General features: G+C 40.5%; 4 protein-coding genes across 6 annotated transcripts; 1 reads left to right on the forward strand and 3 right to left on the reverse strand.

Annotated features, from left to right (window-relative positions):
* Positions 1–873: 873 nt before the first annotated feature.
* LOC148324098 (uncharacterized) lies at positions 874–8,923 on the reverse strand. Of its 2 annotated transcripts, XM_088314089.1 has the most exons (11): positions 8,788–8,923; positions 7,913–8,059; positions 6,444–7,870; positions 5,974–6,082; positions 5,747–5,894; positions 4,586–4,633; positions 4,408–4,485; positions 4,060–4,197; positions 3,457–3,540; positions 2,584–2,634; positions 874–2,334 (listed from the first exon to the last, which is right to left on the reverse strand). In XM_088314089.1, the coding sequence occupies exons 3-11, from the start codon at positions 7,786–7,788 to the stop codon at positions 2,224–2,226; spliced, it is 2,112 nt and encodes a 703-aa protein (XP_088170215.1). In that variant the 5' UTR covers positions 7,789–7,870; positions 7,913–8,059; positions 8,788–8,923; the 3' UTR covers positions 874–2,223. The 2 variants fall into 2 exon arrangements, with proteins under 2 accessions (XP_088170215.1, XP_088170214.1); XM_088314088.1 differs by having other exon boundaries at positions 6,444–8,059.
* A 365-nt stretch (positions 8,924–9,288) lies between these two features.
* Positions 9,289–48,251, reverse strand: anos1b (anosmin 1b). The gene is made up of 15 exons (XM_088312231.1): positions 47,978–48,251; positions 35,659–35,706; positions 26,293–26,355; positions 25,037–25,244; positions 24,293–24,477; positions 20,602–20,731; positions 17,798–17,891; positions 16,931–17,168; positions 14,731–14,869; positions 12,919–13,173; positions 11,795–11,889; positions 10,937–11,099; positions 10,543–10,775; positions 10,309–10,438; positions 9,289–10,169 (listed from the first exon to the last, which is right to left on the reverse strand). Exons 1-14 carry the CDS (start codon positions 48,152–48,154, stop codon positions 10,310–10,312), a joined length of 2,157 nt encoding a protein of 718 aa, XP_088168357.1. The 5' UTR covers positions 48,155–48,251; the 3' UTR covers positions 9,289–10,169; position 10,309.
* Positions 48,252–55,284: 7,033 nt separating this feature from the next.
* On the forward strand, positions 55,285–79,004 carry swt1 (SWT1 RNA endoribonuclease homolog). 2 transcript variants are annotated; one of them, XM_088312296.1, is made up of 17 exons: positions 55,285–55,491; positions 55,948–56,005; positions 56,253–56,317; positions 56,443–57,400; positions 57,471–57,600; positions 57,846–57,947; positions 58,126–58,317; positions 58,985–59,078; positions 61,125–61,360; positions 62,104–62,240; positions 62,437–62,575; positions 64,220–64,359; positions 64,441–64,571; positions 64,688–64,834; positions 70,715–70,781; positions 70,894–70,961; positions 78,649–79,004. In XM_088312296.1, the coding sequence occupies exons 1-17, from the start codon at positions 55,472–55,474 to the stop codon at positions 78,746–78,748; spliced, it is 2,784 nt and encodes a 927-aa protein (XP_088168422.1). In that variant the 5' UTR covers positions 55,285–55,471; the 3' UTR covers positions 78,749–79,004. The 2 variants fall into 2 exon arrangements, with proteins under 2 accessions (XP_088168422.1, XP_088168423.1); XM_088312297.1 differs by lacking the exon at positions 55,285–55,491 and adding an exon at positions 55,498–55,704.
* A 1,684-nt stretch (positions 79,005–80,688) lies between these two features.
* Positions 80,689–93,139, reverse strand: ivns1abpa (influenza virus NS1A binding protein a). The gene is made up of 15 exons (XM_088312298.1): positions 92,873–93,139; positions 89,325–89,612; positions 89,039–89,173; positions 88,546–88,715; positions 88,344–88,419; positions 88,050–88,223; positions 85,513–85,638; positions 84,046–84,156; positions 83,463–83,601; positions 83,169–83,393; positions 82,733–82,854; positions 82,059–82,185; positions 81,853–81,984; positions 81,600–81,773; positions 80,689–81,027 (listed from the first exon to the last, which is right to left on the reverse strand). Exons 3-15 carry the CDS (start codon positions 89,147–89,149, stop codon positions 80,765–80,767), a joined length of 1,950 nt encoding a protein of 649 aa, XP_088168424.1. The 5' UTR covers positions 89,150–89,173; positions 89,325–89,612; positions 92,873–93,139; the 3' UTR covers positions 80,689–80,764.
* Positions 93,140–136,308: the final 43,169 nt, after the last annotated feature.

The raw sequence follows: 136,308 nt of genomic DNA on the forward strand, positions 1-136,308 counted from the left end.
TAAAAGGCATATCTGCCCTGTCAATCAGTTAACGACAGTGATGTCCGTTTTGCCTCTCGTGTCTGAAATGTTTACATGTTCCTGCTGGTGCTCCCCCCTTCATTCTTTAGTGCAAATACATTGTATTGTTAGGGACTTCCCTAATAAAATAGAGGGCTCGGCGGAGTGTGCTCCAGAATGAAGTTGGAGATGTAACTGAGCACACCTCCGTTCGTTCTCCTCGCGAGTAAAAGATCAACTCTTGTCTTCCTTCCATTCATTTTGCCTATGTTCAGTGAATGCTTAGGTGAATGAACCTGACAATATCACATCACATTTGTGCTTGTCATGTTCCGGCGATGCAAACAGAAATTCTGCTTTGCTTATTTTGTTTGTACCTGTAGTTAATTACTTATGGTGCATAACCTACTGTTTATCAATGTTTACACCGTTATATTTTAATAACTAAATATACTTGATTTTTCAGAAAAGCGCCAAATAAATCTGAAGCATGAAGATTATTTTACGAGATGGAAAGCAACGTCGTGGATGACTAGAAGGCTGGTATTAAAGCATAATAGAAAAGCTCCTGGGACAATACAAGGATTATACGAGGTTATTAATGGCATACCATAAGCTATCTTGCCTTGCACAAGGGCGTAAGAATATGTTGTCAGCCGACACAAGAAAGCACGCTCATCTGATGCCAGAAAACTAAACATGTTTTTCAAATATTTCGGTAATCAGGACTGCATTTGTCATAAGCCAAGGACCCCCTAAATATTGACACAATGACACAACCTAAGAAAAGATACAGTTGACTATCTTTAACGTCAGATGACATCTAAAATATGATAATCGGTAAAATAAATAAAATGAACTCAATTCACCAACCACGGTTGAGTATTTATCTGGAAGGTTTCATCTGAAACAAAATGGAAAAAAACCCATATGTTATGAGTTCAAGTACAAGTAAAACAATCAACCCAGTCACTGCATGTTGTTGCGTCAATGTTACCTTATCAAAGACATATAAGAGTGATACAAAGAGAAAAGCATCGCATTGGCAGCAGTCTTGGATTAAAAAAAAAAAAATTATAATAAAAAATATAAACAGCAACAATTCCCATGTGTTGTTTAACCAAAGCAAGCATTTAAAGTAGTTAAGGTACTCTAAGTCCACACAAGAGGATACAACAGCAAAAGCAAGATGGGAGCGACGCTCAGGAACGAATAAGCGAGGTCCACTTGTTTCTCGAAGGCAGGTAACCGAGGAAGTCTTTATAAACCTGCATCAATGCATCTACACAAACACCTGAAAGTTTAACTTCTAGGCTAACACCTACAACTGTGGCCTTCACATCAGCAGCTTTATGTGCACATCTAACAATGAGAAAGTATACAATAGTTTAAATGGATGGACACACATGAAGGATTTGCAAATCAGAGTTTAGCTAGTATAGCTAAACAATCTGGTAAATACGAGAACCAAAAAAATTGCGTGCCGGGGGGGGGGGGGGGGGGGGGTCAGAAAAACGTATTTGGTGTCACAGGACAAAGACCTGATATTCAAAACCAAGTAAACTCTGTACCCCTACGCTGATCCGCAGCCAAAATGAGCAATTAGCTTGTATGACACTACGTCACAGCCCTGCAGGAAAGAAAGGAAGGATACACGGGCAGTACATTCGCTTGTTATTCTAAACTCAAAGTATAAGCTTCAGTATCCGTGCAAATATTAGCAGTCCAAGAAAGAGAAACCAACTTCCATCTTCAAGTTTTAGGTGAAAAGTTGGTCCACTGAATCACACTTCTTTTCTTGATTTAGATCTTAGATAACACAAACTTAAGAGCTACTGCTGTCAAAAACACACACTTTAAAACGTCATTATATTCAAAATGGCCACTCCATTTGGTCCATGCAGGTGGAGTGCCTGTAGGAGTCCAAGGAAAAGATCCTTTCTGTCCTAAAGAGTGGCCGGTTCATATCAACTGGCCATGTTAATTGCAAAAAGGAAAGGCAACATGAGACAAAGGAGTCCAGCATCAGTAGGAGGCCACGTCAGTAGTTCTTTCCAAGTCGTGCGAAGAAATCTGCTGCTCATTGGAAAACAGACAGCCCGGTTCTTTGTTAACCTTATGTAACAGATGCTCAATAAAATAAGATCCGTCCAACGAGCCAGGAGAGCGCTGCATGGAAAAAGGCGGGCAGTCTGTGATCTGAGGCGGCCGGAGTTCAGTCAGTTAAGAGTTGAGGTGTCTGTCACACAGCTCCTTATAGATTCGTTTGCGAATGCGAGGCATGTCGTCCTGACTGAACAACAGAGGCTTCTTCACCGAGAGACAACGGCAGTACTGGCAAATGCAAAAACACAAGGAGACTTAGTCAAATGATCTGGGGACCTGTGTTAGGATGTCAAGCATTGAAGACACTGGACACACAAATTCCTATTTTATGTCCTTCTGCCTGGACAGAAGACTAATAAGGCAATGAAATTATGTATATTCAAACATGCACAACAGAAGGCACATATTTAAATGGAAAGTTTGATTTAGCTGTTATAGAAGTGTGGTTGTTTAAGTGCTGCAATCATAATGTCTCACCTCAAGGACAAAAACGCCACAGTCGCTGTCATTTTTCTGCTGAGGAATACCCTGAGGAGTCAACGAGTCCAGTTCATAAAAGGCTATATTCATGTGAATTCATTTCAATGTCATTAGAGTACATGCAGGTAAAATGATTGTTCATCTGACTTAGTTGGGAACACAAAATAAGCCATGAAGACACACAATCTTTGCAATTACTCATGCATTCCGCGACGCAAGTATATAAAAGCACATTTAGAACATAGTTAATTTAGCTGGTACAGCTTTGGCCATACGTTTATACACACTCAACATGGGAATGAATGTCTTATGATTTTGGGCTTTTCTTTTCCGTGAATTGTTCCATATCTGTGGTGAAAAGATTAAACTCTAATACATAAACAACAAAGATGTAAAGAATCATCGAAAATTGATTTAATATCAATATGAACTGCTTGAAATATGCATCAATATATATACATATATTTTTTTTTTCTAAAAATGTACACAGAATTAATGGCAATTTTCTGGCATATTTTCTCAATTTATTTACAAAATCCATATTGTATATAGACTTCACTGTAAAATTAAATTAAGGAAAAGTATCAAATACTGGTGAAAAGAAAATCATCAAATAGGTGCTCCCACTGGAGATGGATACAATGCTAGCGCCATGTGATGAGCAGTAATAAAATTAATTACACTAAAAATCCTGATCAGCACAAGCATATTAATTAACCGAGGAAAGGGAACTATAGCATTCACTCAGTAGCGATGAGGTAAATTTTGCAATCAATTATTTTGGACCAACATCCTTGGTAGCAAATTCCACGGTAGGGCTGGGAAGATGATATGCCTTTGATTACAATTCAACTTTTATTTACTAGTTACCTTGATGATTGCGATCTTCCAACCTTTCAGGAAATCAGTCTTTTTCTTCTCTTGAGCCTCAGACTGAAGGTACTTCATTATGTTCTAATAAAATACCACACAAAAAACACAATATTATCTTAAAGTGATACTCAGGGCAAAACTTACGTATTCCACAAATGCAATATTGATCAGAATACTGGGTTCAGACTAATGGGTGCACACCGAACATATCATAGGAAAGAAAATCTTTAAACATCGACCAACAGCTGTCACAGCAAGCAGATTGCGAGGAGCAACAACTACAAAGGATTGATACAGTCATCTACTGACTTAATATTGTTGAATAAACACCACTACATGAGCAGGTGACCAGTTTGCAAGTGATGTCTTTGTGATATGAATATTGCATAGGCCATTTTTGAAATATGGATATTTTTTCAATTTATTGAGCAGCCCAAATGCCTAGTTCCAAATAGACAGGCTATAATGTTCGTGATCACAGTTTCAAGAGTTGGATCTTGAATTGGTGTTGTTTCAGAAACATTCATCTGCTTGTGTAAAAGATGACAACTTATCTTATTAGTGATGTTTTGCATGAAAAGATATCAACACGTGACTCACATCTGCAGTGTGTCGGAAGACAATGCCTTGGCTGTCAAAGTAATTGATGGTCTTAGTTGCCATTGTCACAGTGACGAGAGACCAGTGGATTTCTAGGTGGATAGGAATGAGCAGTAGCCACTTGGAGAATAAATCCACCTGAAATTATTACCCAGAATTAAAAAAAAAATGTACAATATACACACCAATACATGATAAATCAACAGTTTAAATTCAATATTGACAATCTTAGTTAACAGTTTGTAGTACTAATCTAAACACATAAGCAGAAGCAGGAGGAACTGTATTAGCTGGCCTGCAATATTATCGTTTACATCTAATCTTGATCAGAATTATGAGTGCCCTTACTTTTTTGGTCCATCTCTTAACACCATCATACCCTTTGGCATCCAACTGCTTGTGGAAGAAACTATTAAAAAAATGAACCTGGAGAAATGGGAAACCATAAATTTGGGGGGGGGGGGAGTATTTGAATTTCTAAACGGATCATTAAAGTGCAATTCGGACATTTACAAATATTACTTACATTGTGCTGGGCTGCTTCCATAATCAGGTCTCCATATGTATTGATAATCTGAACAAAAGGAAACAAAACGCGGCAGTGTTAAACATTATATAACGGCGTAGTACAATGAACCCAGTAAATTTGTAGTTCGGTATTTGCAAATTAGCCTTTTTTCTAAACCTACTCTACGATGTTGAATGTGATATCTTCGTGTATGTTGGAGTGAGTTGCGGATTTAAATTTTGATTTAAATAGTAATATGCCACATCTTGCGCCATCTATAGGCAATACAAAAGTTTGGGTTTTTTTTGGGGGGGGGGGCAATTACTTGCAGAGTTTCGCTATTATTGGCAGGGCTCAGTACTATAATGGACATTATCAAAATGGCAGGAATGGACAAATAAATCTTGAGACTGACATCTGTCAGAACAGTGCAGAACAGCACAATTTTACAATTTCATTTGGTGTTAAAAAAGTCATTTTGAAAGATAGCAACTGCTTACGATTTAATATCAACTTAAAATGTGATTTTGCAGGTCGGTACACAGCCACATCCACATCACAGTACAGTATCGTAGGTTCCCGCAATCCGATCTGGGGTAGGGGTACAATTTAATAAAAACAGCATTAACTGCTTTTTTAAATTACATTATGAGCTCATCGAGGCAAATATTAGCCTTAAGTTTAAATTTGAAAAAGTGCAATTAATATGCTTTTTGGCTTGGAAATTGGAATAAAAAATGCACCAGAACTTTGTGCATATCGAGAAGAAAAGAGCATTCAAACCTAATATTTCTTTACACTCGATGAAGTGATCGTTATGTAGGGGTCAGTCCCTCTGAAAGACCAACTCTGTCACATGCAAGAGGCAGTCTCTCTGCAGACAGTAACGTCAACTCCATATATATACACATTTAAGACAGCAACCGCCGATGGGTTTTTTTCATGTTCGTATTGCATATTGTGGTTTAAGTGTCTATATCGTGTTCTTCAACTTCTGTTATTCCAAAACACTGTACAGTCAAAAATCCTTGCTTATGAACGTGGACTTTCGATTTGACTCAATGCACAATTTCAAGGATTTGCTGAATCGGTAATGAATTACGTGTGGAAGTATTGTAATGCATTGATGATTCCATTTATTTTACCCACCCCTGCGTCTCGATTTGAACTTTCCCTTACCTGGTCGTTTATCCAGTTCTGGTCCTCCAGCGTGCCAAGATCTTCCAGGCTCAACGTATGTTTGTTATAGATGACCATGAAGCCAGCAACTGGTGCAGAGGCGAGTGCGGCCTTATACCGCGCCATCTCCCGTTGGATGTTGAGTCCCCTAAAATAGAAATGCACGGCGCATGATTGCATTAAACGTTTCAAACATAAAACTCGATGCTGCGTGCGCATGCACTGACAGATTGCTGAAGTTGTTGCAGTTGCCGTTCGTCTTCAGGTATTCCAGGACATCTGTCTCACTGAGGGGAATGAAACTGCCATATTTTATGTAGAAGCTCTCCAAAAAATCTAAAATGTAGACAGCATTGTCACAATATTAGTGGTTTCCATTCCCGCCTCCTATGCAGATACAATTATGACTCATTTCAATGCTCACAATTCAAGTCCACGTGTACTTTTATAGTTCAACAATCAATATGTACTTCACACTTTACTTACTCTTATATATTTTTTGTGAGCTTTTGCGGAAACACCACCGCCGCTTCAAAACACACAAACTGACAACCTGGTTTTATCAGGCAAGACAAAAATATGCCAGACAGAACTGGGAATACTAAATAAGTGAAATCTCTAACTTGTTTTTTCTTTCGTGCAGGATTGTTTTAAACAAACAAACAAAAACATCCCAAAAAAAAAAATTATTTCTTACCATGGACCAGATTAATAAGCCTCTCCAGGCTATCACCACTCTGCACGTCTCCATCCATGTCTTGTACATAAGTTTCCTCGGACAGATTCTTATTAGGCTTTTCCTCTTTCTCCCAAGTTCCGGGGTTACAGTACAAACGGTGATCTATGAGTGCGCAGCAGTGCTGCGTGCTGCATACTGTAATAGGATAATAATGCGAAGAAGAAAACACAGTTTGATTTTCACAGTCCGTTTCCATTGGAGTGGATCTGGGACTGTGGTCCGCGGGTGAGGTGCCGTTTCCATTGGGCGACAGAGTGGGTGAGAGACAATGAGATGACGAGTCTGTTCTGTCAGGATCGAGGAATACATGCATCTCTGAGTCGTGGTTCGGAGGGCTTTCTGGTCTTGAGGGAGAAGCTGATACTTCGGATGAGCAAAGTGTTCCATTTCCTGGCTCACTAATGCTGCTTTTGTCCTCAAGTGTCTCTGCTTCAGGTTCCGTTTCAGTCAAACTTAGTGAATCTCCATTTCCAATCTGTAATGTATCCGTTCTGTTCATAAGTTCCTGATGAGACACCAACTCTGACAGAGTTTGGGCATCTTTAGAATTGACAAAAACGGCATTATCAACACCTGGTTTCATTCCAATGATTGTTTCCCCTTTTGAAGCAAGCATAGCTGGCATTGTTATTTCTGGAAAACTCATCTGGCCATTTTCCAAGACATCTCCATCCAGTAGAGAGATACAGACACCTGAAGGAGCAGTTGACCCTGAGTGGGTATTTGATATTTTCATACCCCCAAGCATGCCATTTTCATCCTCAGCTTCTGCCAACTCATCCCCTGTCAGGTCAAAGTCAGTAATTCTCACAAGGTTGTCCCCACTTTTCCGTTGTGGGGTGTCGATGTTCCTTCCGGTGCCCCTTCCTCTGCCCCGGCCCCTTCCTCTTCCTCTGCCTGAGGTTCTGACATCGTGTCCCCGTCTGTTGGGGACGCAACAGTCACAGGTCTTGGGAGTCCTCTTCCTGCCTGATGTGCGGCCATTGATTGTACCCGGAGTGGGGGTTGTCAACTGGGTCGAGGACCATCCCGATGCGGGACTTGAATTAAAATTAGGTGCCGTTTTAGGGGTTATAAATGGTGACCGAGCTTCTGCAAGTGTCTGTGTAGAGGACTGGGAGACATCTGAAATGGAGGTAATATCTGAATCAAGGAGTTTAGCTGGGATATGTGATGGGTCCTTGTCCGAAGTAACTCTAAGAGGCAGCACTGGAGGAGGTGCTGCTTGCTCAGGGGGTGCTGCCTCTGTTATATTAGGTGTAAGAGATGTTTTCATTGGGGAAGCAGAGTTGCTGTGAACCATGACGTACTCCTTTGGTAATTTAACCCCATCCCAAAGTCTTCAAACTCTGATCCCCTCGCCCCTATTGTTTTTATTGCCCATGTGGTCGTATGAACTTGATTCTGTTACTTCTTTTCTATTAAATTGGGCTCAAATGTATAATAGTAGTTGTGCTCTGCCTCTTCCCAGCCAATGATAGTGGTGGTAGCAGCACACAACTTGGCGGTTTTGAGTGTGGCTCAGATGCAATTATATACTCTACTTCCGGTCAGGATTACGCCACCATTGACTCCTAATGAGGAAAAGAAACTAATTATTCCAATGGTGACAACATGATACAAAAAAAATAGCTATAACCCCTGAGAGCACAGACACGTCAAACACAGCATAAAATACAATTTTAAGAAATATATAATTTAATATGATGATATCCTGACAAGTAGCAGTGTTTTTGTTCACCTTTTGTGACTATATATTAAATGACAATTGAAAATGAACAAAATCCAATCATGTTCTTTGCATTAATTTATTCCAAGTATTGTACTTTGTTGAGTCTAACACAATTGCCATTGGGTGAACGTAAGAGCTCGATACCAAACAGAAATTTAGGAAAACACAGTTAACGGCTCTTTTGGACTCAAAAATTACTGTCATCAATCATGGGAGGTAATTTGATCATTTGCAAACATTGCAATACCTCGTCATAGCGACTTGCTAATGCAAAATCAGGGGTCAAGTCATGACGGACTTCCGCCAAACTAAAGGGACAGCGTAATTTCGATTATTTTAAATCCATGTCTTAGGATTCAAACTTCTGTATGCATGCGCCAGTGGGTAATTTTTTGGACTTTTAAAGTTAGTCGCCATCCTGAAGCTAACGGCTTTAGCTTTAGCCTCAGCCAAAACAGAGACGAGGCGTCGGAGGACAAAGAGGAAGTTTTGAGTAGGAACTTTAAATTCTTCCTGTGCATACAGTGAAAGGTTGAGAAAACGCCCGAAAGAAGCAATCGTATGCATTACCTTGTCGTTGGGATGGAAAGAGTTTTGTCTCACATAATGTTAAGATGCAAGCATCAGACTGGCGACGCACATTGATGACGTCACGATGCCCGTTCGCTTCGGCTGTTTCCGGAAACAACACGAGCAAAGTTTCGTCTCCACAAGCAAGAGACGATGCCTCCGACCCTAAATCAAGTCACTTTTATTTATCCATTCGTTTTTCATTTGTTGTATTTGAAAAAAAAAGTTATTTAGGTGTTGTTTTGCAAAGTCAAAATTATGAGTAACTTTGACAGGCCTCTCACTCTCTCTCTTTATATAAATATATGTACATATGTATGCATACATACACGTGTATGTACGTACGTACGTATGTATGTATGTATGTATCGTGTATAATTGAATGCAATTTCACTATGTGTACTTTTTGGGTGGTGAAGAGAGTATTTTAACAGTCCCTCAAAGAAAAGTACAGTATAATTCAAAAGTGTCACTTCACACATAAAGACCATTGACGCAACACATAGTTACTTTCCATTTAATTACAAAATTAAAGACATAAAGACAATAAATACAACCATCAGCCAAAGAAGAAGAAGGGATTATACACAAAATTATACACATTATTAAAATAGAATTTCAAAAATAAACACAAAAAATGAGCAAAATAAAGGGTATTTCAACATGAATTCTGTTTCCTCCACAACTGCAACAAAAACAGTTTGGAAAAGTCATGATGCATATTATTGCTGGACCGACAATATATAAAGCACACATATTCAAACACGTTTGAGTACAAATGTTTAAAAACAATAAATATCTGAAATACAGACTATTTGACTTTACGCCAGTAAAATGAACCACAAGGAAACAATGTTACAGTCCAACTTCAATATAGCTATACATTTCTTTTTGTACTTGAGGTCAGTGCTAGAACATTTTCAATTTGGGATTCTTTATTTCTACGTAATTATACAAAACTGGTGTCCAACACCATTTTGCGGATTTCATTTGGGTCCAGTGACGTAGAGTTGATTTGATTTATTGAACATATAATAAGAATGCCTAATTAAATTGAATATTTAACATATATATTCAGCCCAGCAATAAGACATATGCCATATATGAAGAGTAGACTTGTATCTACTGTATACAATTTGTGTGAAAAGTATTATTACCTGATCTATTTATGGTTGGCTACAGAAAAAAACTAAGTGCTGGTTTTTATTTACTGTTGTCTGATTTTAAGAGAAAGAGAGGGGCAAACAACGAATACAAGAGGGACAATGTTCATTTTACTACCTAAATTAAACCTAAATTAAAAACTGTTGCATTTGGAAAGGTTTGGAATATGTCGGGAAAGAACACAATAGTGGTGCAGCAGAGTCCTGTCGCACTTGTACCTAAAAGAGACATTAGGGAATGATGAGAATTTGTCAAAAAAAAAAAAAAAAAAATAAAATATATATATATATATATATATATATATATATATAGAGAGAGAGAGAGAGGGATATTAGTATCAACATAATGAAAAGATACCTCACAGTGCAGGAGTGTGAAAAGTCTTGAAGACTGCAGTGCCGTTGTTGCCTCCGGTTGTTAAAACCTGAAGCTGTACCTGGTAAACACTGTCACTATGGAGGCCATGAATTATCACTGCCCGCTGAGACTGAGAGGTAAGAAACATGGAAACAACAATGGAAATGATGACACGTGAGTGGCTGCATAAATAATACTCCAGGCTGTACAAACAGTACATTATCTCTGTCTCACCGGTGCGATTGTCTGCGTCTGAGAGATAAGCGTGTCCTCAGGGCCTTTTGCTACCAAGGTTACACCTGACTGCAGTGTCCAAGTGAATTGGAATCCATGAACCTCTGCCCGAGCCAGTGCATGTTGAGATACCCTCCAGCGAAACACAGTCAGCAGTGTACCATTGACGAACTGAAAATCTGCCGTCAGACGCTCTGGGCGCAGTATCACCTTTCTGCCTGCTGGTGAGCGCTCTTACCCAAAGGATAAGAAAAGTTCATTTCAAAACACAAAGCAGTGTTTGTTCTCATGCTCTAATAACGTGGGTGATACAGGCGTTTACATCATGTTGCAATCTGATTTAAGTCATTAAAATTGTGATTATGAATAACCATTCAGAATAATTTGATTGTACCTTTGGTGCTGCAGGGCACGGCTTTGCCTCCTTTGACCCTAATGGAGGTACAAGTTGGGGTCGTAACCCAGGCAACAGCTTCTGACTCAGGATCGGTCTTCAGTGCCACAGCTACCCAGTACTTACATGCAAACAGAAGGTCTGTGATGGTGTAATGTGTACCCTGGAGAGTGAAAATATGGCCAGGTTTGTGAGAGAACCCATGATTTAAGTGACATATTGGTTTTTTTTCCCCCTTTGGAAGCGTCAAAGATATTTATTTTATATTGGAATAAAGATCACTTTCAACAATGTGAACTTGGCAGCTAAGTACAATGGCACTATAAAATAGTGAAAGATATATTTTATGTAATACATTTATTTTTTTATGTATTGTATGTATTTCACTAAACAAAACAAATCACTTTCAATGAGTAATGATTTCAAATGCAGCAAAAACCTTAAATATTATGTTTTATTCAGAGCTGGGCAATTTGTCCCGGCTGGGGTACCAAGAAAGTGGCCGGAGGGCGGGGGACTGACCGTCAAAAAAGGGACAAGCGCCCAGCTCTGGATTTTTTAATTTTTGTATTTTTTTCTTCGAGGCGCTATTTTCTTTTTTTTTTTAGTTCTTTGGTATCTGTGCAGATGGCACATTCCAATAGAAGCTAAGTAATCTGAGACAGAGATGATGACAAAAGTGAGGCCGGATAAAGTGATGATGACCAAGAGACATGATTACACAAACACAGAAGATGGGGGCATTCCAATGGGAACAATGAATTATGGTGTTGTAACCCAATCTGCCAGATTCTCCTTCACATATATAACACCAAAACACCTACTCTGACACATCATTAATCAACCATGAGAATGTACCTGCACACTTTCTGTGCCCTCAGTGGCTGTTACATTAGCACTGCAGGTATGTGGGTGCCACCGCAAAATGTATGGACCAGGGTGACGGTTTTGAGCTGAAATAGAACAAAACAACTATTGTAAGTGAGTAGTCGCAAAACCAACATGTCAAAATCATGTTTTTGTACATTCATTTTTATGATGGCTAGCTGCCAAAATCTACAGGAGAGACGAGTGAGAAGACGCTCCCATGGGTTTAATTTCTAAAGATACATTTTGTTCTATGCTGATTGCAGTAGATTGTATCAGAAGAGGAAGCCTGCAGGAACAAGAAAATTCCTGCTATGCTACCATCCATGTCACAATCAATCACAAACATGAAGGAATTACTCATAAAACAGGATGTTCACTTAGACTCAAAAACACAGAATCGATACGCGCACCTGTGTGAAGAAGCACTTGAGAGCCAAAATAAGCATCTTAAGTTGTGTTTAATTTGAGCAAATGCATGAAGTGCAATAAATACAGCCATCTCTAAAATATGACCCCCGGTCCGAGCTCATCTGCTAATTTGCCTCATGTGACAACAAGTCTGAGAAAGGTTGTGTCCGCTGTGTAACGATAGCTGCGTTCTGCATCATTTGGGGGAAAAGTGTCCACCAGTGTTTATAATATAGATAATATAATAACATGGAGACCCACGGCTATTAGTCCGAAGTGGTTAATGTATGTACAAATTCGTTTTTACGGCTAAATTTAGCTATTGTGGCTTTTAAACAGGTGTGTTTTGCTGTCCGTAAATCGCGGTAAGTGGATTTGAATAGCCAGTTAATGAGCTTTAAATAATGTTTATGAATTATGAAACCTCTACCATTAGCCTCTCATCATGTGATTAGTTAATGAATTAGTATGGAGGCAGAATGACTGAAAGGTGCCCAGGTCGCGGACGGAGGACGCAAGACGGACCGTAAAAATAGGATAAAGTGCATTGTTACCAGAAACACTTGTTGGTAATTCTATTTTGTGTTTGGTTGTTAAATTACTCACGTCTATCGGCAACACACTTGAGGAAAATGCTTATTATTCCATTATAATGCTACATGGATGTAAATATGATGTATAGTTGCGTTTCCAGATCAACTCACCATGGTTAGACCACTTCCAGAACACCTTGACCTGCAGTTGACCGCTATGGTAATGGGGGGCCGCAACCTCCAGGCGAAGGTCACCAGGGATGAGAGGGTCATGAGGGGATTCAGGGTGAGGAAGGGAAGATGAAAGGAGGTGGTCAGGAGAGGATGGGGAAGTAGATGAGGGGGAATGGTACAAGGGCAGGGACGGGGATGATGACGAAGACAACGAGGGGAGCTCATTGGTGAAATCTTCTCCTTTGGGAGAATCTAGTTGAGAGGGGATGGGGAAAAATATGTTTTTAAAGTGTAAAGATTACACATTTAACTTACAGCATTGAAATAAATTAAAAAACGATATAGTTATGTGTAATTCATTCTCAAGCAAATACTGTTTTGATAAAACAAAAACAATACATAACGTGATACCAAATACGTTGTCACACTTGCAAAGTAGTTACTTCATCCCTTTCATCTTCTTCATTATTGTTCATTCTGTGATACTAATTGGCTTCTTTTGACCTTTCAGCCTCATCCACATATGGTTACTTTATGAGATACAAATGTTAACATGTTCCATATTAAATTTGTACTCCGTGGATGGATAATTGAGCTGCAGCTGGCTTAAAATGTTGCACTGCATAGATCGACAGGTCACCTATAAATACCTTTGTTGCCTCGACGACTATAAAATTTCTCTTTTCCACACTGTGCAGGTGCCAGTGGTCTTAGAAACAGGGAACGAGAGCATGCTGACAAATCTGGCTGGAATATCATAAACTCAATTATGTATGACTCAGTGTAATGTGCTGTGAACCTCATAGATGGCGACAATTAATGGAATGAAACATGATATTAAAAGTTTAGAAACAATATCAGAGCTCTCAGTCAGGTCGGACTCCTTGTAAAAAAAAAAGAAAATGGCATACACCGCACAGCATTACTGTACTCTATTTTTACAACCCAGAATGTTAGAATTATTCATACTTGTTTTAACTTGATTTGGACTGCTAGACATCATCTTAAATTATCGTGCCCACTTTCTGTTTTTCTTCTCTTTTTTTCCACTTCATTTAACCACATTGGTTCTCGTAGCAAATAAGAAAATTTATCTGATGACTGATGTGAGTGTATTTGAATGTGAGAAGTGTCAATTTTGCTCAAACAATTTCTGCCAATTGTGAAAGTGAGAGGTACTTTTTCATGTAGTTTTCCCTCTTTGCACCATCATGGTAGTTTGCCCCTGGCCCCCAAAATTGAAATGGTACAGTCCAGTCTGCCCTTTGGCTTCTTCCATCTTCAGTACTATGTAAAGTGCTGAAGATCAAATTGTAAGATGTCTGGTTGCTCCTGGCCTCTCAGCCATCTTTTATTTCGGCCGTTACCTTGAGTAAGTTATTTCAGTAAGCTCTCCCAAAAGGCGTCAGGGCATTTAAACCTTACACCAATTTAGGCACCAGCACCACAGTTTTATGAAACTTAGTGGCGAAACATTGCATGGGCCAAGGAAGAACCCTGCATTATATTTTTTGGCAAGCCTTATGATACAAAATGGATACATGAATTTATGTTCTCAGCACACTGCATATGTGCAGAACATCTTTTGTTGTACTTTACAAACCAGAAAGCAGCATTGCCAACAACACAAAAATAACACAACCACATTTTTCCCAATTTATAGATTTGCCTTCATGGGTATCATTCCAGTTATCGTTGAAAAGGCCGCAGTTTACCCAGCTCTTGTATTGGGTTTTATTGTACCATCCTATAATGCATCACAGCAGACATCAACATCAAAGTAAGGCAAGTACATTTGATGTAATTCACCTTTACAAGGGATTGTCGTAAAGACAATGTGGGCTCTTCGGCTCTTCAGTCTCTTTTGGCTCCAGTAGGCTACTGACTGTACTGACAGGAAGTAGGAAGTATCAGGGCGAAGACCCTGAAGCCACAGCTCACATTGCACCTATAACACAACATAAACATGGAAAGATGATAAAAAAAAAAAATGAAACGTTACTATTCCAATGTTTTTTCAGGTTCCTGACTGGTGTCCTATGGAAACTATGCCAAAAGTCTGTGGCTACAAAAACCACCACAGTCATTGTGAATGTTATAGTCATCATCCACACCGCCTTCATATTCTTCAATATTCTCCTCCGCTTCACAAAGAGACTGATGTGTGTGCCCAACCATTTGACTGACAGGCAAGACCTGTTCTGCATTAGAGAACTGTTTGATTGACAGCTCATTACTGACTCGGAGTCAATCAAGTCTGTCTGCTTGTGTGGACCTGAACCAGCCACAACAAAGAGATGTTTAGACGATAACACTTTTGTGAGTGATTGTGTGTGCGTGTGTGTGTGGAGGGGGGAGGGGTGGTGGTTCTGGGGGGCAGTGCGTGTAAGACAAAATGTCACAGACCTGGGTTAAGAGCAGTTCCTTGGTGACTAGCAGAGAAAATGAGTTTGGCGTATTTCTAGTGCAACCAAGATAGATAAAACACATGGCCTGTACAACTGCGTGTGTATGTGCGACCGTGCGTGTATGTATATGTGACATTTAGAAAGAAAAGCCTGGATTTCTATTTTAGTGCTTAATGTCAGAGGATATTATATGAAAGAAACCAATGTAAATTCATAACCATTAATTCTGCAGGAGTCTTCACATGTTTGAAGACGCTTCCTTCAATTTTCTTTTGTAAGGCAGCTTTAATACTGTATATCCCACAACTTGCATAAAATATGCTTGTCACAAAATTGACTTGATGATGTTTTGTGATGGGCACAAGCATATAACACATTGTGGGTTTCTGCTACCTGTTGTACCGTTCCTGTCTCTTTGTGTGTCTTGTAAGTAGCTGCAGCTGCAAGTAAAAAACACTTGTTAGGAGACCTCATTTAAATTCCTGGCCTCCCAGCCAAGCAGAACAGAGGACCTGACTAAAGATAAATGTCTCCAGTGGGCTCGGGCTGGGATCGCCATCACCACTTAGGATACCTAAGTCCATATGAGCAAACTTAAAATTAAAAAGTTTGAAACGTTCATGTTTGGGATCGTAAATTTTGTGTTTTTCTTGAAAGGCGCATGCTCATATTGAGTCTAAAGCACTGGTATAGTATGCTTAGAAGTTAATTTTCAAAATATAGACTACCCCTTTATCAGAACTAGTGCACTTTTTAAACATTCTGCATCTGAAGTTAAGAAAAGTGACAAATTTATTGAGAAGCACTTGATGGTACTCACTTCATGACTTACATATAAATGTTTTTCTAACTCCATTTGTTAGAGTTTTGATTCCTGTGTATACTCAACAAATACTGGCATGTCATCCATTTTTTCCAAACAAGCACATTGTGACTAACTATACTACAGTGACTAGCTGGCACACAATGCAACATTCTCTCGTGCTAATCTAAATTCAACGCAATTCAGAATATTTGCTCTGGGTACTGCTAATATGTGTGTCTGAGTTGTCGTGTTATGTCAGTTGCTTAATACCAGACCAATATGTTATCTACGCTCTTGACAAAGTTATGGCCTATGATATTTGCTTGTAATAGACGCAAAATTTCAAAGTATAAAACAAAGTCTGAAAATGTGTAGAAAGTTTTGATGCCTAAATTAAGCTTTTAATATAACACTGGTTTAATTCAGGAGATGCCTCTATTATCTTCTTTATGTCGGAAATGTTTTTTTATATACAATATGTATCTGTAGTATCTGTAACTATGCTGTATGTTTGCCTGTGTGCAATACTAACCCACACCTTAATTAAACACATGAGCATAAATATGTTCAGGTTATACAAAAAATAGATGGACATTGTGCATGAAAAATGCCAGACAGGCTTACAATTCTTTCAAATTTTCATACACTGTCCTAAAGCAATGGTTCCTTTCAAGCATTTTTTATGAGCAAACAAACTCAGATGTCAGGTTATTAGATTACCAAAGCTTCCTCTGTCCCTCCCGTCTATCACTGATTGTCTAATGAGTGTGAATAAAGGTAGGAAACATTTCCTTACCCCCCGAGTCAACCTGCTGTTGCTTCGTTTTTGACTCTCCTGGTTTGCATGGAGCTGTGTAAACTGGGTGTGCATGTTGTTTTGTAATTCATATGTGTTTGCATTTACTGCGTGTCTGCGTTTTTGAGTCCCATGCCGAGACATCCACGTGACTCTGTAGTTGTGGACTGGCAAGTCTCCATTCTGAGGGGCGTCCCAGAGTATTCGGACGGCCACAGTGATCCCACTTCCCCCTGACCTATGGAGAGAGGGCAAGATGTCAAAACACATCATACATAAAAGTCAGCCAACTCTCGGTGCGCAACAAGAAACTCGATTGAAAAAGATCAAATCTCTTTATTAATCTAATCCTGTGAATGGGAAGATTACGATAAGAAGTCAAAGTAGCATTTCTCCAGCAACCAGTTTCCACAGTGGGCTTGAAGTCATCACCCTCACTTGGCGAAGTGCTTAAAGAAAAGGCTACACACATTTCAATGAACATGTCATAAAAGGAAATGAAATTGATGCCAAGTTTTGAAGAATGTGAATGATTATTGTAATTTTGTTATTCCTCCCTTTCTTTTTGGGTTGTGTTTTGTGTCTGTTGCTTTTTTTCCTGTTGTGGTTCTGAATAGTGTCCTTGTCTCTGCATTTCCATTTTATGGTGTTTGTTTTATGGTATGTCAGCGGTTTGGAACATAAAGGTTGTCTGGTTATGGCCTCTTTGTGTCAATAAAAAATAAAGTTGGAAAAAATTTGAAGTAATTGATGTAGTGAAATCGCTCTTGGTTTGTCATCTGATTTCATTGTGGCTTTAGTAACATGTTTTTGACCGCTTTGTCCTTGCATGGGCGGTGGGACCCGTTTATTTTTAAGGGAAACTACCTTCCTGTGAAGTGAGATCCTGCTTTTGAAGTCATCCCAACCAGAGTTTGGTTGCTCACTCGAATATGTATTGGAGGTTCTGGAGGAGATGGGTCTGCAACAGGAGAGAGAGCGACAGAGAGAGCGACAGAGAGAGAGAGAGAGAGATATCTTGACATTTTACCACACCAACTAGTCATGCAATATGTTGAACATTAATTAACAATATGCAACAATCTGTAGTAGTACAATAAAATAAAAGTGCCATCATCTCCCGACTCCGGAATAGGATAAGCAAAGGGGAAAATGCTAATTTTATCTTGGTCTCATTGGAGTGGACTCAGGCAATTTGATTCATAGCATCAAAGGTGAGCGAGACTGAAGAAGCATGACAATAACTCTTTCAGTAGCTACCACAGCGGAGACCGAATACATCCACTATAAGTCGACATTTGCCTCGAAGAACAAATCGTGAGGACGCTGCTCTTTCAACACAGAGCCTGTGTCTCGTTAGTCCCTCATGGCCCGTGCTGTATTTGATTACAACTACAAAAAGTACCTGATTAGATCCACAACCCCCATGGCAGGCTGCCCACTGGCCAGAGACTTTGTCTGCTTGGCCTTTATGCACAGGCCAAAGTTTAATATTAGAATTGATGGTCTTGGTCTGTTTCTGTGTGCATGCATACAGAATGTTTGGCTGTTTCTTGAAGGCCTTTTTTTATTTTGTTCCCCGTCAGCCAGATGGATTTCACTGCAATATTTTACTAGACGAAGACATCAAGATGAGTCCTGCGATCCACATTTTCTTGTGATTACCAAAGTCAAGCGGCACCGTCGACTGGTGAGGTCACGCTAGAGGACCCAAATCACAGGAGGAACTTGTTTGACATCTGCGAGCTTCCTGATTTGTAACCCATGACCCCCAACCCCTGACAAATCAGTCCAATAAACTAGAAACACACCAGTCTGACTGCAATCAGACGCTATTTGGAATGTCAGTGTATGTGTCTTTAACCTTTAACCCACGACCCCACTTTAACACACACACACACACGCACACACACGCATGCACAGAATTAGTTTGAAGTCAACAGATCAAAAGTCAAGAGATATAATCTTAAACCAAGGGAAACAGCTAAAGCACTATCCTGGCTCTGCGTAAATATTAATGGAGAATAGAGGTTACAAAAGATAGATTTGGAATGCGCAAATATAAACAAAATGTTAGATTTTCGCACTTTAGTTTTTCCAGACCAAAACAAAGGTGATTAGAACACATTAAGAACATTTTAGGGGCAGTCCTATTGTGTTCCTTCATTTTAAGACAGCCAGATTCACACCGCTGTCTCCAGTCATTTTGCTAAGGAGCTTCTCATGTGTGAAGGACAGATGTGAGAATGGTATCAATATTGCTGTTTGAGTCCCCACAAAAAAAAAAGCAAATGAAACCTTTTTCCGAAAGTGTCAACAGATAAAGATTTCCAGTTACCCTAAAGTCAAATGCAGAGATGCTTCCGATAATTACAGATCAGCACCAATAATACCATATAAAAACGGAGTCTGATGAATAGCATAATGCAGGGGTGCCGAAAAGAGGGGAATAAGGAGAAGGATTCTAGGGGCACATTATAGACAGGGTCCCAGAAGGGCCTCAAATAAAATTATAAACCTGAACAAAATAATACGACACTCAGCAATAAACGTGCAATCAGCCATATATTTCATTTACAACGCATTGGTGGCCTCCGACTTTCCATTTACATAAAATGGTTCAGTACACCGCTCCAACCTGCAGAGACAGGCAGCTTTTCACGTTATCAGACTATATGCGGAGGCGAAGATAATCTGTTGTGATTCTTTGATATATTGTTACACTAAGTTCTAGCTTTAAAAAATGTGTACTTATTTTAAGTAAGACTCCCAGCGATAGTTTGGCTTTCAATCTCATCAGTGCTCTACTTGTGACCTTATGCAGTAGATACAATATTCTTTGTGAAGTACTGCTATTATTTTTTTTTTGTTTAAGCCTAATTAGCTCATTTAACATGTTTCTGATTTTATTTGTTTATTATTATTATTATTATTTTTATTAGTTTTTTTGTTTTTGTTTTTTTTTTAATTAATTTTATTTTATTTTTTATTTGCTTGTTTATTCTTGTTCTATGGAAGATTATGTTCAAATTACAATAAATTATAAAAGGCAATTGGCCACTTTGTATTTGGTGGTGTTTTTATGGTTATTATGTATTTAGGTTTTGAATTTTCTTGTAATTAATATTAAGGATTTTATGTTCAATTATTTAAAGAAAAAGATAGGGTATAGGGTCACAGAATTGCAGCAAATAATTGAATTTCGACATGAATTTCATTATATTTTTAGTGCTTACACCACCAAGTCATATAGTTTTTACAAATATGGAAATAGTTAAAAATATCAATAAAATGCATTGTTTTATGTATCAAAATGTTCCACCGGCCAAATGAAGGGGCCCAGTAAGATTTCTTTTCATGGGGCCCAAAATCCCTGGCAGCGCCCCTGGCATAATGTACATGTGTGCTTATTGTGTTCTTAATGAGCTCCCAGATTGTATTAACCACCTTCATCTTTATTCACGTAGTGCGAAAAATGCGTCAAAGAGACAAAAATGTTCCTCAGTTCCTGACTTGTCCTCAGAAAGTTACATTATCCCCCATACACTGGCATAAATGTGAGCTAACTGTGATGTTCAGAGTCTCAAGAAAAGTTCACGATCAAGCGAGTAAAGCACAGCTTATCGCTCTCAGTGTTAAATACTTGAGTGTCTTCAGTGTGCTAGTCTGACCTTTACTGGAGATGTGGTGCTTGCTTGGTGTGGTGAAGCCCCTGCTTCCTTGACTGTTTACTGCCGCCACTCTGAACTGATACCAACGCTGAGGTTTCAAATCTGACAGTAGCGCATCCTCAGAAAGGGTCTAAAAATGTAAACACAAGAAAATATACTGCATGAACAATGACATAAAGCAGGCATCGCCAAATGGCGGACCGCGGTCCGGATGGTTCGGACCGGACCCATGACCAATCTATGATTAATTTTTTTCAGGGCGCATTCGCAAACGTTGGCGCTGCAATTCTAGTAAATACGGAAAAGGCGTCACTGATTTGAGCCAATCAAATCTTTTGTTTACGATCCACTGCCAATTGCGCAGCAGACCGGAAGAGAGTGCTGCTGACAGTTTGCCTTGCTAAAAAGTTAGCGAGGTTGCTGCGTCTTGTTTTAAATGAATGGACGGAGAAATTTAGTTTCGTTCTGGCAGCAGCCAATTCAAAACCAATGTGCATCATATGCTCCGAAACCGTCGCGACATTGCGAAGCGCCACTACGAAACAAAGCACCGCCCTTTTGTGCACAGTTATCCGCTGATGTTTGAGGTGAGCGCATGCAAAAACCTCGAACTTCGAGTGCAGTATAACAGATTTTTACATTTTCGTTTACATCCCAGCGGCATGCAAACGAATATTCAGTAAAAGTATCATGGATTTTGAGGAAACATAAAAAAACCTTCAAGTGATGGGGAAGTTGTGAAGGAGTGCTTAAATGTGGTTGCACAAACATTATTTAAAGGAAAACACAAAGCCCAGATGTATGAAATAATTTACCAAATCCCAATGGCCCTGACTCCGTTCCAACCCAGATTTAAGTCACTGGCAGGGAAGTCACAAACTCATTTTTCTCATTCAGAGAAGTTCAAAAAATATTCAAAAGAAAAAGTGGTGTCAAAGCTCATTTTGAATTAGTTTTTCATGAGGACAGCCATTTTTATTGATTGTGTACTGAACATGTTGACCTGTTTTACTTGGATAATTAGGCTTTCCGTTTTTTTTATTTAAAAAAAAAGGTAAACATTGTTAACTTAATGCTTAGCACTTGATATATTTCTGCAGGAGATAATTTACTGTTTTTTCTGGAAGTGGCACCCTTAAATTCCTGGAGCCACATTTTCTTGAATGTGAAATAAACGCCTTATATTTGTTTGACTGGCGAAGGTGTTCAATGGGAACATTGCTACATATTTAGTATATAAGTGCGCTCTGTTGAAAATGACTAAATATCGAAACTATATAAAAATGTGAACATAGGCTAGACATTTCGGGAAGTTGGACTTTGGTTCGGACCTTTTAATTGGAAGAAATTTTCGTCGTGGACCTCTGTGACTTTTAATTGAATACCTCTGACATAAAGGGTTCCATGTTTGTGTAATAACGGCTCCCTATGACGGGCTGAGACGTAGGACTTGTTCGTATCGTGAAGCAATGTGTCGCAGGATAAAACATGTTTCCACAAAACACACATTAACATTATACATTAAAACAGCGCACTTCATTGTTGAACAGCTTTTGCAATGCACACATAAATCAGACTCATATTCAATGAAAATATACATTTGATCTTAGTCATCTGTTCAAAACCATTCATAGAACTATGCTGTCATCACTTGAGTCATCAAACCAATGTGATGACTGTCATCACATAAATGGACTACACATTATCTATACCATATGGCGCCCAAAGCGCTTTCATCTCACATTCACCCATACGTGCGCAAAACAGAGGCTTGCTCTCTGCAAGGTCCACTGTGAGCAAATTTGGTTTCAATGTTTTGCTCAAGGACACATTGACGCAGTTACAAAGGTTGAGGATCAAACCCACAACCTTTGGCTTGGTAGTCTACCAATCTACCACTGAGCTATGCCACCTTGTCTCCAGTGCAAAGAAAATGGGGGAGGTGTCGCATAAAACAGTCCTCTCATTGGTTCAGCTACATATCAATCCTGATTGATTGTTTATTCGATTTGCATCAAAGCTTGATTTATGATAGCGGATGATAATCACACCATGATTAAAGATAAACTTTCAAGGAGCACTTTTCAAGAAATACTGGACTTTATGAGGGTACTTGTGACTTGTTTCAATGCAGATAATTTTTTGGGGGGGGGCACTTTCACAGCAGTAATATATGAGTGGGACAGTTATCTTACAAGACAGGCAGAAACTTCTGCATTATTATCTGTGGTGAGTATGATTTATTCATTTCAAGTTATTATACTGATAAAATTAAATTGATTGTAAACTACTATATTGTAGTGTAGTTTTACAGTTGTGTTTTTAGCTTTAGTAATATTTTATATATTATTTTATATTATTTCATATATATATATATATTATTTTTATATTTTTACATATATATATATATATATATATATATACATTTTATATTTATATATTTTTGGTTCTAAACAACTAACACATAAAACATCCATTCATCCCTCCATTATCTGTACCGCTTCTCCTCACAAGGCTCACAGAGGGGTGCTGGAGCCTATCCCAGGTATCTTCGCGCAGTAGGCGGGGGACACCCTGAACTGGATGCCAGCCAATTGCAGGGCAAACATAGACAAAAAAAACCCCATCCGCGCTCACACTCAAGCCTAGGTGCAATTTTGAGTGTCCAATCAACCTGCCATGCATGTTTTTGGAATGTGGGAGGAAACCGGAGTACCCGGATGAAACCCACGCAGGAGCGGGGAGAACATGCACAGGAAGGCCGGAGCCGTAATCGAATCCACGACCTCTGCACTGTGAGTCCACCGTACCACCACACATAATGCAGTATAAAAAAATTATGTACTTATTATATTGATTTTTGGTTAATGATAAAGAACAAAGCCAATAAAGTCAAAGTGTTCCTTGCATCGTTCCATTTTTTGTATGTTTGGACACTATTTAAAAACAATTTACACTCACTGGCAATTTATAGCCTTGAAATGAATTAACCAAGCTAGTATGCTTTAAAATGTGGCAGGAAACCAACACAAGCGCGGGAAGAACATGTAAACTCCACACAGGAAGGCCTGAGTCTAGATGCAAATGCAGAACATCTCCACTGCGAGGCAGACGTGAAACCAACCAGACCCGTACCACGCTCCCCTTGGTGTTGTATATGAGAGATGAATGCGGGCAAAAGTAATTAGAAAAAAACAACAAAAAAACACAATTTATAGGTCAAACTGTTACCAATTCACATTGTGTACAATAGTTGGCGACGTGACACAAAAGCACACACACACAGACACGAGCCGCTGTCTATTTAAGTCCATAATGAATGTTCAGTCATTCAGAGTCAGTCGCTGGAACGACTGTGGCTACCGGTGGTTCCTTTTTAAGCTCTGCTTATTGACCTAACCTCACACAGGCACACACACGCGGATACACAGTACACACACACTCACCCATACATTCACACGAACAGTTTACCCCGGCCAAGTGTCAGACAGGCTAGAGAAAAGCTTTAGACAGCAGTCGACTGATGAGGTGGAAATGGTCCATCATCTACACAGTGAATTATGAGGTAAAGATATGTTGCACAACCTTTTAAGGTTGTTAAACCGTTTAAAAGGCAAAACCTTCGCCAATATGAAATCCTCAAAGGCTGGCCTGGGTTGTGGGAAAAATAAAGAGTCTGGTGGTTATTTACCATGGCAACAGTTATCCACGGGGACGCATTATCTTCACTGGGGTGAATGCCTGTATTCCAGCGTGACTGGAGGACGTAAACGGCCGGCTCTATGGTGACATTGAACTTCGACACCCACGTCACTTTTACCCGACCCAGTGGATCTTCCACAAAGCTCATGTCTCTGCGGGGTTTCAGAGGAACACCTGCAGGAGAAAGACAACAGTTTTGCTTTTTAATTATTCCCACGACTCCAATCATACATGATCTTATATTTGGAATGGTCCATTTAATCAGATCAGTGCAAATAGAGGCTGTGCATTGAGTATTCGCTATAAAAGTGTCATTGCCATGGCTTAAACAGTTGTTGGTAAACCAGCATTTATTTTCCATCACATTACATTACAAGTAGCAAAAAACTTTATATGCGCCTGCCAGATGTACGGTATTTACAACACAAGAGACTATGATATAAAACATCTGAATCTATTAAATTGGGTTTTCTATCAAATTTGAAAACATTTAAATTGCTGCCAGTTGAACAATGAGGATCAAATCAAAATTCAACTTGATTTGGAAGAATTTCAGAAAAAATATTAAAAAATGTTTTTTAAACTAAATATGTTAACATTTGTGTTACTGTACATTACATTAACAGTTGTTCTGGTACTTAAAAAACAAAAACAAAAAATGCACAAACACAAATGCCTTCTAATCAGCAGACAGGGCTGGGTTGATGAAAGAAAATCAATTAGGTGGGGTCACCTTTGTAAAGATTGGCTGGAGTTTGACATGTGTGTCCACATCCATTGAAGCAACACTTTCTGGGGGAAGGACAATGTCGGTCTAGCGAGCAGCTTTCCACACAGGCGGCCGCAAAACCAGTCGCCCGTTGAGGTGGAGGGCAGTCACCCTGTCTGGATGACCTCAAAGATGTCAGAAACTCACTGCTGGTCACACACTCTGTCTGCCTCTGTCGAGCGCACCAGAGGAAGAGGTTTTTACTACAAATAAATGCACAAATCAAGTACACGTGAAACAATGGCAAAAGTAAAACGTGAGGTTCCCTGCGCGGATATGTTCTGACACAAGCACGCACACACATGCACAGTGCTGGCTTGACCATAAGGCCATTCAGACAGATGCTGGGAGCATTGGTGACATCAGGGGGCGCGAAAACAAGTATAGGACTCGCTCATATATTGGGGGCATTGCCAAATACGCTCCGAGTGTGCACTGGTTGACTCAACTGCGTTGCTCAAGTTTGTATCATGTTTTCAGAACCATCAACAGAGAAATAAAAGAAAGAATTTGCTGTGAAATGTATACCTGACCTGTCAGTCACGATTCCCGATCCTGAGATAATATATTACTAATGGCCTTTGCCGCCAGTGAATTTCACCATCTTGGAGGCTCTCATCACTCCCTACACGCAACCTGGCATAAAAATGCGATGACAACACTGTTTTCAGCGAAGAAATAACAGAATTTGTCAGTAAAAGTGGCAACGCAAGATGGCTGACCGCTGGCTTCAGCCGTGAGAGCCTATTGGCAGTCCAAGTCCGGTGAGGTGGAGTGGGGTGATATCACCTAAAATGTTTCTATTAACACTTAAAATGGAAGGGGGAGTCGGCCTATAGATTCAAATGCAAAGCAATGTCCAATGACTGGAATATGAAAAAAAAAAAAAATTCCAAATGGGTCCCGACGTCAACTCACCTGATCCCCCTCACAATTACTTCCCTTGACCCTTTGTGTAGCTGGGCCGCAAAGGGTCTCTTAAACTAATTTGTAGAGATTAACAGGACTCAATATGGTGTCTACCTTATAATTGTGTTACTGTACGCTATTATTTGTTGATGATAGTACTTACATGTGACGGGCTAATTTTTTATCTTGCTATTAATAGTGTAATGCTATTTCCCAGTTCACTTTAAATGTCAGGTTTTTAATCCTAGTTGGATGTTGTATTAGTCAAACACACACACACAACACACGCAAACAAGCATCCTCTATTTTACCTCACAGGACTTCAGGGAAAGCCTCTTCTTGGATTCCCAAACCTCTTTGCATGGTTGGAGGCACTTGAAAAAAACAAAAAGAAAAACAATAAGCTGCTTAATTTTTACATCACTAATTGTCAAACTGGGCGAGGCACAGTGGGTGACTTGCGAGCACGTCCGCCTCACAGTACAGTGGTGCAGGGTTCGATTCCGGCTTTATGTAGTTTGCATGTTCTCATTGTGCCTTTTCTGCGGGTACTCCGGTTGTCTCCCACATTCCAAAAACATGCACGGTAGGTTGATTGAACGCTCTAAATTGTCCCGAGGTATGATTGTGAGTGTGGATGGTTGTTTGTGCCCTGCGATTGGCTGGCAACCAGTTCAGGGTGTACCCCGCCTACTGCCCGTAGACAGGTAGGAAAGGCTCTAGCGTACTCATGAACCATGGATGGATGGATGATTATCAAACGCATGGCGTTTCCATGAACCTCGTAAGGAGCTATGGTATTCTGTGAGAAAGGGAATTAAAAACTGCAAATGCTGCAAATGTGCAGAGTTGAAAAGGAGAATATAATAAAATAAAATGTTGATTCTAGGCCCTCTATGAAGAAGAAGCAAGAGAAGATAAAGGCGATCGTATTTTTCAAGAGCTCAAACAACACACAAAAGGTTGACAGAACTGCTGAATGATGGCTCTTTGCAAATCACAACCAGACAGCATATAAAAACTGAGGTTTTGGCCCCAACCTCCCCCAGCCCCTTTCTGTTTCTGTCCATCCGTCTCCCTCAGCTACGCTGTGTTTCTGGCTTTAATTATTTCTTCCATCTCACTGATTTCGGGAGAAGAAACAGAACAAAAAGCCATAAAAATTCACGTTTAAACAACGAAATGGTCACTTGATATAAAGGGCTTTTCCAACAATTGCAGCTGTTCCAAATAGGTTGGTGATTATTGGTGTGACAACTGCACACCATTATTACAGTTGAGCAGTGGATTAGCGTGATGCTGAAATTGGGCTTCAATGCATGCATGGTGGCCGACTGTTGTGGTGTTTGCATGTTTGCCTCATGAAACTTTAACGCCCCCCCACACACACACACACACGTTCCACAGACGTGCACAGTAGGTTATTTGGAGTCTCTAAATTGTCCCTCGGTGTGCGAGCGCGAGGGGTTGTTTGTCTTTGTGTGCCCTGCGATTGGCTGATAACCAGTTCCGGGTGCCTGCTGCCCGAAGACACCTGGGGTAGGCTCTTAATTCGGCTTTAAATATACCACAAGAGTGATTATAGTCAAATTAAATAATGAATGGTGTGGCGGAGTGGCTCACATCTCCATATTATTCTTTTCTAATGGAGATGAACTGGTTCCATCTAGTGGCGAATGGTGTTATTACAATTTAAAAGTAATTAGGTGTGGTAAAGGAAGCCAGTTGTCCATCCCTACACTAGCGGAAGCTACTTTACAGTAAACTAAAAATCACTGCATCTGTCAATATAAATATGCACCAACTTCAGATTATTTGTAAAGTGCATTGGGAATTTGGGATCACTAAAAACAAGTTTAAGAATGAGCTATGCACATATCAACCACTTCCTCACTGTGAAGATCACACACTACACGAATACACAATTGACTGCAACCAAACCCAAGAAGTATGCCTTCAAAGATTTCAGATGGGTGACCAAGTGCTTACAAGCTTCAATATAGCATACTTAAATTGTCTAACAAATCCAAGAATCTAAAGCCGCTGCCACTTAGATCAGAGTCCGGACATGTTTTGATTTTTCATTCAGCCCTTTTTGTCCGACACCCCCCTCACCATTCTTTCCTCCCCCTGTGCTGTCTTTGTTCTTTTCTGTTTCCTGTCTTTACCCCATTTCTCCGTTTTTTCCGTCTCTTCCTCTCTGTCTTTCATCATCTTCTGCCCATAATCTCTTTGCTTCTATTACCGTCTCTAATACTTAACCTTTGAGGCTAAAACCTCAAAACCCACAGAGGATTTTCATTGGGCCCTAAATACTTCAGGAGTTGGATTTGGATTAAATGGCTTACAATATTAAAACAATTGTTTTTGGAGACTTTATAGTCGACTCATCTGGATCATAACCAATCTGGAATTTGCTAAATGAAATGTTGCATAAGTAGGTGTATTTAATAAAAAAGAAATAGCACACATCTGTATTTTAAATTCAAAGGCTTAGTTAGGTTAGGTTGGCGTAACTGAGATTCATTTGTTGAGTATGTTCCCAAAAATATGAGCATAACAAGCACAGTTTAAAATACATCTTAAATTGGAGTATCACACATTTATTTATGTTTCCATTGTCATGAATCGTGAGTTCAAAAATAAATCCATACGTACTCTTTTTACCTTGTAAACCAGCTGCAGTTGTAGAAACTCTAAGGCTGGAAATGTATCTATATCTTTGCTGCTGTAACACTTCAAATTTCCCCATTGTGGGACTAATAAAGGACATCTTTATCTTTATCTTTATCTTTTAAATATCAGTTAAATAAAATATTGGCCTTTTCTTAACCAAAGTTTTACTTCTACTGGGTAGGTTTAAACTAAGATGACCTGTTCAGGGTGTAGTTTCGCCTATTGACTGTTTGGTGGAACTTGAGATAGATGCCAATACAGGGGCCTGCAACCTGCGGCTCTCAAACCACATGTGGCTCAGTCATACTTCTACGGTGGCTCTCTGAGACTTTGGAAAATAAAATAATATTAAATCAAAATGTGCATTTATTTTTTTACTCATTCTTCAAATGCAAAACTACATTTTGTAGATTATAGTGAAACATTAAAATAAACCATTTTGTTTTGTTATCTTTGTCGCTCAAAACGTGCGTCACAAACAGCCGACGTACGACACCTTTCGCCAAGATTTATCAAGCTGTTTGAACACTGCTTAGTAATCATGGATAAAAAAAGAACATTTTTTTTTCGCTCAACAGAAAGATTAAACCAAACGTACCACATGAACTACATTTAAAGCAAACATTGCAAACGGATGGTATCTTACAATCGTGTGTCAAGATGAATGTGAGGTATTACTGTCCTAACATGCTGACGCCCGACATTGAGGTTCAGGAGCAAAAATCACATTAACCAGGTCAAATATATTTGATATTTTTTTTACTTTGAATTAGCTAATATTTTACAAGTATATATTTTACATTATTAAGTGGAATTCTGTTTGACAGCTGCCTGCATGCTCTTCGTGGGATGAAATGATGATGGAACACAGAAGCAGGTAACATTCTTGGATTGCATTTTTGGTTCGCTCTTGCTGAATAAATAAAGTTTGGCCATCATTTCTTGAATACGAGGAGGACTTAAACAGAAATTAACGATTATATTTGAACGTAAGCTTCAACCAAGCGTTTGATTCTGTTTCGTGATGTGCATAAATACCATTTAGTGTGCTCTGCCGCAGTTTATTGATTTCATAAATGCAACAATGCATTTTAGGTATTAAAGCTGCTAATGTGTTTAGAGATGAGTTAAACGATACACTGTTTGAAGAGGTGGCAAAATCAAAATAACATTATACTTCCAACCTACTGGTTGGTGCTACAAAAAATTATACCAACCTCTGCAGCACCCGTGCTTTGTGTTAATAAAAAGAAAAAGTTAACATACAGTACTGTGAAAACACAATTAAGCCTGGGATAAACCATCATAAAGCTCAGAATGAAGTACTGTAACTTGAAATGCAATACTTGCATTTAAGTGTACAGGAGCACTTTCTTCAAAGCACTGTAGAGAATATCAAGGCGATTTATACATTGTTTAGTCAAAGAGAGTGGAAAGAGAAGACACCGAATGATTAACCTAATTTCCGCATGGGCGAAGTATAGAACCATAAAAGAAGTATAAAACACTACTGCACCCGTTCGTATTTATTTGTGACTTTGAGACTGAGACTCTTTTGGCCTTGAAGGGAGCAACAGAGGAAACCCGTGGGTATGGATTAAGAGCACTGTTGAGTGTCGACATAGCTTAGGTCAGAGGTTAGAGATGTTGAAGTTTAACGAACCAACACACTGTAGCAGCTGAGATTAATGACTGTGTATACAGTACTTCTGAATGCAGGCGCAGTTTACATATTGAGTATAAAACAATCACAGAAGCTGATACAGACACACACACGACACCTTGTCTCACTGCCCTCCCCTGACTGGCCCTGCCACGATAGACCGATGACAATCACACTCAGCAAAAGGGAGTGGAGGCAATGGGTGAGGGTGGAGGGAGATGTGGTTTTGGCAAGGAAGAAAACAGAAAGGAGCGAGTGTCTGTTGAAAAGGGGAGAAAAGATGAAAGACAAATTGTACAACAGGTCCGGAGGAAAGCTGGCGGAGCGATCCAGTGAGACAAAGATGGCTGCATGAGTTCCCTTTCCATTTGATCATCTGCAATGTGGGAACCATGTGAGAAAATAGTTGAGTGCTAGTGTGGAACCCTACTGAGACTACCTTGCACGAGGTCTCGGACTGGTCAATTTGTAGTCCTACATTAGCTCAAACATCTTGGAATTTGCAAAATCTTTGTTATTTTAAGATATGTCTGTTCAAGAATTTTTAAATGAAAGTATAAATGGTCTTTTAATCTGGGACTAAAGTCTTAATCCTTGTCTGGGCAATGGGCCTCCGCTGTCGTGGCAAGTGGAGCGAAACATGAAAGACGTGCAGTCCGTAAGCATCAGAGGTTTGTTACTCACTGAAGCCAAAACTATGGCCAATGGGACTGGTTGTCAACGTCCTGAGCACTGCACTAGTGATGAATGCAAACTTTGATATGATATTGGCTATGCCTATCCCCTGCGTCCCCACCGTGTGATTAACGGAGTGGTAATTCTTGTATGTGTATTTTTTGCTACAGAAATGCAAAGTAAAAAGTTTAGTTAAAGGCAAAGTCAACCCTAAAATGTTATTCAAAATTATGTTCATTGAATCCCTAGTAATCTAAGCACGGCATTCTGATTAATATTGCATGTGTGGAATATGAATTAAGCAGTAAAAAGGGAGCGTCCTATTTGTCACTTGTTTTCAACTGAAAATTGCATCACAGTTGCTTACGTCTCAGATAACAACCAATCATGGCTCACCTGTTCTTTTTATTTATTTATTTTTTTAATTTTGTCATGTGACTTTTGCGAGCTGAGCCATGATTGCTACCTGAGCAATTGTGACAGGAAGTGGCAAAATGTCTGTCCTTTCAAATGGATAAAAACAGGAGAATAAATAGGTAAAATGTGTCATTTCCGGTCAGTTATTTCCCCATCACCAGTTGACACTAAATAAAAAAGATAAAATACTGAAAAATACAGCAATGTGTTAAAAGCGCTAATAATATTGTGTCATTATCAAGTTCTGCGCATTTTCTGTACACACTTTAATTTTGAAGACCCAGTTTCTGTAGATGGTGTCATGTGCCTCTGCTTGACTCACCTCATTACCACCTCATTGTTTTCACCTGTACCCGGCACTTCATAACGAGCCCTGCCCTTATCCTCTTTGCCAGACTGTCTCTGGTGTTTTTACAGTACTCACCAGAATTTTCTCAGCCTGTTTTTGAACCTGCCCAATCTTCTGACATCTTCCCAGACTCCTCCTGCCTTCGCCTGCCGTCTTTTCCTTGTTTTACAGGCTTTTGACCCGGGGTGGATTTTGGACTCTTATTGTAGTTGAATCTTTCCATTTCTTGCTATCATGCTTTTAGGTCCATATCATTACCATCACCATGACAGAACAATCTGGACAAATTTTGGACTCAGCCGACTCTTTTTGGAAAACTACAATCACTATTACTCTGTTTCAATAAGAGTTGAATTTCAGAGATGTGGCTACCTGTATGCGCGAAATCTTTCAACACTTAAACAGAAGCACCTACATTTTCCAACACAGCGCTCTTCGTGTTTCCTTGGTCAGTTCATTGCTTTTTGGCAGCGCTCGTTTTTGGGGAACTGCGCAGTGGGAGCGGTCCTCTAACCGTATCATTTTGGAAGCTTTGAAAAAGATGCCAAACCCAATGTCATGTAATTCAGAAGTGTCGTAGTTTGACGGCATGCAATTAATCAAGGTAACAGAGCTGTGGCAGGTTATGCTCTTGATCTCCGAACTCTTGCGTGGATTGAACCGGCTCTAAAGGATGGTTTGCCACACCACTCGGGGGTCACCTGTTTTGTCTGCCCCAGAGAGAAATGCCAGGGAGAAATATATTCTGAATCCTACTGGCCTTTATGACTATCTCGTCATGCCGTTTGGATTCACTAATGTTCCTGTTGCCTTCCAGAACCCGATGAATGACATTCTCGGCCATATGGCTAACATTTTACGTCGAGATAACATTCTGATCTTTTCACCATACCTTAAGGAACACATCACCCATGTCCGCTCTGTCTTGCGAAGGTTGTTGGAGAACCAATTATTTGTCAAAACAGAAAAATGTGAGTGCCATTGCAGGCCAGTGTCATTCCTTGGATTTGTCATTGGAGCAGGTCTCAATAAAAATGGACCTGCCAAGTTTGCGGCTGGTAAAGATTGGCCAACTCCTGAGAACCGCAAACAACTCCAAAGACTTATAGGTTTTGCCGACTTCCACCTGAGATTCATTTGTTCTAGTACTGTCGTGTTCTGCTCATTTACCCTCCACACTAGTTGCTGCAGACAGTTTTTTGTGCCTCCATTGTTTTAAATCCATCCCTTGCACTTTATGACTACCTCTGCCCGTGTCCTCTTTGCCAGATTGTCACTTGCGTTCGTGCAGTACTTGCCATCCTTTTTTGGGACCCACCCGATCTTCTGACCTTGCTTGGCCTCTGCCTGCAGTCTACTCCTTATTTTGGATCGCGGACCTGCTTGTCTCCCTTTGGCCATTCAGTGAGTGCCAAGCCAGAATTATTTAACAATCTCTATTTAGGGTCTCCTCCAGCCCATCTGCTTGCCTGAGCCAGTGCTTCATTTTCTGTGCCTCACTCAAATAGGCGTTGAGGAAGTTCTACCCTCAACTCCCGCCTCCCCTTGGGTTCCACTGCCAGTCAAGGATGATCTGTCAAATGAAAGCAGTATAATCTTCCCAGTTCTTGCTGTCGTGCATTTGGGTCCATACCAACACAATGAAAGTCATTTCCTCTTGAAGTGTCTTGGTTGCGCAATTCAGTTTTAAAGTAAATGTTTACCACTGCCTGTAAATGTGAAGTCAATAACAAATTTCTTATGCATGTATATTACTAATGGATGGCTGTGCCATATAAAATATTGCCAAGGGCACCTAATTGGGTAGGGTGAGGTCTGATCCAGCCGATCTATTAGTGGACATCCCACTGCCGCCTCACGCATTATTTGCTCTTGGATGTGTCTGAGATCTTGTATGTGAGTGAGAGAAGGACAGAGCAAAAAGGGGAGAGGGTGGGGCAGAAAATATTAATTTGAGTGAGGACTGGAGTACAGGCTTAGTGAACTCCCAAGTGAGTTTTCCAAGGATTTGCAAGTGATGTGACACAAACCATATGTGCTGGTACAACATCTGTCTGGCGTATGTCTTTGATATAGAAGTCCTGTGAATTGATGTAACGAAAGTACAGATAAAACATGACAGCTCGTGAAACGCATTTTACCAATATCAGCTGCGGCATTATTGCTTCCCCTTGATCCTGTATTCTGTGAAATGGACTACAAGCTTTGTAATATGAAGTATTTATGTGCTTTATATGTAACTAATGGCCTGGTATCTGTGGTACATTGCTGATGACATCTGATCCAAATGTTTCATAATATGCTAATGTGAGGGACTACCTTCTCCAAGACATTGGAGTTTATGGAAATGTTTCTAAATTCTTCCAAAAGAACATAGCATGTGAAGTCAAAGGCCATGGATTGCTTTTGTAGTTCAGAACAAAAGTGTTTGAAGTATTTTTTTCCACACCAAACCAGGTTTGCGTAATCATTATTTTCTTGAGGGAGAGGCAAACGCTTATTGATTAAGAATCCAGTCAATTGTATGAGGTTGGTTGTTGATTGCGATCTAGCTATGGTAACTCTAATATCTACTTAATATAATGCTGGCATTAAATTGGAGTTCATAACACTATGGGAGAGGTGATTCCATTCCTTTATAAATCATCATTTGAAACAAAAAAAATCTACAAAGTGACCAGTTATTTTTCCTGTGGTTGATAAAATTTTTTTAAATTCCCCTCCCATAACTTTCAGTGTACAACAATTTGTGTGCAAATGTTTTTGCATAAACACCATGAGAATTGGACTCAAGCATTTACGACTTTCTTGTAATAATACATGTTAGGTGCTGTCTAGACAATGATCCAAATCAAGTGTATCAAAAACATTTGGGTGTAAAAAAAAAAAAAAAAAAATAGGAGTATAGTTCTAACATGCGCCAAAAAGGCTTTATTTAAATAATAATTTATTTAAAGAAAAATTGAAATGATTAAGTCTAAAGCATGAAATGATTTGAATGCTACAGTGCTAAAATGAATTTTATAATAGTGAGTAAAAAAAATGTCTTTGTTTTTTTGCCGACATATTTTCATTGAATGGAAAGAAAATGACCCGCACATGATGATAATAAGTGGTCTCTGATTAAATATGAAATAAATAAAGAACATTTCCTGTACTAAATTGCCATGGCTAACCAACTTCAGGGGTGTCTATTGGTGCACTAGCCAGTGTAGGTAGTACGTTGTGTACAGTATTTCTACAAAGTTATTAACTAACTAAGTATGATATGGGTGAGTACAGATTTTGGTCACACCTGACATTGGTTTATGTTGGTTTTGATTCATAAAACATTCCAGAATGATTTAGGGCTGCATTCTAGCGAATATAAATTCAGAGATTTCATCCAATGTGATATTTTGTTAAGTATTGTATCTCCTGCATGAGGAGGTTCATACAGACAGAGACTCATTTTTGACTTCTATATTCCTTCTGAGATTTAAATCACATTGCATGATCCAGTTTGTAGCAAAGAATGGAAAATGGCAAAAAAATGAATTATGTCTTCCAGCTGAGAAAAATTGATATAAAACTTTGTGACGCTTAACAGCCAGCACAGACACTGCATAAGTTGGAAAACTTTTCAAAGCAATCAGAAAGGTGGATAGAGTTCACAAACACCAAAAAGTGCGTTATTTCATCTATTAAAGTATTCTAACCTCATGGTGAAAGTACGCATTATTCACAGCGTAGGAAGAGCATATCAAGCTGAAACAACGCAAGAGTTGCTCGGACACGAAATAACAGAGCAACCTTGGACGTTTATCAGACAGAAACCCAACAACATGATTTTTGACTGGAATGATGTTAACTGAGGTTAATTCAGTGCTGTAGTTAAATATCATTGGGTGTACCTACCTGTGCACAGCGTCTGTGGTTCTCACACCAAACGAGAACTTGGTCACTCTAGGGGAAAGAAGAAAAATGTATTCAAATTTACAAAGAATAAATAAAGCCTTCACTTAGCATTCACTAGTCAGCTCCAAAAAGGTCAGTGCTGAAAGTTGCCTGTCATTATGCTGACATGCCAAAATGCTTGACCTTTCCCAAACGAGTAACACACAGTGTTGTTATTTGATTATGTGTGATTTATGTTTGTCTCTCACCATTTACACAATTACGGGTCACAGGTTGGATCTCTGTAATTTACAGGGAAAAAGAAAGTAACATACCGCTACAAAAAGAGAAAATTACATCACCTGAACCATCACGTAGACAGACACACTAAACTGTTATGCGCTGACTGCAAATTAACGGCTGAAGACAGTATGACAGTGTGAAAATAAACGGCGATGTGGTCAAACATTGTCACTTTGTATGCGTGTGTTTGCAGTTGTTGTTTAGTGATTCAAGTCAAGCATAAATGAGGCTGCCACACCATGACAACCACAGTGACAGAGGATGACACATAACATACACTAAGAGCAAAAACTAGTCCACAATCTATGGACCGTGATAATAAGAACGATGCCATGAAAACACATTTACAAAAACATATATACACAAACAATCCGAGCCTTGTGGCTCACACAGACATAGCATTAAAACTTCTTGTATTGCCCTACATGGGCGTGTTGGGAGAGCGATTCAAGCTGTGCACAACTTGGCCACTAAGGGGCAGTGTGGGTCCTCGTATTGAGGTACGTGTAGTTACACTGAGAAGTAGAAGAAGAAAAATCACAATCGAGCTTTGTCGGTCCAACTTGATTCATGGCAGCGTAGGAAGAGCATATGCCTCTGAGTATTGTTTGGATGCTTCTCTGTATGCCTTCCTGCAGCGTTTGTGGCTTGAGGGATTCAAGTGTCGTGTGTCGTCAGTAGCCTAGCTAACTTTTAAAAAAAAAAAAAAATTATTAGTTCGTCAATGGCGTTTTCATTGTGAATTAGCCACGAGTTTGCTACGTTGGGAAAATAAACAAAACAAAATACTATGATTTATGTTTGAATCAGAGCTGGGCACATGACCCTTTTTTGCCAGTCAGTCCCCCGCCCTTTGTCCGCCATCTGGGAAGCCTTCCGGCCTCGACCCTGCGACCCGACCCAGACCCTTCGGCCTTCATAAAAATTGGCCTTGATTAATTGAGCCCTTTTTTAAAATGTTAACCCCCGGCTCCCCACCCTAAAAATGGCAGTCCGGCTGGACAGTCCAGCTCTGGTTTGAATGTACACTATGTGGTATTTTCAGTTTTTTGTGTTTTTAGTGATGCAGTTAAGATCAACATGGTGTGTAATAAACGGCTTGAAACCAGCAGGGACTGTTCAATATCTGCCAAAGTGTTCTCAGACTGCTCAGGGAGTGCAGAATACTTATGCCAACTTTTTTTAATGCTTGTTGGTGTTATTTCCAGGTCTATTCACCAGTGCTCTGCAAACCCAGTCGAGGTCATGCATTCTTAGGTTTAGATTTTTACAAAATTTTATTACCTCTCTTAAAATCTTCACCCTGCATGAAAGCCAAACATTTCTTTGAATTTCTGAATGCTTTAAAACACAGGTCACACATCCTGACAACTGAATTTATGACTGAAATTTTGGAAAGCTGCTAAAAATCATAACTGCTTGGAGATTAAGCACCTTTGAAACCTTAAACGCTCCTTTGAAAGCCTGCCTGATTAGGAACTACACTTGTCTATTGCTTCTCACAACTGACATTGGACACGGGGATCAAGTCCTGTTCTGGGACAATCTCAGACTTGAGTTTTTGACTAAGATTTTATAGCACTGTTAAAATGGGCACACTGCTTGGAAGCTAAACACACCTTTTAAACCCGATTTTGAAACTCTGACAGTTTTAAAACCCAAGTTTGCACATTCTTATATTAAAATTTTTACTCACTTTAAGAATCACTGTTAAATATCAGGACCGTGCTTGGCTTTAAAACCCGACTGCTTGGCAATTAAACGTCTGGTTTTTTTTTCATAGTAGCCAGCAGAGGGAGACGACACACGAAGCAAAATGAAAACAGATTGCTTGTACAAAATAATGTTCATTTGTATGATTAACTGTCACCATGATGCTTTGCTTTTAGGTAAAAACACACACACATATACAAACACACTTACAGGCACGCACGCACACACACATATTTTTTTTAAACCAAAAACAGTGATATGAGATAGTCTTTTCTAAAAAATATTTGATGGAACCCAGAATTATTCAAATTCTACTTTTTGTAGACGCATACATTCTGTTGCCTATAAAACCCTTTGTCACCATAACCGTGTAAAGCAGCCACTGAGCATCAAAACTACATGATCTGAGCACTGCATGCAGATACTCTATTACACAGGAGGGCAAACTTTTTGATTGGCGGGCCACGATGGGTTCTAAAATTTGACAGAGGGGCCGGAGCAGTAGCAGATGGATGGAGTGTTTTGGTAACCTCACCTCATCTGAGAAAATAAATAAATTTAATTTTAAATGAAAGTGAACTAAAGCATTACAACAATATATATGTGTCTATGAAAAACCACAGTATTTAGAAAATAAAACATTAACAAAGTTTATTCATTTATTCATTATTCATCCGGATTAAAATGTTTAACGGGCCGCATGTGGCCCCCGGGCCGTAGTTTGCGCACGCCTACTCTATTATGTACCTGTCTGTTGCCATGTGTGTTTGCCTCAAGAAAATTAGCCTGTGTGTGTTCCTGACTGCCTGACTGTCTTTTTGTGCTTATAACTACAGGGAGGAAAGATAAGGCCTTTTAATGATGACTAAACCCTCTCCTCAATGAGCTGCGTTGTTGTCTAATCTCTTTGATGACACACACACGAGCATACACACTCACACTTGCACACACAATTCTATATTTCTTCTTCAATAAGCAGGCATTGTGACTGGTGTGAAGGGTTAAAGTTGGGTGTCAAAAGGGTCGAGATTAGGGGTTAAGTAAATTTAACGGCACCAAAGAGAACGTTAACCCTCAAAAGAGATGCAACTTTGAGTAAAGTGAAAGATTCAATGAATATGGTCTCTTTGAGAGAGTGAAAAATCAGAAGTTGGTAGCGCTAGAGGGAAACAGGTTAAGATGTGGTGTGATTACATTTTCTGCTTTGCTCTTTCACTCCTGTCAGACAGGACCAAGTTCATTGCTGACAACCCACAATGATATGAAGTGACTAAACTGACTACCATGCAAAATTTGTTTGGCTTGCATTAACAGAGGGGCAAGGAAATGTCTGAACAAATAATAGTACTGTGCAGGATCTTTTTGTTTTAAAAATTGAGCCCCTGGTTTGAAGTGACATACTTGGTCAAAAGGTCTGAAAAAAAAAAAAAACAACACCCCCACGTCCCCTCACCCACCCCAAAAAAATAGAAAGTTTAAAAAAAACATTAACGATTTACCATGTTTGGTACCGTTTTAGGTGCCGATACAGGAGGGTTTTATTTTATCTTTGCTAGAAGTTTGGACTTGGAAAGGATCTCCCCTGTTAGACAAATAAATTCCATGGTTAGTCCTCTCCCAACAAAAATAGATCAACTTAAAAAAGCCTGGTAATCTGGTAGATCCAATTCAATTTTACATATTTTTCATCTAACATCTCAACACACATGAACATAAACCAACAAACGCAAAACTAGCTGGATTGATTTCATGGCTTTTGGTCACACATTCCATTCCACAATAGTGTATGTGAATGCGCCACCTACATTCACAAAAATATTTCTCCGGAACATTACAGTCGTAGTGTCACCATCTCCGGATTGGTTTATGGTGGAACAAAACAACTCACTGCTTTTAGTGCTTTTGGCAACCGTTTCAAATTCCTTTCATTTCACAGAATGCCATTGTAGTCGTGCCAGATGAATGTAGTTGACCTTTTATTAAGGAGGCTACTCAATTCTGCTCACATCTGCACAATGGAATCCAATCAATCAAATGGTCTGTGATGCTCAATCAGGATGGCATCAACACTTGTGGTTTAATCGACAACTGTCTCCGTTGGAGTTATCTTAGACAAGAATCATACTATAGCCTATTTTTTGTCCTGACTGTTCCTGAGCCAAATAGACTGTCTCCCTGTCACTCTCTCTGCCTTGAGTGCACTTTATAACCCATAATGTATCCTTCTTGTCTCACATTAACATGAACTGTTGGAGAAGAATGAAATAGTGCTTGAGCTTTATATATCATGATTAATACTATAGATGTTCCAATCAAAGAGCTTAAACATCTCCATATTTTTAAGGAGTCATATAAAACATTCTTGTAGCACGGGTTCTTTTCTCGCTGACTCATTCACTATTACTTACCCCACTTTACTGTAGCATATTTTCTTTACCTAACCAGCACTCACAGTAAAAGATCACAAAAATGCAGCCAAAGACAACAGGTTTAATTTCTGCGACAATGAATCGAACAAATGCAATTTATTTAGTAATACGGTATGGACACCATTAATACTGCTTATCACCAGACCATCTGTCACTTTCTTTGTGCCTATTGTCAGTCTTGGGTATGATTGAGGATTCTTCCTTCGAGGGAGTTTCATCTATAAAAGTATATTCAGTTCCAATTTATGCAGACACGCAAAGTGGTATGTTTGCACAGAATGTGTGACTTTAATCATAAAACTAAAGAATGATTTATACTGTTACTACTACGCACAACGGGAGTCTACAGCAGAGTTAATCATAGATGTGCCATAACATAACTACATGGCCACCCATAACTACTGGAAAAACTGAGATTTGCTCACGTCATGGCATCACATTTCCATATCCAAAAGGAAATACTCAACAAAGAAATCCCAGAATGATGCCATAACACCAACGCTTCAGTAGAAACAAACAGACATCGGGGCTCTGGGTGCCGTAGTAACATTGTATAATATCTATATTGTGAAAAATTATATCCAGTACAATACTCCAGTTATTGCAATTTATTTTGCAGTGGTGGACGGTCAAGGCCTTCTAGGCCTTTTCTGCTGGACAAACATAATCAAGAAATTATGATCATATTATTCACATGTTATATCCTAGTGTTGTCTTTTTAAGTGAGAGTTTTTATCCGATCAGAATTCATCTTGCTCGTGATGCCGGGCAGATTTCACAATACCAGTAACACGCACTATTCGTCCGAGGCCTTCAGATACAATCGTGCGGGCGTCTGTTCTGTGTCTCAAAGGGGCTTTTACAGTTGATAGAAAGTTGCGACAGCCAATCAGCTCACGACTTGTTTACAGCGAGCCTTCTCGCTGGCCTTACGCTGAAGGTGATGAACGCGTTTTGTGATTGGTTACTCACTCGTGAGGGGGCTGCGCTATGCGGAATCAACAATCGTAACTGCGACCATTCGAAAAGCTAAAATATACTCTTGCTTTTTTAAACTACAATGGCCGAAGGACAGAAAAGTGTGGATTTTATTGCAGATACACTTGCCAGGCCATTTTCAAGACGGACCTTTCAAGAGAAGCTAGGTCGTCCATACTCAGTACTGTGTAAGTGTCTTTCTGTATATTATTTGTCCAACAAAGGTGTCATAAATGATGGTGTTATGAGGGGGATTTCTTCAAGTTGGACTAAGTAGGACTTTGCTGAAGGCCTCGGTGTGAAATGCATGGCCCGTCACTGCTATTTTCCATTAGGATAAGAATTTTGTATAATGCTCAATTCCCCCAGGTGCTGTCCTGGTGGTGAGTTTTGAAACACATCTCAATTATCCAGCAAAATATCTTTGCTCATGTACAATATGAATGGAAAAGAGACAAGGTGAGGCTAATGAGCCGAAAGCCATTCGACGGGCCAACAGTCAAGCAAGGTAAAGAGCTGGTTTCCATCCATCCATTATCTGTACCGCTTCTCCTCACAAGGGTCGCGGAGGGAGCTGATTTTTTGGTCAAAACTTTGTAATACGTGTAAAAAAAAAAAAAAAAAAGTTTAACAACTTAATAGAAACGGCAGGAAAACACTGATATAAAAGCTAAGAGTGTGCACACTTAAATACGTATATGTACATTCATCATGCACATGTACAGCTGTGTACATGCTTCAGTGTTTGAAACAAGACTGAGATATAAATCACACTTAGACCAGATGCATCAATAAAATGTGTTTGCCAGGGACAAGTAAAGTGAGGGTACATGTGGGTGTTGCGGTTACTGTTTGTGGTGAGGTGCAGTAGAAAGTCTATTTAACATGAGGCATTAACTCCACTAATCAATCCCAGATGACCAGAGACAAACAGCACCACAGCGTGTGGGAGTGTGTGTGCACAAGTGGTTGTAAATGTATCATGACTAACTTCCACTCACCAGAACTAACGTTCTTCCCAAAAAGCTCAAGTCGAGGTCTAACCTTTCCAGACAGAAGCCCCTAATTACTCTAAATCCGTGTGTACTTTGGTGGTTCGGTTTTTGCAGGGCCACATCCTGAAATACAAAGTATTTGAATTCTACTACTTGAAGATCACAGTTTCAAGTTTTAGACTATATGGATGAAACAAATCAGGAGTCACTATAAAGGAAAAAAAAACAAACGAGTGTAAAAGAATCAGGCTTGCTTCCAGAGAATTGCTCTCAAAGAACAGAGAAAAAGACAGTGAAACAGTTAAACATCTTCGGATATTCAAATATCCATTCTTTGTGTGCGACACTCACATTCTCACATGATGCATGTTCAAGTATTAATTCTGCATTGATAAGTACAGCATGTATATATTTAGATCAAATGTGAATGTCACACGTAATGAAAAATGAATCTACTACTTTGGGATTTCTTTTTTTTTTTTTTCTTTTATCAGCCCAGCGTTGATATTCAATACAATGGCACCTCTGGAGTCAAAGGGTCCTATTTTCATGGCGCATGGGTAGAGTTCTTTCTTTTGGTATTTTGATCGACTTTCCTTAGGTAGAATTGGGTATAATGAGGCGCCTTTATGGGATGGAAGTATTCTTAACCAGCCAATTCTAGCGCCATCTTTCATTTGCAATAAAATCAGGGTGTTAATAGCGCGATATACCCAAGTACTCCATGCTTCACTTTGCGGAGATAGCGATAGACTCGCTGGGCTCCGTGCATACACTGCGAATGATTTATGAATGAAGTAGTCAGCCGTGCATATGAGATGAACAATTGGATCCCTACACTGAAAACCCTGTGTGATGGGGCACATAGGGATAAGAAATGTATTTCTATTTCCATATTATTCAGCTAATGACGGCAAGACTGGTTAGCATGTCCGCCTCACAGTGCAGACGTCATTGGTTCGAATCTGGGCCTTCCTGTGTGGAATTTGCATATTCTCCCCATGTGTGCATGGGTTTTCTGCGGGTACTCCGGATTCCTCCCACATTCCAAAAACATGCATGGTAGGTCGATCGAACACTCTAAATTGTCCATTAGGTGTGAACGGGAGTGTGAATGACTGCTCGTCTCTGTGTGTCCTGAGATTGACCCCGCCTACTGCCCGAAGACAGCTGGAATGGGCTCCAGCACGCCCGTGACCCTAGTAAGGATAAGTAGTTCGGAAAATGGATGGATAGATGGAGTATTCAGCATGTTACTAGTGACCTTCCAGAGGTTCTCACTGTGTAGTCGCTCCACCGGAAGTAGTTGCTATTAAGCAAAGGACTGTTGCTTGAAGTAAGTCATGTATTTATAGAAGATAAGCTATAATACAGATTGTCTGCAGTATATTACATCCGCTGCTCCCATTATTTATCTAAGTGGATAAATGACACGGAACCTATTTTTATGTCTTTGACAATGTCAAGCGCGGTTGACTCCACAATTGCCAAATTTCACCAGGCTTTGGCATTGTCTGACGCTGCAAACCTGAACCAATCCCAAATGACTGACAGAATTATGCCTTTTAAAATGAACTAGCTGTTCTCAGTTTGCAGACTATGGAAAAAGCTAAAATAATGTTTTTATTTTTTTTCTCTTTAAAAAAATAAATAAATAAAAATCGGCATAGTCCCCAAAAACTATTTAATAGTAATTTAATTCCCAATTGTAAAACCAGAGGTGCATTCGACTTCAGATGTTCCACACTACTGTACTGGAATGTCTTATCCAGGTTTCAGATGACAGTCACTCCCTCATCAGCAAAAGATTTCTCTGTTCATCCCGCATTTAACCGATCAAATGACATGGAAGCCTATGTTGCAGAAAAGGCAGCTGCTGCTTCATTTGGGTAAAAGAAGGAAGTCTTTGTACGCTATAAAAATAATCAACTTCTTTGCCTTTATGTGATGCAGCTCAGTTCAATTCATCACACGTTGAAAGGGTAAAGTTGATACTGTTTTTTTGTTGCGTTTTTCACTGCAATGTATGAAGGCATAATGGTGATAGTTGTGTAACCAATGCGCCATCATAGAAGTGCGTCACAAGGTAGTCAACAATGAATTAAAAAAAAAAAAGGTGACCAATGTTGGATGTCTTATGTCATCAGATTGAAATTGTTTTTTTTTGGAATGTAAAATTAATTTTATATAAGTAAGAAATGATCCACGGTCAAGCAGAAATGTTTCTAATTCCGAATCACTTCTGAATCCTCTCAGCTGCCTGAGCTCCCTCCACCTTGAAAGTCAACTGATATGTTCACCTTTTTTGCATTCTTTCTATGCTTCTCCTTTCCAGTTGAGAGCCCAGTTGGTAGAAAATGAGGGATATGCTTTTTTTTTTTTCTCCGGAGGTGGACATTTCACAATAGTTTCAGCAAAGCTCCAGAAGGTCACTTTAACAAATCAGCACGAGGCAGGGATGTACCGTACTCGCAAATGATTGACACATTGTCAGTCATGCCTTCTGTCTCTTATTAGTTGATTTTCCTTGGGTGGGGGCATTTCTTCAAAATCAAGTTTGAGGTAAAAGATGGCGCTAGCAACAACTGATTCGTGATGTGCTACTGCCAGGTCATATGAGTTTGAACAAATATGACAGAAAGTGGTATGTTTGTTTCAAAACTGCAAACTCACCCGTGCATGTGGTTATGCATGAAATATCATGCCAGACTACCTCCACCACCTCCAACAGCTACAGTGCCTAAGTGCACCAAACTCGAGCAAAGCACGGAGCGCTCACACTAATCAAACAAACTAGACAGGAGTCAAACATGTCCAAGTGTTTGAATTGTCGAGTGTTAGTGTTGTTTTCCATTAGCTGCACCTTCTATTGATCAATCAAAGGACTACAGTAGCATTCTCCTTTAGGGGCTGTGTCAAGATAACAAAATACATACGGTAATGATCAATTAGTCTGGTAAATAACTGATAGAGGAGGATCGATTTTCTCTTGACATCTCAAGGGTTGGCAAGACAGCTCGATTGACCAACAGATAGGCAAATGCACCTGTCTGCGGGAGTCCATTTCCATCTCTCGCCATCTTGTCTTCTCGGCTGACTGAGCCTCAACCAGTGCAACCTGACCTTACCGTTCTCTCTTGTCTTTCTCAGAGCATGGCTGGTTGGTGGAACGACCTTTGGTCTGATTACCTACCGCAGACAAACTGGCACTCACAGACACACATATAGGTATACATGAATGTTCTCCCTCAAGACAGGCGGGTCATTCACTCGTACTGGCTCTCGGGCTTGGCTCGGCCCATCGAGCCATCAGCCCCACAAACCTGTGAGTGTTTCACACAGTCTAATCTACTGCGTATGAAAAAAAAGGATCCAACTGTGTGGAAGAAGCAGATGTTTTTAGAGTTGAAGATGTTTACATGGAGGCAGAATTCAAGATTAAGGCAGCATACCAACATATAAGTGTGCAGACAAAAGGGCTAAAATTAAGCTATGACACCATACTAGAAAAAGTATTGGAAAACCCAGAGAGACGGCCGAAAGCGAGGTGCCGGGATTCACATTCTATTGGCTAGACTCTAGCCGCACACACTTGAGCGAGCCACAAACACAGGGTTCACTGACATCAAGCCAAAGGAAGAATGTGTGTTTGAGTCAGTGTGTGGTGACAGAGGAGGATGAGAAAAAGTTGATTTTTTTTTCTCCTGCTATTGTTAGCATCTCTGCTGATGTTAGGAAATAAAAAACGTCTTTTATTTTATATGTTCTGGTTATTGAGTGCATTCATTCTTTCAGGGTCTCCGATTCCCACTAATCAATCACTAAGTGATTTAGTGTCCTACAAAATCAAACATACAATTCTTACAGTGCTCTTTATTGTGGTCCCTTCTCAAGGTTTCTCACTTTTCCCCTAATGAGGTTTTGTGAGTTTTTCCTTGCCCTCCTGGGGGTTAAGATCGGGGATGTCGATTGTGGCTATGTAAAGCCCTTTGAGACTGTCTGTGATTAAGGGCTATACAAATAAAATTGACTTGACTTGACTTGACTTGACCTGCCTGCCAATCAATAGACAAACTGTACCGAAATGGAAGCTGAGAGGTTGCTGAGGCAGAAAGAAAACTTTGATTCTGTAATGGGCTTCGCCTGAAACCACACCCTAATTCCTTCAATCGCTACTTTCTGTGTCAACGCGCACAAAATAGTTCCCTCAGTAATGAGGATTATGTTGAGACTGCACACATTGACAGATCGTAATTTACACATTATCTAGTCATCACCCTCAGATGTGGAGCACTAAATATAATATATACTTAACATGTTACTCAAAGGTCATATATCTTCGTAATTATATTGAATAAAGCAGCACTATATCACCCTTGGTAACATGTAAAATATGGCTCAACGTCAGCGCATTGCATGAACATCACGTTATTTCCACGGCGGAATATTTGAGGGCAGTGGATGGATAACTGCACGCACTCCAAACTCAGACACCCAAGTCAAATGACAGAGGATAAACACAGAGTATATCGAAAACGTGGCAGGATTTCACGCAGCAGTGGGTAGTTTGTTGCACAGTGCACCACAGAGTTCGGTTGACAAACTGTAAACAAAGCTCTGGAAGCCGTGTGGCATATTGTTAGCAGCAGACTGTCGCAGACAAAGTGAGGAAATCCTGGTGGTGAAAGCGCATTATGGACATCAGCTAAAAACAGCAAACAAACACTCAGGCAGTGTTACTAGGCTGTTTCATGTTTGGACATCTGACTACTGCACGCCACTTCATCAAGTGTTCCCTTTCTCACACCTCCATTCCAAATAGCCCAGCACACACACACACACACACATGCACACCTTACTGGAAGAGAGTCATCTCGGGGCCACTCTCATTACCCATGGCACAGGTGGTGTGCGTCTATTTTGCAAGGAGGAGGACCAGACCGTGGTTTTATACGTCGACATGTGTCCCCACACCACCATTAGAGCGATTGGGGCGAAACTTTGTGGTTAATGACTTTCCCACCCACTACACACCATGCACATGTTGAAGCTTTTAACGATAAGTGGCTTTTCAAACTTGGTAATGTCCTAAATGTCCCTGTTAATCTAACATTCCACACAACAAAGGATGCAGTACATGGGACGGTAATTTGAGAAAGCTGACTCATTTTGTCAGCTACAAACATAAAAAAAGGAAGTTGTTTTGAAATGCACTTCTAAGAACTGCGTAGTCAACAATTGGACGAGATGAAAACTAAAACATCCCAGTAAAAATCACATTCAAAGCAAACAAATGAATCAAGGTGCTTGAATTGTTCTGATTAATCAGCCGTAAAGATAAGACATTACTCACGTATATAAAAAAAAGTCAAATTGCAAACATCAATATTTCAAATTCCAGATGCTACTATATAGTGTCCTATAATGAAAAGTTGGTTTGTAATGCGCCCAATAGTAGTCAGAATTTCAATACATCAACAAAAATATGAGGTACATTATGCACAATCTTATGCAATACTATACAATCATATTAGACATGATGTCTTTTCCAAAAGTAGAAAGGCTCTTGATGCTTTTGATGACACAGCACATGCATTTAAGGCTATGACTGTTTTTGTGATTGTAGTTTACTTGGGTGTGGAACTGCATTGCATCACACTGATGAGATTTAATTGCCTTTTACAGCAACATGGCATGGGTAAAATATTAGAAACAGCTCTGTCACCATATTTAAGTTAATTCAACAATGTCAGCAGATAGATAGATAGATAGATAGATAGATAGATAGATAGATAGATAGATAGATAGATAGATAGATAGATAGATAGATAGATAGATAGATAGATAGAACTAAATGACTTGATCTAATTGCAACGTTGCTCTCAATTATTAAAAGAAATCGGACATTTCTCATCTACTGACCTGGAAGTGTCTGAATGCAGCAGTAATCTGGGTCATGTGCAAGGTGAGACACCTGGAGGTGCATCTGGCGCTGTTCATCTTCTCTTCAACATCCTCGTGCTCGTGCGAACTCCGGCGAGCGCGCGTGACCGCCAGGATTGCGCACAGGACCACCAAGACGGCCCCACGAAATGACATGACACCGAGTGGGGGGATACGAACTGCAAATATTAAATTGGGAGTGAGAATTCCTGTTCTTGTTGCTCCCGTTGTCTGTTTGTGTCCTCAGTGGTTAGTGGCTGCCAGTGACAGCGAGCAGCGAGGGAGTAAAACGGCTCCTCGTGGACACGCCCACCACAAAGGCAAGTGCAGCCCCCGGGGTTTTAAGGTTGCTACTCTACATTAGGCACACCTGTTAGACAAAAGTCTACCAACTGTGACCATAAAATAGAGCACGTGCTACAGGGATAGGCATTCAAAGGCAGCTATTAGTGAGCAAGTTGTGCCCTTATTTGGAATGGATCTCGAGTAATGGAACTCTACTGAAGCCGACCAAAATAACCCAAAGTTGTATAGTCACAGTTGTACAAAACTAAGCCTGGAAATGGACTGTTTTGTCTTACGTTTTGGCGTTTTTTTCTTTTTTTTTTTTTTTTTTTAAGTGTTTTGGGTTAATACGTGTAAAGGTATGTTTTAATCCCAGCCAATTATTTTTGTTTTAGTTCCGAATGAAAAGAGTCCACTGCGTCGCATTGCATAGTGACCTTAAAGGGACAGTGTATGTTGTAAGTTATTTAATTTTTATTTCAATAACATGCAATAAAGTATCTTCTATCACTTCAAAATATGTCTAACTAACTATATATATATATATATATATCTATATATCTATATATACATACATACATACACATATAGTTAGTCAAGCAGAGCGCTTAAGAAAGTCACATTTATAGATTTTGGAACTTGGTGCACAAACAAGATGCGCATTTGTGTAATTCTGTATCGGAAAATGCATTTTTTTCAACCCAAATTTGTTTTACATTTTCTTTGGAAATAAATTAAACTTATATGTCAAAACAGTCCTTTAACAAAATCAAATTGATTACAATTTGAATTCTGAGGTCTATTTTTGTCTAGGTCTGAAACTCAGTACTTTGTGGGGCAAAACAGAGCAAATAACATTGATAAAATTCTAAAGATTTAATGCACATATGACATTGTGCTCTTCCTCATGGGTGACATCAGCTATTTCTGTATTCCGGTCTAAGAGCGCCTAATAAATTGCTAATGTAGCCATCTTATTTTATGTCCGGATACGTATTGATGGAAATACAACATTTCGGTTCATAGCTGTTGGCTCTCCGCCGTAATGCTGTTCTCACCAGACTTCTGTTAAAAGTCAACTGTAGACCTAAGCACTTATTTTGGATCTTTGCCGACTCGGCATTTCGCTTTAGCGATTAGCATGCTACGTGCCTCCTCATTCACCTTCTCGGTGAAAACACTACTTGTTAGGGGGGTTGTTTATTTTTCACGACGGGGGAGAGCATCCGCATCAAGTAGCTGCTGCTACACATGGATTTACATAGAAATAAAGTCCATGCTTCTGTGTTGTTCGGCGGTGGTTAGTGTGACCTGTTTACTGTAATATCCCGTTGATTCGTGAGCATGGGGTGAGCCCTTTAAAAAAAACATAACTTTGACGATCTCAAAATCATATTCTTTGAGATCACTGAGACACTGTCCTCTCTAGTGCTCACTGGACGTCTGAGTGGGATTATGGGGATGCATGGCAGGGTCATTCTGCGCATCAAATATTTTAACTAGAAGTAATATATATTTACATATATACATACAACATCAATGTCGCTGACACAGGATAAAACATCGCTAAAGACAGAAAAGACTTCAAGACAGAAACAGCCAATTCTTTCACATTGGCACGCTGTTATTCCAGAGCTATTAACAATTTTGCCGTGTTGGAAGAAGTATTCAGATCATTGACTTTAACAACCCACATAATAATGCTGTCTTAGTCCCTTGGACTGTTAGCTTAATGTTATATGAGGCACTATTTGTATGACGCATCCGAATGTTGCTGCCGGCTCAGATGCTTTAAAATGCCCCCCCCCCTCCCCTTGCAGTTTTATATCCAGGGCCACTAGATAAATTCGATGCTTTCAAGATGATACATGAAAGAAAGAAAAAACTCGGTTTTCATTTTTTTCCCCTTACTATTATTCATTAAAATGAAACAGTGCAAGTCGTTTTGATGGCTGAAGCATGAGTTGGTGGACACAGTGGGATGCAGAATATACTCTGTTTTTTGTAGAGTGTTACAAAGAAAAAAATAGCAGCCTCTCTTGAACGCCACCATTATTAATGAATTTGTATTTTCAAATGCTGCTAATAATGTTAAAAACATTTATGCATGTAAAAATTTCCATCCATCCATCCATCTCTGTACTGCTTATCCTCACTAGAGTCACAGGTGTGCTGGAGCCTAACTCAGCTGACTTTGGGCGAGTGTCAGGGTACACCTTGAACTGAACCGTTTAAAAATGTACTGAAGTTCAGGTAAACATACAAAACCGAGTTACTACAATAAAATAAGTATGAACAGTTTTCTTGGAAGGGTCCTTCTGTCTCCTTTCAAAAACAAGTCGAAAAAGCTCAAAAGGAAAGAGTTTATAATTAATTGCCCATGAAATGGATGTCAAACTGCAACCAAAATAATAAATGTTCAATGAATACCTCACTGACAGTGTCAGCGTCGGTTCTAATCATTTTTGCAAATAAATTCAATATTGGAAAATACGCTCAGTACTTGTGTTCTGCAAGGCTTTGTTCTAAGCCCACTCTTGAACACATTGTACACCAACAACATGCGTCCCCACCCTCCATTCCAACAGCCTTATCTCATTTGCAGACAAAGTGGGGATGATCAAGAACAATAACGAGGCAATGCACATTGAAGGGTTCCAACCGATGATGGCCAACTTCAACATAAACACCACAAAAACTAAAGAAGACAATATTGAATTGGATGTGGACCTAACATTCTTGCTCGGAATGTATAAGGTAATAAAGACAAAATGTGATGGTGGGTGTGTCATCTGTGTCATGCATATCATTATTTATAATGTCATCTCCCTACCCCTTCTGCAAAATAGGCAGTCCAAATTTTCAAACGATATACATACGCAGTCATTGACCATTGTCCAAATGCACAAAGGATTATTGTCATATTTTGTTTAAACTGCGTACTTCGACTTCTGACTAAACCATTAGTGGCACAAAGACCCTTCCCCGCACATACTTACAACATTACATCCACACATGGGCTTGTGATCATTCACATACACGCAACTAAAGCATTTGCTGTCTGTCCAAGTTTGCTCGTTGATTGAATCCAAATGTTGTTGAATTAACTTGAAAAAAGGGCAACATTTCAACAAGAGTGTCAAACAACAAGAAGGATGCCTAGACAGAGGGACGGGAACATATAGATGGTTGGCTTTACAAATTTTTCAAGAGTTAACAGTAAGGAGGTGAAAAAAAACTTGTCGGCGTATCATATGTATTTCAACTCACTCAGAAAATAAACTCATGCAGAAGATATGAATGCAAAGTGAACTGAGGTGTGTAACCCAATTGTTCTTCACAAGTGCCATGCTCAGAGGGCGAATTTTCCTCAAACAAATCTCACTATGAAAGGGCTTTAACCAACAATTGTGGGGTCAAAACAAGAGGTCATGGATGGATCAACAAATAGCCTTTATGCCAGATAAACTTCCAACCTCAACAAATTGATTACCATTTTTAATTATTATTAATGTAAGGTTCTTTAAACCAAATGGCAAATTGAGAAGCAAATATAAAGCTGACACTTGATAAATAGGAACGCTTTGATAACATAAGTAGATAATGCCGCACACGATGAAGTAATATAAACGAAGTTAAAACTAAAAAAAGGCTTGAAAACAGGCTAGTGAAGAAAATAAAAAGGCTTCATCCTGGTAGTTTCCCCAAAACTTTATTATATAATTTTTAATGACCCATGTGCACATAGTCTTAAACTGAAAGGTAATTTCTGAACCCCCAGTTCATCTCACTTATTTATTCCAAAATACCTGTGCAATCAATACACCTGTCTGGAAAACTGGGGACTAGCAAGGCTACAATTACTTACTTACTAGACTCCCAAACATAGAAGTGGACTGCGGTGGCTCATCAGTGAGATCCTGACATGTGGACTGAACGGTCAAGGTTAAAAACCCATTCTTGGCATAAAGTACTAGTGATGACAATATGGAAATGTGCGACTGGACAAGGGCGGTATGAATTACAACTTATTACAATGTAGGAAAGCATCTGGCTGCACACTACATTGTAAGGAATAACAAATTGGCAGCAAAAACCAGAATGGCGAATGGCTTGCATGAAAATGGCCGCAGAATCTTGCCAACAAATGTAATATTTTGTTCTGTAAAACCAAGTTTTTTTCTCAATGATAGATTTGAATAAATACCAGGCACTCAGATGATGTTTTCTATTCGACATCCAGCAATTTTGAGTATGAACTTTATTATCGATGACGCAACCGCAAACCAAAGTGTTCTTATGTTACCCGTACGCCAATAGCTGACTTTATATTGTTTAAGTTTTGTTATACAGTGAGTGCTTCATCTCTTTCTGCTTGCGATACCCATTAATGTTAAAATATTACATAAAACACATCCGTACATTTCTTAAGGGTTTGGTAAATGGTAATACACTACCAGTAATAATATATTCCCTGTTTCAACAGTGGAGGTTTCACTGTCTTCCACTGTGAACAGTGCCTCACCTTCCACAGCAGCAGGAGAGGTAACAGACAAATATAACCGCAAAGAGTACTGAATGATCCTGAGCTCCCTAAACTGGACACTCATCAGCTTAGTGGCTTTGCCATTAAATTCTGTCAGACAGTACGGTAACACCCTCACTTGGAATTCAAGTTCAAAAGTATGTACAAATCTTGCTTTGGTTATATAAGCGTCGTACAATTGTGAAGCAGCAGCTGGATTTGCCCAAATACTGGTATACAATCTTACAAATCAATCCCACCACATTTCAAAATGTACAAGTGTAGAGAGGAAAGAGCAGGCCTACAGTTCCATGGCCAGGAGGCTGTATTGTTCTTACCAGCTAGCACCCTGGCACAATCGTGTACCAGGTGTGGAGGATTGCAATCCTCTTCTAGCTGGATCTGATTATATAACAATAAATTGACTTGTGGAGTTTGTGCCTGAAAGTGTTCTTGTGTACCATATATCTTAAAATGGCCAGTTCAAAGGTTTCTCGAGGCAAAATTCAAATTGGGTTCAGATCAGGCAGTCGAGATGATTCAATGAGCCTCTCCATGGTATTCCCATCATCAAGGACATTAGAGTTGCCCAGCAGGATTGTGCAGGGAATTATGAAATTTCAAATCAAAAGGCATTCAAGAACATGAACGGAGAGACATTCGAAAACCGTTTTCTTTTGATTGTGTTTTCATATAAACTATTCCATTTTACATCTCTCTGTCGACAATTCATTCTACTACCACTAAGAACCAAGCCGAGAATGTGCAAACACTCTTTTATCTCCACAGAAAAAAAATTGTTTCATCACATGAGATGAGGCTTCTTAACTGGTCACACATTTTGACGCTTTATGAACCACCAAACAGCGAGAATGTTTCCTATTTTAAACGTTCCACTGATGTAACTCAAAGTGTGTAGTCTTATTTAACCCTTTGATATATAATTGTCACAAGTGCTTTCAAGTATTTGCATTCCAGTCCAAGACTATTGATGTGGTCGTTTTTTTTAACCACAGTGAACCTGGATTTGATTTTATTCATTACGACATTATTTTATCCCTTTCACTTTAAATGTGCAATTGAAGTCCATAAAATCATATAATTCGCATCTCCCTTCACGTTGCAGTTTTTTCAGCAGCCGAACGTTGGTAGATATTGGGATCTGAGTTTTACCTTTGGAAGCATATGGAGTTACAGTGCCACGATGTGGCTTGCAAGAGTCATTACAAGGAAGCCATTGTTTTTGTTGTTGTTGTTGTTTGTTTGTTTGTTTTTGTTCCCCCTCATTTGCTATTTCACCAAAGTGAAAACTTTTAGGTGTGTAACAAATACTAAACATGTAACTGTGGTCCAAAACACATTGTACATGTTAGGTCATCTGAGGTGGTCTAACTTGCCCTATAATGCGCATATGAATGTAAATCAAAGTGTCAAACCTATGACCATGTGGAACAAATTCTGACGTTCTACGGCTTCTCACTCTAAATCCGAATGGATGAATACAGTTTCCTGGCACCGTGAAAGGGAAAATAGTTGGGATAGATAAATTAATAATTAGTTAGGGACACTAAAAAACAATTTGGCAACATTTATAAGAGGTGCCAAAATGCTCCCTTAGGGTTGAGAATTACCAGATAGTTCAAAGTTAGAGAAAAATGATGAGAGAAAACAATGCAAAACTGACAGCGTGTTGTATTATTTTTTTTTTTTTTTACATATCTGTTCCTCAAGGCACCAGCAAGAGTTTGAACAAACATCTGCAATCTCAGTCTTGGCACACAGTTTGGCTAATCGACTTGGAAGCCATTTATTTTGGGAGACACGATAGTGTTTTTAGAGACACAGCTGTGTGGTTGTTTTACAGGATATCAGAACCTGGCCAAGGTCATGCAAGTGGAAAAGGGACCCAGGTGGATGGAAGATTAGCTCAACCTACATTGCATTACAGTTGATGATAAGGGCCCTATAAATTGTGAGAGTTGTATTTGATTGATTGATTTATTTATTCATTTTACTTAATTTCCTTGCAGAAGAGGGTGTTCGCGAGGACAAGAAAAGCAGACCAGATTGGACTTTTACTGAACTCCAGAGATTTGAAAAAAACCTGACAAACATCACTTGTTTCACTTATTTCTTTATTTGAGCATTTTCCTTCTTGAAGATAAACAAAAGCGCAGTGAAAAATTAAAATGGACGAATTGTTAATTAAGGGTTTTTGCCCTATTAGAAATACAATTGTGGTTAAAATCCAACAGCAGTGTAACACTTCCTGAAATGTGAAACCTAAGCATAACAATTTGAAACAAGAGAGCATTATACTTCTACATGATTAAATACATCCATCCAAGAGTGTTTCTTAAATATGATCTACAATTATGTCAAGTCAAGATGATCTCAAGACAGCTCTTCTCTCTCACTGACCTTCCGCAGTCGACGTCCCCCTGCTATGGCATAAGATAGCTGTTACTCTGTCCGCCTCCTCACCCATGTCTGTGAGCATGCTCATCAAGGCAAGGAATTGAAGGCGTTTTGAATTGCATGTTTACATTTCCAACAATTATTCAACACAGTAACTAATCTGTGACCTGTACTTCTCCATTGCCGCCAATCGAGGCAGTGGTGTGCTGGATCAACAACAAAAAAGTAATAATACGCAGTAGAAGATGACGACGCAGTTGATTTGGTATGTTAGTGCAATTCTGTTTATTTAACCGAGTAAAACGCGTATTTTTTACATTGTTTAATATACGGCAACAGTTTAATTCGCCCCCAAAAAGGCAATACCGTTCGTCCGGCTACGATGTTTTGACTGCAATGGCTAGCATAGCAAAAGCGAACACTGTCGCTCTTTTAAACGCATACTTTGGAGAGCCACATTCCCAAAAAGCCGTTAAAGGTACTTTTAACAATCTTTTTTTCAAAATGTGGGTTTAAAGAAAACCAGCTACTCCATTTCTTACTTCATTAAGTCATTGTCGAAAGCAATTGCAACCAAATATTAACAGTAGTCAGCGCTTTAGCTGCAATATATTTTACGGTTAGATTCGAATTTCTGTAGTTTATTGACCCAATTGTGTAGTACATTTTTGTGAATGTGGACTGACTTTTATAGTGTTTGCCCTTGAAATTACATTCGCAGGAATATGTCTGAAAGTTCAAGAAAAAGGAAGCGCAAGCGGTCCTCCAAAGAAGAGGAGGTAAGACGTATCTTGTATGTAATGTAATAGTTTTGGTATGTGGCTTTTACTGTTAGGCTGTATACCAGCCAAAATACATTGTAGAGTCATAACTTGACAAGGGTGGATGGATTCAATAATAAACACAACCTGACCTGCACAAACAAACTATGTATTGACGTCAAGAACAGAAGATACAACTTCTTGCCAGCTAGTCTTTTGTGGACTCTGTTGTTGACATGTAATTTTATATTTACTCTTATTTCAGACATCCGAAGATCAACAAAAGGGTGACAGATCCAAGAGTAAGCACAATGACAACCGACACTCTAGGTCAGATACTATTCTTGTAGTGTATTGCATCCTTATATGACAATTGAGTGGCAATATTGACTTTTTGATTAGTGTTTTTCTAATAATTTTTTACCCTGTCATTGCATTTCTTCTTCCACTTGAAGCCTTTCTTCAAAACACAGAGCTCGTACTTCTCATGTTGAAGAAGAATGTCGCCAAATCAAAAAGGCTGTATGCAAGCGCCGTCCTGGAGAAGAATCACACAAGACCCGAGTGTCTAAGTCTGATGTGTCCCATTCAAAGACAAAAAGTACCTCTCTTTCGACCCACTATGATTTCCCCCACAAAGCTGAGCATAATATTGCAGAGAAAGATAAAGGTACCCGTGGTGGTAAAATAAAGAGACAGAGTCCATCAAGATCCCGGAACATCAGGCATTCAGATACAGATGGTCGGAAAGAAGAAAAAGACCCAAAATACAGTTCAGATGAAAAGGCTCACCACATGAGCCCACCTAGATTAAAAAAGAAGCGAACAAGTCCCAGTGATGTTTCAGACGAGCGAAGTAAACAATGCCAGAATTTGAAGAGTAAAGATAAAGAATTGTACAATAATCAAAATGAGAACAGAGCGAGTGAAGTGAAAGAGCAAAGCCAGCCCACTCCTTACTCCAAGGACTCTACAAGGGACAAGCAAACAGAGATAATCAAAGAGACATGTCAGAAAAGTCAAGAACTCTTGGTAAAAGAAAAAGGAAGCTTAAATACAAAAACATCCACAAACTTCACTGAACAACCGTTGTTTCTTTCATCCAAGCCTAAGGTGTCCTTTAAAATTGCCAAGTCTTCATTTTCTCAGCCCAAAATAGCAAAAACTGTACATTCCAGTTTCAAGATTCCGAAGAAAGTTAAACCGGAGCTTGTTGAGGCAAACACAAGTGACAAGAGTGATGTTACCTCTACTAGCAAGACTGCCACATCTACGACTGAGCGCACTGTTCCAGAGGCAGCCCCGAACAAATTTCAACAGCCTCATAGCTGTGAAAGAAAATTTGAGAGTACATCTTCGTCAAATGTGCCTCCCACTACAAGTGATGTCATCGCAGAGCAGACGATTGAGCAGGTTAGCTATTTCATGACAATTGAGTTAAAATAGTAATGAGAGGTGATTGTCAAAATATGCTTGACTCTAGATGCAAGTGGCAGAACAACTTCATCTTGCCCGGTTTGAAAGGAGATTAGACGTCGATGTTTTGCAGAGCTATGGAGAGCTCACCTGTATGGACATAGATCCCCCAGAAGAGAGAGCTGCATCCACTCTCTGTAAGTTATAACCCTTTGTGCGGAATGACAATGCGCATTAAAAGTCTTGCCTTGGCACTGTCTAATGAAATGTGAGATTTATGGTCACTGATCTGTTTATTAGAGATGTTTTGGAAATTACATAGTTTGCGTTTAACATTATTTTGTTATTATGGTTGCAGTAGAGGTGGGAGACATTTTAATTTTGTCTCTCAATGTCTAAACGTTTGTCATTTGACCTCAGGAACTTTGTACATTTTTTTCAGGCAATAAAACTGCTCAGCAAAATGTAATCCTTGTTCTGGACACCAATATTCTCCTCAGTCATTTGGATTATGTGAAAAAGATGCAACATCGTGGCCTTGGAGGTAATTTTTATATCTCATACACTTGTATTACCTCAAATAAGTGTTATGTCACTTTTATTATGCCACATTGTGAAAAGCAATAGATGTTGGAAATGTGGTAATCCCAAACCACATTGACCATAACTGGCAGAATATTTTGTTATCTCACATAATTTGCCCTTGTTTTATGTGTTTCTAGCTTTGGGTTTGCCAATTGTCCTCATCCCCTGGGTGGTACTTCAGGAGCTGGATTCTCTCAAAAAGGGCAAAGGCCTCACAGATTCTGTGGCTCATCTGGCCTGTCCCGCCATTTCCTACATTTATAACTCCATCAAAAGGCGAGAAAGTCACCTTTGGGGGCAATCGATGCAGCAGGCTGCTGAAAGTAACAGTGAGTCTCGAATAAAATCCCTCGCATTTCTTATTTTGCATTATGTTCCCCCATGGGTGTGCGTATGAATGGTTGTTTGTCTATACAGTATGTTGCTTGTGATTGACTGGAAACCAGAACAGGACATGGGGTTAAAAAACGACTGATGGAATGTTGTAGTGATGTTCTGATAATCCAGAATTTTCTTTCATGATAAATAGACGGGGATATTTCTTTTCAGAGTTTGCCGTTAATATTGTCAAATGTAGTCAAGGCAAGGCAGTGTTATTTATTTAGTGAATTTTATACACAAGGTTTCATCTAATTTAGTTTAAGTAAATTAAAAGTATTTCCAAACAAAAAAAACGCATTTAAAAACCAAGTAAGTAAATAAAAGCTACTGTACTCCCCCTAATGTCCAGTAGGTGGTAGTAGTACTCTGCTGAGCTTTCGTAGCATTTATTTTCGTAGCTCTCACGACTGGGGTTGGCAATAAATAAATCCAAATCCAAAGCTTCATGTTGAGATTTGTCACTCCCACCGTCATTAATCCATTGACCCACTCTTGTGCTGTGTTGCAAATGCTGTTATCAGTTGCCTTCAGTGTGTTGGATTTTTTTTCTCTTCAAGGTGAAAAATCTCTCTCTCTCTCTCTCTTCTCATTCTGCTCTGTCATTACTACCCTCAGATAGTCTGATGGCTGAGAATAATGATGACAAAGTGCTGCAGTGCTGCCTACAGTATCAGAGTTTGTACCCAGGCTGTGCTCTCATCCTGTGCACGTGAGTTTTCCCCTCACCCCCAGATACACTGCTTTGACCGCAGCCTGTGTCCACTGCAAATAATACACATGCATGTGACAAGGAGTAGCCTCAGGCAGATTGTGCCAGTTAGAGTGCGAGAAAGGCCAGACAGAAATACTGAAAAATAATTTAAGCTTTTTTTTTTTAGTCAGGGTTGGCTCAGCCTTTGAGTTATTGTTTGGCCTTCCCTGCTACTATTTCCCTCTTCTGACATTGGAGCGCTAATCAAGGAAATAATAAATTGGACTGCGCCAGTACCATAAATAAAATTAAATATTGTTCAACATTCAAGACTGTCGTTTTGCTGTGCTGTGTAGGTGGGCAAATTAGTGGTAGATATTAAAGATGTAGTTAGAGTCAGTTCCCAGAAAGCTTGATTTAGCAAATAACATTAACTCCGGAGCCACTAAGACCAAAAAGAATTTGTTCCGTACCACTGATTATTTTTTTCACATTTCTAAACAATTTTCCCATTGTGAATAATGGAAATAATTCAGAGAACGCTTACTAACTCTTCAGGAAGTATTGTTATACAAGTGTAAAAATATGTTTATTTCTATCATAAACATTGAATTGTTTACCCAACCATAACTGATAACACGTTACAAATACACTGACTATGAGAAGTGGGAGAAAGGTAGAGTGGATTTGTATGAAAGAAATAGTTCAATTTACAGTGTACACGCGTTCTTGTTCTTGTTCCTGTATTATTAATTCTGACTTGACCCTTGGCACACACTGGCAAGGAAGCAGCTATGGTCAATGGGGGTTATGCGAAATGTCATACGAGTAAACTGGAAAGCTGGTTACCGGACTTCCTGTGTGCGCAGTGAGAATTATAAAAACTTTGGCCTGATGACATGATGGTTTTAACACAAATTCACTAGAATATTTCTTTCTTTGTCACTTGGCGTCATCAAATGAAATGTAAATACGTGAATATAATTTATTTATACATAGGCAATATGCGAAAACACGGACAAAGTTTAAACATCATATACTTTATGGTCATCTTAGGTCGCTCTTGAAGTCATCTTGTGCTAGACTAACGACATTGTAGATGTTTGTTTTTTCTACAGTTGTTTTAGCTTAGTCTCCTGCTGTGGGGCTCCCACAGTGACCTGAACCCGAGGGAAGTGTTTCGGCGTGTTTTGACAAATGTGGAAGCTGTTTGAGCATAACCCTTTATCTTGTGGGTCAGGTCTGCTGGGGCCCACTTGCGTCAAAAGCAGGTGTTGCCCTAAAAATGAACAACATCGCTGTTCCCGTTTCATGGTGGGATGACAAAAACCTTAAACATGCGCTTGGGGGTTAGGTTTAAAGAGGAAGTCAACCCCCAAACTTTTCTTTCAAAGACTATGTTCAGGCCCACTAGTTTTAAACATGGCATTCTGATTTATTTTGAGCTTGCCGATGATGACTTAAGCAGTAAAATCCACTAATTTTAGCCATCTCATGAGGCCATTTTGTCACTTCTGTAGACTGAAAATGACATCGCAGTTGCTCAGGGCTCAGCGAACGACCGATCATGGCTTAGCTTCGGAATACAGGTGAGCTGTGAATGGTGATTCTCTGTGCCCTGAGCAACTTTGATGTCATTTTAAGTCAACCGAAGTGGAAAAAAAAATGACTGATCCCTGAGACTGCTATAACCGGGTAGATTTTGCTGCTTAACTAATATTCCACAAATGCAATATTAATCAAAATGCCGTGTTTGGATTAGTGAAAGCACATGGAACATTTTATTGAAAATAATTTGGGGGCATTTACACCCACTTTAAATTTAATCTTGTGAGATTAGGTAAGGTTTTTCGAGAAAGCTTTATCAATGTGAAATAATTGAAACTTGATTGAGGCATTTTGCACCTCCGTTTTGGTTGCTCTCCAAATTGGTATGCATTAAACTTTGTGGTTCCCCTGTCCTGAGAACACTAGCACACTGGCCAAACTCTATTTAAAAGTAGCACATCCACAGCTTTCTTATCATTGAATATTTTCTTACCGCTTTTTTATTTTCCACTGTAGAAATGATAAAAATCTGTGCAGTAAGGCTGTCCTTAGTGGGGTTAAAGCCTTAAGCAAGATTGACTTGGAGGCCGAGGTTGAGAGCTCAAGGCACAACCATAACCACCTACAAAGCACTGTCCTTCCGAGGCTTCCTCATATCGATGCGCCAATGTCCTCACCAATGCCAGGAAGGAGTTGTACACCAGTTTCATCTCATACACAAGAACGTCTGTCTTTATGTCTCGCAGAGCAAGGTGAGACAGTATCCCATCATCAAGAGCAAGAAATTAATCATTCTCTGTCATTGTACAGTAGCAACAGCACACACCATCCATCCACATTCCATATCCACCCTCCTACTCTTGAGCTATGCTGGTTTGATTGCTTAACTAATTATCTCCATCTGCATCCAAGAAAAAAACAAATGCAATTTCTAGTAGCGCCCTACTTTCATGTTATTTATAAAAATATATCCAATTAATTAATTATTCATGTTAAACTATATTTTGTATCACACAATTGCTCCAATTTTGTGACAACAGTTTGGGGAAGGCCCCTTTTCTGTTCCAGCCTAAAGCAAGCTCCATCAAGGCAAAATTGGATGAATTTGGTCTGCAAATATTTAAGAGCCCTAACCTCAACTCCCATGAAATACATTTAAGTTAAACTTCAACAGAATTTTTGAACCACACTCTTACGTACAAGATCTATGACCTTAGAAATGTTCTTCCCAGAGGAGTGGAGGCTATTTTTGTTTGCTTATTGGTAGATTGCTATAGCGGAAAAGAAGAGACCAACTTGATGTATTCTACTCTTCTATGGTTGTTTAGGTGTAATGGCCGTTTGTTCTAATACTTTGGACAATGTAGTGTATGTTCAGAAACTTCTGTCATGTTAACATGTACAGTTTATATGCATGTGAAGATTAGCTTCTGTCAGCATGACGTCTTGCAAGTCTTGTGCCTCCACTCATGTAGACACATGCATCCAATTCCAGAGGGCAAAAGTCCCAGAGTACAAGAGGAGGAGAGCATCAAAAGATGTGTCGCTGAGCTTCAAGACTGCCTCCAGGAAGTGCTGTCCAATGTGCTTGAGATGGAGATGAAAGCTTCTTATGATGAGTTATGGCAAGAGGTATGATTGTAATGTTTGAAGAATTTTAATTTCCAAGGGAACATGTTGGATTATGTGTGACATGTGAATTAGTGATTTAGTGTCATCTGAACTCTGAAGCCAATCACAGCTGGTTGCTCGGCAAGAGTCTTGTTTCACACAAATGTGGGAAAATGCATCCAACGTGGGATTTTGTGGACTTTTCTCCTTTCTGTAGATCATCTACATAAAACCACCCTGGGATCTTCTTGACATTTTGCATTGTTTGAAAAAGCACTGGCAAGCAGTATTTGGCTTCATTGTCCCACGATCTTTGCTGCAAACTGTTTTAAATCTGATTGACTTCTTTAAACGAGGTAAGAAGTCTGTACAGTAGGTGTATGACGTCGAAGCAATATTTTGTTCAGGCTCCTAATTGTATATGGTTTAAAAGAAACTTTCTGTATATTTCAAAAGGAAATGACATATATCTGTCTATCTTCGATTCTTTGCTCTGGTGTTTTGTATGTTGTCTATTATTTGGGTTTTCTCCTTGTACTCTAGGTTCCTTACATACTCCAAAACCATGCATTCTAGGTTCACTGAAGATTTTGCTAGGTGTGAATCTTTGTCTGTGTCTTTGTGTGCGTTTGGCTAGGCATTAATCTCGTGTTACCCCACCTCTCCCCCAAATTAAACTCTGAAAGACTCTAGCTCACCAATAGCCCAAATGAGGAGAAGCTGGATAGAAAATGGATGGATGCATATCCGAGTATATCGCATCTTAATAATCAAGTCAGAAAAAAAACAATAATATGACAAATCATTGGCTGTTTGATCACTTGGTCTTTGTCACGTCAAGTGTGATGTCACTCACTTGTGAATGAGTGGGCGATATAATGTAGTCATTTTTTAGTGATTTATTTTAATCATGAATATTCTACTTTAATTTGTGACAAAGAAAAAAATATTTGAGTGCAAATGCACGTGGGTTCCAAACAGCTGACTGGATTCTGACTGAGCAGAAGGCAAAACTGAGTCATCTCCTGCTGTAAAGCCTCAGTCCACTGGGGAATGACGTCCGCTTGCCCTGCATTGCACCAGAACTCCCCGGAACAACAGACGGAATTAGGTCACCTTCTAAAACTGGGCGCTCTAATATGTGTCAGTATACTGCTGAGTCACCCTTTGCACCACCTCTTCATCTCAGTCTCTTTACTGTATCTAATTAAATTAGCCTTCGTCACAAGGCTTGTGCAGATAATCGGGCTCTCGTTCTCTCTTACTGTGCATGAGTGGGGATATGTAGCTCACCACAAACAATGTTTTTTAATCCCCAGAGAATGTTAATATGTTGTTCAATGTGTCCTTTGTCCACGAGCATTAATTATGACTCAATTGCAGCTTGGCTGTGTGCCATTACAGTCTAAAGGAGGTGGGAAATGTGGAGACGGTAGAGAAAAGAACTGCTTTAGTGGGAAAAATGCAGCATGTGGTTGTCTATTCTTGCCTGTGAAGGCTGTGTGGTGTAAGATGACAAAGCAGAATTGTGTGGTTCTTGTTTGATATAAATAGGATGAACTTGTGCTCATATTAAGCACAGCATTACATGCACTATCTTTCGTTAGACATTTTTAGAGGGGTGTTAATTTAACAAATGTTTTTTTTCGTGGCTGTAGAATGTCTGTTGTAGCCCCATAATGTAATACTGGGAACCTGTCAGCATGATGGAGTGCAGTGGGCAACACCCTAAACTTGCAATAAGTAACATGATTTCAAAAAGTGTAAAACTAGGTATTGATATGCACAAGTATTATTGAGGTTTGGTTCTGTGTCGATTCCCTGATTGATAGTAATAAGCAAATCTCATTTGCTTTTCCTCGTTCAGCTATAGCTGTCTGACCGTTTAACTTCAGGCCAAACCTTTTTCTGCTGTAACCCGTACAGCACCCAAGATGACGTGATTACCATGAATGTAGATGACAGCACCTTAAAGACAATGTGTTTTTTTGTTCTCTCAGGTCAATCAAGGGATCGTAACTGTATTTTGGTGACGCTCCAAGCAGCAAAGGAGTTTGTTCAGGAATTTGGGGAAAGGTCAAGCCATGTTCCCAGGGCACTAAATGAAATGGACAACATTGCCCGCAATCTAAAACCCCAGGTCTGCCTGAATTTCTTGTGTATTGTTTTATCCTATTGACCACCAATAAACAAACTTTCCCATTCAAATGTTCTCATTAAGCCTCAATCAGCTGACTGTGATGTTGTAATGAATGAGGATGATGAAGCCAAACAACCGCCGTCCTCTCATATACCTCACCATGAAGTCTGGGCCATGTTTGAGAACATTTGGTGTAAAGTCTGTGAAATAAGGTGAGCAAAGTGGCATCTCTCATGTTTAATATATACCTAATAAATATAGACATTAATAAGGAAAAAAAACACTCAAATGCAATTACTGCCTGTTTATTATTTCGTCATTATTCCAGCTTGGAAGTATTCAAGGCTCTGGCCTTTGATCCACACACCAGACAAAGTGCCTTGCCTGAAGGAGGTCCTGCTCCACCACAGGATGCCGTTGTCTGTCTGAGCCAAATGTCCTCCATGGTCTCGCAGCTGCTCCAAGCCTTCATCAGGTATTTCCGCCTTCTCGCCTTGCAGTCCCTGTCCACCTTCTGCCTCTCTCATCATTATATTCCGTGGATATAGAAAGTCTACACACCAAGTGGTAGACTGAATTCTTGTATTCAAAAATGCCAGAAACAGGGTTCCCTCTTGGTCTTAAAAAGTCTTTCAAGCATTGAATATATGTATCTGGAAATAATATCTTTAAAATTCAAGATTTTTTGTAGAACCTTTTGTTTACTCCTTCTTATGCCCAATTTCATCTTTAAAAAACAAAAAAAGACCCACAAAGTATGATTCTGCCACCGCCATGCTTAACTATATGTATGGCGTTCTTTTAGTGAGAAGCAGTATTATTGTATTTACAATACCAAACATACCTCGTACACAACTACATTTGCCTTGTGGAACTGCTACATATGTTTTTATTTATTTAATTATTTAATCTAAAATTAATTTTATATATTTAATTAAATTATTATATTTGCACTGGAGATGGGAGCTCTCCAATCCCAAGGGCATTCTGCTTCTGCTTCTGAAAAGTTCAACCTTGTTTTCATCAGACCATCACACATTTTCCACATGCGTTTGGGAGATTGTGTTTTTTGGGGGCGTGGATGTTTTTCTTTGTAAGATAAGGCTCCCATTTCTTGCCACCCTATCCCATATCACACACATATACTCTCGGCAGCCTCCCTGACCAGTTCTCTTTTTGTTTTTCCTCAATTTTATAGGGATGTCCAGTTCTTGGTAATGTCACTGTTATGCCATATTTTCTCCATTTGATAGCGACTGTCTTCACTGTATTCCATGGTTATATTTGAAATTATGCCGACTCTTTACTTATGCTTAAACTCGGTTGTTGTGGAAACCTGTTATGTTATGACTACAAATATCTCAGGGAAAATGTAACTTTCTTTGGGGAAAATCAGAGGCACATAAAATGATGGCAGGTATGTGCTGACTCCCATTAACATGAGTAGGAACGTGATTGGTTCATTCTGAACACAGCAACATCCTCAGTTTTAAACCCGATGCGCACACACGTGCGACCTGATTTTTTCGGTTGTCTTTTTTAAATTTCCCTTTTGAATGTTTTTTTTTTTTTGGAGTTGGACAAGTTTTGTAGGTCATTAATGGTGGGGAAGGTTTTTCAATAATGCATCTTTGTCACAAAAAACTGACAGGTGTCTGTAGATTTTTTTTACCCATTCTAAGTAATTGTGCAATTTGTCATACTTCATTCTTTAAAAATTTGTAATATTTGCATGGCGAGACAAAGCTATTCTCATATGCTCATAGGTATTTTGTTCTTTGTTTTGTTCTCCTCACTTGGTTGTGTCTGCCTTATGCTCTCTCACACATAGTAGACCTTTACTTTTTGACGCTTTATAATCATCTTGACCTTCGAGCTCTTCTTATCACCTTTCCCATGATTCTGCAATACACATCACAAAGCTGTCCTGCTACACGCTCAGTTTACTTCAGTTATCTGCACTTTTCTCATGAGTCCTGAACAGTGCAAGATGTGTCTGCACCTTTGTTTAGAGCTCATCTTTCTTAAACCGTCACTTACTATTTCACTGGATCCAAATGCAGAAAAATCAACAAGTTATCAGCACAGCACAAATTATTTGATGATCCCTTGCTATTGTAAACCATCGAGGAAAAAACACCTAGTACATTTAAAAAGACCTTACTAGTAATAGAGGCATACATACAATAGCTCAGAGTTCCTTGAAACTGTAGAAGATTTACTTGCTTCTCAATAAACATTATGGGAAGAGCATCGTTTGCGGGCTATCTCCACCCATTTATCTGTCATTTCCTGTTGCTAGGGCCAGAACGATAGTAGACACTTTGATCTTTTATTGTTGTGTACTTTATACACCTCCTCCAAGCATTTGAAGCAAAATCTTTTAAACTTTGATTACATTTCATTTTGGAGATAAGGAATTTACCATTGAGGAATTACAGCCATTTTATACATAGTACCTTAATTTTTGAGGTTGCAGGACCTTTTCCTTGCTATTTCAAGTATAAAAAAATAAGAACAATTTATTACTGACTTGTTGAGCTCTATAACATGAAAGTTATAGTTCAATTCTCTATGACCTGGAGGTCGTCATGCTATATCAACTATGGCAAATCGACTTTGAACACTGCATTTACTTGTGTCTCATTTGATTTCAATCCACCATGTAGTCATGGTGCTGGGCTGGCTTCTCCTAGAAGAGTGGGGGTACTGTCACAATTTTTAAATGTAATTTTACGCTGAATGGACATGTGCTTCCTATTGCCACACATTCAGGACAAGTTAGATCAAACCAACTCTTATGTGTGAGTTTCATGGCAGTTGCTGGCTTCCACAGAATTACGGCGGCAATAGATTTATTTTCTTTAACTCCGTAATAACACTTCCTATTCAATCACATCAAACTTAATTTTGTACTTGCGCTGCGCTCCCGAATGTTCGATAGTGAAAACCATCAGCTACCGAAAGTGAACCTAACTTTTGACAACAGCATGCAATTTGTTGCACTGAACTCACAACATAATGTCCACTATATGGTAAAATAACGCAAGCTTGTTTTTAAATCACACGCACACACACAAGACCACAAACCGCATGCACGATCTGTTCAAGTAAACACAAATTAGCCATTTTAAAACAAAGGCAGTCATTGTGAAAATACCTCCTTACGTGATGTAATAGCTTTGCACCATAGATGTTCAACAATAATATTTGAATATGACTACATTTGGACTAGCTCACATTGTTCTGCGGTGTCTACACTACAGTATTAAATATGTGGAACCATGCTAAATTGAGCTCTGTCTGCATTAATCTACACTATTTGTGTATTCTCTGCACTCTAGCACTTATCCGTGCAAAAACATGTGTATACAACTGGCTAGGCGCAGAGTACCAAATTGTGGGCCATCATACAGAAGCCTCCTAGAGGGCTTCCACAATCCTTGCCGCCCACATATTATTGTCATCATCAAGGGCCAGTCTATGTCAGAATATGACAAAAAGACCTAAACCCAATTATTTATTTTTTCTCTTACACTGGTGCCTTGAGATACAAGTGACCCAATTCACTAGTTTTCCAAATAGACCTTTTTTTGTTGTTCTTATTGTTGCTGTTTTTTTTTTTTGCTTTGAGTTATGAGAGCCACCTTGAGATATGTGTGCTGTCATGTAGCCCAAAAAAAAATTTAACTCATATCTCAAGGCACCATGGTAAACCAACTGAAGTTTCTTTTGTCAGAAAAATTCAGAATCTACTGAAATGCTACCTACAGGTTGACTGAAAATAACTTCCTATTTTGAAGTACTTGTAAATTTATTTCTAAACTATAATTCTGACAAGAAATGAAGCAAAGCATCACGTTTTATCTCCAATTCGATGTGGGTGCCAGCATTCAGCATCAGCTTCTCAAACGGTCTGGGAACTGCAGCAACTGATTTCACAAGGAACTGTTGGACATACTGTCACATTTGCGTATTAGCCCTTCAAGTTTTCACAAAGTTGTTGTTTTAGTAGGGTAGAATTGCTTCCTTAACCAATCCCGAAGAAAAGAGTCCCAGCGGTATATATTGAAAATCCAGAATCTTGGAGCAGGGAGTTACTTTTAAATCACCCTATAGATTGCTCAAAATCCCATTAAACTAAAAGTTACCCAAATATTCCTTTACTCTCAGAAGTGATCTAAATACTATTGAAATACTTCTTAAAAGAAACTTACATATGATTTGATGTCATCTACTACAGTGGGTTGCCAAAGTATACATACCCACGCTCAATTTTTCGGGAGAGAACAAAGGAAAAGTGGTTTTCACCTGTTGACATGAAAGGAAAGGAAATAACACAAACACACAATTCATCACTGATTTTGTTCAGAAACACTCTTGACTAATGATGAATTGTTATTAGTGTGTATTAATTGTTGTAAAAGTATTCACAACGTTGCACTAAAGTTATCATGAGTCGAAAATGATTGCTCACCATAAAGTATTGTATCACAGTGTCACAAGCTTGCATTTAGTCACCTGCACCTCGTATAGGCTTGATTACTCCCTATAAGTCCACACTTGACACAAGGAAGGTCTCTATGGGGGTGTTGCAAAGAAGAAGCCACACCTGAACAAACAATATCTCAAGGCTCGTTTGCCGTATGCTAGCACATGTCTGAAAGACACTCCAGCGATTTGGGAAAGAGTAATCTGCTCAGAGAAAATGAAAATGGAACTTTTTGGCCTGAACACCAGGGAGTAATTATGGTGCAAAGACAACACAGCTGATGATGTGGCTCATACCATCACTTCCGTGAAACATAATGATATGGGGCTGTTTCTCTTCCTTCTTCCATGGTGGGCTTGTCATTGTACAAGGGACTATGGATTGTGTGAAATACATAGACGTCCTGGAGAAGAACCTCCTCAAGTCTGCAAAAAGCCTGAACCTTTCAACAGGATAATGATCCAAAACGTACATCTTAGTGGCACAAAAATGGTTCAGGAAGATGAAAATGAAGGTTCTATACTGGTTAAATAAAAGCCCAGCTCTCAACTCGACTGAAAACGTGCGGCGAGATCTAAAGATTGCTGCCCACCAGAGATCATCTGACAGAGATCATCTGACTCTGCTGAAGCAGTATTACAAAGAAGAGTGGGTGATACTGTCCAGACAACATTGCACAAAAGGCATTTGTGGCTATCTAAAGCGATTGGAAGCTGTTATTGCTGCCAAAGGAGCTTCTATCAAGTACTGACCTTGGACACACAACACCACAGCAGTGGTAAAGAAGGCCCACCAGCGTCTGCACTTCCTGAGAGTCCTCAGGAAATTCAACCTGGACAGGAAGCTGCTGCTGGCATTGTACCACTCGTCCATCGAGAGCCTGCTGACGTACTGTGTCTCCACCTGGTACAGCGGCTGCACTGAGGCGGCCAGAGTGAGGCTCCAGAGGACAGTCAAAACAGGGCAAAGGATTATTGGCTGCCCTCTCCCCTCACTGTCGGACATCTACACCGCCCGGTGCCTCAGAAGGGCTCTCAACATCGTCAAAGACAATACCCACCCAAACTCACACCTGTTCGACCTGATGCCCTCTGGCAGGCGCTACAGATGCATCAAATCGAGGACCAATAGACTGAGAAACAGTTTCTTCCCAAGAACCATCTCCATTCTAAACTCACACACACACACACGACCACCCGTACCTTGCAGAACAGCAACGCGATGTGTTTTTATATACCCTATTCAGTATTGTTTTCCATTGCACTAACTATTCTCTTATTTATCTAATTTATATATTTATCTGAATTTTTGTTGTATTGCACTGGAGAGGGGAGCTCTCTAATCTTGTTGCACACTGGAGTGCAATGACAATAAAGGGATTTCTGATTCAGATTCTTAAAAGTGACCTAAATAGTCTCCACTGTATATGTATTTATATACTCCTACTATGACTCCAACAATCGCCTGCAACGCTCCTAACAATTGCATAACCAGAAAAAGAGGGAGAGGGAGAGAGAGAGAGAGAGAGAGAGATATTGTCTATGAAAGATTGTATGTGGTGGTTTGATTTTATAAATTGGTAAATACGTCATGGCCCAAACATTTAATTACGCTACGGATGTTTCCATTCGGATATAGTTAGTACATTTTATGTAACGCATACAAACTGTATTTTAGTAAAAAGGAAACCTGTTAATCTACTGATTTATATGAAAGGTTAAGTGGGTCCTCTGCTTGTTTTGCAAGTATTTGGGATTAATAAGTGATTTCTGACATTGTGATATTATTAGTATTATTAGCTGTATGGTGATTATGATGACTAATAATTGTAAAAATCTTTTTTATTTTATTTAATTTTTTTAGTGTTGTGTCCTCTTCTGCCGGTTTGCAAGAAGTGCAGGTGCTTCTCAGCACTATCAAAGCCAATAAGGTCAGTGCCTATTTGTTTTGTCTTTTATTGCCGTTTTAATTGTGACCAATTTTTGTCTGAATTTAGATTTAAGGTTAGTTTTAATACTTATGCAACATGCACTCTGTTTCAGATGGTTGACGTTAATTCCAGACTATCGGACACAGACTTACTCAGTTGTTTCTCACAGGAAGACTATAGGTAAGACACAAGTACATGGAGTGCTCAACATAAATGAGTGCACAACTTTTGAACATTTTTCATAATTTTGCTCACCTGTGAGTGAATTAGATTTTTTTTTTTTTATATTTAAATCAAAGACTTAGCTCGACTTTCATTGGCACTATTAAAACCTGAAATTTACATAAATATAAAATAAACTTACACTTATTTATTTTACGTCAGTTATTGCGAGGATAAGAGGTTCAAATAATGGATAGATGGAGTTCCGGGATTTCTTTTTTTTTTAATAAACACAATTTTCATTACTCCCTTAACAGTCAGAAGTTTAGCTACAGTAAGATTACTATGCCCTTAAACAATTTTGGAAAACCCAGATGATGATGTCATGCTTTTGGAAGCTTCTGATACATTTGAGTTTGAGAAACAACTTTTGATCTATTTGAAGGAATAGCTGAAGCACACATTTTGTGTATCCTAGTGGGAAAGTAAAAACAAAAATCTGCCTTGATATCAGGAAGAGAATTTTCTGATGCCTGAAGGTGCCACACAATTATTCAAGTATAAATACCATGGAAATGTCCAGCCATTATACCACTGAGCAAGTCGATGGTTTCTTTGTCCCAGATCTGAACATGCATTGTCTCAAAATGTGCATATCACCCCAAAAATCAAAGCAAAAGACGGTAAGATGGTATGAGTGTGTCATTGATCACAATGAAACAATTAATGGACCAATCCTGGCTGAAAGGCCACTCTGCTAGGAAGAAGCCATTACTCCAAAAGAAACATCAACAGGCCAAATTAGAATTTTCAAATGCACACTGGAGCTTAACTTTTTTAAGACACGTGCCGTGGTCTGACAAAACTAAGATTGAACTATTTGGCCATAATGAACAATGTTTGGTTTGGAGAAAATGGAGGGAAGCTTGCAAGCCAGAACATCATCCCACTTGTGAAATACAGCTGTGGCAGCATCATGTTGTGACATTGTTGTGCTGCAGGAGGCACCGGTGCACTTTACCAAGTAGGTGGCATCATAAGGGAAGAATGTTGTGTTCAGTCAAGAAATTTAAGATGGGGCGCAAATTGGTCTTCCAAAAATGGACAACAACCCTAAGCATACTGCCAAACCTGTTGCAAAGTGGCTTAAGCGTAACAAAGTCATTGTTTTGGAGTGGCCATCACAAAGCCCTGAATAAAAAATTATGGGCAGACTTCAAAAGGCATGTGCAAGCAAGGCGGCGAACAATCTTGGCTCAGTTACACTAGTTCTGTCAGGAGGCATAGGCCAACATTTTTTTCCAACAATTTCTGCTTAATTTTTTGCCACGGAATTTGCATATTCAGAATTAGAATTAGAAATCCCTTTATTGTCATTGTACTCAAGTGTGCAACGAGATTAGAGGGCTCCCCTCTCCAGTGCAAAACAACAATAATACAGTCAAGATTTAATTGTATTTTTTTTCCCAATTTAAAAAAAAATTTGCATCATGCATTGTCTAAGTGTTAAAGCTTATCTTAAGATTTCAGAACTAATACAGATGTCTGGACTTGGGATGTGATATCCAAAAGTCGCGATACGATCTAACGATATGAACCTCATGATACAATAATTATCATGATATTATAGGAAGGCTCAGGATGCTGTATAGAAACTCATTATTTTGTAAAAAAAAAAAAAAATTAAAAACTTTATGATCGTGGAAAAAGACGCTATTATGTTAGTGCATCATAACAGCAAAGAAAAAGGCTTGGCCAATCATTTTATTGTCATATGTTCTTATTGAGTATCATTGTCTAGAAAGATCACAATGCTGTGTTAGGTTGAAGTGGCTTTATTTTTATTTTATTTACTACTGGGATGTGCTGATTTTAATATCGTAACATGGTGATATTGCAGCAAATGTAATATCGGGATATCGCCATTATCGTTACATCCCTTTAAGTGGACTCTAGTCGTTGTGGGATTTGCTTTGCTGATTAGTGAAAAGGGATAATCTCTGTCTCTGTCTTTTAATGGTAGCTGCAAGTCAGACTTCACGGGAAAACTATGTATTTACCCCAGATCACATGATAGTGGTCTATAATATCGGTGGACCAGCCCAGATACATCATTGTTAGCATCATGCCAATATCAGCCCCCTTAATTAATAAAAAGAATCAATAGTGATCTTTATTTGAAGTCACGATAACACTGACAAGTTTTGTTCGTTATCCACTTTTGGCATGGATAAGTTCTTTTTCTTCAAATGACCACTGACACTTACCAGTGTCAATTTGTTTCTACGGTGCTGTTATGTTAAACATACATTAGAGGGGATGTTTGAGCAAAGAATTATCCGCGTATTTAACCAGAATCAGACAAACAGAACATTTTGAACCAAGCTGGAAAACACTGTTCTTATTTGTGCAAGGTATTAAGTTCCATATTTATTCTCCCTAAACAGCACGCAGACACAAGCAGTTTTTGCGAGGGGGCTAATTAACGATTACAAAAGTTTTACTCTTTGGCACGAACAGAAATATGTGAATATGTTTTCTATTGTACAGTCTAACATCAACCTGCTACAGGGACAACGGATGCAAATTAGCCATTGGCTATAATCTGTCATATTTACAGGAAACTGTTTTATTAATATGCACTGTCCCTGTATACTTTCAAAAAATAAGAACAAATACAAACAGATACAATCAATAGCAAAAGTTACTTCATATCTGTTGGGCGGCCCTATTTAATGCATTGGAGGCCGACTGTTTATTTAGGCATTTGCCCAGATGTCAAGTTGTTTTTGGCCGGACTGATTGTGCAGTGAAAGTGCAAAGTATTCAGTGCTTCACTTTTTTTCCGTTGTGCGACAACCTTATTCTATAGCTAAGTCAATTTCTTTTCAAAAGTTTCACACAACATCCCATAATGATGTTTTTTTTTTTTTTAAATTATTATTCCAACTAAAAAAACACCAACCAAAAACTGACATAGGCCTTCATGCTCATAATTTACATTTTTTACATCCTGTTTTCAGCATTAATTGTCTGGAGACCTCAGAGACAAAATTGTCTTGAGGCACAAATCTGGGGAAGGTTATAGACGAAATTAAAGGCCTGATGCACACATCAGCCTCCATCATCTGCAAATGCAATAAAGTTGGAACCCGCAGCTTTCTGCTGGCCGCCCATCTTAACTGAGATGAGCGGCATGTCGCTGCTCCCCCAACATGACGTTTGTGATTCCCGCCTCAGAGATGGCGGCTTTGGGCAGCCGCCATCTCTGAGGCTGTGTCTCGCGTACTTGAACCTGGAAATAGATTTTTTTGTCTATATGTGAAAGCGTCTATTCATTTGATGAGCTGTACGTTGCAATATGGCCACATCATGCGATCCATATTTTGAATCGCCACAAAAAGAGTGCCCATGACGCGCCACTCATCAAACGTTACTGCAGAACACCTCATGCTGAAAGTGTGCAGACTTGCGCAGTTTAGTTGATCCCGCCCCGATCATGCGCCACACTAGAAAAGTAACGGAGGCCGTGCAGTGTGGCGTGAGGATGTTTGACTCGAAAGGAAAAACATCAGACAATGAAAGAAAAAATTCCCTGATGATCCAAAGATTAAATTCTTTGGCCTGAATGCTAGCGTCAGGCTGTGGGGGTGTTTGTGTAAACTTCTGGTACACCACAAGTGAAAGTGCATATTAACAGGTTCAAAACGACAAAAGCCCTCATCACTTACTTTTGCTTTCATCAGACGACGTCTTTGTTGTTGCTGCTTGTCCCGACACGCCGGGTATGTTGTGATGTTTGTTATTGAGCCATTGAGGTCTTCAGAAAGCAGTTCACTTCATTTGATGGAAATTCCTAACTTTTTCTGTCTCTTGAAACACACCTTTAAAAAAATGTGAGATCGCTTGTGTGAGACACTAACCGACTTAATTAGAAAATGTTACTTTATTTGTATTTAGTTTTCTTTTGCTTATCTTTAATGAGGTGTAGCACCAGCGTCTGACTTGACAAATATAATGCTTGGTTTTGATTGACGCTATCACGGAGGTACCAATTTCATGTTTATTTTGGGCCTGTCTGCTTGTTTTGGAACCCAATTTGTCATTGAAGAAAGTAAACATCACTGAAATAGTGCAGTGTTGTTCTATGCCGACTGCAACCTTCAACTGCGCACAATCATAAACATATTGTGAACTTTACACCTCTCTTTGACGGAAGACATTCCATTTGCTGTTTAGTTCCAACGCACTGCACCAAAAAAAATCAATCATTTGTCATACGACCATCTTCGCATAGTTGTGTAGCTGAATTGCAGCTTTGTGTGTGACTGACTGCAGGTTGAACCTAGCAGCTTCCATGGAAACAAGCCAGAGTTCTATTTGCGCCCCCACCAGAATGTGTCCTCCCTTTGTGCTGCTTCTTGTCTCTGTCTGGTTCTGATTAGTGCACAAGATTTCACCTTTTCACATTCAGTAATACTATCCATTGCAAGTTGCAATGAATTGTTTGTAAAGTGAGACTTTTAAGCATAGTCAAATATCTTTAGAGCCAAAATGTGACTGAAGGTTAATTTTTTTTCAACAGCTTGTGTCCACATTTACCTGACACGCCGTTGCTTTTCTCAGCTCAAAATCATACACAGTTATGATTCAGGGTTTTTTTGGGGGGGGTTTTTTGCAAGCGCATCAGCGCTGTTGTTAAATATTTGATGCCCACTAGCGTGCTCCGACGCCATCAGTGAAGTGAAAGCCCTCTCAGGTGTATTTACTTTGCTTAACTTATTTAGCTAAATAAAAGGGACCAGTATAACTTTGTTTGTAGACACATTTCAGGACTCTCATTTGGAATATAAATGCATCACTCACTCTAATGCAGCACAACCACAACCAGGGAAAATCAGGTCTAAGTTGTGGCGCAATTTTGGTGGATTTGATGCAGGCCCAGGCAGATAGATTCTGCGCTCCGCTGGCATGGATGGTGGACGTCATAATGTGACATGAGCATGCAATTCATTTACTGTATTTTTCTTATCACTATCCTGAATATATTTTTTTAAAGGCACACCATGCCGCAACACTACTGGGTTGTGTGTGGGGGTGTGTGTGGGAGACATGGGGTCTGGTTGTCACATACACACACACACACCCCCGCGCACACACACACACACATTCGAGGAGCGAAGGCGTTCTTCAACTGTCCACTTCACATTAACCGCAAGTGGAGAAGTTTTTGTTGTTCTTTAGAAATGTTCTTTGTGTGCACTGATCAGCACGGACTCCAGCGAGGCCGTTATGCTTCCGCCATGTTGACTGCACAACTTTCCTGCTCTGGATTTAAAGGGAATGAGGGTAGCTGCTTCAATCAAGTCAGCTCAGTTCAGTCCCACAACAGCGCAGCTGCCCATTTCTAACTTCACCCGACGATAAAAATACGAAAAGAAAAAAAACTCTACCCATGCGCAAGTTCGACACCAAGTTGTGCTCACCTTGCGCCAGGCACAAAAATAGTTCTTTTTTTTTTTATTATTATTAATTTTTTTTTTTTTTTGCTTTTTACCAGAGTACATCATTTATCAATTTTTGGGCGCACAAGAGAGAAATTTTGGGTAATCTTAAGTTCCCTAAAGAAGCGTTCAATGGCCTCATGTTATCCAATTGAGCAATAATGAATGACACAATTTGGATTTTACGAAGTGCCGATACGCTGCTGACAATGGAGAAGCGTTAAACTTTAATTTCAAGAGTGGAAACTCCCTCTGCCAGCTGTAGACACACTATTATTTGCAAAAAAGATAAGGGGGTAAGTTAGAGAGTCTGTAAAAAAAAATACATTTTCATGTTTTCCAACCTGCACATTGTGGAAACAAATGGGAATATGTTGGGTTAATAAAAAAATAAATGGATCTTTGACACTGACAAGAATTGATCTTTAAAAAGAAATGATGCAGTATCTAGAAAGAAAAGCAACTGAAAGGGGGGTAGAATCAATTCATCATTCTTTTAAAATCAATAATTGTTGTCTAATAATAATATTTTAAAAAAGACTTGATGGTGGTTGTTGGTATTGATAGAGAGCAGTCCTTTGTGATGACTAACGGCTAGTTGACATGGAGATGGTCAGCGTGGGCCGTGGGCGGGCAATTGAATACTTGAATGAGTTATGTCATCTCTCCGGTGGCAGTGTCTCACCGGGTTCTGTGTTCAGTCATTACCGTTGCCTGTGGATTGGTTACCTGTCACGTGCCGGCTGTTGTGTAACACAAGACACCCCGATGCACTCCAGCGCTTTGTGTGTGTGTGTGTGTGTGTGTGTGTGCATTGTTGATCAAGTCCAATTACTATGACAGTGACACTTGTGTTGAGAGTTCTTGAAACACTTCACTCCCGAGCCATCTTGCACTTGGAGAACTTGACTCTCAAAATTGGGCTATTTTCCTAAACCAACGGCACAGCAGCTAATGATTAACCTCGTGTTACGAAATCATCGAGTCATGTTGTATTGCCAATTTGAACAAGGCTGAATAAATTTACAATGGAAACGGTGTCAACAGCCACACTGGTCTGTCTCCATCTCCTCCCTGAAATTATGTAAGCAGCAAACAAGCAGCGTGTTCACTGCTCGTGGCACTTGTTCATTTCACGCTGTATGATGCTTGAACTCAATTCAACTCACCTAACAAGAAGCAGCAGTTTTGAAAATATTCATCCAAAAAAAAAAAAAGGCGTCAAGGTTTTTAATACCACTCCCATTTTTAGTTTACTCTCAAACTAAATTAAAACAAAAAAAAAACTGAAAGTAAGAGAATTACGTGTTGTACATTTCAAACCAGGTAGCTTTGCTGTGAAAAGGATTGCTTAGCATACAAGGAAAAAGGTCAACGCCATGGGACCCAATGGCTATTTGAACACAAGCACGTTTGGACACATGATAGAACAATACTGCTGGCCTACACTCTTGAGTCTCTATGACACAGGTGTCGAACTCCAGCAAATCAAGTATGTCAACTTCCAGGGTGCTAGCTAATCATCGGTTTGTCATTTTATTTCAAGCCGAACCAAACTGTAATTGTCAGTCGGTCACTACATCCTGTTATTTTTCTGTGCTTGCATCAGTAAATTTGACCGATTCGCCAGTCTATCAACAATCTATCAGTCCATCCAATCCAATTTGCACGTGTTTTTACTCTAGTTTATAAATTCAAGTCGTCGTCGTGTTCTCCTTCATCTTCTTGTTTTATTGGCGGATTACAGCTCCTTGATGCATACCGCCACTAACTGTACGGGAAGCTCAAAGCCATTCCACATATAGTCAATAGTAATTAAGAAAAAAAAGACACAAAACGTGTCATTATCAGTCGTCAGCGAAATGGGCATCTGTCAGTGGCGGACTGACGGCCCTTAAGTCAGTAAACCAAGTCAATGCCCACCTCTACTGATTCTATGTTCCAGACTGGCATTCCTTCACTGCAATGTTATCTGTGTTGTCTTGGTCTATTGTGAAATAATTCCATGAGTTCCTATTTGAATGGTATAATTGCCAGTTACTGAGAAAATGACTTTAGGCACGTGGTAAGCAAACCCCAACAAAAAAACAAATGTACTCTAAAAATGAATGGCGCTGAAGGGTGTGTGTGTGTGTGTGTGTGTGTGTGTGTGTGTGTGTGTGTGGCTAACCTTGCCCCTTGTTTTTGTTTTGTACCCACAGAGAGAAGTTGAGAGTTGGCGTGACCCAGCTGACGGAGCTAAAGGACGCCCTGGACCACTGTGTTCAGACCACAGGTCAGCACCTCAGTGTAGGCATGTAGCCTTCACAGGACCAGTGAGTTCAGGTGCAAGTCATGGCTCTGGTTTGACTGACATCACTGGTCCTCATTTCACACTGGTTTCGAAAGCTTTTGCTGGCTGGATGCCATCATTGATTTGTTCAGGATATGTTGGAGTACAGAACACTCTGGTCAACCAATTTGCCACAGGTTCTGCCTTCTTGCACCCCATCCACATAACTGGAGGCCTGTATATTTGTTCATATGAGTTATTTAATAAAATGTACAGAAAATTTAACCATTGCTTTATTTGGTGTTTCAATTGTGGGGTTTAAAATGTGGTGCAAACTGTTTTGAAGGAGATTGCATATTTTTAATTTTGTATTTTTGGACAGTATTTAAATTTTCTACCCCAGAACCTGTTTGGATGACAGTTTCTCAATCAGTCTACTACACTTTAAATGTGATTGGCTACTTGTGAAATCTGACACATTGGGACTTACTTTTGTAAATTGTACTATAACCGTCTTACGTTCCTTCACAAAAAGAATGAGCAACTTTGTTTTGGGCCAAACATTTTGGTTCAAACACTACTTCTACCTGTTGTGTGAGCAGTTTTGAGTATTTTATTGCCTTTCATGAAGTCTTTCCTCATTTATACCCGCCTGTATTGTAGTAGAGGGCACATGCTGTGATGTAGGTTGAGGTTACATGTGTGAATGGGAACATTATGGGGGATTATGGTGCCTTTCAGCCTGAAGCCTCAGGTGTCACGCTGGTTTAACTGGGATAATCTCTGACAGGGGAAAACGCGCTGACCGCTTGATTGTAGAAGAGTCATGATTGGATAAACGGTGTGATAGTGTTGTATGACACCACTACCAATTATAATGCACTCGTATTTGGGACTAGGCGAGGGGGGAGCGTATACATTACTGGATCTGGGATTTTTGGAATTGACGATTTGCTAGTGAGATCCAGTTAACCCAAACTCCACCCACCAAGACACTGAAGCAGGATGCACTCATCTTAGCGTGGTTGTCTGAGACGTTGGTGCTAATGAAAGATCAGATGACCTGACCCATGAACCAACTAAGGTGCTAAATAAAGAGCTACAGTGATCAACCAATTTGTCATGTTGGTCAAGGCTTGCAGCACCTTGCTCGATTGATTGTTAACAGTGGGACAACAGCAACTTTGTCCGCCACCCCCATATCATGCTCCGTGTGTTTTTAAAAATGAATGAATCATGACAAAAATATCAATTGAAATCATTTATTAAGAAATCTTACAAACGTGAGAACTGTCTTCATAACACCCCTTCCACAAAAATGTCATTGCTTGACAAACACCAAAGCAAAACATTTCTTTCAGTAACTGCATCCACATATTGAGTTAAATCACAAAAACTAAGCAGAAGCTTGGCTGTGCATGTGAAGGGAGCACAGAAAAAAAAAACTCAAACTGGCACTGGTTGATGACTTAAGCCGTCTGCTAATATCTATTTTTGAGAAATCTGCAGTGTATAAAAATATAAAAAGGCCATTATTTAATATTCCAAACGCAAACCAGATTGGTTAAAATGAGAGTGGAAGGGGGGTGTTATGCTAGGTGTTAAATAAGGCTTCATCCACCTTTGCATGTGAGTAAAATGACATCTTCAACACAAAACTTCAATGCGCATCACACTTGCACTTTCTGAGTGACCAGTAGTTGACTCAGGTGAAAACCCTCAAGTTTCAAGTCTAAAGAGAAAATAAAAGCACTAGTTTATTAAATGTTGGCAAATGACAAACAATATGTACAGCACGTAGAACAATGTACGCAATATGAAAAGGCTTCATTTGTGTTGCTTTCGGCAACAAGCCCCACCCCATCGTGCCCCGCCTAATATAAGCCAGTCTTCACTGAAGACCCCTTGTCCAGAATCCTCCGTCCCTCCCTCCCACCCCAACATCCACTCAATTCACTCACTCTCACACATATACACACATATAGGATATCACGAAACACGATTATGTCACTAAGCCTGTAAGTTTGGAAAAGGGTGCAGCACTGTCACTCGGCGAATGGAAAGAGGGCCTTGATGCAGTCGCTCCACTCGTCCGCTTCTGGGTTGTACACCTCCATTGTGTTCAGGAAGTCGTTGCCGTCAAAGCCGCCCACGGCGTAGATGCTGTCGCCCAGCATGACCACGCCCGCGTTGCTGCGGGATGTGGTCATGCTGCCTAGCATCCTCCACTCATTTCGAGCCGGGTCGTAGACCTCCACGCAGCGGAGCGCATGGGAGCCGTCAAACCCGCCAACGACAAAGAGTTTGCCTGGATAGGATAGCACAAGGTGTGGATTTTAAAGCCAGCAGTTGATAGGTTTCTATAGAATGCAGCCAAGTCAGTTAAGAGATCTCCTGCTCAGCATGCATATTTGACATACTAAACTGTCAGTAGCAGTCTTCACTATAGGAATATGGACTGCAATTTTCAGATTGCAAATAGTACAATTTTAAAAAGAAGAAAAGTAAAACATTCCGGTCGGTCTGTCAGCTTTATTTCATTGTGTTTCCTCACAAGTAATGGTATTTCGTGAAACAAAAGTAGTGATTTGTTCTCAATATTGCTGTAATCATAATTCTTAGACTATTATGAAGCTGTCAATATTTGGTCTTTCATATTAATGTCAATATTTGGTCTTTCATATTAATTTTTTTTCGCACAAGACGAATCAATAAACATTCATGCATAATACAGTAATACAGACTTTAAAAAATAAGTACAAAAATACAGTTGCCAATTATTTTTGAAAAATCATTCAACTGTGGGGTTCACTGTAATTCAATGAATATTCGTGAAAAGGTGGATCCCTGGGATGCGAGCAGTTGAGACGCCTCACTTACCAGCACAGACGGCTACGCCGGCCCCTCTGCGAGCCACATTCATGGGTGCAATCAGGTTCCAGGTGTTGTTCTCAGGGTTGTAGCGTTCCACAGTGTTCAGGCAGTTCCAGGACTCAGCCCCTCCGATCACATACATAAAACCATCCAACTCGCACACTGCGGCCTGGTGCCGTCCTGAAAAACAAGTAATCATTTAGCTTGCGCTACCACCGAAGAGCATCAGAACCGGAGCGCAGGGTGAAATAACACATACTGATGTTGAGGGGGGCGCAACTAGACCACGTTTTGGTGATTGGATCAAAGGCATCACAGTTCTTCAGTCCTTTCTGACCACAGGGGTCTGACCCTCCCACAACATAGAGCTTGTTGTTCAAGGAGCAGACACCTTCAAACAGAGAGCACACATGAGCCGGCGGTCAAGGCGATTGCCGCAAATGAAGCCGCGCAGGCCACGCCCACCTGCATTGCAGCGGTTGGTCCTGAGCTCGGGCACCTGAGCCCAATCATCAGCGATTGGATCGTACATCTCGCCGCAGCTCAACTCATCAGAATGTCCATTTGAACCTCCGATAACGTAGAGCTGTCCCTGTGAGGTACAGATACAGAAAAAAAATAAGTGGTTGAACATTTGAAAAAAACAAAAAACAAAACTTGAAAATAAGAATGACACTGAAACAGTGATCAACTTTAAAACGGTCGGTATGTGTTTCAAATTTTAAATTGATTATAGCAGATTTAGTATAATATATATTAGCTCTGACACCTCAGGGTGCATATTATGGCCAACTCTGGTCGCCGTTATACTTTGTGGAATGAGGTATAAAGCAACAATGCAGATGGTGCCTGCTAGAGAACAAAGGGACCAAGATAACTAGATGATATAATTATAATATTATATAAAAGATGATAACTCTATTTTTGAAATCAATCAAGAAGGCGGCATAGGTGGCATGTGCTTGAGTAAGCTTTTTTTTTTTTACACGTCCATACCACCTATTTTGATTTACCCTTCCTTTGCAACACATGACAACTTTGGTCATGGTAATTGTAATGTGGATTTATAGTTTCATCTCTACTGACAAGTGGAATATATGTTCAAGATAGCACGCTAATGAAAGATGACGCCAGCATACCATCAGCACAGCCATTTGGAAACGAGCCCTTGGAGTTCGCATGGGCGCAATGAAGGTCCAGCGATCCTCTTTGGGGTCATAACACTCGACAGTCCTCAGACATTCCTCTCGGTTGTAACCGCCTGCACAAGGTCAAAAACATAAGTCAACACTAAACATGGGAACCTCTTATCAAAACAACTTAAGGCTCAGCACATTTGAAGGAGGACCAACATTTTTTGCAAAAATGACTTGAGGTATCAACTGCCAGGCGTTGAGCAGTCAGCAGCATGTTTTTTTGTATAGAAAATATAATCCTTTACCATGCGATGGTGATTCAAAGCAGAAACATTTGGGGGTATCGCAATACTGTACACTGTACAAGTCATTGAATGGCAAAACTGCTCCGTGAAGGAAAAGAAAAAAAAAAAATCAAAACTTTCATTTGTGCACCAACCTGCTGCGATGAGCCTCGAGTTGATGGCTGCTGTGCCAAGGCCAGAGCGAGCATAACGCATTGGTGACAGCTTGTGCTCCTCCAGCTCCTCGGGCTGAGCCTCAAAGCTGAGGCTCTTCAGCAGGCAGGGGGTGGCAGAGGGAGATGTCTGGGGGCTGCTGCGGCCGTGCAAGAAGATCACACACAACACACCATCCAGCACAGCCAGACACAGGTAGGTGTTGTCTGAGGGAAACGTGTTGTTAGAAACAACAAAGATAACACGGCGAGAACGCTACTCTCAAATAGGCTTACTCGTAGTCTTCTCAGAGGCGATATACTTCCACTCTTTCCTGGTTTGTTTGGGGGCATTTGCTGCTTGGTTGGAGGGTGAAAGACTTCCCGAGGAACTGCAGCTCATCGGTCTCTGGGCGCTCTCTCGTACTGGCTTCTTCTGCAAGAGCATAGCGCAGCTACAGAAGCCAAGCTTGCTCCACACACGCACACCTTAGGCCAACTGATGCCCCGCGCCAGCTAAGGAGATTTCTGACTACTACTCGTCAAATTGGGTCTATTGTTGACCCACAAAATCTCACAACTGACGCTACATCTGACAACACGAGCAGCACAATTGAGATGAACCTCAACTTAAACTACACATCTGACATGCGCGAAAACCCTCACTTCCAACAACCAGCAAAATTGTTCGAGGTAAGCTCAGAGGCATCAAAGCCTTGCCACATTAAGTTATATAGTAGCCATGGAAAACAGTTGGACCTTCTAGCCAGGCACAGGCCGTGTGGTTATTTGCATGGCCCGACATAGGCTATGCTAAACACTGCAGATCAAATGCGATACAGAGCTCATTGCAGTGGAGCTGGGCACGCTTGTTGAATACCTGCACAAACTGAAGGTGGTCCTCCTCGCCACCAAACACCTCAGTTTGCCCCTCAATCACCAGCCCTCCATCCACCAGCTTGTGGTCGGGTGAGTAGTACAGCATTTGCACCTGGAAGACAAACAGGAACAACACACCCATGTGGCTGTCTCCATGGTAACACGGTATACCCCGGCATAGTGGGGATTAGAAGAGGAAAGTGGGGAGGGATGGATGTCCTTGAAATTGAGTTTCTTGGTTGAGGAGTTTCCTTTAAAGACAAACTGCATCCACGGCACATGTGTAAACGTTTGTGCTCAAGAAGATTCCGAGCCGGGCAAGGGTTCTCTTCCGAAATTGCATCTAAAAACAAAGAGGATCGAGTGAAGAACGACGCGCTCCAGTCAGCAAGATCTTCTATGAAGGATGAAGAATAGGAGGGGCAGCATTTGTCCCCTCATTATCCAGTCTGCTGCTTGGAAACCGCTCCTCCAGCTGAAGTTGCTGCTCATTGTGATCGAAGTCACAATAGGCAGGCAAACACAAAGGGCAAAACATTGGGGGCCAAATGGTTTAGCGCCATTTGCATTTGCTGAAATTTAAATACCGCAAGTCGGCAAGTTTTCTGTAGTTGCCACATCAAAAGGTGTTTTTCTTTTTTATGGGGAGAAAAATGATGAGGGGTTGAAATTTTTTCTGTAAAGGTCAATAATGTTCAGTAGCCAAATGGAGTTCCTTCAAATAATGCCTTTTTTGTGGTGTGCAATCTGCATCATTGGCTTGTATTTTGGCAGTGGTACTGAAACAAATCTATTGGTTCCTCCATATTGAAAATGCATGTGTGCCATAGGTATTGGACAGATGGTAGCACAGTGTTGCTTGGCTGCAAAGAGAGGCTGCTAAGAGGCAGTAGTGCTCCCCTCTCCTTTCTCTGACTCATTACCCTGGTGGATCAGTCCCGGCTCCTCAGTCTGGTCCCCTGCTGCTGCAAATAACCCTACGGGAGAGATAAATCAACGGGGAGGAGTGCCTGTTAGTTCTGGAACACATAAACACGCACCTGTTCAGATAGTCAAGTGGCAGTAAAACAGATGAAGCAAGGGTCAAACCTTCAAGAATCTTTTCTCTGCGTTTCACAGCAGAAGAGCACTGTAATACTTAGATGGGGTGATAAGAAAATCAACCACAACCCAAAGGAGAAGTGAAAAAAAAACAAAAAAAAAAACAAGAGCAAACAGGGGCTCTTTTGGTCTCACCTCTAATTTGTGGCATGGTTCAGGAATACAGTTTCTTACTGCAAAACCTCAACAAATCAGAGGGAAAAGAACAATCCTGACATAGCAGCATGACAACAGCATGCTAGCTCTGTTTGAGCCCCCTTAATGACTTCTTAATGCCAAAAACAGGAGGAGTCAAGGGGGAGGGTGGGAGGTGGGTTCAAGGATGACAATCGCGCTCAGAGTTCAAAGGGCACATATTGGTACTGACCTCCTCCATGAGTTGTTCCAGTTGCTCTCCATTCTCCCAAAGGCTACGCTGCACCCAGTTGAGCACCTTTGAGTAAAGCTTGCCATTGCTGGGCAATGTCAGGTTGTCTTCTAGCATTACTTCTAACTGTGAACAAAAAGTGAAAGGAGTTAAGTTCATACACAGGAGGAAAGGCAATTCCAACTCAGTCATCGTTGTTGTGCTCATAGGCAATCTACATTCTTCTAAAGGCCTTTTCACACTGCACTTAGTTTTCTTTGTGTTCATCGCTGGGCATGGACAACAGCACTCCAGTGCAAGCTTTCACATTTTGGAAGTAGTTGACTAGTGGCCAACCAGGATATAGCATGGATGCTTTTCCTGATGCTTCATCTTACGTCACCGCAAAGCCGCTTTCAAGTTGACCATTTTTCAACTCGGGATGCAGCCTATGGCCACCATGTGGGTCGTGGTGCAACGTGGCACGGTGTCCTGTCATTGCTCCCTCACAGAACATGAGTTTGAAAGTGCCGTGGTGAACTGGCCGCTGGAAATTTTAGCTCACTGGTCAGCGCTTGGCGCTCCCAAAGCAGATATGTGGTGCTGGCAGATGCCGGACACACCATTTAGAGATTTGCTGCCAATATAGAATGAATGTGCATTCAAGGTATCACCACCCTTCTCACCACCAATGGGGAAGAAAAAAATAAAAATATAATGGTAGGTCGGCTACTCGATCCTGGGTCAAAAAAGGTGTGAGTTTCCCTGTATTTAAGGGTTAACTTGTGTTTGTAGGAACATACTTTGAAATGTTCTTAATTGTAAGTGTTCTATTGAAAAAGGTGCGACAGTGAAAATGGCCAATGAGTCCCTTCATTGCTACATTTTAAGTCACTTACCCCAAATCTAACCTAAGGAGGCTTTACCTGTAGAATAGGTAACCTACAGGTCGTTAATCTTGTTCAATGTCAAAACGGTATACAGTAAATGCAAAGCTTAGCCAGTGTTAGCCCAAGTGGCTCGTAGTGTACTAATGCAGCAGCACAAGTGGACAAGAATAAAAGGGTCAGAAATAGAGATCAGTCGCTGAGCATCTATATTTGACCAGCATGCTTGGTTGCACATGCTTAAGATAACGACACGTCCACTGCCTAACTCCATGATCACATAGAAACCGATGAAAATCAGACGACATTGCTTTTAAATTGTTTTAAAGATTAAAAAATAAGTAAATAAACACCCTAGGCCAAAATGATGGTAGCTTTCATTTAATTCTTCATTGGACAACCATTTGAGGGAATTATTTTAATCAAAAATGTTTGGTAACTTTCAACGAGACTTCTGCACCACTCAGCTGGTATTACGTTCGAATCTTTTGGAGCATATTGCTCCACTTGACTCAGGTTTGAAGGGTGCTTACTCCAGAGGGTATGTTTCAGCTTTTTCCAGGGATGTTCAATAGGATTTAAATCAAGGCTCATCGGCCATTTCAGAATCATCCAATGCTGTGTGTGGTGTTAGTTGTTCTTGGATGTTTTTATGGATAGGGGAAATTGCGTTGCATTTTGAAAAATCCCACACGCCCGCGACCCTAGTGAGGGTTTGCAATGCCGAAAATTAATGGATGGATAGATGGACTGAAGAATTCGGAGCATTGGCACACCAGTCGGGGGGGGGGACCCTCCAGTGGAGTGTGGCCGCTTAAGGCACGTCATTTTTGGATATGCGGGGGTGGCCGTTCCACGGTTTGTCAAGTTGGAAGAAAGTCAAGCTAACCCTTAAAAGATTGAAATATAATACAACGTTATTCATATATAGCACTATGTAACTCTGAACAATTTAGCTCACGAGAAGGCCCCTGGAGTTCACTGCGTTCATAGCTTGACGACTTTTGATGATTGATGACTGGTTTAGGTCATTACTTGTGACGTCCTTTCAAAGATTTGCGAATGAACCAAACGGTTCCTGTGCCAAGTCACACCAAGACATGGTGAGAGAGAGGGGGCGTGGCCATACTACTGAGGACAAACGGGCATTCTGAGAGTAGTTCTTTACAGATTTCTCCAGCACACGGTGATGAAGTTCAAAACGCAAGGTCATATTTTTCCTGATCAAAATACATTTGAGTGAAAAATGGGCCTCCCTTGCTAGACTCTTCCTTTGCATCGGCTTTTTGTCGACAGGCTCCCCTATAATGCTATTCAGAGCTCACACCTTGGTTCAGCATGTCCCTACGGTCAAATTAATTTGAATCTTTCCTCGGGGTACCAACATTTTTGTCCAAGCCTGTTTCATGGTTTTTTTCCAGAAGTATTTTGTTGAACCACAATTCAAAAGCAATGTCTCAAATATTTCAATGACTAGTTTAGACACATTCAAGTTATCTGTGACCACTGTGTGGTTTTCTTTCATGAACTGAAGGGTACCAACAATTTTGCCCACGTGTATAACCCAAATACTTTTGATAATAGGTTTAAACCTATTTAAAACTATCAAGGACAATTGAAGAAATAAGTGTCAAGAACACAATTTGAATGTTTAGACAAATTCTATTTCACCTTGAGGCGGGGAAGTTTGAGGAAGTCATCTTGTTCAGAAACCTCCAGTAGATGGTCTTGGATGTAGGCATCCACTTTGGCCAAAACTCTGGCATCTCCCATTGAGCTGGCAAAGTTCCGAAAAGAAATGACGTTCTGGGAATCCATCTTAGACAACAGGTAGTCGCCGCAAATCTGAAGAGTTGCAGATGGGGTATTACATTGTCACAAATTCACAAATACAGATTCGGTGTGCGTGCTTCCATCAAGCTTTAAGTTATACAATTATCTGTCAGTATTTGATGAAAATCAAACCTGTTTGACTCGCTCCATCTTGAACCTTTTGGCAGCAGAATAAACGTCCTTGACCAGCTCCTTATCTGCCTTAAGCCTGGGATACACAAAGAAAACAAAACTAAAGAGTAAGCAAACAATCTTCTATTACGATAGAATTATTCTCACGTCAGAAAATCTTTAAATTTAAAGTCAAGTGAAAATGTCAGTGACAGGAACTTACTGGGCAGTGTAGGCATAGTTGAGCAAGATCTCCACCGCCTCCGGGTCCAAGTCCTCAAAAGTGACATGAGACACTCCATGAGGTTCTATGTCACTGTTGAAGATCTCAAACAGATATGGACTGCAGCAAGCCAGCACAGCACGGTGGGCCATCAACTCGTGGCCACAAACCTGTCAAAAATACACACGTTGTGGGAAATGTTTTTTTATTTCTTTGTTTTTTACCAGGTGCATCAGAGCAGTATGAACATTGTCACATCATGTTGTAAATGTAATCACGTGATGTAAAAGTGGATTTTTTGGGATAGTACAGCGACCAGACATCATATTTAGATGTTTTTGGAAGTTACTTATTTCTTACTTTTTTCAGGGCCATCGAAGCTTCCTTGTGAATTTGTTATGGCAGGATTCATACATAGGTGAGAAGCTAGTTCACCGCACACTGTGCACTGGCGCATGTGTCAGGGTGCCGCGGGTTTGCAATTAAATCGTACCTGCAGTCTAACATCGCAGAACTGACCACTCTTTCTCAGGGCATTCATTTTGGCCACAGTGGAATCCAGGAAGCTCTCATCCTCAAAGATCAGGTAACCATTCGGAATCATTTTGGCTGAATTTGATTGGTCTGCCTGGCGAAAAGTGTACAACATGCATGATCAATATTTTTGGTGGCTTAAAAGTAAATGCATAGCATGATTGTTATTTTTCGTCTTATTGTATAATACATCATTGACCAGAGAGAACTATGTGTCTGTCATTGTGTGTTAGTTGTAGTCTTACCTAATAGAGAGTAAGTCAAATCCAGGGAAGCTACAAGAGTAGAACAGGAGCTGAACACTACACAGGAGAAGCAGACAAGAGATTCCAAGGAAAATCCAGTCTACACCCGAGCTGTGGGATGGGAAAGTTGTCGGAAGAAATGCCAAATGACAACACAGGTGGCTGCAGAAGGGAGAGGGAGGGCTTCCACCCCAGCAAACTATCAGGCTTGAAGAGACTGTAATCAAGTCCTCGTGAACCCGTTGGCTATAGAGCTGTACTTATTCTGTGTTGGTCATACATTATAACCTGGAGGAGAAAAGAGAAAAGCATTGAATTAATAAAGCTGAAACATTTTTCAGTTGACCCTCTGCAATCAAGTAAATAGGTCTCCTAAATTCTCTCTTGTAGGAAAATACAAAGACCAGGCGGTGTGGTTATGCCTAGAGATTGCATGCATCAAAACATTTTCCTTTAAAAAAAATTAAAAAAAATTCATGTTATGAGGTAAAAATTGTCCAGATTAGTGCTCAAGCAAACAAATGTGAAAAACAGACAACAGGCTGTAGCAGCTAGCATAATCTAAAATAGCAAACGCACTTCAAGTCGCTTTGGAGAATAGCCATACTTTAGAGTTACAAGGGGTCTTTGACCCAAGACGCTTTATGATTATTGTCACTGTCCTGTGAAATACATCTATGTCCATTTGTTCCCAATTCTTTTATTTTTACATTAAATACTCTGTCAATTGTAGGCATGCGAAGCTCATTGAGACTTTCTTGTTATCAAGGGCTATAAATATAAACTTAACCCTAAAATTTCAGGTTAGCGGCCACTGAGCCTCCTAGTAAAAATGTTTGTCGGGGACCCCTACTGGAAGTATTTTTCATTTTCATTTACTGAATGATCACTACTAGGTTAGTGATTCAACAGCACATACTGACTACAAATTATGGGTTATCTAACTGCCGCAAGAACCGAACTGTGTTGTTAAACAGAGGAACCACTGTACTGGAAGCAAAATGTAAAAAGAAACCGGTTTCAAAATTAAACGTTTTCAAATAAAATATACAAATGCATACTTGCAAAGGCCATGACTTGTAAGACAAGAAACCATTTGTTGTTAAAGCAACTTAACTGTGGAATTATGTCGAACACCAAAGCAAGCGGCCAGCTACATTCAAAACCATGCTACGCAATGTGACTAAAAGAAAATATAAAACAGACCAACAAAAAAAGCCTGAAAAGGACGAATTGTACTGGGACTTGATTAGTAGAACAGCAGTTACCAGAGGAAATATGAGTGAGAGGGGGAAAAAAAATCCCAGGAAATTGCTTTGGCAAACTTTGTCCAGTAAATAGAGAGGAATTAAAATAACAAGTGTCAACATTTTCACAGGGGAAAACCATCCATCATGGCACACACTTCAGAACCGCAGACTTTCTGTAATCCACTAAATCAGACGTAAGTACAGCAACACTGGCACTGAAAGCTATAATTCTCCCAGTTTGTGTGTGGATGGTGGGAACACTGACCTACTTTTGACTGATTATGCAACAACTCTCAGTGAATGGACTAAGCTGCACTCCGTCTGCTGATTTACAAGACTTGTGCCTCCACCCAGTAAAGAGTCCTCTCCCCAATGCTCCACCAGCAAAGCCCCAACCACGACTCCTCGGTTCAGCGTCATATCACATTACTACTGAACAACAACCACAAAATATGAACTGCACACAACCTTGTGCAATGTTTGAATGTAGTAGGATTTTGGGGGGGAAATTCTGTGCAGGGAATTTTTAATATGTTAAAGTAATGACGATTTGACTGACTGACAACAAATGTGACAACTGACTCGTTTCTGCCATTTTTTGTGAGGTAATTTTCATGTGATCCCGTCGTGCAGATCTACTTTGCACTCCTCAGAAAAATTTGCTGTGGGTTATTAAAAACATGTTTTCTGGATGTATTTTTAGCTAGGATGCCCAGTGTAATCTTCTGCCGCCTTGTCTACAATTTGATGATTTTCAGGTAATATTCAGATGTTTATCGTACGCACAGTGGGATAACTAATCATTTACCGCCCAAAAAATGTTGCGCTGAGGGCTTACATTTTTTGTAGTGTATTATCCTAATTCACTTAAGAAAAGTGTGAGGCTACAAAATCTCATCTTCACCCGCTTTTTGAAGCCTTTGTTGAAGCCTAAGTTGCCTAATTCTCAAACAATTTAAACACGGGTTTGTTCCTTTATTCCAGTTCTTTCACAAGTGAAGCTTCCTGAGGCGTGTGCTTCAGTACCAGGAACTAAAAGGGAGCATAGGAAAAAGGGGGGAGTCGAGCCCAGACAGCAAAAACTCAAATTTTCCATGTGACTAGATGAGCACTGAGGTGTACCTCTAACATTGACAATCTCAACATGTTTAGAGCACCTCCCAGTGGAGGTCTACCGCAAGAGATGTTGCCCAGTTCCAGTGGAAATGTACTGCATCAATTTAACCACAACAAATATAAATGAATTATAGACGGCGGCTTTGTCTCTGAATCATATAGAATGCTGTTCGGTCATATAAAGTGGTAGTATCTCGAATAAAAATATTCATTTTAATTTGTTTGAAGTCATCCTTTTTTGTCCTTTTTTTGGGGGGGGGGGTTATCTGGGGTATTTGAGAATTACAGCAAATAGAAAGATCTTTATGTCCACCAGTTTCCGTAACGGATTACTAGCACAGCAGAGCGGATTTAAGGCATGAAATCAAGCCTCCACCCGGCAACCAAAGGCGCATTAAACCTGAACACTATTCACTATAGTAGACAATTAATATTGTCTTGTTGGCAGTAGAGCAGAGCATCAATATTGAGCCAACAACTCGTAAAATATCAGATTGTATTACATTATGATTTTTTAATAAGAAGAGGCCGCATATATTGATGAAAAATGGCTAGCCTACGTGTTTTCGCCAGAATGTCCTTCGCGGGTATGCCTCACCCTGCGCTTCCTCCTCTGATGGAGGAATGTACCGGGCCCCTCATCGTTTGGCCCTGTGCCACGACATACATCCCATCCCGCCACTGGAGAGCGGTTGGGGCGCCAAGAGCTCGCGCACGTAACATGACACCGTTAAAACATTCCACGCGAATAGCGTACAATGAATGCCGATGGAGGCTATAGCGTAGCAGTCCCGTGTTAGCTTTCCGGTGGCTACAACCTGCAGTGCAACCACGAGTCACGCACGCTAGCTAACAGTTCAACCTAGAGGCAGACAACGACGCATTATTCCAACCATTGTCCATACGCAGCAGCGGAAAATTCTCGAGATTGGCGACGAAGGACAAATGAACCTTTATTTAGTGGGCGACACTATCGGCAGATCAAATGCCCGGCCATTTCCAGCCGCAGCAGAGCTGAAGACAGCCATTTCCATCCGTTTTAGCGTGGTGATACATCGCCAGTTAAGAAAGGACACCCACAGTACTGCCCATTTAACAATAAATAATTAAATAAAATACAAATATGGACATATATAACAGGAACTCGTCGACATTGAAAGATATAATTTATTTTCATCTTACCTGAGGCGTTTGACAGCAGACGATATTAGACATATTTGATGAGAATGAAAGAGTTGGTCGGTTGTGGCTTAAGGAACCGCAGGAAGTAGGCAAGACGGATTCAGGAGCTGTTTGTCCGCCTGGTTGCTGGGTGTTGCTTCGTCTTTTTGTTGGCAGTTGAGGTAGCAGATGGTCCAGCCTGTGTCCACTCGCACTCTCGTCGCTGTGACTGGCAGCCGGGCGCCCTCCCAACAAGCTACGCACGAGTCACGCGGTTACTGACGAAGAGGCGTGTTTATTCCGCACGCCCCCAACTGGCAGGTGATGCAATTTAACAATGGACGACAAAGCTTGGAATTACAGTAAATATTACTACGCATGAGAGGAGTAAACACGTGTTCTCTGAGCAAGAGAATGAGGCAACTTTCTCACGTAGTACACGTAAACGAAGCTATTAATATAAAATGCAAATACGACAAATTGACCAGCCTATTTATTACTATACTTTCCAACTTTATTTATATAGCGAATTTCACAACAACTGAATCTGTAACAAAGCACTATACATATGGTGTACTATATATGCAGTATCTTCGTAACACAGTAACACATATTGAATTACATAACACATATACAGTAGACACTAGAAAAACAGAACAGCGATAATATCATGTTGAGTCGAAAGCCAAAGAATAAAAATGAGTCTTAAAATGAGTTTTAAAAGTGGACAGAGAGGGGGTTAAATGGAAAGTCATTCCAGAGAGAAGTACAACAGAAAAGGCTCGCTCCAGCATTTAGTCCGCAGACCGGAGGCGGCGGGCAGGTGCATAGGAGTGGAGGACCTCAAAGAGATATGCTGAGGCAAGGGCATTTAAAGATTTAAAGACAAACAGAAGTATCTTAAAATGAATTCTAAATTGCACTGGGAGCTAGTGAAGAGAGGCCAAGGTTGGGGGTTTGAGCTCCCTCTATTGAGCTATGGTTAGAAAGCGAGCAGCAGCATTTTGATCCAGTTGGTCACTTGAGGGAGGACTGGCTGACTCCAAAATAAAGTGCATTACAGTAATCTAGCCTAGATGTAACAAAGGCGTGCAATACTGTTTCTAAATTATGCTGTGAAAGAAAGGGCTTCACCTTAGCCAGCTAAATTCACCTGTCATCAGTCAGTCCATAGAATATTCTCCAAAAGTCTTTTTCAAAAGTAAGATAAGCCCTTAACTTCTTTTTGGTCAGCAGTGTTTTTTGCCTTAAAATTCTGCCATGAATGGCATTTTGGCCCAGTCTTTTCTTTATTGTTGAGTCACAGAAATTAAAATTAACTGAAGCAAGGGAGGCTTGCAGTTCTTCAGATCTTGTCTTGGATTCCAAAACCGACCTCCTGAATAAGTCATTGTAATTTTGAGGGAACTTTTGTTGCTGTTCCATGTTTTCTCTATTTGTGGAAAATGGCTCTCACCGTGGTTCGCTCGAGTCCTAAAGCTTGAGAAAAACCTTTTTAAACCTTTCCATACTGGTAGATGTCATTCAGCATAGTTCTCGTTTGTTTTTCAAAGTGATTTGGATCGTGGCATTTTGCTGCAGCGTTTTGAGAGCTTTTGGACGACTTTAATTAGTCAGACAGGTTCTATAATAGTGATTACTTGATGGCGCAAGGCTTGGGTGTGGTAAGTGAAAATAAATTCAGCTTTCCCAAAAATGTTTTCAGCTATAGTTAATGACTCAATAAGGAAGTCAGTTATTTTTTCCAAGCAAGGAAGCTTTGAATATGTTTTTACTCCTTCATAGATACAATGGCAATCTAAAATAATTCTATTGTCTCAAATTTTAAAGTGACGGACAATGTGATTTCTGCTCATCGGACTGTGATCTTTGATATTCTGTTGTCCTCGTTGCTGTTAAACCTACTACCAATGAGAGCAACCGTTGGATTTTTAACCCCCCCACTGCTAGTCGGTTCTCTGATGTCTTTGATCTGCTCTGTGTTCCCCATTCAAACACAGAGGAACTCAGCTCTTTGTTCCCCTCATCTTGCCGTAATATTTGGATTCTGCGGCTCCATTAAAAATTATGCGGCCAAAGCTGAAACCGGAGCCATGGTTTAATGAGCGAACTCACACAGCTAAACAAGATTGCCGCAAAGCTGAAGGCAGGTGGGAAAAAAGACAAACTGCAGGTCTCTTATCCAATCCTTAAAGACTGCTGGCATTGTTTCCAAAGTATTTAAAACTGTTGATTCTGCACTACATGACAGCCGATTTGCACAGACTCGTCGCCTGAAATTTGCCATACATTTTTACAGTTTTTCATTAACAAGGTTGCTCCAGCCAGGGCTCTTGTTTCGAACGCCACACTTGACCCCTCTGTGCAACTTGAGACTATTCGCTGTTCAGCTGTTTTCTGCTGTTTACTGCATATGTGTTAATATTATTAATTTGTATTTTAAATTACTTCTATCACTGTCTTCATTATTGAATTATTTCTATTTAATGTTATATTTGTTTAAGGGCTTTGTTACTGCTGCAGCTGCTGTGAAATGCGTCATACTAATAAAGATGTATTTGTATTGACAGACAGACAGATAGATAGATAGATAGATAGATATCCTCTCTGATGCGCTGCTTAGTCCTCAGCACAGATAGATAGATGTGCAAATTATCTCAAAGAGTAATGCCATGACAGAAGATCACCCTTAAATGCAAAAAAAATATTGAATTTCATCTATCAAGTAAAATGAATATCTTCTCTCTTTTTTTTTCATTTTCTTTTACTCACTAAGGACATATTGTGCTTGTGGGGGGTACATTCCTGACAAGGTGATAGAGGTTATTGCTGATGAGAAGTTAATGGCTGGTTGCCAAGACAAACCTGCATCACGTTTCACCTTTTTGTTATGCCGGTTTGTTTGCTTTGGTTGTAGATGACCCCCCACACCTACACCCACACACACGCACAATAACACACACAAACACACACGCACACGCAATGTGTGAAGTTATTGTCAAAACAACAATCGGAAAGCTAAATTCCATCTATGACACGTAACTATCCAAAACCTGTATGGAAACTACCAAAATCATCATGGTTGGACTCATATGAAGAATAGCAGCAGGCACCTCAGGTGCGACTATGTACACATATTTCATGTAGGCTAAAAATGCGGACTTGAACGAAGGGGCTCGTGTTCCCGTAGTGCTGCAAAATTCCTTCAGCATGGAAGTAATAATGTAAGCAATGATACAGAAAGCAAATAATGATAATAATAATAATAATAATAGTTAAAAAAATATTACACATCATCTGTACACTTGTAGCATGCATGCACTACCAAATGGTACAAGAATATTAAAAAAAAAAAAAGTCACCTTGAGGACTCAAAGTTGCTAAAAATGTAACCAAACCCATTTTGCAATTGAATGTAGATTATTAATATTTTGAGCATATCTTTTTCATTAGATACACCTGCACAAATAGGACATCAATGTATGCAATGTATGTAGTAAGTAAGCATGCAATGTAATCATGTAACTTTATTCAAATCAGCTCAGTATGATGTGCTATAACACTAACCACGTGTTCCTGCTGGGCCCAGATACCTAAAATATTCAGTTTCCTTGTCAGAGAAGATTTTTGCGGCTTCACTGAACAAATCTTTGGAGACCGAAAAGAGGAGGCAGGGATTTAAGCAGTTTGGGACATGAAGGCTGCCAGACTACAACACGACACAGCAAAATAAAAGGTTTGTTGGGCTACGCTCGTCAAAGTGGAGAGTGGACTAGGCTATACAGCTTTACAGAGACATACACAGAAAAGCATATGACACACTCAATTTATGACCTCTTATACTTTACACATTCAGAAGCACATGTCTCATTGGACTTTTTTAATAATACCCTGCCACTTAATGCAGCTGTTACGCAAATATCTCATTGATTAAAAATGTTTTTGAGATGTTATCAGGAGTGCAGGCCTTCCACTAACCAGCCACAAGATACACGTGCACAATGTCATGAGACAGTTCAAGAACAAGGCTGCCTTTACAAAAAAATGCTTTTATTGTCAAAGATTATTTCTAACAGTAGTGCTGAATGGTTCCACTATTTAATGTAAACAAATAACTTTGCCTGTGCCTTTCGGTTTCATGGACATAATTGATGATTTATTGGACTGTATTATTTAAATTGTTTTAACCATCAGAGCTTACTCACAGTTGTCCATTCTGCGAAAAAAAAAAAAAAAGGATAGCCCTAAATGACTTGAATGAGTGCCACGTGAATGTGGCATTACAATTACTAGGTATCTGATTCTGATGAACTGAGAAACTGATTAAGTTGACCTCATGACAGAGAGACGTACGCTCCTCTTCAGTTGTATTGGAGTATTATATTCGCTGTAGACTACAATTCCTTGTAACTTTAACACCAACAAATGAATAAAATATGACCCAGATCTATATTGCAGCTTTTTTTCAATTGTAACATGGATGGGCCTCTTCCAGGGGAAAGTGGCGCTTGTTTAGGGAATGAGCACTTTTCTCCACATGGAGCCCGAAGTAATTTTTCATTTGACAATTAAGTGACAATTTTTTTCATATTTCCTATTTCATTTTTTTGTCCAGATGTTATTTTGGCACCCAATGAAACATGTCAGTCAATTGTTGTAGCGGGTATGAGGATCTAATATTCATATTGCTCCTATACTAAACAATTCAGGGGCTGGAATCAATTCAGTGACTTTTGGCCAAATATTCAACCGGTGTGACTGAAATACCTGGGAACTGGACAGTGCATCTAAAAAAATAATCGATTCCTGTTGTTTCTTGTAAGGGAATCAGGTAACATTAATTATGGATATATATTAAACCACTGGTGTCAAACTCAAGGCCCGGGGGCCAGATCCAGCCTGTCACATTTCATGTGACCCTCGAAAGCAAGTTATATGCATCGACTTCACGTTTCTTGCTTAAATAACAAAATTGCAATTGTTTTCGCTTAAAAATTGCCTCTCATTCCATATGAAGCGATCCTACATTCCTTTTGGTTCACACTCAACAGCCATCCGAAGGAAACCAGAACTATGACGTGGCTCGCAACAGAAATTTGCTTGTATTAAACAACAAACAACAACAAATGTAAAATTGTGGGAACGTCTCATTAGAATACAGTACAACTAACATCTCTAGGTTTTATTAACAGTATATCTGGGTTTTTTTTTTCAACATTGATATTATACAAATGCATACGTGAATCTAAAAAAAAAAATCAAGTGCAACAATATCTCGTCAGGTTAGATGTTAAGTGATTGAACCTGCTACTACTATAAATTTAACAAGCAGAAGTGTACTAACAGTTATCAAAAGAACAAGTGCAAATGACTATTCTTCAAGGACTTGTTTTTGTTTTTCAAAATAGATCAACTGATTAACATGAACTGTCTGAAAAATATTTTTGTGTGTTTACTATGTTGCCAGCAGTTCTAAAAACTCTTGGAACACTTGTGATGAGAACTCATTTTGTTTTGAGATGTATCCTGAAGCACGCCATTGAGTGTAAACTGACAAACAGCACTGCTGTTTTTCCTCTTAATGTCTTATTGTGCCCCCACACAAACACTATGCCGTTGTAATATTTGTGGAATGCTGAGAAAACATTCTTTTATGATGTTTGCTTGCACAGCCAAGACTGTCAACTCTGGAACAGTTGGCAAAAATTGTGAAAATTGCATGATGACGTAAAAAGTGGTTGGAGAAACAGCAAGCAACTTACTTGGTATTTAGAACATTTCTGTCTTTGCAAAAAAGCAAACTCTTTCCACACACCCGCCATGCTAGTTGGTTGTCAACTGGCATGACGTGAGGTCACAGACACACCAGGTTACAAAGTCTTTATCATCAAAAGTGCTAAAAAAAAACTATATATATATATATATATATATATATATATATATATATAGTGTGCTATGCCTAAATCCAGCGTGTTATTTTCTTGGATCAATACAATGGATTGATGACCTTTTAAAATTATTTTAAATTGATATGTCTTGTCTGGAATGCCAACTTGCCAAGCACAGTTGGATTTAGTTGGATCATAGGGATATACAGTAAAATGATACATCAATATAGTGGATGACTCATAGGACACAGAGTAGCGGTAATACTAAGGTTTGGTTGTAAATATAAATATGTTATTAAAGCTACTTGCAATGTTAATTAGCTTGAGAAGCGTATGATGTCATACTCCCTAATTAACATCACAAATTGGCAGGTCAAATATCTCCAAAAAGATTTTTTTTTTCACCACGTTAATCCTCAGTTTGGCACAAACGGAGTCACATGAATGTTAAAAGCAATCCTTTGATGAGGGCTTTTCCGGTTTTGCATGCTCATGTGGCAAAACATTGAAGCAATAACAATGAAGCAATACCAAGTGCACCTCTTACTTTACCGACATCATTTCAATACACGGTAGCGCCGTTTTCGATTTGCATGTTAGGCTGAGACTGATTTGGAATGTACCATAAAAAAAAAAAAAAGAAATCATATAAGTAAGTCTTCATTTACATCACTATTGCTCATGTCCTATCACGATTCTGGAAGGGTCCGGATCAGAATCAGACACTAAAAACAGGTAATTCAGATGGAAGAAAATAAATAAAATAAACACGAGATGAACCAAAAACGCATGCAAAAGGGAAAGCAATGAGAATCACATAAATGACTTGAAAAGAGCAAAAATGCTGCAGAAACAAAACCCGAGACTAATCCTTAAATAAACCGAGAATAAATATAAGAAAAATGCAAAACGACAAGAGATACTATGTTGTGCAAACAAGAGCTAAAACTTGAGACGACAGTTATGAGCAAGATGAAGAAATAATCCAGCAACTATTGCCGGCTTGACAGTCCTTTTATTCTAAGATAATTGCAAGTCATGGCAGGTGTGCTGCTGATTCGCCTGATGCGAGGCATGCTCGTCATTGGAGGGAACGCCTTCAACTCGAGCAGGGCTTGAAAACAAAACAACCGAGTCATGACATGTACAGTATATCATATACAGATTTTTTAACATGATGCTCTTCATAAATAGCATTTCTTCCTCACTCAAAGGTCTTGTTCTTTTCAGAATGTTATACTGTATATTATCATTTGTGCTGTGAATTCCCCAGTTGTGCTATCAATAAAGTCGTCTTCTGTTGGGTAGAAAGTTTACAATGACATCATTGTCAAATCTTGTGTAGGTGGTAAGCTGTTTACCAGAGTGGAAAATCACCACAATAGAAGGAAAAAATGTACTGTTATCAATACACCCACTCTAGATGGCTTCTCTGAGGAAAGATGTCGGAGTAGTTTAATGGTAATAACTTGTTACAATTTTGCTGTAGCTCCTTTTACACTGCCTGTGAACCACATCTTATTTTCCCTCCTTTGTTCTCTTTCACTGTTCTGTATGAATAATTTATAATATTGACTGGGTTGGGTGAAGTCATCGCAATATTTTTGTGCCTTTGGAGGGACAATTTTGGGCAAGTTACTCCCAAAAGGTTAGTTTATAATTTTAGTATTGGTATATGCTATATATTATTAACATTCTCGTAGTTGCAGTATAACTCAAGAGTCCCATCTCTAAATTGTCATGTCTTACACAATTTCTGTTACTTCAGTCGAAATGAATACACTGATGCCATAATCAGACAATGTTTAGAATTAAGTGTCAGTCGCTAAATAACCAAAACAATCGCATGTCACTTTGAGTCCACCTGTTATGACCATCCATAATATGTATTTGGGATAAATAATCTCAATTCTGGCTATTCAACATCAAATATAAAACTGTAAAGAACAAAACTAGGAAAAAAAAATCACGAACATTTATTTACTAGACCGAACATGTACATGGAATGAGTGTCCATTGAACCAATGAGTGGCTCTGCTTTAGTGCCTGATTTTTATTCTGTCTAATGATGCCTGCCCAAAACTGTACAGTTAAATTGTACAAGATGGCAGGACTTAAATGCAAACCACAGAGAGACAAAAAGAAGAGTAATACAGAAAAGCTGACAGAAATCGATCACTGATAATGTTAAAATCGCAGCAGAAAGCTTGTTTTGTGGTGGCAAAAAGTTATAAGAGAAAACATCTGGCCACAACACGGTGAAAATGTTTGCAGAGTGCATTAAAGAGAGCATTACATAAATGTTAGTCGAAATGCTTTAGCTTAGTCCTTTTAGGCAAAAAGGGTGCTGCACTTTACTGTGATTGGCCCGGCAGCTGTGGAAAGCAGAGTGGACACCTAAGATGACCTGTCTGATGTTGACACCCCCGAAAAATATGCCCGTTCAGGGTGTGCTTTGGATGGGCACTTTCAGGTGGATGCTGCTCACCCTCTTGGCCACACTCTCTGCATTCCTCTGGATTGCCCGACTCTTGTAACATGTTACTCCTATTTCTTTACTGTACTGCATGACAGAAGTTTTACACTGAGCACTCTATTCTCGCACCCAATTGTGTCTAAAGCTATATTTTGTTCCATCAAACTGTCTGTCTGTGGCATACCATGTCACTGAGTGAAAGTGCAACTGGCAGCCTGTGCATTTTCGGAGGGGGGGAAATGTTTTGGGATTTATTTACTTATTTTTACAAACAGTAATTCTTGATAAAAAAAAAAAAAAACACTTAAATATTTAATATATGTTCTCCATGTAGAACTCCTGGTGACTAAAATATTTGAAAATATTGGGATTTTTTTTTTGTTGATTTGGAATGATAAGCAGGACAAACATAGTGCCTCAATAATATTAACATTTTGAGTGTGTTTAAATAAGTGGAAAAATACACTAAATCAGTTCTTGTCCTGAATGTTGGTTTCTTGGTCAGCAATCTTTGTACAGGGGGGAAAAAATACAGGATGTGCTTATTTTGTTATTTCCTTCAACCCTTTTGTTATCGGGTTAGGATGGAGGATCTTTTATACAAACATTGAAAAATTTATCGTCAAAAATGACATATTCAGGGCAAATATTTTGTACATATACTTATATTTTGTCAGTATTTAAAATAGCATTTGTGTCATGTTATATATTTTTGGCACATTTTATCTGGTTAGGAAGTGCGTGGTGCAACGTGGACCCCCAATTGCACTGATGAAACATTGTGGCCCCTCATGCCAACATGTATATGACCAAACATCTTTGTTAGGTATTGGACAGTGACCTCTGACCTCACAAATGTGGCACACTTTGGTTATTGTACTCATTTTTCACCATTTAAAAAAATCCCTTCATATTTCTTTTATTTTTTATTTCTATTGTATTTGTATTATTTGTATTTTTGTTAATTTCTTGTTCACAACTAGATGCACCTCTGGCTCTGGTTAAGAAAGTGCTGTGACTTATTTATGCTAAAAAATATGTTATACAATCGCATCCTGAAAGCTTGATTTGTCACAGTGCACTTTCTCTTTGCCTTTTAAATCCTTATTTGTTTGCCATGCAAAATGACATATTTTAAGAGCACATATTTCACACATTTGCATGCATTTTGTCCATATTTAAAATAGCTCAAGTCAGCTATTCAGTGAGCATAAATTTCTTAAAAATGTAACCATGACATACAAATGAGTGATAAGTTCTAGTCTACACATTCTGGTGTCAAGTCATCCTGGCGTCGAGTCGCGAGAGAGTCACAAGATTTATTCTAAGTGTCAGGCCGCACTGAACTGTATGTCCAATGTAAAAACAGAAAAGTCCATTCATACTTGAGTACACTCATCATCATCTTATTTTAAAATACGCTTTCCTGCTTTACTGCTGCAGAGGAAATGAATCACTATAAAAAAAATAAAAATAATTTTACACACACACACACCGACACACGCACGCACACACACATGCAAATTCTACACAGTTCTGGCCAAGTTTTACTTCAAGGTGCTTGTGGCCACACGGCAAAAGACAGTGATCATTGTTTCTCTCCCTTATTGGCAGTTGAGATCGGCAGAATTCTCATTTCAAACACTTAAGCACCAGAACAAAACGGTATGTCAACCTCCAACATGGCAATCTGCGTCATGGGAAAACCAACATCTCTAAATCTCTCAGCTCTAAGGAACTAGTAAAACCTGGGTTTATTCTGTGTGCCACTCTTTTGGCTGTGTGCAAGGATATTTGCTCAACTAGTCCTCATGTGATTTGTGGACTTGGCAAAAGCAATTGGAAACTTCTACTAAAGAGTCACTACAGGAAAGTTGCTGGAATTTAAAGCACGGCACTGACTCACTAGTGACTACCATATGGAAATCTGTTACATTCAATCTGAGTTGTCTTGCTTCTAAAATACCACTGGCAACACATTTTGTTGGCCTGTGGCTGCCACATTCAGTGTCGGGTGCAACAGAACAAACCAAACGGCAATCAAACAAATTCAATAATCAAAAGCACTACTGAGTGAGATTTCCTCAATCAAAGTCTGTTTTAAAAGTGTAAATAGGCAATGGCCTATTGAGTGATTATATCATACCTTTTCCACATTATTTTAGTTACCAAAAATTCTAAAAAACCTTGGCCAAAATCTGATATTTAATGGTTTACAGCAGGCATCACCAAATGGCGGACCGCGGTCCGGATCGGGACCGACAGATGGTTCGGACCGGACCCATGCCCAGCCTATGATGAATTTTTTTCAGGGCGCATTCGCAAACGTTGACGCTCCAATCCTAGTAAATACGGAAAAGGCGTCACTGATTTGAGCCAATCAAATCTTTTGTTTACGATCCACTGCCAATTGCGCAGCAGACCGGAAGAGAGTGCTGCTGACAGTATGCCTTGCTAAAAAGTTAGCGAGGTCGATGCGTCTTGTTTTAAATGAATGGACGGAGAAATTTAGTTTCGTTCTGGCTGCAGCCGATTCAAAACCAGTGTGCATCATATGCTCCGAAACCGTCGCAACATTGCGAAGCGCCACTACGAAACAAAGCACCGCCCTTTTGTGCAAAGTTATTCGCTGACGTTTGAGGTGAGCGCAGGCAAAAACATCGAACTTCGAGTGCAGTATAACAGATTTTTACATTTTCGTTTACATCCCAGCGGCATGCATACAAATATTCAGTAAAAGTATCATGGATTTTGGGGAAACATAAAAAAACGTTCAAGTGATGGGGAAGTTGTGAATAAGTGCTTAAATGTGGTTGCACAAACATTATTTATAAAGGAAAACACAAAACTCAGATGTGTGAAATAATCTACCAAATCCCAATGGCCCTGACTTCGTTCCAACACAGATTTAAGTCAATGGCAGGGCAGTCACAAACTCATTTTTCTCATTATGAGATGTTAAAAAAATATTCAAAAGAAAAGGTGGTGTCAAAGCTCATTTTGAATTAGTTTTTCATGAGGACAGCCATTTTTATTGATTGTGTACTGAACATGTCGACCTGTTTTACTTGGATAATTAGGCTTTCCGTTTTTTTAGGCTGATAACTCAATGCTTAGCACTTGATATATTTCTGCAGGAGATATTTTACTGTTTTTTCTGGAAGTGGCACCCGTAAGTTCCTGGAGCCACATTTTCTTGAATGTGAAATAAACGCCTTATATTTGTTTGACTGGCAAAGGTGTTTAATGGGAACATTGCTAAATATTTAGTATATAAGTGTGCTCTGTTGAAAATGACTAAATATCGAAAACTATATAAAAATGTGAACATAAGATAGACATTTCGGGAAGTTGGACTTTGGTTCGGACCTTTTAATTGGAAGAAATTTTAGTCGTGGACCTCTGTGACTTTTAATTGAATACCTCTGGTTTACAGTATACCGTATCCATCACTATATGTGAATCTTTTTTTTTTTCTTTTAATTGTTTTTTTACACTACAAGGCTACCTAGGTAGGCTGCACCTGGTGTTTTTTCCTAATGTCTTGAATTCCCTGTCGATCTCTGGCCTGTTCTGCCGATCCAACCCACCTGTTGTTTTTTTTTTTAAACATTTTTAAATTTTTAATTGACATTTTTATGTTCACATCTTTTGTGAAATTGATTGGTTAGGGTGGAGTGCAGTGTTACAGTAGTTATGTAATATTTTGCTTGAAACTGCTTCATTTTACTTTTTTTATAAATTAGTTTTAGTATTAGTTTATTCTTTTCGACTACTTTTACAGATTGTAACAGCAGCGCTCATTTCCAATAGCCCTTAGTGTTTTGCATTTTCTTTTCATTGAAGTTAAATCAGCGAACTTTCTTCGGACATAATTATAAACTTGAGCATTTTGTCAATAAAACAGCCAATTTTAATTTAGATACTATTTTATGTGTCAATTTTACAGTAAACTTCAACGGAGTGTAACAGTTTGAAGCAAGCACAGTTTTCCTCTTAGATAATTGTGTGAGTGAGAGAGTAAGAACAGGTGCAAATGAATATTTGTTAAATCCTTTAAGTTTACATTTATTAAAGACGTGCCACATGGGAGCGGAATCACAATGTTGATAAATTTTTTTATTTTTTTTTTACATGGTCTCTCTATACTATTTATTTTTCATATATTTCTGGTGGGTCGGGAACATGTACTCCACCGTAAAAGGAGGTTGACTGTGAATGATAACAAAAACCTGTGACCTCCCACTTCCCAAATTGGTTTAAAACATGTGATGGTGTTTGTCTCAGACAATCACTCATGTCTCGTGTCAGTTCCTCACGCCTCATTTATGTGTGTCTTTACTTGACTTGGCCATTCAAGGTCAAGCACAATGCTGTCATTTTTTTCCCAAGTACAAAACAAGTCACCCTTGCTCTCTCTGCCATTTAAATCATCTATGGTCGTATTTGTCATGGTATATTTCCTTGTAATGTCACCCAAAATGGTTGCTGGGGAAGATACAGTGATATTAGTGTCCATAACACAGATACGGAATGCTCAATTATGTCAGTCGTCACATGGATTGTTATTGTGGGAAGAATAACCGCAATTTGTCACTAAGGATGTTTTCAACACACCATCTGTGGAGCTGAATTATTCATTAGAAAATCCACTGCACTTTCTTCAGGACAGAAACTTCTCAATTTACCACAGAATCCTCTGGAATATCTCTTTGATAAAGAGGGCAAACAGTACTGTGAGGTCAATTCCTTTGCGTTTGTATAATGAAGTCATTTGGGTGTCAAAATCCAAAGATGAATATCAGACAAAAGTTAAGAATTCCAGCTTTACTTTGGTTTTTTACTTATAGATGCATTAAACAACTCGAGAGAAATCAACTTAAAATGAAATACATTTAGTATTTGGTGGTTTTGGTGACTTCAAAAAACTGCATCAAGCTTGCGACCCATTGCCTTGTTCCATGATGAACTGTCTCTCGATTAATTTGGATGGATTTTTCATCAAATTGACAAACAAAATGGTATTGCGGACTTGTGAATTCACTCTTCTGTTATCATAATTAATTTCATCATCCATTAAGACTAGTTAGCCTGTTCCAGAAGCACCCATGTAAACCTAACAATTCTGAAGTTTTTAAAACCATTTGCATTCAAACTAATCAGGAGAATATTCATCATCCCGCAAGACAATGACCCAAAACACATTGTCAACACAACAAACGACTTCATCAGGGGTAAAAAGTGGAAGCTCTTAGACTGGCCAAGTACATCATTGTTCCTTAACCCAGTAGAGCATGCATTTTACCTCCAGAAGACCAAACCCCCAGAACCAAAGAACTGAAGGAGGTAGCAGTAAAGGCCATGTAAAGCATTTTGAAGGAAAATCTAACAGTCTGGTGAAGTCAATAGGCTTGATGCAGCTATTACAAGTAAGGGTCCTGCCACAAAATATGAAAAGAGTAAGTGAGGCAGCAGATAGGTACCAGCTGGCCAAGCGGAACGGTCTCTGAGGCAACAATCCAGGTGTGGGAGGAGTTTAGTGAGGCCACAATGAATTAATTAAAGAGGGAGAGCTACTGTATGTCTCGTCATTTTTGTTAAGCTCTCAGTTTTTAGTCCTGTCTTTCATGTTGTCATGACTGCTTTTATTTTAGAGTGATAATTTTCTCTGGTTTCACATGCTTTACTACTTCCTGTCCACATAGTGCCATGTCCTGAACTCATCTGTAAAGCAAGTTTGACCATTCTTTGATATTTTCAAGCATTTATGTTTTTTTTTTTTTTTGTTTTGTTTCTTGTGCTTCCTTGGTTAGTTTTTGCTCTGACCTTTTGTAGCTAATTGTGTCCCTCATTTTACAAGCCTAGCTGTGATTTTAAGTTGTTAGTTTCCTTCTAATGTGATTCCTGACTTGCAGGTTTTTGCAACCTATTTGGCAACTTTTTTTGGCATCCTTGTCAATCTCTGTCAATACAAACCTATGGGATTTAGTTGCCTGGTGAGGACTACTCCCTAATTGAAAAAGTGTTCCAGCATAATGATCCTCCCTTCTGCATGACCAAGCAACCAAACAGATAACGATCAAAAATAGCCAGGCAGCGCTGTCTTGCATCATCCACCGTGAACCAGAATAAGCACTGCTCACCTACAGATGAACAAAAACACAAATATGATGCTACACGTAAACTGTGTTTAACAAGTGCACCACCATACTTCTGTAAATGCAGAGTTTTCTAAACACCATCTCACTTGGTTCTCTAATCCTTCATCAAAATGTCAGGGTTCGCCTTACGGCGAGGAGGAGGTGGACCCAAAAGGCGAGGAGGCAGAGAGGTGAGTAGCGTGAAGGGAATTTATTGAAGGGATCGAACATGGACAAACAACAGGGCAGGATACAAAACAACCAGGGCAAAGTGAACACGACTAACTGGGACAAGGATAAAGGGCATGAACGAGAGCGGGGCGTGAGCGAGAGCGGAACAGGAACGAGAATCAGAGCAGGAACGAGAACATGAACGTGCACAAAACGTGGTCGTGGCAGTACGTAAATTGCGGTAATGACCCGACACAGAGTGGTGGGTCTGGGATGCTTAAATAGTCCGAGTAATTAGGGGAGCAGATGGGAATCAGGTGCGTGATGAGGGTAACGGGGAACAGGTGCGTGGCTGGTGAGGACGAGTGCTGAGGGGAGGCGCTATCACAGCTGACCAAAACAATAACAGAAAACACATGGCGGGAAGGAGGGGACGAAAACAATAACAAAACCGCATGCACATGAAAACAATAACAAAGCCCCTCTCATGCCCGACGCGGATCATGACAGTACCCCCCCCTCAAGGGACGGATTCCAGACGTCCCACAAAAAAAGAACAAAAAGAAAAACCATGTCCAAAAACGAGGGTGGGCGGAAGGGGTCGGGCGGTGGGGCAACGACCCGTGATCGAAGCCGGTCTGGCGGATGTCCGGGAGGCCAGACCAGCGAGTCCTTTCGTGGCCATTCAGGCGGCCGTCCGGGTGGCCGAACCCGCAAGTCCAGTCGTGGCCATTCGGGCGGGCGTCCGGGAGGCCAAACCAGGGAGTCCGACTGTGGCCATTCAGGCGGGCGTCCGGGAGGGCCAGATCGCCACATCGAGTGCGCCGCCGAGGCTGAGACGAGAAGTGGCGGGGGGTCGCGGGGCGCAGCCGAGACAGGAACTTGGAGCGGCGGCGGGTCGCGGGGCGCAGCCGAGACAGGAACTTGGAGCGGCGACGAGTCGTCGAGCGTTGCTGACACAGGAACGTGGAGCGGCGGCTGGTCGACGAGCGTCGCCGAGACAGGAACGCGGAGCGGCGGCTGGTCGTCGAGCCCCGCCGAGACAGGAACGCGGAGCGGCGGCTGGTCGTCGAGCCCCGCCGAGACAGGAACGCGGAGCGGCGGCTGGTCGTCGAGCGTCGCCGAGACAGGAACGTGGAGCGGCGGCTGGTTGTCGAGCCCCGCCGAGACAGGAACGTGGATCGGCGGCAGGTCGTCGAGCGTCGCCGAGACAGGAACGTGGAGCGGCGGCTGGTCGTCGAGCGTCGCCGAGACCGGAACGTGGAGCGGCGGCTGGTCGTCGAACCCCGCCGAGTCAGGAACGTGGGGCGGCGGCTGGTCGTCGAGCCCTGCCGAGACAAGAACCAGGAGCGACCGGGGGTCGTCGAGCGCCGCCGGGACCAAGGCGAGCAGTGGCGACGGGTCGTCGGATGCTGCCGAGGCCAGAGCGGGGCGCGATGGTGGGTCGTCGTGCGTCGCCGAGGCTGAGGCGTGACGCGGCGGCGGACCGTCGTCCATCGCGGGCACCGGAACCGGGAGCGGCGGCGGGTCGTCGAACCCTGCCGAGACAGGAACCAGGAGCGACCGTGGGTCGTCGAGTGCTGCCGGGACCAAGGCGAGCAGTGGCGACGGGTCGTCGGATGCTGCCGAGGCCAGAGCGGGGCGCGATGGTGGGTCGTCGTGCGTCGCCGAGGCTGAGGCGTGACGCGGCGGCGGACCGTCGTCCATCGCGGGCACCGGAACCGGGAGCGGCGGCACTTCGTCAGGCGCCGCTGAGGCAGATACGGCAGGCGGCTGCTCGTCGTCCACCACGGATGCAGGGACCGGGGGTGACGGCTGCGGGCCGTGTTCGGCCGAAACGTGAGCTTGGGGCGGAGGCAAGGCGTGCCCCACCGGAACATGAACTTGGGACGGACGCACGACGTGCTCCGCCTGAACGTGAGCTTGGAACGGGCGCACAGCGTGCTCCGCCTGAACGTGAACTTGGGTCGGAAGCAGGATGTGCTCCGCCTGAACGTGAACTTGGGTCGGGAGCAGGATGTGCTCCGCCTGAACGTGAACTTGGGTCGGAAGCAGGGTGTGCTCCCCTTGAACGAGAACTTGGGACGGACGCAGGACGTGCTCCGCCTGAACGTGAACTTGGAACGGACGCACAGCGTGCTCCGTCTGAACGAGAACTTGGGACGGACGCAGGGCGTGCTCCGCCTGAACGTGAACTTGGAACGGACGCACAGCGTGCTCCGCTGGATCGGGAACTTGGGGCGCGGGCGCGGCGCCGGAAAGGGGCTCAGCCGCTGGCGGGGAACCGGAACGGGGCTTGCCCGCGGGCGAGGAACCGGAACGGAGCTCAGCGGCCCGCGAGGAGCCGGAACGGGGCTCAGCAGCTGGCGGAAAGCCGGAACGGGGCTCAGCAGCTGGCGGGGAGCCGGGACGGGGCTCGGCAGCTGGCGGGGAGCCGGGACGGGGCTCAGCAGCTGGCGGGGAGCCGGGTACTGAAGGCTGCAGCGGACGAGGAGCCGGTCCTGGAGGCTGCACCGGACGGGGGGCCGGCACTGGAGGCTGCATAGGTTGCTGCAGCTGGCATGAAGGCGGCTTGGGTTGCTGCGACAGACGTGGGGGCGGCATGGTCTGTGCAGCTGACGTGGAGGCGACTGCGGGCCGAGCGCAGCATTCGGGCCGGGCGCAGCCGAGACGGGGGACCTGATCCCCGTCAGCCTTCTTCATGTCGACCAGCTGGGCTTGAAGTAAGGAGACCTGCTTCTCCGCGTTCCTCTTGCCCTCTTCTGCCTCAGCCAGCACCTTCCGCAGAGCGTTCCGCTCATCCTCCTGCTGCCGCAAGCGAGTGAAGAGGCTCAGCTTTTGGCGAGTCTCCTCTTGGAGCAACTCCTGGGCATCCTGCAGCTGCGACTCCACTGAAGACAGGTCTTGGCTGAGTTTGATGTTTCTGCCCTCGGCTTCAGTCAGCAGGCTGGTGACCTTGTCCAGCTCCGACTGCATCTTGGCCAACTTGTCAGCCATCTCCCGCCTTTGCTGTTCGCTCTCTCCAAACTTGACCTGCAGTTCTTGCTGTGCTGCAGTTGAGTCTACAGTGTCCTCCAACTCAGTCTTGAGAGCTTCCAGCTCCTCTCCAAGGTCTCTGCGCACCTCATCTGCCTTTCTGCGCGCCTGTCTCTCCGATTCCAGATCCTCCTGCAGCTCCGAGATCTGAGCTTCCAGTTCTCTGACCCTCTCCCGGGCTGATTGCTCGGAGGCGGCCTTCTCCTCTATCGAGGCCACCTGCTCCGCTTTCTGGGCCACTTGCACTTCCAGCTCAGCGAAGCGGGTGTGGAGTTCCGCAATCTGGTCATCGAATGTGACGGGGTTGCGCAGGAAGTCCAGGAAGTAGTTGATGTTTGCGGAATCGTCCTCATACTCCGCGTCGATGATCCGATGGGGAGGAATGACGGGTAGACCGTTGATGAAGTCATCTGGAGGTGGGGAAAATGCAACTGACGTGGCGCTGGGCTGATCGGCATGTTGCTGAGAGCGGTTGTCCGTGCGGCGGCGTTCGTGACGCCGCCGGGAGCCTCTCGCTGGGTCCTTTTTTGGTCGGGTCATTCTGTCAGGGTTCGCCTTACGGCGAGGAGGAGGTGGACCCAAAAGGCGAGGAGGCAGAGAGGTGAGTAGCGTGAAGGGAATTTATTGAAGGGATCGAACATGGACAAACAACAGGGCAGGATACAAAACAACCAGGGCAAAGTGAACACGACTAACTGGGACAAGGATAAAGGGCATGAACGAGAGCGGGGCGTGAGCGAGAGCGGAACGAGAATCGGAACAGGAACGAGAATCGGAACAGGAACGAGAACATGAACGTGCACAAAACGTGGTCGTGGCAGTACGTAAATTGCGGTAATGACCCGACACAGAGTGGTGGGTCTGGGATGCTTAAATAGTCCGAGTAATTAGGGGAGCAGATGGGAATCAGGTGCGTGATGAGGGTAACGGGGAACAGGTGCGTGGCTGGTGAGGACGAGTGCTGAGGGGAGGCGCTATCACAGCTGACCAAAACAATAACAGAAAACACATGGCGGGAAGGAGGGGACGAAAACAATAACAAAACCGCATGCACATGAAAACAATAACAAAGCCCCTCTCATGCCCGACGCGGATCATGACACAAAATGCGCATAGACATTACAAAAATGTAATTATGCGTACAGCACATAGCGATGGCTGTGACAAGATTTGTTTTAAACAGTCCTTAAAGGCCTATTAAAATAATAGATATACATTTTGGGCTGCAGATTTATTCATGTAATTGTTTTTAATGTAACAGTTATTACACAGGTTTTATCAGACAAAAAGTAATATAGTACTAACTTTGAAAATTGCTGTCATCACCCTTGAAATATCTCCCCTGGTTGAAAAGACCAGTAATGAAATCCTTACATTGTTGAATTAACTTTAGTATTAATGCAGCAATTTTATAAACCAAGAAGAAGAGGAACTTTGCGACACTGAAAGTGTGCAAGTGAGAGCCAAAGTCCAGCTTCCATGTATACAGGCCACTGACTTGCCACATAGAGGACAGTTAATAATTGTTTGACTCGCACTCAATTCCAATTTCCAGATGACCTTCAGAGAGCAAAAATTGTGCTGATGTTGCAAGAGATAAACTCTGACCTCCTGAGTGGGTTATTCTAAAGCAAGTGTGATCCAGATAAACATGGCAGGTTAACCTTAAAGCGCACACTTCTCATGCTGTTTGCTGTTGAAGCAGCTTAACTTTTAACCAGTGTTTAACCAAAGTCTTACATCACTTTGACTCGTACTTTTCTCCACCCAGTTGTGACCAGACTGTTTGGTTACTCATATAACACAGCTGATTACGTGTTCTTTATTAGTGATAATACTTTATTGGACACGACGAGGAAGCTTTTCTTATGCAGAATGTCTCGCATACAAAGTAACTCAGCGTGCTTTGCATAATTAAAACAATTATGAGAATTTTAATACAAAGAACCAAAGACATTTGAAAAAAAAAAATAAGTGCAGAAGTACGACAATTTACTAATAGAACAAATAGTGCTAGAAAAAAAAGTTTAGATTTTACAATTCTTAAAAGAGTTCAATTGTAAACATAAGGGGAAGCATATTTTTATTATTTTATGTTGTATTAAATCTGACTACTATTCTTTGCGCTTGTGAATTGCCGTACAAATGATAATGTAATAGTGCTGTCAAGCAATACATTTTTTTTAACTAATTAATCACAAAAATTAATAATTAATTAATTGCGATTAATCACATTTTTCTTTTTCTTCACTTTTTACTTGAAAAATATCTTGTAATGAATGTAAAATCACCAACTATAAAGTGTATTTTAAATCAAAAACTGTTCTAAAAGCTTTCCTTGATCCTTGAATACAATCTAAATGGAGTCATCTTTACAGGCATTTTTCAAAACTTCTACATTTAGTTCTGCCCACAAGCGCCACAATCCAGCAGTGTTGGTTTGCGAGGCCCACTGGTAACTTGAGCTGGGTGTGTTATTATTAGATGATGTGTTAAAGATGTTTTATTTTGGCGTTGCAAGATATTCAAATACATTTTTGAAGTAAATGAAATTGAGTTAACTAATTTAAAATATTTAATCATGTGAATTTAAAAAAATAATAATAATCTAGAGTTAACGCTTTAATTTGACAGCATTACATTCTGTCGGTGCATTATACCAGTAATGTAAAATGTATTGTTTAAAATAAACTTGAGTGTGCAATAATGAAGTGTTCTTAAAGGATTTAGTTGGTTTGCACACTGATGTCATGTTGTAGGAAGGCTGACCTGTTTTTTAAATGCAATGGACTGTATATTGTGTTGTGCAGAGGTCATGTTAAAAGCAGGCTGCCTTATATTGTGTTAAGACTTGTTTTTAAGCAAGAAAGTGCTTCACACTGTTTAGGCTACAGACTGGCATGCAAATCATTTGGTTGTTGGTTGGACTGCTAACTATATACGTTTGTTTTTTAATGGCTGAAAAAAGATTCATATTCACTGCGAGACCCGTTTCCTACAAAGGCACAAATTAATATTACACAGCCAAGAAAAGCTTTTCTGGCCTTGATCATTCTTTTAATGTGTGCTGATCCAAGTACAAAATGAACAGACAGAGTGCTTATCATGTGGAATATGAAAAGATGACCATCATGTTTTTATGTTTTTTTTTATTTTTTTTTATACTGTGACCTTTTCTTTCATGTTTTGTTATGCCAGCAATGGCAAAGCTCTGGAGGAATTTACCTTTATTATAGCCCATAATATTTACTTTTGAGTGAGATTGTCTCCTTCTAATGTTGCATAAAATCTAAAAACAATGAACTCAATAAAATATATATTTCTCTGAAAATGTCTGCAATCAAAATAACTATTATTATGTACTCATATTGAAGGCAATTATTTGTTATATGGCCTAAGATGCAACCACATTATTTTCCCATCATCTCCATTTTCTTCTTCAATTGAATTATAAATCCACATGGCCAAACTTAGAACGGTTCCATTATCTTATTGTACAATGCACACATGCACACACACACACACAAACACACGTACACAAATAATTTTTCAGTGTTATTTTGTGTTTGTTTAATACTGTATTCATTGTCTGGTGAAAATCAGAATCCTTTTTTTTTTGACAAAAAAAACAACATTTTGGCAAGGTTCCTGCAGGTCATGGAGTGTCAAGAGAAAAAAAACATCTTGTATTCAGTGTGTTGAATAGGATTGTGCGTCTGCTTCTGTGTGGGTTAACACGAAAAGGAGAAAAGCCAAGCTTGGAGAAGACTACTGTGTTTGTTGTGTAATGCACTCAACTGTGCATGTCCACCCACTCCTCTTCTCCCTGTTCTCCATTACGTGTTACTCTTCAACTCAAATCCCCTCTCAATATCCATCATCCCAACATCTGTTCCACAATCCGGCCATAATTTCATTATTTATGGCACTTCCCTATTCATTGCTGTCAGTCCTGGTGAGTCTTGCATGATACTTCACCCAATAAGCTCTTCTCCCTTGATTTATACAGAAAATCTATTAAAAACACACAAAAGCACTTAGACTAGCACTATATGACAGAAGGAATGACATCAGCTAACATACTGTAAATTTAATTAAGGTAACAAAACAAATTGCGGAAGGCAGAATTCACAAAGAATGAAGTCCGATCCAAACTGTATCATAGATCCTCAAATTCACTTTGTGGTAAATGCTAACCGCACGGGCGCTGTTCCTGTTTTTGTAACTAAGAATTCAGCGGAAATGTGGTCCAGCTAGCCTTTGTTCATGTGCTAGCACCTCCCACCAGCAATTTCATCGAAGAGGGAGGAGGTAGAAATATTTTTGGTAGCTTACCTCATGAGCCAATGGGAACAGTCACGTCGGCATGGGTGGTTGCAGCTGTATGCAATCATAATTATACAGAAATCCACACCTTAAACATTGTATCTCTTGACATGAAGTAGGGAGTTTTACAATTCCTTCTCTTTAACTTTATTTACTAACCCAAGGTAAATTACCGAACAAACAACTACAATAATTGTTGTCATCATTTAATGGGGACATCAGCCACAGATGACGTAACCTCATTGACGCATGTCACAAATGCGCCGTCTCTGTGTTAAAATTATTACTGTCACCACAAACCCTTTTTTTCTTTATGTTTTTAAGCAGGATTAAATCAAAGTCAAATATCAATGTTGATCAACTATTACATGTTGCAACTTTGCAGATGTTGTTGCTAGTATTGCCTATGATTGGTTGTCATGACAACCGTAATATTTTATGTCTATGTATGTATTTGCACACGAACATTTATGGTTATGGTTTTCTGTTTGCGATTACTTCCGGTTTGGTTAACAAATCCCGGATGAAGAGTCAAGATAGAGAGAGATGAGAGCATAATGACGTGCTACTGGTTTACAAGGCGCACATGTTCTAATTTGTTATAAATGAATGTTTGAGTCAAAGAAATGATTGCAAATATTGATTGTAAATATTATGGGATATCTTTTTTTAGTGTTCATGGTGTTCCATAAAAGCAATAAAATGATTGACATCAGTATGAGGCGTGGTTCTTTACTGGAGAAGATGGCCATTGCCGAACGGCAATTTACAGGCCGGCAAAAGACGTAACATGGTCACATGTAACCTTGCCTTTAAGGTGAATTTTAGCGGTATTTGAGTTTACCAATCCCAGAGACTCTTGTTTCGTGCCTGCTGATTTGCTCCGAGTCACACCACAGGTTAAGCAGACTAATCACAAAGCAACAGTGTGTTTGGGGGTGGGATATGCGGTTCTGACGAAAACAAGAAGCGCTGATACCGGGGGAATCAAAAAAACTAAACATTGTGACACCGGTGGACGACTGCTTGGATGCTGCAATTAATTCTGTTCTCGTAGAATTATCAACAGTTTCCTTTTTTGAAAGAACAGCAAAAAGCATTTTGTGCATTTTTAGCTGGTAAAGTTGTTTGTGATTTTTTTTAACCAACTGGATTTGTTTACAAGAGTTTGAGCTTGCTCCACTCGTGGACATTTTCATCCATTGCCATGATTAGTCAGAACAAAAGTATGGTGTAGGCATGCACAAGTTGCAGCATCGCACAATCAGCTTGAAGCATTGTACTGTATATCCCGCCTTACTGAACAGATCACATTGGCGCAGTTTCAGCTGAGGAGAACTCCTTTATGTGATTCACATTATCAATGTGGCTCTTTGCATGGTTAGGTCACATGGGCAACATAGCCAATCAGGTTGATGAACCCGGCATCTGACATGTTTTTTCAAGCAGGTGTAGGCAGCTAGAGTGACGAGTTGCATGTTTAATCAATTTTATTTGTGACTTTTTTTCACTCTGCTTCAATTACGGTTCATATTGAATCCTGTGTATGTATGAATTTGTAGGGGCCCTCTAGCCCACACAAACCCGCCAAAGAGTTGTGTGCGCCTTGATGAGTCGCCGAGCGTCATTAGTGTTGATTAGTTGTTAATTCGCATTTCAACATTAGTTATCTTGAAAATGTAATGTTAAAAAAAATGGACTGATGAATGTATAAACTTTATACTCATTCTTTTCTCATTATTTCACTTCACTGTGTATTGTCTTTCAATTTCAGTTGCATTTGACAAGAGCAGTCATATTTTATTTTAAAGCTCCTCCCTGCAAATCAGCAGAGTAAGTGTAATTATAATAGTTGAATCATCCTGTTGTTGTACTTTCACGCCTTGCAATGGTTTAACCGTTACCATGGCCCCCAGCAGATCAATGCGGTAGATTCTGTGCACAAAATTACTAAAAAGTTTCAACCAACCATCAGTGGCTATTAAAAGGTTTGTGCATGCTCGTTGTTGTCATTCCGTCACCTGACACACCCGCAGGGGACACACACAGACGAGTTCACTGTTCTGGCAACACACCATGTTCCGAGTAGGTGCAAACAAATCGTGACTCAGCCCTTAACCTGGCCAAACCCATCTTTGAGAAAGATACACACAAAAGCACCACAGCCCAACGTGGATGATGTCAAATGTCATCATTTGAAACACGGCCAAGGAGAGAATTGAGTTAAGAAGCATTTTTTATACATCCCATCGCTAAAATTTGCAGCACACTCAAAGACTAACTTTTTGAAAATGCTTTCAGTTTCGACTGCTCAGGCATGTCCTGAATATTTGCTCATTTACAGTTTCTTGAAATAGGCCTGGATTGCGAGGCGATACACCAAGGTCTTCTACATTGGATGTAGTTTGTGTGTCTGTTGCTGTCTTCCCATGTTTTTCACTTTTTAATTTTGGTTCTTGGAATGAATATTGACAATTATTATGTTCCATTACATACCATTTTGTTTAAAAAAAATACAAACAACAAATGAATGAATGATACACAGAATCTGGAGTGCAAGACATCCTGATAGTGTTTGTAGCTTTTCAAAGTAAAATCTTGACATCAATGTTTGGTGATATAGTTCCTTTTTTATTTAATCAACTGCATAACTTCTTCATACATATACGAGACAAGTTCACAACACTTGTTGCTTTATATTGCTTGCAGCAAAATAAAAGCATGATTTTCAAAATAAGAGTAAAGAATCAATAAACAAATGAACCAAAAATGGCCTAAAACCCAGCTTAAAGGGGACTTTCTCAAGGGATCTTGAGTTTTTATTGTTATGAATGTTACATTTCAGAGTCATAGGCAGCATATTTACTTTCATCATTTTATTACGATTATGATTATGATTATGTTGATTATGATTATGTTGATTATTATTATTATTATTATTATTATTATTATTATTATTTAATTTGGGTTGAAAATAAGAATGCCTAAGAATTAAATTAACTTCATGATGATATGTTATGATGAGTTTCTGACTGGTGGTCCCCAGGTGATAGGCCCATGGAGGTGTTCTGTGAGGTGTCGTCGTAAACCTGCTCACAAGGCACTGTTGGAGGTGCGTCCGGCATTAATACCCAGCAGGAATTACCAACACCTGCAACATGATATATGAAGCACAAAGATTATCATTTAATAATCAATTGTTGCAACCTATTTTCAGAAAATCATCAAAATGTACTCTACTCATGGTATGACAAAGTGGTAAATGGCCCAAAAAAGGTTGGGAACCATGCTCAAATAAATGACCAAAGCGAGGGGGGTAATCAGCAGCTGGAGGCTGCACTCTGCTGCATGACACAATCCCAAACGCTTCTTCAGCTATGTCCCCTTTCCAACAATCGCTATTTACATCCTTGGAGCCTAACCTTGCGGGACCTTCCATGCTGTCTCAAATGTGCGGTGTTCTAAAGGCAGGATACAAACCCTTCTTGTTCTGCTCGAGGTCTGGTACAAGCAACCTGTCACTGCAACTCTACACTGTTGGTCAAAAGGTGCGGTTATGTAATACGGATCTGCCTTGGTAGAAATCAGAAAAATGATCCCTCTGCTTCTATTGGTCCTTATAAAATGGTTACACTGGTCAACCTTTGTGCAGTGTGTTTGAAACCAAGACCTCTCTTCGGGTTAACCCCACTTTCCATGTCTCCCAAATAAAACCAGGTGAGTCCGCTGTCAACCCTTTGCCACCACCTTCTCCCCCCATGGTGATCAATGGGTATCCCACCTACACCATGAATAAGCTTCTGGATGTGCGTCACCGTGACCATAACATCCAGAACCTGGTCGACTGGGAAGGTTATGGCCCGGAGAAGAGGAGTTGGATACCCGCTTGACAGGTGTCATCAGAACCTAATGTCAGCAAACTAAATCCTGAATTGTGCGCCTGGTGGCACCTGTAGGAGGGGGGTACTGACCGGTCTCGTGTCTGAGCCCCGTGTGTGTATATCTATGTGTGTGTCTTGCAGGTTAGGCATGTTGGAGACACCAGCAGCTACAGCTGATCAACCTTATGACATCTGTCTGCTCTTAAGCACCTCCGGGACTCCACTCATTGTCAACACTCCGGGCCCTATTTACGTTCCCTGTGCAAGTCTAGCGCAAAGTGCAGTCAAATTGTGCGCATGGATGGACTTTCCTTTGTTTTGGTATTTGCTGGACTATGCACGGATAGAATTGGGCGTCATGGTACATTTGTGCCTTTGTGAAACGCTGTGGGATGGGAGTAACCTTCTGCCGGCCAATGCCTTTGCATTAAAATCAGGGCTGTCGGAATGCAGTCTGCGTAAGTGCGCCATATTTGACCTTGTCAAAACAGAAAGGATCTGATTCCAATCATATTCCTCCTCAATTGCGATTTTCCGGGGTTGTCAGATGCCCCCTGTTTTTAGTAAGTGTCCAAATAGGATCTGGCTTTGTTCAGACTAGGCCGCATACATTGTGTGTGTATGTGTATATGTAATTGTGCGCTGGTATTCGGAATGGTCACCCTGACTATCACTCTAAACAGATTGTTATTGACAGTAAGAGAAGCAGAGTGGGCAGGGGAGGATCAAATGGAAGAATGGCAAGGGCTCACAAAGGACATGTTGGTGTGTATGTGCGTAGCTAATGAGCTCGATTGACCAGATGAGTTGTGTTCACAACAAAAGATGGACTTTCCAGTGATTGGGGGAATTAAATCCAGGGATTAGTAATGCGGGCCAACAGCGCTCCAGGCCCCACGGCAGGCATTCTGGTTGGTTGAATGGAGGGATGGAACATGTCATGTGGCTCTTGTTTGGGAGACAGAGGGGCCGCTGTTTGTATGTCACGTATGACATGTGAGCCTGCATTCTGCACACAATGAGGTAAATGTTATCACCCCTTGAAAATTACAACAGAAGACTCAGACATGCACCTTTTTAGAAAGTGTCACACATTCTCACACATTCTGGCAATGTAGCAACAGTATTATCATCTTGTTGTAATATCATATTAATTGACAGTTTTCCTGCCTGCATAAGAAGACTCCTTTTCACAGCCTTCTTCCAACAGGTTGCGTGATGACCAACCCCTACTTTGAGATGTAAATATTCCAAAAATGAATTCCAAACAGGACACCCACAAGAACTGAACTGACACGATTGGTCAAATTACCTTGACCCATACCGGCCACATAGCGTGATTTAACCGCCCTGAGCTATTCTACTTACAAAATCAGGTGTCTGTGGTAATTTTGGGCAGCTGTTTTTTTTCCTCTTACTTCATGACCCTCTAATGCCACTGCATCCAACAATCTGAGGCAACATTTGTAGAATTGACCAGATTGTGTACAAAATGGTGCTTTAAATTGGGTTCAAGTGGTTAAATTTGCCAGCAGGATTCCCACATTTGTCCTGTGAGAGAATTTACACACTCTGGTGCCAAAAGTGTTAGGGCTGCGAGCTCTGCACCTTGAGCCCCTCCCTTTTTGTTTGTGTTTCAGGGCTGATGAGACTGGTGCTGGGACCAGGTGCTAGCAATTAACATCAAGACTACTTAAGCTGGGCCCTGGCTCCACGTTTTCACCAGATCAACATTCTCACTCAAGAGTTTGTATGCCTGGCCAGTTTGCCTTGCAGTCTTGTATTTTAGTATTTTAGTATTTTAGTATTTTAGTATTTTAGTATTTTAGTATTTTAGTATTTTAGTATTTTAGTATTTTAGTATTTTAGTATTTTAGTATTTTAGTATTTGACCTTGCCTTGTTCCCTGTGTTCCTCAGCTCGTTTGTCCTCTGCGCCCTGCCTGCCAGCCCTGTATCCTGCGACCTCTTGGATTTCCTCTCTTTTGAACTGGGACTGCTCTCACTGGACAGCCAACACCTGCTTCAGCCTTTATTAAATAAAACCATCACCTTTTTCATCTTATCCGTTTTCCTCTTCGCTCTTGGGTCCTCCACACACCCAGGACCCTAACAAAAATAGTTCTTTTTAGTTGTTTTTTTTTTAGCTCTTTTATGATGTTTGTTTTCATTGTGTTCACCTGTGTTTGTCTACCCAAGCTACAGTATTAAACAATCAGGTCCTTCCCAACCCTTTGTGTCTTGTCCAGGTGCTCCTGGTTGTCTCGTCAATTTTTTTGTATTTAGTTCCCTCTTTAGTTTTGAGTTTGGGTTGGTGCATTGCCCTTGTCAGTTGTCCATGTCAGTGTCTACTTCCCTTGTCCTCATGCCTGTGTTGCTTTATTTCCAATTAAGTCAAGTCCTTGCGTTTTGTTTGCCCCGTTTGTTTTATACTTTAGTTTTGTTTTTGTTTTGTTTTTTATTAAATGCCGTTTATGTTACCCCTGCCTCGCTTACCTGCATTGCAGATATTAACCTCTGTTCTTCAACGCGAAACTCAAAACTATCAAAATGTTGCATCCTTCTAATTCTACCAGCCCAGGTGAAAAGAATGCACTTTTTGACTTCTATCCCTCAATGGCAGTGAATGAGTTAATGACTGATTTCAAGAGTTTTTTTGTCTGTTAAAACTTTATTGATTAATCCAAAAAGAGATTTTATTGTTGACAATAACCTAGAATCCCCATTAATGAAGTTTTTGAACCATTATTGCCACACTATACTATCAATGGTTTTAGCTTACAAGTCTGAATAATTAACCTTACAGTGATCACACACTTTTAATAATAGCATTTAAAAAACACTGAGATTAATCTCAGTAATTACAGCATGGTGGAACATACAGATAAAGATGCCCTTTATTAGTTTTATTGCAATGTTACAGCAGCAAAGATATAGGTCACACAGAGACGGTGGCGTAATGTAGCAGCGACATTAGCAGCAAACATTTGGAAGAGCAAACCTCCGCAAATATACACAATATTTAAGTATATACACAAATCCCCATGTATATACACACTTACATATACAAGTGTAAGGAAACACTCCCATGGTCTGTCCATGGTACAGAGGGGAAAATAATAAAAATGCAGCAATGATAAAAAAAATATAAAAAAAATACAGTACTTGCCAATATAAATACACCATTGAATAGCAGTACAGTAGTAGAGTGTGTTGAGTATTGCAATCGGGGACTGTACAATTGCACTAATGACCGCCAATTTGTAGAGACAACCCAATGTTCTTGTTAAACAACAATGCCTTACCATTAATATTCAAATTTTGAATGTGTTGAGTCATGTTGATTTTTTTTCATTAGTTCTTGCACTTAATGTTGGTTTCTTGTTTAGCAGTTTTTGTGTCATCCTCTAATTGTATTGTTTTTTATGCAAGAGATAAAAAAAATCACAGTAGTTTGCTTATGTTTATTATTTTGTTTGCATGAAACCCTTTGTTGATGGGTTTAATAGTGGATCTTTAATACATGTGTTGAAAAATGTATAATTAAAAATGAAATAAAGAACAAATATTTTGTACACATGCACGTATTTTTATGACTAATTTATATTACACCATAAGGAAAGCGCTTTGTTACAGCTCCAGTTGTTGTGAAATGCGCTGTATTAATAAAGTTGTATTGTATTGTATTTTGTCCATATTTAAAATGGATTTTTTTTTTGTTAGATTAGTTATATATTTGATTGTTGTCCTATGTGCCAACCTAGTTGCACTCAAAAACCGTGGTCCCTTAATGCTTCGATATATATGAAAAAACATTGTTGTGAGGACTGGACTATGACAGTGACCTCTGACCTCATAATTGTTCTTCATGATATGGAGAAATATTCTCAAAAACGCACGGCAAACATCTAATCGACTGGATCCTGAATCATTTTCTTTTATTTTCACTTTCTGTTGTTGTACTGGCCAGTTGTACTGCATTTCATAATGTTTTAGGCCTAACTTTAAAATAATTATTTTAATATCATCTTTGAAAGTCTAAATATGTAAAAGTGTTGGTTATTATGCAGTTGTGTGTCATAAAAGACAGCGCGTTTCGATTCAGAGCTTCTTTAATCTCACCTTTTTTCTGGGTCAATCCTCAGGAACATAGATTCTCACACTATATCACCAACCCACGTTGCTTTGAAATTAGTCATGTTTTGAAAGTCATCTTTCAGCATGCGATTGACCGTTTATGTAATCCCTTAATATTTCTTGTATGAGCTTCTTAGGAACTAGATGTACTGGCTCTTGTTGAGAAAGTGCTGTGACTTATTTATGTTAAGAAATATGTTATGCAATCACATCCTGAAAGCTAGATTTGACACCGTGCATTTTCACTGCGCCTTTTTACATCCTTATTTGTTTGCCATGCAAAATTCTTGACAGCAGATGTTGTCTTCCTGCATTAACAAGTGTGCATTTTGGTTACTGAGGTTTGGCTTCCCATTCAATTTGAACACTTACACCCTCTGTGAAACATTATGTACCGGGGCTGCTAGACTGTATCTGGCAAAACGGTTTTGCATCTTGAGAATGATGACCCAAACACACGATTAAAAACATACAAGAATTGTTGGACTATTTTGAAGTGGCCTTGTATGAACCCTGATCCAAATCCCTTTGGTAGAGCTGTGGAAATAGTAAAAACGTGCAACTCTGGAGAACAGTTTTCTCACAGAGGGTGCCAAAATACCCACCAACCCATCCTCTACACGTTTCATTGAGAATTAGAGGGGTCCTTTTTTGCAACGCTGCCAAAATTTAAACTTTGTGTTTTTATTTAAAATCAAAATATTGAGTTGGAACACAAAAAAACTAAGATTTCAAAAATATTAATTGTCATGAACAAGGATTTTCAGTGGAAGTGTACAAAAAAGGTTTTTGCCTTATCTTTGAAATATTAGTAAAATAATGGCTCCCCCTAGTGTCTCTAAACATTCCCACATGGGCAAGTCATGTTTGTTTTCTTCGTTGATTATGGCAATTTAGTCACAGAGTCACCAACTTAACCACACAATTTGGTTGACATTTTAAGACTTGGCATGTTACCACTCTTTGTAAGTGTAATTAATATTTAATTAAATTATTTACGCACCAGCACATGATTGGGTCGCATCCCTTTTGGTAGGGCGCATGACAATATTTGCCAATGTATATTCATCTCAATTGCATACTATAGTTTCATGTGATGTATAATTGATAGTGACTCAAAATATATTGCAAAATATTTTGCTGATTTAAGAACTTTGCTGACAACAAGCAGCTAAAGATATCAAAGCAAACATTTAAAACAGTAAAAAAAACTGAAATGATAGCTGGCACTACATTTTTTTATTTGTAATAATTCAACAAAATACTATGATACAAATTACACAGCTTTTTATACCATAAAAATTCATTTGAAATTTTTTTCACACCTACAATTGAAGATGTAAAACTTTTAACATTTTATACGCACTACTTATATTTTTATTTACTTTTGTAGTGTATTTTCACAAGGTCTGACATAGACAACTTATTTTATGGCCATGACGAGATTGCTGCTTTTAGGAATATCAACTCTTGGGGTTGGAGCCCCTTAGTATTAAGTTACAGCTTTGAGTGGCAGCGGGCCCCAAACATCAGGTACGAAAGGTCAGGACTTTGAACAGAGGTCATCGGCGAGGTGTTTACAGAAGAGGGGTCTGGCGCCAAGAAGTCGCATCTGGAAATGGGATCTGTGCCTCGCACAGAGAGGCAGTTTGAGGAGTCAGCTAAGAGACAGCTGGATAAAATGCATATGCAATAAGGGAAAATTAAATATTCATGTCCTTTGTTTGCCTTCCCTATAAGAAGGGAAGGCGCGAGAAGGGGACACCTTTTTCTTTTGGGAACTTCTGACATCAGCTGAGATCAATAAAATCTTCTTCCAACCACCGGTGTGTGTCAGAAGTTTTTTCCATCACCAAGCCAACCTTGCCTGGCGACCTGTCCGGAGGGGAGCTGAGCCAGACCCGCACATCAACAACGAAATTTACCTCATTTTTGGCGTCACGAACAGGATACGTGCTCCAGTGAGGGCCTCCGGGTGCTGGGGTGCAGGCGTTCAACAGCCGGCCGGCTGAACTAGAGGTGAGTTGCTTTTACTCACAATGGATGTTGGGCGCCTGTGTCTGAGCGGTCGGGGGTTCTGGGGCAGTTAAAGAGAGCTTGTGCGTGTGGGTCTGCTGGTTGGTTGGTCATGGAAAATGCTGTCCCTATGTCTTGGTTTTTGGAGTAGGAAAGGCCGTTGTAAGGATTAAGACATGAGAAAAGGTCGAAGTAACCCACTATGCAATAACATTAGGAAAGTATAAAAAAACTGATGAACGAAACTAAGTAAATGGAGCCTTAGTGAGGGGACACGAAGTAACCCACTATGCAATAACATTAGGAAAGTATAAAAAAACTGATGAAAGAAACTAAGTAAATGGAGCCTTAGTGAGGGGACACGGAGTAACCCACTATGCAATAACATTAGGAAAGTATAAAAAAATGATGAAATAAACTAAGTAAAGAGACTTGTGCGGGAGTGGTCAAAGAGATGAGAAACAAGAAGTGGAAAGCTCCGAGACTGCTATTGAAAAGCTAAGAAGCGAACTATGGATTATATAGTCGTGAAAGGCTTAGTTTGAGTACAGACCCTGGCCAGGGTGTAAATTTTTGCAGGAAATTATGAGCGGAAAAGACCACTAATGAGATAAGAAGAGAAGATATGAAATAGAAGAGATGATGAAATGAGAAGTTCGGACAGTTTGGCATGAGAGAAATCCGAACAGAAGTAGAGACGCGCGCTATCACGTATCGTTTGGGCAAGCGAGGCATGGAGCGCATTTGAGGCACGAGACGCACTTCAGTGTTGACGGCGCGGAGCCAGGAGCTGTCGTTGTGTTCGGTATGTTACGGAGGTTCCTTGTCAAGCCGGTTCGATTCCGCTGTTTGAGACATATCCGGTGATCAAATGCGCTCTGGTCAAGGCCACGCAAAATCAAGAACCTGGCTGCGGTCCACGTTTGGCTAAGGATGTACGCAGGGGTTTATGAAGTGATATGGGTACGTGGAAATTAGGCCTAATTAGGGGGTTTAATAATGGTATACCAGTATATGAATGATATGTGCACACAATAGATATGTTTGAAAGTCTGCAGAAGTAATGATAATGATATACAAGCGCTTTGAAAATCAATAGAGACGTACCGATAATAATATTAACTATAATGTGATTGTATTAATATAAGGATGAAGAAAGTAAGAATGGCAAAAATGACTGAATATCGGAAAAATCCAAAACGCGCACACGTCCATGTGCTGCGCGTGAACGCGTGCACGCGTGGCCGTTGGCCGCCAACCTTAGAGGGTTGTGTACATGTAATAGTTTCGAGAAAAATAGCCATCAAAACGAGAATTATCATAAGCCAAAATGAAATAGATTGAATTGTTGTCAGTTTATTGTTTGTGTCTGTTCTTTTCGTGAACATTGTCTTCTATGGAGTGGGCCCGTGTCTGTGTCTGTCTGCGTCTGTTTGTGTGTCAAAATGTGGGGAAAGAGTCATTAAATGGTTAAAGGGGGGCATCACGAGATCGATAAGGAATGTTCTATCAAAATTGTGCCTTGAAAAACAAAAAATGTGAAATTTTAAGGGGTGTCAAACCTGAGGTGCGGGGGCAGAATTTGGTTCTCTAACTGAGAGGCAAGGTAGGTTGAGTAAGAAAAACGTAAGTGAATTGGAACGAGTGGAAAGTTCAGGGGGTAGGAGCTGTTGCCATTGGCTTGAGATTGCCTGCTCGTAAATTGGCAGGGAGGAGTGGCCGGTAAACTGGAGCCTTTGGTAGGGGGTGTAACCCCTGGTAACCCGGGGGCCGCGTGATCGGCATATGAACAGTGAGGCGCCCCCCTTCCCTTCTTTTTCTGCTGTGAGCGTCTAGGATAGGCTTGCACACGAGGGCGGCCAAGGAGAAGACAAGTAATTTACATAATTAATGAATGAAGGGTTGAGAACTTGTTTTAAGGAAGTGTACGATTGGAAAAATGAATGACGTTTGAAGGATTGAGGAAGTGCAAAATGAAGGAATGAGGAAGTGCAAAATGAGGGGTTGAGAACTGTTTTAAGGAAGAACGAAAGAAGATTAATGCTTAATGAAGGGACTCAGTGAAATATTTTCTTGGCGGACAGTGAGAATGGTTAGAAAAAAGAATTTGGGGAAGTTGAGTAAGTTACGTGTGGTGTCAAGAGATTTCATTGGTCAGGGGCAGGAAAATGTTTGATAAATATGGCCAGAACCATACAGCACTACAGAAATACTAGGGTATACAACATGGAATTCCATGAATTGGAAAATACAGTTACAAGTAGGCTAGCCATAACTAACGACTTTTAATAAATAGAATGTTATTTAACATTGTGTCTAAATATTTAACAGGCAGATCCAGAATCCTGCGTTCACCTCCTTTTTATGACCCCAACAGAAGATGTCTTCTGCCTTTGCTTTGAGGTAGTGAACAACGAGGGGTGTCAAAGGGGGGAGCTCAGCCTCCCCCACTGAGTTGGGTTCATAAAGCCTGGGTGGAAGAAGCAGAGTACTCAATCTAACTATACGAACTCTAGTAAGAGGAAACAATTTAACTATTCGTATCGGGCAACTGATTTATAAAATACTTGTGAGTTACATCTTAGAAGAGTAGCAGTCATATGGAATTAAATTAAAATAGAAGGAAAATATACACGTGGCGACAACTAACAGAGGGATTTAATGCAGCAGAGTTGGAATTAGCCAGTGGTAAATTATAAATCACCAGATTTGATCAGATGATTAGGTGATATATTTCTATCAATACTTTCTCGGTTGACAGCGGCATGGGAAAAGGAAAATAAATAAATAAAAATAAAAAAGCGAAACGAAACAAACTGTTCATTTGAGGCATCATTAAAGGGGGGTATTGTAGGCTTCCCATAGTTAGCTAGACGGATTAATTCTTGAGGAAATAAGCATTCGTAGATTGATTAGGAATGAACAATTTGCAGCTCGAACAGTGAATTTGAATGACCACAAACTTTTAGTCGGAGAAATCTTATAGGAGGTTACAAAACAGGAAGAAATTATATACATTTAACTACTGTAATTAAGATCATGTGACAACACCAAGGAATTACACACAGAAAACAATAAAATGAACTAGAAAAAGGGGAGGCATGAACGTAGTAAATTGACGTTGAGGAAATACAAATAATTAAATAAACGAGTAAGTAATCAAGACAAAACAAAATAGAGTTTGACAACCTGCAAGAGAGGTTCGGGATGACAACAGATGAGAAGATAAACACATGGACGTGGGAAGAAAAAAGAACAGTTGTAATCCAAGAGGTATTAAACAGAAGAACTTGAAGGTACAGCACAACTTTAGGTGTGAAGGTTTTTTTAAACAATTGAAGCAAACAAAGAGGGGATTTGAACCATGTTCTAGGATTATAGGTGTAATTTGGAAGGCTACGGGAATAGGTTTAAACATACAATTCAATGTTCATTTTAGGATTAATTTGAGGAGATTAGAGCCAATGAGGAGGCGGAGTTGTTTTCAAGGTAAATTAGGTCTTGCAATTGATATCCATCTAATCTATTGGACTACAATTAGTTGGAAAGGAGTTGGGGAAAGCAATAATACTGGTAATGGAGGATTGGAGCTGTTGATTGAAGAAAATTAGCTCTGATTCTGTGAAATAACTCATTTGCGTGTGATTACAGGTTTTGTGAGAGGATGGAAATGTGTCAGTCACTAGTGCGGTGTGTGTGTGTGTGTGTGTGTGTGGGTGGCCACCATTAAAATACACTTGGACTATATATTGAGAATGGGAGTCAATCAACCACATGGGGGATTGTTTAATTGATAAAAGGTAGCATGCTTGAAGAGGCATGTGTGAAGATATTCAAGTTCATTGAGAGATGGAGATGATGTGATCAAGTTAAGAGGATAAATTTCTCTCACCTGGAACTATATACTGCATGAACTGTGCGGTTCAACAAATGGGATACACCGACTGATCGGTGACGGTTCTTGACCAAATCTGTGTGGACGAATAATTTGGAAGTGGTACATTTTATGGCACCATTTGACAACCAAATTAGTCAAATGGAGAAGGCCTATTGCGGAAATATTGCTGGACACAACTATACCAGCTGTGAATGACTTTGGACTGTATGAGGGGTGACACAGATGTTGACAATGAGACGAAATAACTTGGACAGTGACCCTACATATGGCATTCGTGCCAGAGACTGAGACCATAAGACAATTGTGACTTCATGAAATGTTTTGTTTTTTAACCTTTTTCTTTTCAGCTTGAATGCTCAGCCGTTGCTAAAGGAACAGACGCTGTGTTGGTTATATGATTTATGTTAATTTTGCAGGTTGTGGATCACCTTCTGAGAGGATGATATGCTATATTTGTTGATTTTTTAACCCTATCCCTTTATTTTTCATGTTTGATTGATTTTGTTGATGATGAATTCAGGCTGATTTACAGGATGGACGCTGCTGATTCCAGTTCCGAGATTGTGTGGTGTTTGATTTGTATGATGTGGTTTGTTGTCGTAAGTGGGTGTTTGTTTATTGAGGTGTGTTTTGTTAGAGCCGTTTCCATGTCAGGCACGTTGCGGGAGCAGCTACTGGATGGAAAGTGAATTTGTTTGCGTGAGTTGTTTCCAGTTGTGTTTCAGCATTCAAGTAAGTGTCCATTCCAGAAGGAGAGATGGCTGGTCAACGAATTAAGTCTGGTTCGTCACGGGTAGGATGGTCTGGAATTGCTGGTTTGTCGGTTTTTATTGTTATTTGTGTTGACACATGTGGGGCATGTGTCAAAGGGGGGAGATGGATGCAGTATTTTGTTCACATAATTGTTTTTGCCTGTAAAGATGTTTAAGTGTTAACAGGACATATCAACAATGATCATGCCGAGGTGAAAGAGTTGAAGATTGGGCCCAGCAGGAAGAATGCAAGCAGAGCGCTGGGGTCTCACCTCAATCTACTGTGGGACCAGGACGTCAGGCAGCCCCCACGCAGGAGATAAGGGGTTATAGTTATAAACCAGTGCAAGGTCCTTTGTAGTCAGAAGTGCCCCTTCTAAAAAACCCATGTGTCCTTAGGCGATTGCATTATTAAGCAGTGTCATCAGTTTATCAAAAAAGCTAACGCGTGTGCGTCGTAGTTTGCATTGAAAGATGCAGCATAAAATATATTTAAAATTTTGGATAATAACTAAAGCAAAATTAGAATGATAAAAAGATAATTGGCTACAAAATCATGGGGGTGAAATTAATCTTAGATTCAAGTAGGGGTGTTTTAAAGAGAGAAATCCAAGATCTTAAAAGGATAAAGGCATGATGCGTAGAATCTGACTTGGCAATATGAAAAGCGCAAAAGCTAAAGTGACAAACTACGATTAAATATGAGAGAAAAACTATAATGTATTCAGTCTTGAGGAAGACTGAATGCAGTAAAATTGCAATAAGAAGGATAATAAACCGGCCTAGAATGTCACAATGTACTGGAAACATAAGTTTGGGATTGCCCCTGAGAGTGAAATTCCACTCTGAACCCCTCCTTTTTACGACCGGCAGCAACTAATGAAACAGCGATACTGATAAGAGATACAATTGGGTTAAAACAGAACACGCAAGGTTAGAGGTCATGCCAAACAAAATACGTCTAATGTTGCATGCTCCAGTTTGGTGACGGTTGTACTGAGGTAATTCAATGAATGGAACGGCATTTTGAGATAGAAATTATATGGGAATATGACGAATTGTCATGTTATTAGGGGACTTTTGATATACAGTAAAGTAGAAATTTTAACTTGCAGATAATCCAGTTTAAAGGCTAGTGACTCATTGGTTGAGGAAAACGGGGTCATATAAGAGTTAGCTGAAAAAGAATAGCTAAATTATGGTTGATGTGTTCATGGGAATTAAAAGGGAATAATAAATAGAAGACAAAACCAATTGGCATCGGAATAGGTAAAATATGATGAGGATACCTATTGGGAGAAATAATTTAGGTTTGGGTGATTAACAGTCAGGAATTTTTGTTTTTACAAGACAGACCTTTAAGGGGTTCAACATAATTTAAAATAATTTAGAGATGACACGTGCTGTTAATTGTGAGTTGATTACATCTAGTCATTGTTATGAGGGATTAGGTTAGTGAGCTCTTATGGGAGACAGGTTGCCAGGGCGAGACGTGAATGGATTGAAACTTCCGCCAGTGACCCGTCCAATAGTGTCATCACCACACAGCTGTTCCAGGTGGCCGTCCTTAAGGGCGTGCCCCTTCCCGTTACTGACGTCATGCGAAACAGTCCGTCAATGAGAAACTGCTAATCGGTTTGAGTAGTGCACACATTTTTGCGTCAATTTGTACGCCATCGATGAAAGAAAATATTGTCTTGGATGTAGAAAAAGAATTGCTACATTTGCGGGTCCAGAGGGCCAAGAGTGCAAATTCATTGGGAAAGGATAAAGAATATGGAAAGGAAAAAAAAAAAAAAAAGAGGAAAAATAAATAAAGGGGGGGGCAGCGAATGCTGCGGCTAATACAGACAGCTCCCACTGCGCTTGCGCCTTCCGTTTCTGCTGCTCCTGCGCCAGGTTCTGGTGATGCAGCGCCACAGCAGGCTTGTTGTCCGCGCCAGACGGTCAGCAAGGTCACGTAACAAAAGTAGGAGTGGTTATAGACATGGGTTGTGAGTGGGACGTGCCCTTGCTGTGGGGTGTTGGGTCACTGGGTGATGAGCTGTCCATACTGCGCCACTTCCTGAAAGGTGCCATCCTGTGGTCCAGTGCCATACCTGTCACAAAGAGCTCCACCAGCGAGGGGGCGCCACCGCTACCCACTCCTCTGACAACGCTTCCATGGCCTCTCAAAGCACACTTGACTCCTCAACCAGATTGGGACCCCCATTCCGCAATAGGGGTGCCCGAGGAGCCTCAGCGTTCAAGGACTGGCAGGTCCCGGCATTCCGGTGACGGTAGATGGACAACAGTTTTTGATGGTGGGACAAGATATTCCCGGCTGTACAAGCTCCCTCTGCACATCGCAGTGAGCAACAAGACTGTCAACCCTTGTGGACTTCTGGAGATTGCCCGAGTCACTGCAGTGGACCGACACCACACAAATGAAACTAACACTGGTATTTGAGTGGCATTACCAGATGGGACTGAATTTGACTATGCACATCCGCCGGGGGACAAATACGTTGTGCTCTCCTCCATTCCAGTAGACTGGGCAGCTCTGAAACCAGGGTCACCATCCTCCCGCGGTTTGTACGTCCTGTTTCTGCTCTGGTCTGTGTGGCGTAGCCGCCTCCACTCATTCAAACCACCGATTGATACTTTGCATTGAACACTGAGTTATGATGATTTGGTTTGCCAGTGTGCATTCACCCAAAATCGAGGGTGAGAAATAGATCTTACATGATGATTATGTGTTTGTTATGTCTACCGGCGTTGCCTTGCATGTGCGCCTTGCTCCGGAGCAGAGGAGACGGTATGAATGGTCTACGTTCGCCTGCCACAGATCACATTACCTGACGGCGCGCATTATCATACTAAAGACTTAGGCCCCATGGTGAAGACGACTGACGGGTTTTCAGTTCAGATGTTGAATACTCTGTTTCACTATCAGGGTAGCGTATTTCTGCCCCATTACAAATTCATTTGTTTTGGAACATTACCAAATTTCTCGACACTATGCGGGACAGGGAATGGGTCACTCGGAAGCGAAAGTCCTGTTTGCATCTCTGCCGGAGGGGTTGTGGACCCGGAGTTCGACTGATGTTGGGCTCCGCTCCGCGGCTTCCCCAATTTTTTGCTGTCTCTGCACCCTCCCCTATTTGACAGAGTCAGTGTTGGTACAGTTTGGGGACGAAGGGGGGCATTCCGGAGACGGTGGCTGTGTTGAAGATTGCAGTGGCCGTGGAGCCATCTATGTCCTGGAATGTGCCTATTTCTCATGTTGAAAATGATTTGATTTGGCACCTCAGGTGCTCAATTTTGTGTGGAGTGTTTCTGCTTGTTGTATTTCAGGTGGAGTGTAACTGGAGGTGGATGCAGATTGGAACCCCGCTTGGAGCAAGTGACATGGAGGACTCCTATGAGTGTTGTAGGATGCGACCATCAGATCTGTTTTTTCCTAAAGTGTTGCCCGAGACACTAAGGAACTGGCCAGGGTCCTGCAGACCGTTGAGGGGACTGTAAACGTTGGTGCGAGGCCAATGACTATGGGCTGCGGGCCCTTACCAGTATTGTCCTGTTTGTCGGCGTGCTTTTCTATCAGTGCAATGGACTGTACAACACATACACAAGCACACAACTACACACACAGGAGGGGCGGCACTGTGGAACATGTTTACTGTGTTTTGATATCATTTGTATTTGCTGCATGACTATTCTTTCATTTATATCGGTGGTGCTTCAGCATGTCATACGAAGCCTTCATATCCGTTTTCATGTTCATGGCTTTTGTATTTGTGGCAATCTGTAAACATTGTTTGTTGCTTAGTATGGGCCTCCCTCTTTTTCCCCACTCTCTACACGAGGGGGTTTTTTCCGACGGAGGCTCGGTGGATCCCTAACACTTCCGTATGGACTGCATCGAAATTTGCCTAATGTTAATGTCGGTTTGCTAAAAGAATTACCAGTCAGGGGGTAAATTTGATGCGACCGGGGTGGTTGATATGAGATCTTTTGAATTTTTGCGGTGCTGTGTAGTCCTGTGGGAGGTGTTAGGGTGCCATCAGGGAGTGATTTGGCCTTATTAGATTATCTTTTCCTAGTCTAAAGTTAACCTTAAGTAACATGCCTTGAGCATCATTTAGGATCTGGACAAATAGGGTTTCAAATTGTAGACATGGGATTGGCATAAAATGTTGGAATGAGATTTTTGGGTTCATGCTGATGTCGTTTTTGGTTTATCTTAACTAAGTGTCGAGGCAATCTGGATTTGCCTCGAAGGGGGGATTATGTAGTGTATTTTCACAAGGTCTGACATAGACAACTTATTTTATGGCCATGACGAGATTGCTGCTTTTAGGAATATCAACTCTTGGGGTTGGAGCCCCTTAGTATTAAGTTACAGCTTTGAGTGGCAGCGGGCCCCAAACATCAGGTACGAAAGGTCAGGACTTTGAACAGAGGTCATCGGCGAGGTGTTTACAGAAGAGGGGTCTGGCGCCAAGAAGTCGCATCTGGAAATGGGATCTGTGCCTCGCACAGAGAGGCAGTTTGAGGAGTCAGCTAAGAGACAGCTGGATAAAATGCATATGCAATAAGGGAAAATTAAATATTCATGTCCTTTGTTTGCCTTCCCTATAAGAAGGGAAGGCGCGAGAAGGGGACACCTTTTTCTTTTGGGAACTTCTGACATCAGCTGAGATCAATAAAATCTTCTTCCAACCACCGGTGTGTGTCAGAAGTTTTTTCCATCACCAAGCCAACCTTGCCTGGCGACCTGTCCGGAGGGGAGCTGAGCCAGACCCGCACATCAACAACGAAATTTACCTCACTTTCTAAATCAAAGTCTGCGGCAAACGATTTGTTATTTATCATTTTTGCCTTTGGGGAGTAATAAATATCATTGAATATTTAAAGTTGCACATCCCAACCAGGGCCCCAGAAGTGGAGGGCCTATTTCCAAGGACATTTTGAATATGCTCAAAATTCCCTTGCAACACAAAAATGAGTAGGTAAGTCAGGGCAAGTCACAACTTGACCAACTGTATACTCTGTTGTCAATCAAAAAGCAACAGCATTACTTTGCTATGGAGGTGTGTAATGAAGAAGGAGGAGCAAGAGGACGAGTTGCAATCTCATCAACCATGTCTCTGATCCTATATAAAAATACACAGAAGTATAAAGAGTTCCAACATTAGGTACATGCATCCATTATCTGTACCGCTTCTCCTCACAAGGGTCGCAGGGGGTGCTGGAGCCTATCCCAGCTATCTTTGGGCAGTAGGCGGGGGACAGCCTGAACTGGTTGCCAGCCAATTGCAGGGCACACAGAGACGAACAACCATCCGTGCTCACACTCATACCTAGGGGCGATTTAGAGTGTTCAATCGATCTGCCATGCACGTTTTTGGAATGCGGGAGGAAACCGGAGTACCCGGTGAAAACCCACGCAGGCATGGACAGAGAGAACATGCAAACTCCACACAGGAAGGCCAGAGCCGGAATCTAACCCACAACCTCAGCACGATGAGGCCATCATGCTAACCAGTTGTCCACCATGCTGCCCTCAAAAAGTGACTCAAATTTTGTGTTTCTGTACCTTTCAGCTGAAGCTTTTTAAAAAAGTATTATGTTGTTTATGTTATCCATCTTTCCATTTTTTATATGCTTGTCCTCATTAGGGTTAAGTGTGAGCTGAGCCTTTCCCGGCTGAATTTGGGCGAGAGGTGGGGAAAACCTTTGAGTGGTCGCCTGCAAATTGCAGGACATCCATCCATTATCTGAATAACAATTCATACTCAAACTTACAAATGCATCATTTTAGAACGTGGGAGGACCCTTGAGTAACCTGTGAAAACCCAAACACTCCGCACAAGAGTGACTTCGTGGCATATGCAAACCACAAATTCCAGCAGGCTGTCCATATTCATTTTCTGTGCCGAAACAATTAGAAGACAGTCATTCAGTCAAATATAATAATTGCAAAAAGTCAATATCGACAATGTTCTTTTTTTTTAGAACTTCAGCGTAGGCGTTTTTTTCGTGAATCAAAAAAAGCAAAGTAAATTGCAAACGTGAACTCGTTAAGTAGAAACATTACTGAATCAAGTCACCCCAAAATGATGCGTGTTTTGCGGACTGTCTGCAACCATTAGATGGCGCCAGATTAAATTAAAAAAACCGCTTTGTTTCACGTCCATCGCTGGAATAATTTCAAACAAATGTCAAAACGTTTATAGATGTATCCCCTGTAACACACTGTGCTCGTCTGATATGCATACAGTCATATACCAGCTGATATGTCATCGTCCTTTGTTTTGGCATTGACAGTCGAACACATACAGATCGCAAAAGACAATGTGACACAACGTGATGATCTTGTGTTGCTGCACACGGTGAACCCCCCCCCCCCCACGCCCCTAACCCCCCCCCCCCCCCAAAAAAAAAAGTGCGCGTCCAATCAGATCGCTGCTACGCTACTGGAGCTCGTGTGCGTCTTGGAAGCTCTGTGCTCAGCTGAGAGGTGGTGTTTAAGAGTTCAGAAAGGACCACTGACCCTGCACACTTCGCTCACCACAGAAAAGGCACAGAAGAGTGACTTAAAGCCCAACAGAAGGCATTCAAGGCGAGGAAGAGCACGCAGGTCTCTGCGTAAAGGGACTCCCCGAGGAGGGAGGCACTGGGGTGCACAAAAGCGGTTTCCATCCGTGCTATTTTTAATTTTGTCGGGGTTTCTTAATCAATCAATGTCTATG

This window comes from Idiotropiscis lumnitzeri, chromosome 13, assembly GCF_059441095.1.
Source record: "Idiotropiscis lumnitzeri isolate Australia: NSW breed Sydney's pygmy pipehorse chromosome 13, RoL_Ilum_1.0, whole genome shotgun sequence".
NCBI lineage: Eukaryota > Metazoa > Chordata > Actinopteri > Syngnathiformes > Syngnathidae > Idiotropiscis > Idiotropiscis lumnitzeri.

Coding starts and splice junctions, on each gene's coding strand:
- LOC148324098 (XM_088314089.1), bottom strand. CDS start 7,788: ATGGTTCACAGCAACTCTGCTTCCCCAATGAAAACATCTCTTACACCT. Junction 3,541..4,059: donor TCTTCCGACACACTGCAGAT/GTGAGTCACGTG, acceptor GTATTTTATTAG/AACATAATGAAGTACCTTCA. Junction 2,635..3,456: donor GGAAGATCGCAATCATCAAG/GTAACTAGTAAA, acceptor TTGACTCCTCAG/GGTATTCCTCAGCAGAAAAA.
- anos1b (XM_088312231.1), bottom strand. CDS start 48,154: ATGTCATTTCGTGGGGCCGTCTTGGTGGTCCTGTGCGCAATCCTGGCG. Junction 20,732..24,292: donor CGTGGATAACTGTTGCCATG/GTAAATAACCAC, acceptor TTACATTTTTAG/ACCCTTTCTGAGGATGCGCT. Junction 17,892..20,601: donor GCACCACATCTCCAGTAAAG/GTCAGACTAGCA, acceptor CTCCTGTTGCAG/ACCCATCTCCTCCAGAACCT.
- swt1 (XM_088312296.1), top strand. CDS start 55,472: ATGACGACGCAGTTGATTTG. Junction 55,492..55,947: donor ATGACGACGCAGTTGATTTG/GTATGTTAGTGC, acceptor TTACATTCGCAG/GAATATGTCTGAAAGTTCAA. Junction 56,006..56,252: donor GGTCCTCCAAAGAAGAGGAG/GTAAGACGTATC, acceptor CTCTTATTTCAG/ACATCCGAAGATCAACAAAA.
- ivns1abpa (XM_088312298.1), bottom strand. CDS start 89,149: ATGATTCCGAATGGTTACCTGATCTTTGAGGATGAGAGCTTCCTGGAT. Junction 88,224..88,343: donor AGATGGAGCGAGTCAAACAG/GTTTGATTTTCA, acceptor GCAACTCTTCAG/ATTTGCGGCGACTACCTGTT. Junction 82,855..83,168: donor CTCGAGGCTCATCGCAGCAG/GTTGGTGCACAA, acceptor GACCTTGTGCAG/GCGGTTACAACCGAGAGGAA.